The sequence below is a fragment of the Oncorhynchus tshawytscha genome, linkage group LG09 (genome assembly GCF_018296145.1).
Source record: "Oncorhynchus tshawytscha isolate Ot180627B linkage group LG09, Otsh_v2.0, whole genome shotgun sequence".
Classification (NCBI taxonomy): Eukaryota; Metazoa; Chordata; class Actinopteri; order Salmoniformes; family Salmonidae; genus Oncorhynchus; species Oncorhynchus tshawytscha.
Window position 1 is genome coordinate 49,608,895 of NC_056437.1, and position 128,678 is coordinate 49,737,572.

General features: G+C 42.4%; 1 protein-coding gene across 4 annotated transcripts; it reads left to right on the forward strand.

Moving 5' to 3' along the window:
• The first annotated feature begins 15,037 nt into the window (after positions 1–15,037).
• LOC112258076 (protein Aster-B-like) lies at positions 15,038–117,281 on the forward strand. 4 transcript variants are annotated; one of them, XM_042326980.1, is made up of 20 exons: positions 15,038–15,853; positions 19,486–19,560; positions 72,909–73,149; positions 84,364–84,384; positions 101,418–101,502; positions 102,171–102,274; positions 103,016–103,111; positions 105,419–105,499; positions 105,699–105,814; positions 105,939–106,086; positions 106,314–106,503; positions 106,720–106,866; positions 107,255–107,379; positions 107,820–107,962; positions 108,342–108,445; positions 109,073–109,279; positions 109,632–109,725; positions 110,850–110,957; positions 111,526–111,646; positions 111,974–117,281. In XM_042326980.1, the coding sequence occupies exons 1-20, from the start codon at positions 15,354–15,356 to the stop codon at positions 112,061–112,063; spliced, it is 2,796 nt and encodes a 931-aa protein (XP_042182914.1). In that variant the 5' UTR covers positions 15,038–15,353; the 3' UTR covers positions 112,064–117,281. The 4 variants fall into 4 exon arrangements, with proteins under 4 accessions (XP_042182914.1, XP_042182915.1, XP_042182916.1 ...); XM_042326981.1 differs by having other exon boundaries at positions 106,723–106,866; positions 109,635–109,725; XM_042326982.1 differs by lacking the exons at positions 15,038–15,853; positions 19,486–19,560 and adding an exon at positions 39,645–40,105.
• Positions 117,282–128,678: the final 11,397 nt, after the last annotated feature.

Genomic DNA, 128,678 nt, shown 5'->3' on the forward strand with positions numbered 1-128,678 from the left:
TAATTTTGATTTCCATTGATCATTTTTGTGTGATTTTGTTGTCAGCACATTCAACTATGTAAAGAAAAAAGTATTTAAGAATATTTCATTCAGATCTAGGATGTGTTATTTTAGTGTTCCCTTTATTTTTTTGAGCAGTGTATATATCCAGTGGGGAGAACAAGTATTTGATACACTGACGATTTTGCAGGTTTTCCTACTTACAAAGCATGTAGAAGTCTGTAATTTGTATCATATGTACACTTCAACTGTGAGAGACAGAATCTAAAACAAAAATCCAGAATATCACATTGTGTGAATTTTAAGTAATTAATTTGCATTTTATTGCATGACATAAGTATTTGATACATCAGAAAAGCAGAACTTAATATTTGGTACAGAAACCTTTTGTTTGCAATTACAGAGATCATATGTTTCCTGTAGTTCTTGACCAGGTTTGCACACACTGCAGCAGGGATTTTGGCCCACTCCTCCATACAGATCTTCTCCAGATCCTTCAGGTTTCGGGGCTGTCGCTGGTCAATACGGACTTTCAGCTCCCTCAAGATTTTCAGTTGGGTTCAGTTCTGGAGACTGGCTAGGCCACTCCAGGACCTTGAGATGCTTCTTACGAAGTCACTCCTTAGTTGCCCTGGCTGTGTGTTTCAGGTCGTTGTCATGCTGGAAGACCCAGCCACGACCCATCTTCAATGCTCTTACTGAGGGAAGGAGGTTGTTGGCCAAGATCTCACGATACATGGCCCCATCCATCCTCCCCTCAATACGGTGCAATCGTCCTGTGCCCTTTGCAGAAAAGCATCCCCAAAGAATGATGTTTCCACCACCATGCTTCACGGTTGGGATGGTGTTCTTGGGGTTGTACTCATCCTTCTTCTTCCTCCAAACACGGCGAGTGGAGCTTAGACCAAAAAGCTCTATTTTTGTCTCATCAGACCACATGACCTTCTCCCATTCCTCCTCCGGATCATCCAGATGGTCATTGGCAAACTTCAGACGGAACTGGAAATGCGCTGGCTTGAGCAAGGGAACATTGCGTGTGCTGCAGGATTTTAATCCATGACGGCGTAGTGTGTTACTAATGGTTTTCTTTGAGACTGTGGTCCCAGCTCTCTTCAGGTCATTGACCAGGTCCTGCCGTGTAGTTCTGGGCTGATCCCTCACCTTCCTCATGATCATTGATGCCCCACGAGGTGAGATCTTGCACGGAGCTCCAGACCGAGAGTGATTGATCGTCATCTTGAACTTCTTCCATTTTCTAATAATTGTGCCAACAGTTGTTGCCTTCTCACCAAGCTGCTTGCCTATTGTCCTTGCACTCTCTCTGGTCTTGGCCATTGTGGAGAGGTTGGAGTCTGTTTGATTGAGTGTGTGGACAGGTGTCTTTTATACAGGTAACAAGTTCACACAGGTGCACTTAATACAGGTAATGAGTGGAGTACATGGGGGCTTCTTAAAGAAAAACTAACATGTCTGTGAGAGCCAGAATTCTTACTGGTTGGTAGGTGATCAAATACTTATGTCATGCAATAAAATGCTAATTAATTATTTAAAAATCATACAATGTGATTTTCTGGATTTTAGATTCCGTCTCTCACAGTTGAAGTGTACCTATGATAACAATTACAGACCTCTACATGCTTTGTAAGTAGGAAAGTCTGCAAAATCGGCAGTGTATCCAATACTTGTTCTCCCCACTGTATATATACGTATGCATATGTGTGTATGTATATATATATATATTTGTAATAATGACAATTATTAATGACTTTTATTTAAACTTAATATAATACATACAATATAATACATAAATAAAATCACTATAGTTTCAAATAAATAATGAAACATATTCAATTTGGTTTAAATAATGCAAAAACACAGTGTTGGAGAAGAAAGTAAAAGTGCAATATGTGCCATGTAAAAAAGCTAACGGTTAAGTTCCTTGCCCAGAACATGAGAACATGTGAAAGCTGGTGGTTCCTTTTAATGTGAATCTTCAATATTCCCAGTTAAAAAGTTTTAGGTGTAGTTATTATAGTAATTATGACAATTTCTCTCTATACCATTTCATTTACCTTTAACTATTGGATGTTCTTATAGGCACTTTAGTATTGCCAGCCTAAACTCGGGAGTTGATAGGCTTAAAGTCATAAACAGTGCTGTGCTTCAAGCATTGCAAACGCAGGAAAGTGCTGTTTAAATGAATGCTTACAAGCCTGCTGCTGCCTATCACCGCTCAGTCAGACTGCTCTATCAAATATTAAATCATAGACTTAATTATAATATAATAAACCCACAAAAAGACGAGCCTTAGGTCATTAATATGGTCAAATCCGGAAACTATCATTTCGAAAACAAAACGTTTATTCTTTCAGTTAAATACGGAACCATTCCGTATTTTATCGACTGGGTGGCATCCCTAAGTCTGAATATTGCTGTTACATTGCACAACCTTCAATGTTATGTTATAATTATGTAACATTCTGGCAAATGAATTACGATCTTTGTTAGTAAGAAATGGTCTTCACACAGTTCGCAGCGAGCCAGGCGACCCAAACTGCTGCATATACCCTGACTCTGCTTGCACAGAACGCAAGAGAAGTGGCACAATTTCCCTAGTTAATATTGTCTGCTAAAATGAACTAAATATGCATGTTAAAAAATATATATTTGGGTATTGATTTTAAGAAAGGCATTGATGTTCATGGTTAGGTACATTGGTGCAACGACGGTGCTTTTTCCGCAAATGCGCTTGTTAAATCATCACCCGTTTGGCGAAGTAGGCTGTGATTCGATGATAAATTAACAGGCCCGGCGTTATATGCAATGCAGGACAAGATAGTTAAACTAGTAATATCATCAACCATGTGTAGTTAACTAGTGATTATCTTAAGATTGGTTGTTTTATGCTAGCTAGCAACTTACCTTGGTTCCTTGCTGCACTCGCGTAGCAGGTGGTCAGCCTGCCACGCAGTCTCCTCGTGGAGTGCAATGTAATCGGCCATAATCGGCGTCCAAAAATGCAGATTACAGATTGTTATGAAAACTTGAAAGCGGCCCTAATTAATCGGCCATGAAGATTAATCGGTCAGCCTCTAATTTGGGCTGCAATCCCATTGATCTGTTTTGATGGTAGTTCTCACACATAGGCCTATGTCTCTTTGTGCGCTGGGCTTTATTTGAAATGACTTTGAAATAATTGAATTATCGCACAGAGGTTGTTATACCCTTTTCAGTTACTCTTTTATGGATTAAAGCATTAAAGAAGGCCATACTGTTTCTGGAGTAGAACCATTGAAAGCTATTGACAAAGTGAAGATTTTGTATTATACTGTACATATGTTTTTTAAAAGCTACATTCTGGGATTCGTTTTTTAGGAAAATGGCAGCCCAGCCACCTGATCTGAAACACAGCTCAGGGGTAGGGCTAGGGATATGTACACTCCCCTACATTTTTATTTGGACAGTGAAGCTAAAACGTTTAATTTGTCTCTCCACTCCAGCATTTTTGATTTGAGATTTTCTTCTGGTGAAAGAGAGTCAGACCAAAATGCGGCGTGGCTAATGCGATCCATGTTTAATGAATCAAATACAAAAACAATAAACGTAACACGAAAACCGAAACAGCCTAATACTGGTGCAAAGTAACACAGAGACAGGAACAAGGACAATCACCCACAAAACCCAACACCAAACAGGCTACCTAAATATGGTTCCCAATCAGAGACAATGACGAACACTTGCCTCTGATTGAGAACCATATCAGGCCAAACATAGAACTAGACAAACTAGACATGTAACATAGAATGCCCACTCAGCTCACACCCTGACCAACCAAAACATAGAAACATACAAAGCAAACTATGGTCAGGGTGTGACAATATGAGGCGACAGTACAGAATTTCACCTTTTAAATGAGTGTATTTTCATGCATAGGACTATCTGTTTTACCATTTAGAAATGTTTAGAAATTAAGGAATATATACATTTTTCAACCATTTTCCATCCCGAAAATTAGGAATAAGCAAAAGCTTTGGGATTGGCAAAGGACTGGACCAAATCTGAACCAATCATAGACGTCTATGTTTCACAAGTCTAGACAGTAAAGTAGAGTACATTTCTGAACAGTACAGTAAAGTTAAGAACATTCTATGTTAACCGAATTGGAAGTCAAATATTACATTACTATGTTTTCACCACATCCTGTGTTCAAGCTGAGATATCTCTTTTCAACATTTCATATTACATTAGATGCGGGTATCTGATCTAATACCAAATCTGTAAGTAACCTGGAATGTGGATCAAAGGCTGTACACAGAGGGAGTTTTTAACAGTGCTTTTCAAGTTAAACACAAGTGGCATGATCAGTATGAAAAGTGGATACAGAAATGAGGGGAATAAAGTTGCTGGATATTGGCGGGAACTGGAACAAGCTGTCGTGCGTCAATCCAGAGCATCCCAAACCCAATGGGCCTCATCTCGTCACGGTATCTCTGTGCATTCAAATTGCCATTGATAAAATGCAATTGTGTTCATTGTCCGTAGTTTATGCCTGCCCATACCGTAACCCCTGCTCCACCATGGGGCACTCTGTTCACAACGTTGACCTCATCAAACCGCTCACCCACACAACGCCACAGACGTGCTTTGTGGTTGTGAGGCCGGTTGGACATACTGCCAAATTCTTTAAAACAACGTTGGAGACAGCTTATGGTAGAAAAATTAACATTAAATTAATTGGCAAACAGCTCTGGTGGACATTCCTGCAGTCAGCATGCCAATGAATGCCAATTGCATGGTCCTTCAAAACTTGAGACATCTGCCTCCCGGGTGGTGCAGTGGTCTAGGGCACTGCGCAGTGCGGGAGGTCCGTGGGGGAGGTCCGTGGGGCGACGCACAGTTGGCCTAGCGTCGTCCGGGTTAGGGAGGGTTTGGCCGGTAGGGATATCCTTGTCTCATCGCGCACCATCGACTCCTGTGGCGGGCCGTGCGCAGTGCGCGCTAACCAAGGTCGCCAGGTGCACGGTGTTTCCTCCAACACATTGGTGCGGCTGGCTTCCGGGTTGGAGGCGCGCTGTGTTAAGAAGCAGTGCGGCTTGGTTGGGTTGTGTTTCGTCTCTCCCGAGCCCGTACGGGAGTTGTAGCGATGAGACAAGTTAGTAATTACTAACAATTGGATACCACGAAATTAGGGAGAAAAAAGGGGGTCAAATTTATTTAAAATAAAAACAATTTAAAAAAAACTTCAGACATCTGTGGAATTGTGTTGTGCGGCAAAACTGCACATTTGAAAGTGGCCTTTTATTGTCCCAGCACAGGGTGCACCTGTGTAATGATCATGCATTTTATTCAGGTTCTTGATGTGCCACACCTATCATGGCAAAGGAGAATGCTCACTAACAGGGATGTAAACAAATTTGTAAAAAAAAAAAAAGTGAGATTTTGTGTTTTTGGAATATTTCTGGGATCTTTTATTTCAGCTCATGAAGCATGGGACCAACACTTTACATATTGCATTTATATTTATATTTTTGTTCAGTAAATAAATCTATACTTTATACACTATATGGCTAAAGTATGTGGACACCCCTTCAAATGAGTGGATTCAGCTACTTAAGCCACACCCGTTGCTGATAGGTGTATCAAATCAAGCACACAGCCATGCAATCTCCATTGGGAACATTGGCAGTAGAATGGCCCGTACTGAAGAGCTCAGTGACTTTCAACATGGCACCGTCATAGGAGGCCACCTTTCCAACAAGTAAGTTTGTCGAATTTCTGCCCTGCTAGAGCTGCCCTGGTCAACTGTGCTGTTATTGTGAAGTGGAAACATCTAGGAGCAACATCGCCTCAGCCGCGAAGTGGTAGGCCACACAAACTCACAGAATGGGATCACCAAATGTAAAAAATCGCCTGTCTTCGGTTGCAACACTCACTAATGCGTTCCAAACTGCCTCTGGAAGCAAAGTCAGCACAAGAACTGTTTGTCGGGAGCTTCATAAAATGGGTTTCCATGGCCAAGCAGCCGCACAAAAGCCTAAGATCACCATGAGCAATGCCAAGCGTCGGCTGTAGTGGTGCAAAGCTCACCGCCATTGGACTCTACAGCAGTGGAAACGCGTTTTCTGGAGCGATGAATCACGCTTCACCATCTGGCAGTCGGACGGACGCCAGGAGAACACTACCTGCCCCGATGCATAGTGCCAACTCTAAAGCTTGGTGGAGGAGGAATAATGGTCTAGGACTATTTTTCATGGTTCGGGCCAGGTCCCTTCGTTCCATTGAAGGGAAATCTTAACGCAACAGCATACAATGACATTTTTAGATGTTCTGTGCTTTCAACTTTGTGGTAACAGTTTGGGGCAGATCCTTTCTTGTTTTAGCATGACAATGCCCCCGTGCACAAAGAGTTCCATACAGAACTGGTTTGGTTTGTCGAGATTGGCCTGCACAGAGCCCTGACCTCAACCCCATCGAACATATTTCATATGAATTGGAACGCCGACTGAGAGCCAGGTCCAATCGCCTGTTATAGCAGCAAAGGGGGGGACCAACTCCATTATAATGCCCATGATTTTGGAATGAGATTTTCGACAAGCATACTTTTGGAAATGTAGTGTGTGTGTGTATAAACTGTGTATAATATGTGTGTGTGTGTGTGTGTATGTATGTATGTATGTATGTATATGTGTATATATGTATATATATATATATATATATATGTATGTATATATGTGTATATATATATGTATGTATATATGTGTATATATATATATGTATGTATGTATGTATGTATATATATATATATATATATATATATATATATATACACACAGGTCCAGTCAAAGGTTTGGACACACTTACTCATTCCAGGGTTTTTCTTTATTTTTTTACTATTTTCTACATTGTATAATAATAGTGAAGACATCAAAACTATGAAATAATTCATATGGAATTATGTAGTAACCAAAAAAGTGTTAAACAAATTCAAATATATTTTATATTTGAGATTCTTCAAAGTAAATCACCGATTGCCTTGATGACAGCTTTGCACACTCTTGGCATTCTTTCAACCAGATTCATGAGGTAGTCACCTGGAATGTATTTCAATTAACAGGTGTGCCTCGTTAAAAGTTAATTAATGCGTTTTAGCCAATCAGTTGTGTAGTAACAAGGTGAGGGTGGTATACAGAAGATAGCCCTATTTGGTAAAAGACCAAGTCCATATTATGACAAGAACAGCTCAAATAAGCAAAGAGAAACGACAGTCCGTCATTACTTAGCCCTGAAAATGTCAAGAACTCTGAAAGTTTCTTCAAGTGCAGTAGCAAAAACCATCCAGCGCTATGATGAAACTGGCTCAAGAGTACCGCCACAGGAAAGGAAGACCCAGCGTTCCCTCTGCTGCAGAGGATAAGTTCATTAGAGTTACCAGCCAAAGAAATTGCAGCCCAAATAAATGCTTCACAGAGTTCAAGTAACAGACACATCTCAACATACACTGTTCAGAGGAGACTGTGTGAATCAGGCCTTCATTTTTGAATTGCTGCAAAGAAACCACTACTAAACGATACCAATAAGAAGAAGATACTTGCTTGGGCCAAGAAACATGTGTAATTGACATTAGACTGGTGGAAATCTGTCCTTTGGTCTGATGAGTCCAAATTTGGCCATTTTTGGTTCCAACCGCCATGTTTTTGTAGGTGAACAGATGATCTCCGCATGTGTGGTTCCCACTGTGAAGCATGGAGGAGGAGGTGTGATGGTGTGGGGGTGCTTTGCTAGTGACACTCTGTAATTTATTTAGAATTCAAGGCACATTTAACCAACATGGCTACCACAGCATTCTGCAGCGATACGCCATCACATCTGGTTTGCGCTTAGTGGGACTATAATTTATTTTTCAACAGGACAATGACCAAACACACCTCCAGGCTGTGTAAGGGCTATTTGACCAGGAAGGAGAGTGATGGAGCGCTGCATCGGATGACCTAGTCTCCACAATCACCTGGCCTCAACACAATTGGGATGGTTGGACCGCAGAGTTAAGGAAAAAGCAGCCAACAAGTGCTCAGTATATGTGGGAACTCCTTCAAGACTGTTGGAAAAGCATTCCAGGTGAAGCTGGTTGAGAGAGTGCCAAGAGTGTGCAAAGCTGTCATCAAGGCAAATGGTTGCTACCTTGAAGAATCTCAAATATATAATATATGTTGATTTGTTTAACACTTTTTTTGGTTCCTACATGATTCGATATGTGTTATTTCTTTGTTTTGATGTCTTCACCATTATTCTACAATGTAAAAATAAAGAAAAACCCTTGAATGAGTAGGTGTGTCCAAACTTTCGACTGGTACTGTATATTTAAGCAATAAGGCCAGAGGGGGTGTGTTATATAACCAATATACCACGGCTAAGGGCTGTTCTTATGCACGATTTACCACAGAGTGCCTATATACAGCCCTTAGCTGTGGTATATTGGCCATATACCTCAAACCCCAGAGGTGCCTTATTGCTATTTTAAACTGGTTACCAACATAATTAGAACAATTACAAGTAAATGTTTTGTCATACCCGTGGTATATACGGTCTGTTATATCACGGCTTTCAGCCAATCGGCATTCAGGGCTTGACCTACCCAGTGTATATATATATATATAAATAAATAAATAAATATATATATATATATATATTTGTGTGTGTATGGACAGTATATGAATAGAAAAGGTCTGTGTAGGAGTAGTTGACTAACATACAGTATATACACATAAAGTGGGTAAATCAGTAGGTAAACATGATTAAAGTGACCAGTGTTCAATGACAATGTAAATGGGGCAAGGCAGTTTCTAGGTGCAGGGTAGACTACCGGGTGGTAGCCGGCTAGTAGGTTCGGTGCAGGTTATTGAGTGGAGGCCAGCTAGTGGTGACTGTTTAACAGTCTGATGGCCTGGAGATAGAAACTGTTTATCAGTCTCTTGGTCACAGCTTTTCTGCACTTGTACTGTCTCCACCTTCTCGATGGTAGTGGGGTGAACTGGCCATGGCTCGGGTGGCTGAGGTCCTTGATGATCTTCTTGGCCTTCCTGTGACACCGGGTGCTGTAGGTGTCCTGGAGGGGAAAGGCAGTGTCCCCCCCGATTGATGTATTGTGCTGACCGCACCGCCCTCTGGATAACCCTGCGGATGCGGACGGTGCAATTGCCTTTCCAGGTGGTGATACAGCCTGACATGATGCTCTCAATTGTGCATCTGTAGAAGTTTGTGGGGGTCTTAGGACCAAAGACAAATGTCTTCAGCCTCCTGAGGTTAACCCTTTGACAAGTACGAGCACATATTTGTGATTATGGTTGAGTGGTCCCTGCAGCATACCATCGCTAATACTGTATGTGATTGGAACAGTAGCAACCGAATGTATGAAGCAACAAATGCGACTAAACAGCATTGTTGTCTGAAAAGCATCTTAACAATGTTTTGTACTGATGGGAAATAAAGATATTCACAACTTTATTCCTCAATTTCACCTTTTATTGTAAAAGATAAATGTGAAATTCATCATCCAATCATCACACGGAACACATTCACACCCAAATTCATTCCATAAACCAGTCTAAATAACAGGCTGCGCTGACAAAAAACTAAACATAAGTTAGCGACTTAACAGCTAGACTTGTTTACAGTGTACCACATCTCTGGTGAGCACAAGGCAGTAATGTAATATTGTTTAGAAAAGAGATGCGTGTCAGCTAAGCTAACAGCAGCTAAATTCTTTATGATGGCAGCCATGTTTGTTTATGTTTGACAAGCGAAAACTCCATAATCTCAGAATGCCATTTACTATAAGACGCAAATAAAGAAAGTCAAAGTCGGCTGCGCCCATTGCCCCGAAAATATGAACTTAGTTTAGCCACTTTTCAGTATATCGCAAGTCTTCGATGTACTTATGACAGTGTATACAAGAGTACATAAACAAGTCATTTGACAAATTACCTCACAGATCATCACCCCAAATACTGCCTAGTCTAACTTTAGCGTGAAAGCTAAACAGGGTTGCCAGATTTGGATAAAACCATTTTAGGGGGGTTTATGGGGCGCTGTTGTGCCTACTTCAAAACACTGTCTGTGTGAAGGGAACATTTCAGGTCATCAGTGATGCACGCCGAGGAACTTTAAGGTTTCAAATCAAATCACATTTTATTTGTTACATACATATGGTTAGCAGATGTTAATGTGAGTGTGGCGAAATGCTTGTGCTTCTAGTTCCGACAGTGCAGTAATATCTAACAAGTTATCTAACATTCATAACAGCTACCTTATACACACAAATGTAAAGGGATTGAATATGTACAAATAAATATATGGATGAGCAATGGCCGTGTGGCATAGGTAAGATGCAGTAGATGGTATAGAGTACAGTATATACATATGAGATGAGTATTGTATGATATGTAAACATTTTTAAAGTGGCATTATTCAAAGTGACTAGTGATACCTGTTATTAACTCCATTTTTTTAAAGTGGCCAGTGATTTAGGTCTGGATGTTGGCAGCAGCCACTCTATGTAAGTTTTTATTTATAAACATTTTTATTTCACCTTTATTTAACCAGGTAGGCCAGTTGAGAACAAGTTCTCATTTACAACTGCGACCTGGCCAAGATAAAGCAAAGCAGTGTGACAAAAACAACATCACAGAGTTACACATAAACAAACGTACATTCAATAACACAAAAGAAAAATAGAAAAATCGATGTACAATGTGCGCAAATGTAGAAGAGTAGGGAGGTAAGGCAATAAATAGGCCATAGAGGCTAAAATAATTACAATTTAGCATTAATACCAAAGTGATAGATGTGCAAGTAGAGATACTGGGGTGCAAAAAAAGCAAGAGGGTAAGTAATAATGTGGGGTTGAGGTAGTTGGGTGAGCTATTTACAGATTGGCTTTGTACAGGTACAGTGATCGGTAAGCTGCTCTGACAGCTGATGCTTAAAGTTAGTGAGGGAGATATAAGACTCCAGCTTCAGAGATTTTTTGCAATTCATTCCAGTCATTGGCAGCAGAGAACTGGAATGAAAGGCGGCCAATAGAAGTGTTGGCTTTGGGGATGACGAGTGCAATATACCTGCTGGAGCGCGCGCTACGGGTGGGTGTTGCTATGGTGACCAGTGAGCTGAGATAAGGTGGGGCTTTACCTAGCAAGAACGTATAGATGACCTGGTGCCAATGGGTTTGGCGACAGTGAGGGCCAGCCAGTGAGAGCACACAGGTCACAGTGGTGTTTAGTACATGGGGCTTTGGTGACAAAACCGATGCCACTCTGATAGACTATATCCAGTTTGCTGAGTAGAGTGTTGGGGGCTATTTTGTAAAGGACATCACTAAAGTCAAGGATCAGTAGGACAGTCGGTTTTACGAGGGTATGTTTGGCAGCGTGAGTGAAGGAGGCTTTGTTGCGAAATAGGAAGCCGATTCTAGATATAATTGTGGATTGGAGATGCTTAATGTGAGTCTGGAAGGAGAGTGTACAGTCTCTAACCAGACACCACACCTAGGTATTTGTAGTTGTCCACATATTCTAGGTCAGAACCGTCCAGAGTAGTGATGCTAGTCGGGCGGGAGGGTGCGGGCAGCAATCGGTTAGAGAGCATGCACTTAGTTCCACTAGCGGAAGGAGTGTTGTATGGCGCTGAAGCTCATTTTGAGGTTTGCCTAGCACATTGTCCAAAGAAGGGCCAGATGTATACAGAATGGTGTCGTCTGCGTAGAGATGGATCAGAGAATCACCAGCAGCAAGAGCGACATCATTGATATATACAGAGAAAATAGTCGGCCCAAGAATTAAACCCTGTGGCACCCCCATAGAGACTGCCGGAGGTCTAGACAACAGGCCCTCTGATTTTACACACTGAACTCTATCTGAGAAGTAGTTGGTGAACCAGGCGAGGCAGTCATTTGAGAAGCCAAGGCTATTGAGTTTGCCGATAAGAAAGTCGGTGATTGACAGAGTCAAAAGCCTTGGCCCGGTAGTGGCCAGTTAGTGATGGCTGTTTAACAGTCTGATGGCCTTGAGATTGAAAAAGCTTCTGTTTCTCGGTCCCAGCTTTGATGCGCCTGTACTGACCTTGCCTTCTGGATGATAGCACAGGCAGTGGCTTGGGTGGTTGTTGTCCTTGATGATCTTTTTGGCCTTCCTGTGACATCGAGTGCTGTAGGTGTCCTGGAGAGCAGTTAGTTTGCCCCTGGTGATGCGTTGTGCAGACCGCACTACCCTTTAGAGAGCCTTGCGGTTGAGAACAGTGCAGTTTCCGTACAAGGCGGTGATACACCCGACAGGATGCTCTCGATTGTGCATCTGTAAAAGTTTGTGAGGGTTTTAGATGACAAGACACATTTCTTCAGCCTCCTGAGGTTGAAGAGGCGCTGTTGCGCCTTCTACACCACGCAGTCTGTGTGGACCATTTCAGTTTGTCTGTGATGTGTACGCCGAGGAACTTAAAACTTTCCACCTTCTCCACTACTGTCCAGTCGATGTGGATAGGGGGGTGCTCCCTCTGCTGTTTCCTGAAGTCGACGATCATCTCCTTTGTTTTGTTGATGTTGAGTGAGAGATTGTTTTCATGTGCAGTGTAATGGCAATTGCATTGTCTGTGGACCTTTTGGGGCAGTATGCAAACTGAAGTAGGTCTAGGGTGGCAGGTAAGGTGGAGGTGATATGATCCTTGACTAGACTCTCAAAGCATTTCATGATGACAGAAGTGAGTGCTACCAGGTGATAGTCATTCAGTTCAGTTATCTTTGCCTTCTTTGGTACAGGAACAATAGTGGCCATCTTGAAGCATGTGGGACCAGCAGCCTTGCGAGGGTTAACATGTTTAAATGTTTTACTCACGTCAGCCACAGAGAAGGAGAGGGGGCAGTCCTTGGTAGCGAGCCACATTGGTGGTACTGTATTATCTTCAAAGCGGGCAAAGAAGGTGTTTAGCTTGTCTGGAAGCAAGACGTCGGTGTCCATGACGTGGCTGGGTTTTGTTTTGTATTCCGTAATTGCCTGTAGACCATGACACATACTTCTCGTGTCTGGGCCATTGAATTGTGACTCCATTTTGTCCTTATACTGACATTTAGTTTGTGTGATTGCCTTGCGTAGGGATTAACTACACTGTTTATATTTGGCCATATTCCACAACCTATTTCCATGGTTGAATGCGGTGGTTCGCGCTTTCAGTTTTGCACAAATGCCACTGTCTACCCACAGTTTCTGGTTGGGCTAGATTTTAATACTCAGTGGTTACAACATCTCCAATGTACTTCCAAATAAACTCACTCACCGAGTCAGCGTATAAATCAATGTTATTGTCTGAGGCTTCCCGGAACATTTTCCAGTCCATGTGATCAAAACAATCTTGAATCGTGGATTCCGATTGGTCAGACCACCTTTGAATGGTTCTAGTCACTGGTACATTCTGTTTGAGTTTCTGCCTATAGGGCGGTACGAACAAGATGGAGTTGTGGTCGGATTTTCCGAAGGGAGGGGCGGGGGAAGAAGGAAGGAAGTAGGAGTAGCAATGGTCCAGTGTTTCGCTCGAGCGGGTACTGCAGTCAATGTGCTGGTAGAATTTAGGTAGCCTTGTTCTCATATTAGCTTTGTTAAAATCCTCAGCTACAATAAATGCAGCCTCATGATATCTGGTTTCCAGTTTACATAGAGTCCAGTGAAGTTCTTTCAGGTCCGTCGAGGTATCTGCTTGGGGGGGGGGGGATATACACGGCTCAGATTATAATCTAAGAGAATTCTCTTGGGAGATAATGCAGTCAGCATTTGTTTGTAAGAAATTCTAGGTCAGGTGAACAAAAGGACTTGAGTTCCTGTGTGTTGTTATTGTTAAACCATGATTCGTTAATCATGAGGCATACACCCCCGTCCTACTTCTTACCAGAGAGATGTTTGTTTCTGTCGGCGCGACGCATGAAGAAACCCGGTGGTTGTACCAACTCTGACACCATATCCTGAGTGAGCCATGTTTCCGTGAAACAGAGAATGTTACAATCTCTGATCTCTCTCTGGAAGGCAACTCGTGCCCTAATTTTGTCCACCTTGTTGTCTAGAAACTGGACATTGGCCACTAATATTCTTTGAAGGGGCGGGTGATGTGCTCGCCTTTTAAGTCTGACCAGGAGGCCGCTCCGTGCAGAGAAAACGTTGTTTTGGGTCGGCCTCTGGGATTAGATCCAATGTCCAGGGTGGAGGTCCGAACAAAGGGTCGGCCTCTGGGATTCGATCCAATGTCCAGGGTGGAGGTCCGAACAAACGATCCGCTTTGAGAAAGTTGTATTCCTGGTCATAATGTTGGTAAATTGACGTCGCTCTATATCCAATATTGCTTCCCGGCTGTATGTAATAACACTTAAGATTTGCTGGACTAACAATGTAAAAAATAATACATTAAAAAAATGAATTACTGCATAGTTTCCTCAGGACTTAAAGCGAGGTGACCATCTCTGTCGACGCCATCTTGCTGTATTGTTTTGGAGAGTTTTTTTTACCCTCTCCACAGCGGCCCCGTCAATGTGGATGGGGCCATCCTTTCTCTGCTGTCTCCTGTAGTCCACGATCAGCTTCTTTGTTTTGTTGACGTTTTAGCCTACAGAGAAATTGCAGGTTCTCCCCCTCAGGACCACTGATGATAGACGTGTCTCACTCATCTTAGACTCTGCATTCCAAATGGCACCCTATTCCCTACATACTGTGCTACAATTGACCAGGGCCCTATGTAGGGAATAGGGAGCCATTTAGGAAGCAGGAGGGGGTTAGCCTCCCATCACAGGGGAATCAACAGTCTTTTGCTCTGAATCGTCTCCCTGCTGGGAACGAGAGGAGACCAATCCTAATAACAAAGTCCTGTGCTCCCTGTGCGTGTGCGTATCTGCATCATTTAGTTTATCTGAGTGTATAATTGTGAATGGGAGCTGTGAATACTTGCATGCATGTGGCTAAACCATACTTAGCATACAGCACCCTTTCACTTTACTCTGACCTCTAGGCCATGGCTGTGATACCAGGGACTAGAGCAAGGGAGCCCTGAAGAGAACTCATCTAAGTGGGCTGAGAACACGCTGTGGCAGCTGGATCAGAAATGCACAAGACCTCAATCCATAGAGCATAGATACCGGGAAGGATAATGACACAAGGAGATGCTATACTGATACAGTATACTCACTCTCACTCTGGACAAAACAGTGAGAGGAGGCTCTCTCCACCTACATTAGTGCAGCCCAGGAAGCATCCTGCCAGGCACCCATTCCCTCTCTCTCTCTCATCCTCCCTGGATAGACGTGACCGCTTCGGCTGCTGTATTCCTATATGAGCCAGTTGTTGGTGGGACAGAAGATCATGACCGAGACCCTCCGGCTTCCCTCCTTCCAGGTGCAGGCCCCGGGGGACTGGCAGACCCCGGATGGAGACCCAGGATCAGAAGCCTCCGCTGGGGGAAAGGTACCCATTGCGGGTGGTGACTCTTCCGCCCTCTCCAGTTCTGCCACTCCGTCCCTCCGCCGCAAGCGCTTCAAGATGCGGCGCATGAAGAACGTGCAGAGCGAGAGCAGCGTGACCCCGGCTGTGTCTGCAGCGGCTGCCACTATGAGGTCAGAGGTCATGAGTAAGGGCCAGGGGTCGCACTCCTTCTCAGGGGGCATGGAGTACTTACAGCTGCCGTCCATCGAGATTACACCATCCAGCGACGAGGACGCGGCAACCACCTGGTCCAACTGCTCCACACCCAGCGCTTCGCCGCGACGCAAGCGCTTCCTGCTGCACCGCTGGCTGAACGTGCGCGAGAAGAAGGATCACTACACTGAGAGCAGGTAAGTTTCCCCTAGGTACAGATCTATGATGTGCTTCCCCTCCCCAATCCTAATCTTATCCATTAGTGTGCAAAACTGTGTATAATGTAAAATACACAGTGGGTTACCCATTAAGTGTTAGACATAAAGTTGGGCCATCCTAAGGCACCCTTATGCATCAAAGTGTAGTTGGAACCATGTAGAAATGGAATCATATCAGAACCATTAAACAGAACAATAATTATGATTATACTTGGAGGTGCTGGTCTAGGATCAGGTGCCTCTTGTCCATTTAATTGTATTGATTGTGATATAAAAACTGATCCTAGATCAGCACTCCAACTGATCTCAACGCCTTATGAATGCAGGACCTGGTCTGTAGTGGAGAGCTGGAATCCAGTTTGTTTTTCTTTTGTCTTTGTGTATAATCCTCCTGCGAAAAAAAATGACACCTACCTACTTCTATCAAAGGGATGTGGTTTGTTGATTTCTACAGCTTCCATCACTTTTTCACTTGAACAAGCCCCTAATAGTGATTAGTGACACGAAAAAAACTGCACTTAGTGGTTGAAGTCCTCAATGGGACCCTATTTGTTTATTGAAACTCCATCCCAGGTTTGTGTTTCTCATATATACCAGCTGTTGACGTCCAAATTTGATAATATACATGTTCTGTAAACAGGTTATTTTCACCCCCAAGCTTATCTTGACTAAATAGGCACCTTGAAATGTTACATAAGCCACAATGCAGAGTATGAATTGCATTATAAATTAAACCAGGCCCGTGATACAATGCATCATCAAACAGCAGGAAATGGAGGAGTGCGCTTAAGAATAATGGATACAAATGTTTTATACATACAAATGCCATTGCTGCCAGAGTTTGGTCTTCAGTGAATCTGGATGATATGCACAGCACTGGAATGCAATAATAATACATCGTTTGGGAAATAAATGGTTTGTATTGTTTTTAAATGGGGGTTTATGTTCACTATTGGAATTTGAAGTTTTGGCCTTTGTATTTTATTAGCATAATTTAATGTTAATTGCCTGGAGTTGCCTGGTGTCTATTACTAACTGTGTCTAAGTTGAAAGTGCATATTTTTGTTTTATGAGGACTATTGACTACTACAGTATTGTCCCTGGCTGTTCACTACTTTAAAGGATGTCACAAGAGATTAGGTGAAACTGATCTCTGACTGCATACTACAGCCATTCCAAGAGACAAAGTGATTACTACAATCCATGCTTATTACTGTGGATAGTTCTGGAGTTGACCAATGTCCTAGTCCCATTGATATGTACAGGCTTACAACTGAGAGCTAAAGATAATGTGTGTGTCCCAAATGGCACCTATATAATGCACTACTTTTGACCAGGGTCCATAGGGTTTTGGTCAAAGGTAGTGCACTATATAAGCAACAGGGGGCCATTTGGGACAAAGCCCATGTAAGAAGTGCCAGGGGACAGCTGGAAGGAGTCTACAGGGCTATATGAAATATTCATAGCCAACACTGCTTTCTGAAGACCTGGGCTACGTCCCAAATGGCACCCTATTCCCTATATAGTAGACTACTTTTGTAGCCCCCATATGGGCCGCGGTCAAAAGTAGTACATTATATAGGGAATAGGGTACCATTTGAAACACAGCTCTGATTTAACTAATATAAAACAGTACTGCTGCTTATGTAGCCCAGTCAGCCTTTAGTTTCCAGTGCTCTGACACATAGCCTGGATGGCAGATTCATGCACCCACGCCTTATTGTTGTCATGGCAAGTCTTGCCACGTTGGCTATCGCAGAAACCGACAGGCTGCTCTCAAGGTATATTATTTGCTATGAGATGTGCCACTTTTCTTTCACATTCTTTCATGTGGTACATGTAAGGCACATTGCAGTTGTGGCACTCTTGGTTATGTGAAGAGGCCTATCCGACCAATGGAGGCTTGTCTTTTGTTGATGTAGTTGCCGTTGTCGTTGATTTTGTCTGGATGCCTCTTTGACAGAAAATATCCCCACTGTTTTTACATAAATGTTGCTGCCTGAACACTGGCAACAATCCATGGAAATACTTTCAATAGAACGAATTATAGCTTAAAGTGACTAGACGACCAGAGATACAGGATATGTCTCTACATGCCGGTTTCCCGGACACAGATTTAATACTAGTTCTAGACAAGAAAATGTTCCATGGATATACTTTTTAATCCAGGATTAGGCTTCAGAAGGCCAGCAGTTTTTTTTTTCTCACTTGACCAACTAGCCACTCGACCCCTAGCAATAGGCTACTATAACTAGGGACTGGAGTCTTTCCTAGTCAGGTCACATTCAGGAACAACTCCTAACGTAACCATAACATACTTAACCTCACATTGCATTCACATTGGCTAATCTTGACTCAAACCCACTTTCCTGATGTGGCATTTGGAAGCAATGCTTGGATCTTGAATCCAAGCATTGCTTGTGAGAAAGACCCGAGTGAGAAAGACCCGATCATGTGACGGAGAGCCATGTGAGTGACAGGTGCTTTGGCACGCAGCTGGGAGAAGGGAATAATGTGATTATATTCAGCCCACGAGCACAACGGCCACTGGCCGCAAAAGGCATGGATTTTTTTAGGGGGCATTACAAAGGGGATGCAGGATGGGAAATTCGAGGCATTTAACAAGTGCTTGTCAAATTGTGAATGAGAGGCTGATGAAGTGTGTACAGCCTGCGCAAAAAAACTAAGCAGAGCTCGTGCTTTTCATGCAACTTTAAAAAGAAAAATCATAATTGGAGTGGCATCGTGCAGCCTTGGAATGTATCAAAATCTAAACATATAGCCCAATATTTGTATTACAACTTAAGTTCAATAAATAACTCTAAATTAAGCATATAGGAGCACCTGTTTTTTTGTTAACTGCTCAACACAGAATAGTCGCATGTGCGCACTCCCTCAAATCGTTTGGAGACAGATATATTTTCTATTTTATTCAGCTATATTCAATTGTATTCTTCATACTATAATATACTATAGAAGAATGCCACAGAATTCTAAGCAAACCTTGTCTGCTAAATTAACTAGTGTAGCCCACAGACATATGTCATAGCCATATCAGGGCCTAACATAAGGACAACTCAGAGTATGCAATTCTGTTCTTCTGAAATAGACTACATTTTCTTTATATCCTGTATCTCTAGACCTGTCTAAAATAGGCTATATTACATGGATTTATTCAACTTTTTATAATGTAGATGTTCCAAAGGTCTGCTTCAGTGGTTTGTAGGCTCTGCGGGGAAGCCAGGAGATGCTACATTGTTTAACAAGGGACATAAATAAAGGGGTCATAGCTTTTCACCTGGATTCAACCTGGTCGGTGTATGTCATAGAAAGAGCAGGCGTTATATACTCAGTGTAGCTTCAAAGCATGGTTTAAACTATAATTTTGACCTCATAGATGGTCAGTCTTTGCATCCATAGCTTTTTCTGTTGAGTTGTTACATTTCATTTAACTCTGAACTTTTCTAGTTGTCTCACACACACACACACACACACACACACACACACACACACACACACACACACACACACAAACAGACGGATCTCTGCCGGTATGTGTTAAATAACACATATTACACTCTAACACTGTATCTCTGGGCTGTGTTTCCCAGCAGGGAGAGCAGCCTACACAGCAGCCACAAGGAGGACTCCGCTCGCTTCTTGACCCCTCACAGTCGGGAGGAGAGGTGGGTAACACCTGTGTGTGTGTGTGTGTGTGTGTGCATGTACTGTATGTGTGACTGCATACTGTGTGCATGCATATATGTGTTAACATGCATGCTTGTGGGCAGCTAGGTGAATGTGTGCAATGATAAAGCAAATGCAATGTCCATGTGTTGCTCATGAAGACTTTTGGAAGACACTATGTTTTACATGTATCGCCTATCAGACAATTTAGCACAACTTGCTAGCGTGCAAAGAGATGTGGTGAGGATGATGTGTGAGGTGATAATTCCACTAGAGGGCAGTTCTTAACCAAAACCCTCAATGGAGGTCTACTTCACAGTAGTGCAGGGTTAGTCAAGGAGAGAGAGAGAGAGCGAGAGAGGGGATGTGTGTGAGAGAAATGGAGAAGGGAAGATAAAGTGATGAGGGAGGGAGAGAGAACGAGAATAAGAGGGGAAAAAGGGAGAGGGGGACTGTTTTAAAGAGGGGTGTTAAAATGCTCAATTTTAAAGGGGAGGTTAAGTAGCTGTGAAACGTGCCCGTTTTTTTTCGCACAACACAGCCTCAGAGAATTCCCCCCTTTTTTCTCCTCTGCGCGCTTGCAGGTATAGTAAGCTTGAATTTGAAATGGTATGCCCTCTCACAAAAAGGCGTAGCACACACCCCCAGCAGCCCCCTGAGGGGGGGTGCCTGCGAGCTCATTCCATTGAACTCAGGTCGGAAGAACATCAAAGGTTCCAACCCACCCACTTTAAATAGACATCCACTCCTCAGGTCATTTTGGCCACTGTCCCCGTCAGCATCACAGTGTGCCAGTGTAACAGTGTAGTAGACAATAGACGTCAAATTACCTAGAAACACCAACACAGATACATTTTCAATGAAGCTCCTTGAATTATTTCTCCTCTTATCCCTTTTCTCATTAAACCCAACCAGCCGCCACTATATCCAACCAGACAGGTATCACTAAATCATTTATATATACACTAGATGTTTTGAAGCCACTTTGCCTCCATCTTGGCACTCCCCCAACTCTGTAAAAAATATTTAGGAAGTTATAGAAATGCATTTATTAATGTCTACATTTGTTTTTGTCACTTGTATTATATTACAGACACCTTAATGCATACTTTTAATTATATTATTTGAGCTAAATAAAAAATATATATATTTGCAAACATTTTCCTTTAAAGTATAATTTTTTGAAAGTACTGATGCTACTGTCCCCACTACAACAAAAACATAGTTAAATACATGTAATTTTGTCTTTGAAACATTTTATTGAAATACTATAGAATTCCATTCATTCCTATGGAGGACTGCACATTCTGGTAAGTGCCAATATGGCCTACTAGTGGCATCAAAGCCTCTAATTGGCCAATACATAGCATCAGCCATCCAGGGTTTTTATATATCATTGGTATCACTCAGTGGCTCACTGAGGCTAGATACCCATCTTTTATCAGCACTGGCCAGCTCACTAACAGACCGCCTGGCACACTGATGCATTTATTTATGGTCACGTAACCTTGAGGCTCCTTCTCTGGGGTGAAGGTACGGCTAACTATCACGTTAATGATTTATAACGATGCAAATGTGGTCTTGCTAGACAGAGCATCAGCATCCCCCTTGAAGGTGTTTTTCACTGTCGCCCTGAGAGTGAGTAAGGGAGTGTGTGTGACCTAATTTAATGCTCACGAGCTAAGAAAAATAGATATCTTTGTGCTGGCTGTGGCTGTGCACCTGTCTGTGATGTTGTAAAACGGTAACTAGTTAGAGTATTTGGGCTGGGTCTTGTTACTCACATACTCATCTCAGATATCTTCAGGCCTCGGTTCAAATACATTTGGTATTTCAGTGTTTTGTTTTTTTATACATATTTTCTGATATATATATATTTTTTATACTGCTCAAGAGATTAATCGGACTGGTTGGTGAACATTTCGCTAATGAATACGTATTTTTTGTATTCGAACCCGCGTCTGTTGTGATGCTTCTAGCACTGCGATGCAGTGCCTCAGACCATGGTGTACTGGGCCGTACTCACCACCCACTGTAGCGCCTTACGGTCGGGTGCCTTGCAGTTGTTGTACCAAGCGGTGATGCAGCCAGTCAAGATGCTCTCAGTGGTGCAGCTGTATAACTTTTTTTTATGATCTGAGGGCCCATGCCCATGTTGTGTCCTCTTCACAACTATGTGTGTGTGTGTGTGGACCATGTTAATTTCTTAGTAATGTGGACACTGAGGAACTTGAAGCTCTCGACCCGCTCCACTACAGCCCCATCCATGTGGATGGAAATGCAAAACTGACGCAAGATCAGCATCTAGGAGGAACTTCACCCTAGACCTCGACTCTCACTGTAGAGAAAAGCAGTCTAGGTTCCTAACAACTCATTGGAGTATTTCATTCAATTAGACGCTAGGCAATCTCTCAGGATGCTTATTTGACTCACACTGGGTCATACAGTATGTCACTTCACACAACAACAGAACACCTCGGTCCCCGAACACACCAGTTGCGGTTGGTGTCACGTGACTCGTGATGTCACTGGATGCAGACCTTGCTCTGCTCCGTTGCCAGTGAATTCATGAATCAGGACCAATTTGTGTGGACAAACTTGTTTTATTGAAAGCGCACAGCTAAATGAGCTATTTTTGTCAAAAGTACTGTCGGTTTTGAGTCAGGAAATGTGTACTTTTTCACCTAATACATTTGAGATAATCTTTTGCCAATATTTTATGGAGCCGACAGCCACAGCAGCGGGTATCAACTGCACATGGCGCCCTGGTGGGGGAGACCCTGCTACGTAGAAATGTAGCACTTTGCATTCAGCAACGTCACGAGTCAGAGAGCTAGTCTACCAGCATCACTTTGCTCGTTGTATAATTCCTTCTCATCTCTACGCGCTCTCCTCCTCTCACCGTTTCCCTTCCATTGTGGACTTCAGTGCACAATACAACATCTGTCTCAGCCCAGGTGCAAAAACCTCTCCAAGACAAACCTTCATACCATGACTATTAACCGCTACACAGCCTACATCGTTGTCACCAGATGAACATTATAGTTAACCAACTAGAACTAATGTGTTAGTAAAAGAACAATCCAATCCATGTGTACAATAAAGCAGTACAGTGTACAGCAAGCAGTTTAGCAGTTACAGCGGCGGGCCCCGGTGACAATAGATTTATAAAACCGAAAGCTTACCTTGACTTGGAAGAGTTGCCGTGTTGGACATCCTTAGCCAGCAAGCATTCCTCTCTGTTTGAGCCATGTTGTTGAGTAGGCTAAATTAGCTGAGTTAGCATCTGCTTAGCATCTGCTAAGTAGGTGAAAGTTAAACTATGAAGAAAAAAAAATACTACTCTCGCTCTCTGCTGCTTCTCCTTCATTTTTGAAGAAGTTAATTTGTTCAAAACTGTTCAACTATTGTCTTTCTCTTTGAGTCAACTACTCACCACACTTTATACACTGCAGTGCTAGCAAGCTGTAACTTATGCTTTCATTTCTAGATGAATTCTCAGAAATCATGTCCCTTCATACTGCAAGAGCTCTGTAAGGTTGGAGGGCTTCCTCCGAAAGTTGTCAGAATTACTGTGTAAGTCTATGGAAGGGGGTGAGAACCATGAGCCTCCTAGGTTTTGTTTGGAAGTAAATGTACCCAGAGGAGGATAAAAGCTAATTGTCCTCTGACTACACCATGGTGCTACTCTACAGAATGCTGCTGAGGCTACTGTAGACCTTCATTGCGAAACAGTGTGTTTTAATCCGTTATTTGTTGACGTGAAGATATTTAGTATATTTTTATCTAAAAAGGATAACTTTTTGAAAGTTTCAATATTTTTATTTTTATTAAATTCACTGAGTGGGATGGTCCTCCCCTTCCTCCTCTGAGGAGCCTCCACTGACACACACACACACACACATACACACACACACACACACACACACACACACACACACACACACACACACACACACAACCCCCTGCATTACTTAACACCTGCAGCAACTGCCCTATGGGGGGGGACATTGAGCACTGCACACACTCCCTCATAGTTAACTCCCCAGCTCCTATCCCCTTCTCCCTCTGCTCCCCCTCCCCAGTGGACAGCTCATTAATTATGTGGTGATTGTCTAGGCAGGCAGGCCGTTCCCATGGGGAGAATCATCCACACACTGCACATCGGGCTATAGCTACAGCCAGGTATACAGGTACAGGGTACTATACGCCAGCAGCGCTGAGCAGAGCAGGTGGAGAGAGGCAGAAGACTGAGAGAATCAGGAAGTGGGTCACCTTAGGAGAGGGCAGAGAGCGAGAGATATAGAGGAGCTGAGAGAGTGTTTGTGTGAGCGAGAAATTGAGAGTGGGAATGAAAGTGGGATAGCGGTAGTGGGGTACTAAGGGAGTGTGTGTGAGATAGAGGGATTTAGGAAAGAGATTAGGATGCTTTTTGGAATCTGGAGAGAAAAAAGACATAAGATCGCCTGAGGGATGCATCTTTATTAGATCAAAACCTGGCGCATATTCCGGACCCCCCTGTGTCGGCACCACAAGACTTCCGGTTTTGGGCGGGGGCTCCATTGACCAGGAGTGACAGCTCTGGGGGGTAGGAGGACAGTCACCATGGTCCAAAGTGGCTCGCTAAGTAGTCAGATCTTCTGTGGCCTTGGGGTCAGGCAGGGCTGGGGGGGTTCACTGAGGAGGAAACTGGCCTTCCGCAGGGTCAAGTGAGTAGCAACCCCCCATCTCTCTCTCGGTCTCTCTGTCTCTCTCTCTCGCTCTCTCTTTCTTTCTGCTATGGGACCCACAGGACTTGCACATTTTTATCCCAGCCCAGCATTAACCAAGCGGATTCAACTCATCGAGGGCTCGATGGTCAGTGGATGAGTTGAATCCAGCGGGTTAAGTGCTGGGCTGGTCCAAAAATGTGCAGTTGGGTGGGTCCCCAGGACTGAGGTTGATGAATTACTGATTTGCGGCACAGAACAACTCACTCACTTTACTGGACTGTTCTGAGGCTTAGACCTGTTATGGTGTTTGTTCAGAGAAAGCTGTTGAAGTGATGCTGAGTGTATGTCTACCTTTCTTTGTGCAATGTACTATTTGCTGTATTATCAATATATTGTTCTTGATGAGGTGAATACAAGTTGTTGAGTTGTTGTTGAGCCATGAGCGATAGTTAACACAAAGACGCGTGCTGGTATTGTGTTTTTCTTGATTTGTGGTTTTACTACGTAGGCGCACCGTACCACAAGATGTGGACAGAGACTACAAAGGTGTTTTGGATTTGAATGAGCAGGTTCATATTAGCTCATGGCTGCTGTGTTATTGTTGTGTATGTGTTGTGTGTACTTAATGATAGTGCACCTTGGTAAGGGTCTTTACCAGGTCATTTGGATATGTCAGTCACGGTTTATTTATAGGGCCGGGAAAGATGCCAGTATCGCGATACTCCATTAGTATCGTGGCAAGGAAAAAAAACACGAAGCAGATTTACCTTCTTTAGGAAAACAGCCCGAATGTTGGAAACCAAAACATCATTGTGTTGTCATCCAGAGTCACGTGCATTTATTTTCCAATCTATAGCACACAATATTTTACATACAGCTGTTTTTTTTAACGACCAAAGAGTTTGGTCTGCTTCGTGTTTTCATTTTCGCCCATGGAAAAAAATATTGTGATACTGGTATTGTTACAGCCTTATTTATTTACATTTGATTGCCGTGGTGTCCTTTGTGACTCAGTTGGTAGAGCATGGCTCTTGCATTGCCAGGATAGTGGGTTTGATTCCTGGGACCTAGTCGTTTTAAGTTAAAGCATCTGCTAAATGGCTTGAATACAACTGGACGAATGAATGTGTTGAGTGGTGCTGTCCTTTGAATTATGAATTGAGTGCCATGATATCAGAATGATTATTCACGCCGCGAAAACAATAGTTTTTTTTATAACTCTAAAACATGTCATTTTTCTTTCTTACAAGGTTTGACACTTTAGTAAAAAATAAAAAAAATCCCTGTTTTTTTTTGTGCTGAGAATGTACTAAAAGATAGTTGCTGAATCATGACTTCTCCAAGGTGGTGAAAACACCATTGTTTTAGCTGCTGGACAAACTACCTCTCATTGGGTGAAGAGTATTCAGCCTTTTCAATTTGTCGAGCTGGCTGTTTCTGGTGTTTTGTAAGGTCCAGGTGCTGTTTCACCTTGGACGACCTAAACGTACATGTTTGTGAGTGTTTGAACATAGTCTTGTTGATAGGCAGAGCCGTGCTCGTCAGAGAGAGAGTGTTCATAGTGGAAGCACCAGAATGGTTATTCAAAGTTGAAGTAATATTTTATTACAATTCCCGAGCATGCGAGCCCACCTTCCAGTATGTCTGTGTGTTGTATTAAGGTTATCTGTGGCCTTGTGTACCACAATCACAGGAATAGGAGCTGGTCACAGTACACACACTACACAAGGTGCAGCTCAATAGTCTATAAAGTAGCATCCTCCTCCTCTCCTTTCCTTCATCTGCCCTGATTGTTATAACATTTAACAGGTAAGAGCAGAAGGCGTTCGCGATTGCTTTCACCTATTCTGGCTTTTGTGATCTGTGCAGAATAGAATAGAATGGAACTGTATTGTCCATTGTAGGGAAGAGCAGTAAAACCTGAGAGAAAACCGCATGGGACAAATGAGAGTGAGACCCAATGACAAGGTAAAAATCTGTCGTTCTGCCCCTGAACAAGGCAGTTAACCCACTGTTCCTAGGCCGTCATTGAAAATAAGAATTGGTTCTTAACTGACTTGCCTAGTTAAATAAAGGTAAAAAATACAAATAAAACATTATTTTATTGTTATATTATTCAGTCTCCTCAAACAGTCTTATAATCATGCATCCCTGGATCGACTCTGAAGTGCTCAAGACTCGCCAACACAACACAACAGAACATCTGACTGAACCCTATACAGCCCCTGCCAACCAGGGTCCCCAAACCCTGACCTATGACCCTTTGACCTTAAGTGTCAGCCACCGGGCCTCAGAAGGAGAGAGGGAGCTCAGAGGTGAGGTTTCTTGTAGTTACAGATCAGCCTCCCCTGCCCCTCCCCACCCCCAATCCTAACCTTAATCACTAGCAGGGAAAAATCTAAACTGACCCAAGATTATTGTCTAGGGACAACTTAACCCTAACCCTAGATGCTCAGGAGGAGAGAGGGACAGATGAAAGGAGACACCCTGGCCTTTGGCGCCCTCTTCTGGGCCAGACTGTCTCACACATAAATACGTCATCACAGGAATAGGAGCTGGTCACAGTACACATGCTACACAAGGTGCAGCTCAATAGTCTATAAAGTAGCATCCTCCTCCTCTCCTTTCCTTCATCTGCCCTGATTGTTAAAACATTTAACAGGTAAGAGCAGAAGGCGTTCCCGATTGCTTTCCCCTATTTCTGGCTTTTGTGATCTGTGCAGAATAGAATAGAATGTAACTGTATTGTCCATTGTAGGGAAAAGCAGTAAAGCCTGAGAGGTAAACTTCATGGGACAAACAAGTGTGAGGCCCAATGAAAGGAAGTCGCTTAGAGAGATAGCAGAGAGAGGGGAGAAGAGGGGAAGGAAAGGGGGGGAAAATAAATGAAAAGGTCAAACCAATGACATTTAAAGCCGTAGAAGAAGCAGTGCTTCAACAGAGACCCTCTTAGATGCTGCGCTCGCTTGATGTTGAGACCACACACAAGTCGTATCTTTTTAAACTAGAAAATACCTTTTAAACACTGGTTTCATTTTATCATCCCCAGTCCCAACCTGAAATTTAACCGCAACCACTAATGAATAAAACGGAATACGTATTGTTCTGATTCACTATTCATTTTATTTACTTCATTTCACTGATTCAGTCTGGCTGGACCAATGATTTTTGTATACATCATTGCTCTGGACCGGTCTTCATTAAAACCTTGTGTGCCTATGCTTATCTTTAGCCATGTGCTAAGGCGCCTCGCTCATTGCCTGAATTAATTAGGCACTATTGACTATGATTAGGTCTCAGCTCTATAAGGGCCATTAACAAATGTTTCTGGTTCTAGACATTATCACAGAAAACATGGAACACGGTGTAATCATTTTCAGTTGTGTTGAACAGTAAAGGCAATTTTTACATTATAGTGTCCATTAGGGTGACCCCAATTAGTTGACTGGTCGATTGTTTGGTCGATCAAGATTTTTTGGGGGTCTAGCGATCTAGTATCAGTCAAAAGTTTGGACACACCTGCTCATTACAGGGTTTTTAATTTATTTTGTACTATTTTCCTTGATGACAACTTTGCACACTCTTGACATGGTGAGAAAGAAAGGTTGAGAGGGCCAGAAAAGCAGAACCAGGCCATTGGTTTGTTCTCCTCAGCTGATCTAATTGGCCAAGCCCCTTTGAAAAATGCCCCGACACACTTATATGGCAGCCAGATCCCTCTCTCGCCAGGGAAACAGAGATTTCCAGGTGAATTCCACGAGAACTAGATGAGTGCGTGTGAGAGAGATTGCATAAGTGTGTGTCTCTGTGTCTCGTGTGTGTTTGAGAGAGAGCAAGAGCATGTATGCAAACGTGTGTGTGTGTGTGTGTGTGTGTGTGTGTGCATGTCTCTGTGTGTCCACGGCTCTCTGTTCAGAGGTCAGAGTGTTGTTTGGAGGCTCTGAGGAGGTAGAGGGCTTCAGGGATGCAGCAGCAGTGAGGTGTCATATTACCATGTCTGATGATTCATCACCACCCTACTGCAGAATGCAGCTGAACAGGGTGATCTGAATCCCTCTACACACACACACACAAACATAACGCACACACACACACAGACAAACAGATACACACATACAGTGCCTTTGGAAAGTATTCAGACCCCTTGACTTTTTCCATTTTGTTACGTTACAGCCTTATTCTAAAATGGATGAAATAAACAAAAATCCTCAGCAATCTACACACAATACCCCATAATGTTGAAGTGAAAGCAGGTTTTTAGACATTTTTGCACATTTATTCAAAATTCAAAACAGAAATACCTTATTGATATAAGTATTCAGACCCTTTGCTATGAGAATCGAAATTGAGCTCAGATGCGTCCTGTTTGCATTGATCCTCCTTGAGATGTTTCTACACCTTGATTGAAGTCCACCTGTGGTAAATTCAATTGATTGGACGTCATTTTGAAAGGCACACACCTGTCTATATAAGGTCCCACAGTTGAAAGTGCATGTCAGAGCAAAAACCAAGCCATGAGTTCGAAGGAATTGTCCTTAGAGCGCCGATACAGGATCGTGTCTAGGCACATATCTGGGGAAGGGTACGAAAACATTTCTGCAGCATTGAAGGTCCCCAAGATCACAGTGGCCTCCATCATTCTTAAATGGAAGACGTTTGGAACCACCAAGACTCTTCCTCGAGCTGGCCGCCCGGCCAAAGTGAGCAATTGGGGGAGAAGGGCCTTGGCCAGGGAGGTGACCAAGAATGGGAGAAACTCCCCAAATGCAGGTGTGCCAAGCTTGTAGCGTCATACCAAAGAAGACTTGATGCTGTAATCACTGCCAAAGGTGCTTCAACAAAGTACTGAGTAAAGTGTCTGAATACTTATGTAAATGTAATATTTCTGTTTGTTTTTTTAACAAACTAGCAAACATTTCTAAAAACCAGTTTTTTATTTGTCATTATGGAGTATGGTGTGTAGATTGATGAGGGAAAAAACAATATAATCAATTTGAGAATAAGGCTGTAATGTCAAGGGGTCAAGGGGGTCTTAATATCTTCCGAAGGCACTGCACCTACACAGCACACACAGGCATGCTCATAGAACTTATACAGGCAAAAAAATACATGCACAGCCAGACAAAAGCTAAGAGGTTCACGAGGAGAAAGAGTTTAAAGCTCCGGCCAACTGTTCACGTTTCTCTCTTTCTCATGCTGGCCGATCACTTTCTTTTCTTGTCTTTCGCTTAACTCCCCTCTCCATCTCACACTACTTCCCTCAGCCTCTTCTTCAGCCTCTCCTCCCCTGACTTTGATGTGCTCATTTAGATGAAGGTGCTAGATAGCGTATAATTAGGATGCTAATTATAGCCTTCCAGAATTACTAATGTCTTGGTAGCTTCACTTTAATGTGTTAGTAGTGTCGTGAGAGAAACTGTGTGCTGTGCTGAGTAGTGACAACCGGAGTAAGGTGGAGTTTCCCCTAGATGCTGACCTTGGGTCAGTTTTGTATTTCCCTAACTAATGGTTTAGGTTAGCGGAGGCTGATTGGCGGTGGCTGATCCTAGATCTGTACCTAAGGGAAACTTCACCCTGGAGAAGTGACAGCCTTTCTATGGGAGGCCCAGTACAGATTGTAGAAGAGCAGATGCTAGGCTAAGGGATTAGCACCACAGCCTAGCGGCTCGGCTTCGGATGCTAACCGAGCCTGACAGACACGCCTGTCACCTGACCCCTCACGCCGCCTACTCATTGGATGACCGGTATCAAGCAGCATGTGGCTATAAATACCAAATAAGGTGATAGAGGGGAAGGAGGGTCAGTGTGAGGCACTCTGGGGCCTGGCCCTGTGAGCTCTGGATTTGTGTGTGTGTGTGTGTGTGTGTGTGTGTGTGTGTGTGTGTGTGTGTGTGTACCTGTGCACATGTGTATACAAGTATGGTAGTTTTGTGTTTTTTTCCCTGCTGTGCTGCTCAAAGCACAGGAAGCTGTGTAAGCACAGGAAGCTGTGTGTGCACAGCAATAGCTGTGTGTGTGTCTGTGGGGGGGAGCACTGGGCTGACAGTGAGCTCAGCCACGTCACCAGAGACCAACATCAGGACTATAATTACACTAAATGTACAGCAGCACTGTAAGCTGGCTAGCACAGTCCCCTTGCAAGACATACACCAGTTCTGTCCGGACCACACATCACACCAAAAGACAGGGATTCGATTCACAAGTCCGCCCCTAGGGCTCTCTCCTTCTTCCCTGTATTTCGTATTGCATCAGTTTCCCTCTCTTCACTGCTGTCTAAAGATAATAATAACACTTTAGTGTTACTGGGGCTAAATGTAACCCGGATCAGTTGTTACAGGTAGGACTACATTGTATTCACAGGAGTTTATACATCCTTGGTACCAGTGGAAAGTTTTTTTGGGGACGTTCAAGTCATCAGTCAATGTTGCTAACTACAGTGCCTTCATAAAGTATTCATACCCCTTTTGTTGTATTACAGCCTACATTTTAAAATGTATTAAATTGAGATTTTGTGTCAGTGATCTATACACAATACGTATACACAATACCCCGTTGTTGTTGCAAGCCTAAATAAGTTCAGGAGTAAAAATGTGCTTAACAAATCCCATAATAAGTTGAATGAACTCATTATGTGTTCAATAATAGTGGTTTATCATGATTTTTGAATAACTACCCCATCTCTATAACCCACACACACAATTATCTGTAAGTTCCAACAATAGTAGTGAATTTCAAGCACAGATTCAACCACAAAGACCAGGGAGGTTTTTCAATGCCCCGCAAAGAAGGCCACTGATTGGTAGATGTAAAAATAATAATATTAATAATATATAAATATTAATACACCCAGTCACTACAAAGATACAGGCATCATAAGAGATTAAGGAGAAGACGGGAACTGCTCAGGGATTTCACCATGAGGCCATTGGTCATTTTAAAACAGCTACAGAGTTTAATGTTTGTGATATGAGAGAACTTATGATGGATCAACAACATTGTAGTTACTCCACAATACGAACCTAAAAGTAAAAAGAAGGAAGCCTGTACAGTATTAAAAATAATACTGCAAAAAAATGCATCCTGTTTGCAACAAAGCACTTAAGTAATACTGCAAAAAAATATGGCAAAGAAATTAACTTTTTGGTCCTGAATACAAAGCGTTATGTTGGGGAAAGTCTTTTTAAGTGGGAGAACTTGCACAATTGGTGGCTGACTAAATACTTTTTTGCCCCACTGTATCCCGAAAGCATGATGGTTTCCTAAGTGCACAAGGTAACAGAAAGGAGCAAGGTGGGTAGTTGGCTAAGTTTCTCTGTAGGAAGGTATTTATAAACTACAAAATCAGATCTCTTTAATGTTCTTTGGGGCTACCTATAGAAGAAAAACAACAGCATTTGGTTCCATGATCTATCCCTGTTTATTATTTATATTAGAATAATTGAAAGGCCATTCATGTTTTGGGGGAGATCATATGACAATAAAATAAATGTCAATGCATTATCACGCCGATTACTGCCTATAGTAAAGTTGGATACTTGTCAGGTTAGGCCTATATCCAGGTCTTTGTCTCGTCTTAGTTAGCTACTAATTGAAGATAAGCTATCATTAGGGTAATTAAGCTTTGTATTTGTATTTATAGAAAGAGACACAGCAGCAACAAACTTCTGCACATAAAACCCCAGAAGTGTTGCGAGTGAGAAATAGGCAATTGGATGAGACTTTCTTTTAAAATGGTTTACTTGGACTATGAGCCCCTAACTAGGGGAGTGTGGGAAGGGATGCGGTACTTTGCAAGTGCAGCTCAACCAGGCTACACACTGCCTTGCTACAGTACGGTCTGAGACACCGTCATGCCCTATGCCCTGCAAGAAATGGATGCCAATCTGAGAGACCTAAAGTAATTGCAACTCAGTGATGGTTTCGTTGTGTCAACTGACATTTGGATTAGCAGAAAGGGACAGTTTCCTGGAGATTGTCGCCAGTTTCATTGATGGAAAGTAAATAAAGGTCACAAGGTTTTGTTGAGCGCCGAGCACATACAAGGACACCACACAGCAGAGGCCTTTTACCAAAAATATGAAAGTGTCCTGAGGAACTGGAATGTGCAGCGGCAAGTAAAACGAGTGGTGACTAACAGTGCAAGCAACGTGGTCAAGGCCCTCAACCTACCTGGTTTAGAGGAGACCCATGATGACGGACAAGAGGAAGATGAGGCATCCGACACGGAGGAGGGGGCACCACCTGCGCTCTCATAGTTCCAAATTGACCATATAGCCAAAAACGTGGACATAATGGTAAATCAAATCTCCATTTACTGTGCCCAATTCACATGCTTCAGCTCACGACAAAGGTTGCCATTAACATGCAGTATGGGGTTAGTGGACTGATTCAGAAAGTGGGGAAACTCGTGAAAAGTGTTAGGAAGAGTACATTGAACACAGAGGAAAGTGACAGATTTGGGAGTGCGTCCCACAACTGCCTGCATGACAAGATAAAACAGATAATTACACATGATTGCGTTTTTGTTGAAGTCGTTTGAAAGAGACACATTGTGGCAAAAAAAAAACATGTAAGTCTACCTCCGATGATGAAAAACTCGCTCCAAACAAAGTGCGTTGGCTACAGTTCCTGGTGGAGGTACTGACACCACTAGCTGACCTCACCGATAATATACAGAAAGAGTTGGGAAACCTGGGCATAATTCTCTCTGCCGTGTTGGAAGTAAAGAAACTGTTGACTACTGTGTCTCAGCTCATAGACATTGCTGCTTATGCAGAAACACTTATCAGATGATGTCTTCACTCGGTAAAGGCGGTACTATAATGATAAACATCTTGTCCTAGGAACCGTCCTGGACCCCAGGTTTAAAACTGAGTGGGTGATAAGGGATGAGCTGGTAGAGAGATATGCAACCTCCCTGTGAAGGAAACCGAGGCTATCAGCGCGCCAACAGCACCTAACCCGGCCCCAGAGCAAAACGAAGTGCCCAAAATACCTTGCATGTTCAGCTCCTACTTCATTCAGCAGCAGCGTTCCTCTCTTGACACGAGAGGAGAGGTATGAGAAGAAACACAAACGAGGACGTTATCACATTTTGAAAAGACAACTCCTCATCCCTGCCCCGCCTGGAAAAAGTGGCCCATAGGGTTTTTAGCATCCCCAGTGGCTCTGCATGTGTGGAGAGGGTGTTCACCACTGCTGGCCTGCTCTCCAGGCACCATCGCATGAGTCTGAAGCCACAGACTCTGGCCAAACTCAAAGTGAATTCAAAGGCACTGTAGACTGAGCCTAATAAGGCATGTTTCATTTCATTTTGATTTAATTCTAAGTAAGTCATAGCCTATATACGCAATTTATAGACTATAAGGTTTTAATACAACTAAATGCTGTTTTAAATGCAGAGCGCGTAATGTTCCTGCCAGCCTATTGTGTCGCACTTGCACATTTTTCACAATGTATTTCTTCATAGGTTATAGCCTTGAAATAATAGTCTAATAACATTCCCTAAATAATTAATTTTTTGTTCCTTTTTAGACTACCTGTCTGGCTCATGACCTATTTAGAGTGTTTATATGCTGTTTAATATTACATGTAGTCTATTTGAAATGATGAGTGCTTCTTACAGTCAACTTTTACAATTATTCATAGGGAAACAACGAAAATGTATGTTTTGAGTCCATGTCAATGGTTAAATCACATCAGAAGAAATTTTTTTTTTAGGTCTGGAACTGACACACTTTGATTTGTGAGTGTAATTCCCCTTTAATTGCGCAGCTACTGTAGCAAGAGAGGAATGTGTAGATCTAGCGATGTTTCTGCCGGTAGGTCACCTTCAGCAGCACATGTAATGGCAGAGTTTGCAAAACAATCGCCTCCCAATTGATACAAATAGTAATTTTATAGTTCTGTCAGGTAAGCCTACTTTGCAGTTAACATTTAATTGAGCAGGTTTTTGGGGCAAGTCTTTCTGTTTACCCACAAGACGGTTATCATTAGCATCGCTAACTGACTAACGTTACATACAGAATGATAGACAAACGCGCGCACCAAACAGACAGACAGGAGCAATATCGCTGGAAATTATTATTTTTTTAAGCCAATTTGCCTCGATAAATAAAGGTTAGATTTTTTTTTAAGTAACAAAAAAGCCAATAGTGGCTAACCAGGAGGGGGATAATGTCAATGTGGCTTTGATTAGATAGTAGTCGGAAGCTTTTATGTTTATGACAAAAATGAATGTACTCATAATCTATTGGTGAACTACTCATAGGTGGGCAGCGAGCTACATAGCTAGCGATCTACCTGTTGGAGACCCCTCTTAGAGACGTACCTATAAAAGACTCACATCTGTATTCACCGCCAAGGTGCTTCTATATAGTATAGTATTGACTCAGGGGTTTGAATACTTATGTAAATGAGATATTGCTGTATTCCATTTTCAATATTTCCTAAAAATGTTTTTAATTTAAAAAAAAACAAACATGTTTTCACTTTGTCATTATGGGGTGCTGTGTGTAGATGGGTGAGAAGTATTTAAAAATATATATTTTGAATTTCGGCTGTAACACAACAAATGTGGAATGAGTCAAGGGGTATGAATACTTTCTGAAGGCACTAGATGTCAAATGAATACACATCAATTATCAATGTATAAAACAATAACAAAGAACATAAAAATACAATCATTTTCAAACCCACTTACTGTCATGTGTCTTTTTCAAATATATATATTTAAAGCGCAGTAAAATGTGTGTTGCCTGTTAGTGCTGTCCATGATGCTGAAGTGGGTAGTCTGGGAAGGTTGAAGTTCAAAAGGGGTACTTGGTTGTAAAAAGTTAGGAAACGACTGTGATAGAGTAATTACATGGTAGACTATACATACAGTACATCAGTGTTGCTGTCTTCTCAGTGGAATCCACCATACTAGCAACCTTCATACTGCCAACCTTTACCAGATCATGATGGCTAGCCTTCATAAATCCTGAATGTCCATGACATGTGTCATTGGTTTTGAGTGGTTTGATTTCCTGTGTCATCGTGGCACTTCCTGAGCCTGTGGCATCTGGGGAGGTTTCCATGACAACAGGCCCATCCGTGGCACCAGTGTATTTTGGGTAAGGTGACTCAGCAAAACGTGACTGTAGCAGAAAAGAGACAAAGAGAGCAAGTGGAGAAAAAAAGGGAGGCAGCCCCAGTGCCCACTGTCATTCTCTCTCTCTCTCTCTCTCTCTCTCTCTCTCTCTGCACGTCCTCTCCAGTTTTTACCCTTTGGCCTGCTGGAGTATAGTGCAGGGAGCAAGGCTAATTTCAGTCCCAGATCTCAAGTGAGGAAGGACTTTGAATATAAAATTGGCACTTAAGGTTCCTGTTGATTTGAACAGAAACACAAGCTTTTTCAAATGTGCTATGAATGCAGAAGTACAGCGTATCATAGGATTCCCAGATGTAACCAGCTTGGAATTTGAGGAAATTACCAGAATTTGGCAACCCTATCCATGACCTGTGGTGTTTTTAGTAAGATGAAATGTTCAGAACGTTGTAGATAGAAATACAGTGCCTTCAGAAAGTATTCAGACCCTTTGACTTTTTCCACATTTTGTTAGGTTACAGCCTTGTTCTAAGCCTTTAAATTGTTTTTTTAACTCATCAATCTACAATACCCCAAAATGACAAAGCAAAAACTAGTTTGAAAAAAAACGGAAATATTACATTAACATAAGTATTCAGACCCTTAACTCAGTACTTTGTTGAAGCACCTTTGGCAGCGATTACAGCCTCGAGTCTTTTTGGGTATGATGCTACTAGCTTGGCACACCTGTATTTGGGGAGTTTCTCCCATTCTTCTCTGCAGATCCTCTCAAGATATGTCAGGTTGGATGGGGAGCATTGCTGCACAGCTATTTTCAGGTCTCTCCAGAGATGTTCGATCGGGTTCAAGTCCGGGCTCTGACTGCGCCACTCAAGGACATTCAGAGACATTCAGAGCCACTTCTGCGTTGAATTGGCTGTGTGCTTAGGGTCGTTGTCCTGTTGGAAGGTGAACCTTCACCCCAGTTTGAGGACCTGAGCGCTCTGTAGCAAGTTTTAACAAAATGTGGAAAAAGTCAAGGGGTCTGAATACTTTCCGAAGGCCTCCAGAATACAGTGCCTCCAGAAAGTATACACACTCTTTACTTTTTCCACATTTTGTTGTGTTACAGCCTGAATTTAAAATGTGTTCAATTTAGATGTTGTGTCACTGGCCTACACATAATACCCCATAATGTCAAAGTGGAATTGTTTTTCAAAATTTTTACAAATTAATTGAACATTAAAAGCTTAAATGGCTTGAGTCAATAAGTATTCAACCCCTTTGTAATGGCGAGACTAAGAGTAAACATTTGCTCAACAAGTTACATAATAAGTTGCAAGAAGTTGTAAGGTTCCTCCGTTGAGCAGTGAATTGCAAGCACAGATTCAAGCACAAAGACCAGGGAGGTTTTCCAATGCAGCGTCCAAGCGCAAGAATCGCAGAGATTCATTTCTTGACACATGCTTTTATCTTGTGCATTAAAATAATGAAAAATTTATTTGATTTAGGTTGCATATGGCCTCAACCATACACCACTGATTAATTTACCAAGATTTATGAAGTCATGAAGTTACAACTAGTAGCTAGCAAGCTACATTGACTAGCTAGGTTCGCAATGTAAACAACTTGTGTAGTTAAAGGATCATTTAGTACAACCACTAGCAACAGTTTTAATGAGTACTTGTAAAACATTAGACCAAAGCTATTGTACTTATGCATAATCGGTGATTATGGTACAGTAGGGGAAAACAGAATTAAGATGGTCTTCTCTCCGCTCTCAAAACAATGCGCTCTGTGTAGCAGGTAGAGCATGACATTGACACAACGCTGATGGCAAAGCAACACAAAGCTTATAGTGGAGCTGAAGTTTTACAGTGTAATAAATACATTTCATATATGCTATCGCAAAAATAATCATTTGGTAGTGTTTATGAAGGTCTTTGTTAACATTGAAAAATTATTCTAAGAACACAATAGCATTTTCATTCATTTTGTTACTAAAGCAACCCTGTTACTTGGCAACCCTGTTCATGGAGTGCCGCAGGTAATGCAGGATTTTCTCCCAACCTAGGCACCACACCAGACCAACTGAGCTAATTGATCAGTTCAGTGGTCCCACAGTAAAGCAGTGAATTTCAACACAAATTCCATCACAAAGACCAGAGAGGTTTTCCAATGACACGGAGAGAAGGGCACATTAATGTTATTGGTGACGGGTAAAAAAATAAAAAAGAAGACCACGGTGAAGTTATTAATTACACATTAATTACACTCAGTCGCTACAAAGAATCAGGCATCCTTCCTAACTCAGTTGCCGGAGAGAAAGTAAAATGCTCAGTGATTTCTCCATGAATGTAATTGTGACTTTAAAACAGTTACAGAGTTTAATGGTTGTGATAGGAGAAATCTGAGGATGGATCAACAACATTGTAGTTACTCCACAATACTAACCTAATTGACAGAGTGAAAAAAAGGAAGCCTGTACAGAATATTCCAAAACATGCATCCAGTTTGCAATAAAGCACTAAAGTAAAACTTTATGTCCTGAATACAATGTGTTATGTTTGGGGCAAATCCACAGATAACTGAGTATCACATCATATTTTAAAGCTGCATCATGTTGTGGGTATGCTTGTCATCGGCAAGGACCTGGGAGTTTTTGGGGGGGATAAAAAGTCCTAGAGGAAAACCTGGTTCAGTCTAATGTGTTGGTCATTACTGAGACGCGGTTAAGAAAGAGTGTTTTGTACACTGATGTTAACCTTACTGGTTGTAACTTTTTTCGGCAAGACAGATCTTCCAAAGGTGGTGGAGTGGCAATCTTTACCAAGGAACACCTTCAGTGCTCTGTTGACTCTACCAAGTCTGTCCCCAAACAATTTGATTACCTGGTTTTATGCCTTAAGCTTTGTTGACTGTTGCTGTGGTGTTATTGTCCACCATCAGCACCGACCTGTACCCTACCTGCCCTAAGCTCTCTCCTGGACTCTTACCCTAAGTATGCATTTGTCCTGCTAGCTGACCTAAACTGGGACATGTTTAAACCACCTGACCAAGTCCTAACGCAATGCGATTCCCTCAATCTTTCTCGGATTATTACCAATCCCACCAGTTATTACTCCAAACACCAAGAAAAGGCTACTCTCCTTGATGTTATCACAAATAATCTTGATCGGTATCAGTCTAGTGTCCACATACAATGCCTGTTCTGCCAGTCACATTCTGTTAATGGTCCCCAAAGCACACACATCCCTGGGTCGCTCCTCTTTTCAGTTTGCTACAGATAGAAACTGGAACGAGCTCCAAAAAACACTCAAACTGCTGTCTCGTACAACTTTATGTAGTGTTCTGCTGTCTCTCTTGTGATGTGTGTGTTTGTCCCTGCAGGAGGCTTTTTGCGTTTTGGTAGGCCGCTAATGTAAATAAAAATTAGTTCTTAACTGGCTTGCCTAGTTAAATGAATAAATAAATAAAAACAATGCAACCAGTTAGATTTTACTCACACAGCCAAGTCAAAGGGTCGCAACATGCGACTAAATGGTCACAGTCTGGAGCCCTGGGTTAGTATTGTGGATTAACAGAGAATACATAGAGTAGGCTGCATGCAGTAAGTGTCATACATGGCCATTTAGCAGTATGAGAACTTTGGACTATAAGGTTCTATCTGCATTTCTGCATTTTTTATTGACATAGCCATTTTCTGTTCAATGTTCTCTACTTATATAGTATTCTAAATACCCCAATTCATGTTGTTAAGTTAAAAAGAATACTGGATAAAACTTATACCAAAGCGGGTTCAGAACTTTAAAGACAATTATCTCAGTATCCTCTTATAGTCCCAAGCTCACGAGTATTGACTGACAACAAATGTGATTTATCAAAGTGAAAATGTGAGTTTCGGAAATTCTCAGCCACAGATCCATACAAGCACCGCATACAGATATAATATAGTACAATTAACATTAGGTTTCCCTCATTCTCACTAACACTCACTCACTCACTCAGACACACACACACACAGTGTGCTTCATCTATCCTGCATTAAGAGATTAGAGTGCCAGCTGCTAGGACTGACTGAGCCTGAAGTTTGTAGCCACACACCACACACACACACACACAGACTGTAATCCTCAGAGATTCCGGACTCTAACAGACATGAGTGAGTGAGTGTGGGTGTGCGTGCGTGCGTGCGTGTATGTGTGTGTAAGAGAGAGGGAAACCGTGCTGTAATGTCGGTGGGAGGAGCTAAGCTCGTAGAGAGCAAGAGGGATCGGATGTGAGAGGAACAGAGCATGCCCAGTAGGTCCCTCAGCCCGGAGAGGGACTCAGCTCTGCATTCATCTGCAGAGTTTGAGAGAGAGAGAGAGAGTGAGTGAGTCTGCTGCATATGGGAGAGTGCATGTGAGCAGCTGCCGCCACCTTACTTTCACTCACACACAAACTTACACACACTCTTGCTCACACACATCCACAGACACAGATGAGGCTGAAAGCGGACGAGACAGGCAGCAACAGAGGACAGCTTTAGTAGTGCTAGGGCTAGCGTTAACATTGTAGCATTGTGAGCTAGTTGAGCCCCCCCTCTCTCTCCCCCTCGCATGGGCATTGCGGACAGGCCTGGGGCCCCGGGACTACCCCCCCTGTTGCCACTCAACATGCCAAGGAATGACTGGCTGGCTAAGTGGGGAGACCTCGCTATGGGCATTGGACAGCAACGCTGCTGCTTATCTCTGCACTAATGAAGGGCTTCAAGCTCGCCTGGTAAGACTACTGGCAATATTGGTCTTTATGGGGAGACACTGATGATAGGGGGAAGAGGAGGAGGGAAAGGAGGAGGAGGAGGATCAGGAGGAGTAGCTGGGTACTTCCCTGCCCTAACACGCTGTTTATTTGTTTCCTCCATCCTTCCCTCCTCCCTCGTTTTCTCTCTCACACCATCTGTCCATTCCTGCCATCAAGGGAGGGAGCTTTTTTCCCAGCCTGAGCCCTTTATAATATGGCATCCTTGAAGAGAGCATCGTATTCCTCCCCTCAGTTCACCTCTCCTCTCATCATGCTCTCCTCTTTTCTCTTCTTCACGTTTCTTCTCAGTTCTCCTCTCCTTGGTTTTCTTCTCCTTGATTAAACTCCCATACTCATCTCATCACCTCAATGCTGTTTTCAGTGTTTCTGTGTGCGTCTCCCTCCATCCTCTCTGTCTGATATTTTTAGTGCTGGCCAGGCCTCCACAGATTGTTACAGTAGGGAGAGAGGGAGAATGCAGCAGCAACAGAATGGCGTACTGAGACATCTTTCTTTCCCACTCATGCCCAGCCATTCTTCTGCAGTGTCCCGAAGCCAAACTGGGCAAATCCACGTTTCTCCACCTAATTTTAGATCTCCGCGTCTCACTCCCCTCCCTGCTTTTTGCTGCCATAGAAGCTGCAGATGTGCAGTAGTTCTGAATACCCCAGGTTAACATGTGTGTCAGTGTGTGTGTGTTTGTGTTTTGTGTGTGTTTTGTTTGTGTGTGTGTGCGTGCATACCTGTGTTTGCATTTCCTTGCGCTGGTGTGTGTATGTGTGTGTAGGTACTTGTGTGTGTACATACATGTTTGTGTGTGTGTGTGCGCATATACTTGCAGGCATCGGCTACCGCGATTTGCGATACATTATCCCTCCCTATTGGTGTCTGCAACTGACCCGTTGTCTGCAGCTCTAGTGTAGCCAGCTAGCCACAGTCAGCCACCACAGCTAGCATGCTAACTGGAAATCGCTGACTGGCTAACAATACAACACTACTACTGGCAGTGACCGACACGGCAATGTTTCTGCTGCAGTCATTTAGCTGTGGCTCTGCGCCACAGTAAATTCATTGCCGCCACTGTAAAAAAAAATATGGAACAACAAACATATTTTAAAGATGCTAAAACAGTACACATTGACTTTTCCTCTGCAAACAAAACGAGTAATGAATAGAAAAATCTGACAACCCCATAGGTAGAATGGTTTATGTATTCACCTAGTCGGCTTGTTGTTGTGTGTTCTATTGCGAGATAAATATTATTCTCGAGGTGCATTCAAGTTTCGAGTGCCATAGGGAAACATGCATCCTGATAAGCAGTCAATGCACACGATTCTTGCAATTGTGGGGAAAACAGCCGTTTTAATGGCCATTGTTAAAAAGAGGGGGATCCCAGCTTTCCTTTACTAAATGATTTATTTCTCAACTCCTAAATATGCGTGGACTCCACCATTTTACACTCTGAGGTTTTAGAAGTTCTGATCCATGACATTAACGTTCCGTGAGTGTATAGAGGAGAGTAGGGCTAAATGGGTCAATTCTAGGGTAACTTGGGGTTAAACACCACCCTACCTCAAAATACAATTTTGGGAGACAGATGCCATTTGTTGTTGAACAAGGGGAGGGGGGCGGGGGGGGTGACATGAAGTGATTTCTGTGAGAAGTACAGGCAGGGGGCGTAATTCCCCAAGTTACCCTAACAGGCAGGCCAACTTTTTATTCACTGTGTTTATGCAAGTTAGGACACTAACTAGTTAAAAGATCATATTTGGTATCCAGCTAAGATCCCAAATGTTACCCCATGCTTCAGCCTATTTATTGATAGCCACTATGCTGCGTCAGTGGAGCTACAGGTGATAACGCTTATGGCTCATTGCATACCTGATCATTTGGACCATGCATAGACTACTGTATATGCATGGTCCAATATGTTAACATCCTTTTTTACAAATCATTTTACCAATATGTTATTGGGCTAATTTCTGGAGATGGAAATTCTATTTTAGATGCTGTCAGCGTAATTTTATTTTAATTCATTTTGGAGTGGAAGGTCCTTTTTAAAAAGTCACCCGAACTGAGCCCTTCCCAACCCCTCCCCCCCCCCACATGTCCTTTTCCTCCCACTGCTGCAGATGTTTCCAGAGGAAGAATTGTGACACAGTTAGGCATTTTAGCGATATTCCCTTCTGTATTATATAAGCCGGGTGTATGCCCTTTTTAGATTTAGCGAAACAATTATTCATCGGATGGTAGGGGAGGGCTTATTTTCTTTCTCGGACCGGCGGTAGTGGATTCAGATTAGGATGACTCAGTGGTTTGGGTGGATGGTGGATATGGACCGTCGCCAGGGATGGATGGGGTGTAAACAGGTTTTGGATCAGAAAGCTTTTGGCATTATAGGAGTGGGGTTATGCAATATTGATGGCTTAAGAGGGTGAGTGTTTTGGCATTTGGTTTAGTAATGATTTGCATGATGAAAACTAATAACCCAGGTGGGATCTTTCCCAACAGGCAAAAGTGGTTGAAATAATATAATACTGATGTCATTTCAAAAAACATTATCTCACTGGGTAGAGTAGGGCAGGTGCGGTGACCGTATTACCACCACACCGGCAGTCATGAGTCATGACCGCAGTAAAATTCTACGTGGCCGTGAATCTCCTCTTATGCACTCTGGACATGTGCTAGTAGTACCCAACTCACGAATGATTTTCAGGTTGCTAATGGCCTGGTACTCAGGGCTCTATTGTCCCTCTAACCACTCTGACATCAATGAAAATGCAATCGAAACACATATTAGAGCTTATTCATACGAATGGGACTATATATGAGCCCAAGCCCCAAAAAATACCTGAATAAAAATAATGATTGTGCCATTTTACAATACATAGCCTGCCACATATTACACATAGCAGAAAAACATACAAAATATACTAATTTAAGATACTATATCTCTGTCTCTCTATCTATATACAGTATATATATACAAAAGTATGTGGACACCCATTCAAATGAGTGGATTTGGCTATTTCAGCCACACCCATTGCTGACAGGTGTATAAAATTGAGCACACCGCCATACAATCAACATAGATAAACATTGGCAGTAGAATGGCCTTACTGAAGATTTCCACCTTTCAATGTGGCACCTTCATAGTATGCTACCTTTCCAACAAGTCAGTTTGTCAAATGTCTGCCCTGCTAGAGCTGCCCTGGTCAACTGTAAGTGCTGTTATTGTGAATTATACAATGGGTGTATCTAATCTTGAATGCTGATTGATTAAAACCGCATTCTAACAAAATGTATCAATGTTCATTCGAGTTGCCTCTTCGTTAATTCTCCTGCCCCCACAAAAAAAACATTGTTTGAAAAAGTAGATTTTCAGCCGGGACCTAATATTCTAAGAGTTGATTCCGGTTGCTCTGGCCCAGGTTTATGATTTGCACAACATTGTACTCTGTTTGATAAAAACGCATGGTTGTGGCTGTGAGAAGTGCGCCAGTATCCCTCACATAACTAGAATGAGAGACACTTTCTATGATCTCTCTGCTCGGATACACATGAGCCTGCAACTTTCATCTCTCCAGTGTTGCACTTCACCATTTATTTCCTTATAGAATCGTGCAAAGGGTTCTGAAGGAACTGCAGCACCCCTGATAAATTGAAATACATTTGCCAAAGTTATAGAATAACTGCTCTCTGTTCAGAAATAAATGAAATCATTCAGAATAGCCTACCATGACAAGGCCTATAATTTAGCCACAGACGATCTATCAATCTTTTTTTTAATAGCCTAGCTGTGGATTGTAGCCCAATAACAAGGAATAGTCTGTCTATAGTCGGAACGCACAGCAAATATGTCAGTGAAAAAACTGCATGCAGACAAAACAGGCCTTTTGCAATATACAATCAAGGGAAAACAGGTTGGAAAGCAAATGGCTCCTGCTGAAAAGAGAAGAATATGCTTTAGGCTACCAAAATTATGAATTTCCAAATATTGTTTTACAAAGCGCATCTGCTATCACCAGCGAGTGAGCTGCGCATCATTGGGTGAGTCAGTGAAACTGGAATGCATTTTTAGGACTATAGTTTCTTCCTCATAATGTAGCCTACAATATGTGTTTCCACACACCTAGGCCTAGACTATTGTTGGATTCAAGACAAGATAGTTTTTAAGGAGCTCAGATTCTCAGTTTGTCAGTGTCAAAGTAGCCTGTCATTTCGATAATTTGTGTGGTATTAAAAAAGATTCTGCCAAAGTCTTCTGTAATGTAAAATGACATAGAATTGCAATCGTTTATAAAAGGCCAACTTCTTTATAAAAGGCCACATTTTTCACGGACCCAAGGCTACTAAAAATGTTCCCCATTTGTGCAACTTCTGGAAGTGCCTCTACTACACTGCTCTATGCCACTACGCAAATGCGACAATATCATGCAATACTTTATAATAAAGGTGATATTTGTTTCTCATGCGTTAAGGTACCTCAGAACTTCCTAGGTCCCCACCCTCTCATGCTTACTTTTTGCACCTCCCGATTGACAAATTAAGCGCTGGCCCTGGGCCTGTCACCGCCACTGCGCATTGCTGCCCTGAAAGACACACGCCTTCCCATCTACCCCAAGGAGCAGTGAGGGGGAGGAAAATATGAAGGGAGAGAGGGTGAGAGAGAGATGTGGTAGAGTGAGAGAGAAAGATATAGCGAGACACTATATAGCCCAGGGAGCAGGAAGAGAGTGATAGGGAGAAAAATAAGCAGAAGTGTCTAGAGAGACAGAGTTGGACAAGGGAGATCAAGGTAGAGAGGCGTAGACATGGTAGAGAGAAGAAGAAGGACAAGGAGAGATGTACAGTGGTTGCGAAACAATTCACCCTGCTCCTATTTTGTTGCCTTACAAACTGGAATTAAAATGTATTTTGGGCGGGGTTGTATCATTTGATTTACACAACATGCCTACCACTTTGAAGATGCAAAATGTTTTTTAATGGGAAACAAGCAAGCAAAAAAAAAAAAACTTTGTAGATCCACCTTTTGCAGCAATTACAGCTGCAAGTGTCTTAGGGTATGTCTCTATAAGTTTGGCACATCTAGCCACTGGAATTTCTGCCCATTCTTCAAGGCAAAACTTCTCCAGCTCCTTCAAGTTGGATGGGTTCCGCTGGTGTACAGCAATCTTTAAGTCATACCACAGATTCTCAATTGGATTGAGGTCTGTGCTTTGACGAGGCCATTCCAAGACATTTAAATGTTTCCCCTTAAACCACTCGAGTGTTGCTTTAGCAGTATGCTTAGGGTCATTGTCCTGCAGGAAGGTGAACCTCCGTCCCAGTCTCAAATCTCTTGAAGACTGAAACAGGTTTCCCTCAAGGATTTCCCTGTATTTAGCACCATCCATTATTCTTTCAATTCTGACCAGTTTCCCAGTCCCTGCCAATGAAAAACATCCCCACGGCATGATGCTGCCACCACCATGCTTCACTGTGGGGATGATGTTCTCGGGGTGATGAGAGGTGTTGGGTTTGCGCCAGACATAGCGTTTTCCTTGATGGCAAAAAGCTCAATTTTAGTCTCATCTGACCAGAATACCTTCTTCCATACGTTTGGAGAGTCTCCCCAATGCCTTTTGGCAAACACCAAACGTGGTTGCTTATTTTTTTTACTTTAGGCAATGGCAATTTTTTAGGCAATTTCTTTCTGGTCACTCTTCCATAAAGCCCAGCTCTGTGGGGTGTACGGCTTAAAGTGGTCCTATGGACCGATACTCCAATCTCCGCTTTGGAGCTTTGCAACTCTTACAGGGTTATCTTTGGTCTCTTTGTTGCCTTTCTGATTAATGCCCTCCTTGTCTGGTCCGTGAGTTTTGCTGGGCGGCCCTAATTTTGGCAGGTTTGTTGTGGTGCCATATTCCTTCATTTTCTCACTGTGTCATCAAGGACCCCACACGCCAGCCACAAGCTATTCACTCACGGCAGCCACAAGCTATTCACCATTGAGGTCTGATACCAACAGGCTGAGAAACAGTTTCTATATACAACCCATCAGACTGCTGAATACTTGAACTGGACTGACCACCTGCTCTCTGCAACTTAGCACACATGCACTTACTCACGCACACACCCACACAGATACATGTGTAAATATTGGACTACAAATTGTGCCTTCCTGTATTATATCAAATTAATTGAAGCAATCAATCAATCTTTGCCTCAGCAATGTAGCACAAATGAATGGTCCTGACATTTGAGTTTGGGGTTATAAAGTGCAAAGAATATGCACAGAAAATAGTTGTATAAGTAAAGGATAATTATCAAGGGGCTATGCGTTCTGTGGAAAATAATGCACGACGTGGAAGGTGTGCCACAAGGCGTTAGCAGAGTGCCACTAATCTTATTTTCCAGTGAATGCATAGAGCCCCAAGCTGATTATCCCGCTTATATACCACAGCTATAATTTAACACATTTGCCACTAGAAATGTGTTCAACAACCATGGAAGTAGCTAGCAAGTTTACTATAGCTACAGAAGTTGCCTTGGTAACCAAACATCAAACTTGCTAGCTTATCTAATCAAACCATCAGTCCTGCTAGCTTGCTATTATGAAAATGGAATAAAAAAATGCCAATAATTATTTCAATTCGACTTCTGCTTTCAAAAGCTGCTCAAACATATTGTAGAACATGTAAGAATGAACTTCATAGCCATTGAATATTGTTGTGCATTATGAGTGCTTCAAGCCAATCAGAAACAAGTATTCAGCAAGGCAATGGTATAAGAAAGAAGTATACAAGACTATACAGCCTATGCATCTACTATACATGACCTCTTTAGTATAGTGTATTGTTTGTCCACGAATCAGAGTTCATTTGGCTGTGCTGTGAGGTCATCTAATAGAATTGATTGGACAGAAAGCCTACATTCCACAATCGTGTTAGTCCTGTTTTTTTGTCTACATTGTAACAACTTGATTATTCTATTGGTCTTAAAACCGATGTTAAGCCGAATCCTGGACTAAGAATTTCGAGTGATTCTCCAAAGAACTTGCTTTTTAGTCCATGCTGTCCCTTGATGTTTATACTAAAGTACTGAGGATATCACCACCAATTGCACATATTCCGTATCTAGATTGCTTTTCTATCTAGATATAGAATTTTTACCTTTATTTAACAAGGCAAGTCAGTTAAGAACAAATTCTTTATTTTCAATGACAGCCTTGGAACAGTGGATTAACTGCCTTGTCCAGGGGCAGAACAACAGATGTGTACCTTGTCAGCTCAGGGATTTGATCTTGAAACCTTTCAGTTACTAGTCCAACACCCTAACCATGAGGCTACCTGCCTAGTAGGTATTCTGTCCAATTTTTTCATTGCCATACTAATCCTTGATTGAAATGTTACTTCACTCTTAGCCATGTTGTCCACTTTGTCTCTCACTCATTTCATCGAACTTCTGGATAGCAGCAAAGAGAAAACACAGACATGGTTATCTATCATAGCGATTAGGTGAATAAATGATTGCATCCGAGCTTCTAGAGTGTGAAAAGGCTTTTGCTTTTTAAAGTATCTGTTATACTGAGACCTATTAGAGATTCACCAAAAGTAGATTATCTGTTTGTTTTCAGCTTGGACAGGCGTGGGGCTCTACGCTTGCTCACACACGCATATAGTAGTCACACATACACACATAGTCTTGTATAACTAACCTTGTGGGGACACACAATTCAGTCCAATTCAAAATCCTATTTTCTCTAACCCCTAACTCAAACCTAACCCCAAAACCTGACCTTAACCCTAAACCTAACCTTAGCTCCTAAACCTAAAACTAACTCACTTTGTGGTGATAAATGATAATGTAACACCACTACCTACCTGGGCTCGAACCAGGGACCCTCTGTACACATCGACAACAGCCACCCTCGAAGCAAGGTCTCGGAGTGAGTGACGTCACCGAATGAAACGCTGTTAGCGCGCACCCCGCTAACCATTTCACATCGGTTACACTCACCCCCCCAGATCAACCAGTGATCTGGGTCAACAGCATCAATGTAGTTGTTCCCCTTGCTCTGCAAGGGCTGCAGTTTTTGTGGAGCGATGGGTGACGATACTTTGATGGTGGCTGTTGTTGATGTGTGCAGAAGGTCCCTGGTTCAAGCCCAGGTAGGGGTGAGGAGGAAGCTACACTGTTACTTCAAGGTCTCAGAGCAAGTAACATCACCGATTGAAACGCTATTAGCGCGCACACTGCTAACTAGCTGGCCATTTCACATTGCATCGGTTGTGTGTGTGTGTGTGTGTGTGTGTGCGCAGTGTAGTATATTACCAGTAACTTAAGAAGCTATTCCAAATGCTAAGTATTTTATGGAATTTTCATAACATGTAAAACATGTAAAAATATGATCATTTTAATATACAAAATCGAATCACAAAGCTCTAAAACATTACCCTAATGTTTACCCTAACATTACCCCATAAACTTAGTGAATAACATTGGTATTTAATATGTCAAATAAAATAAAATCAAATAGAATCAAATTTTATTTGTCACATACACATGGTTAGCAGATGTTAATGCGAGTGTAGCGAAATGCTTGTGCTTCTAGTTCCGACAATGCAGTAATAACCAACAAGTAATCTAACTAACAATTCCAAAAAAAAAAACTACTGTCTTATACACAGTGTAAGGGGATAAAGAATATGTACATAAGGATATATGAATGAGTGATGGTACAGAGCAGCTTACGCAAGATACAGTAGATGGTATCGAGTACAGTATATACATATGAGATGAGTATGTAAACAAAGTGGCATAGTTAAAGTGGCTAGTGATACATGTATTACATAAGGATGCAGTAGATGATATAGAGTACAGTATATACGTATACATATGAGATGAATAATGTAGGGTATGTAAACATTATATTAGGTAGCATTGTTTCAAGTGGCTAGTGATATATTTTACATCATTTCCCATCAATTCCCATTATTAAAGTGGCTGGAGTTGAGTCAGTGTGTTGGCAGCAGCCACTCAATGTTAGTGGTGGCTGTTTAACAGTCTGATGGCCTTGAGATAGAAGCTGTTTTTCAGTCTCTCGGTCCCAGCTTTGATGCACCTGTACTGACCTCGCCTTCTGGATGATAGCGGGGTGAACAGGCAGTGGCTCGGGTGGTTGTTGTCCTTGATGATCTTTATGGCCTTCCTGTAACATCGGGTGGTGTAGGTGTCCTGGAGGGCAGGTAGTTTGCCCCCGGTGATGCGTTGTGCAGACCTCACTACCCTCTGGAGAGCCTTACGGTTGTGGGCGGAGCAGTTGCCGTACCAGGCGGTGATACAGCCCGCCAGGATTCTCTCGATTGTGCATCTGTAGAAGTTTGTGAGTGCTTTTGGTGACAAGCCGAATTTCTTCAGCCTCCTGAGGTTGAAGAGGCGCTGCTGCGCCTTCTTCACGATGCTGTCTGTGTGAGTGGACCAATTCAGTTTGTCTGTGATGTGTATGCCGAGGAACTTAAAACTTACTACCCTCTCCACTACTGTTCCATCGATGTGGATAGGGGGGTGTTCCCTCTGCTGTTTCCTGAAGTCCACAATCATCTCCTTAGTTTTGTTGACGTTGAGTGTGAGGTTATTTTCCTGACACCATACTCCGAGGGCCCTCACCTCCTCCCTGTAGGCCGTCTCGTCGTTGTTGGTAATCAAGCCTACCACTGTTGTGTCGTCCGCAAACTTGATGATTGAGTTGGAGGCGTGCGTGGCCACGCAGTCGTGGGTGAACAGGGAGTACAGGAGAGGGCTCAGAACGCACCCTTGTGGGGCCCCAGTGTTGAGGATCAGCGGGGTGAAGATGTTGTTGCCTACCCTCACCACCTGGGGGCGGCCCGTCAGGAAGTCCAGTACCCAGTTGCACAGGGCGGTTTTACAAGCTTTTATTTATTTTAATGTGTCAATATTACTTTGGTGTAAATGATTTAGCGTCAAACTGGTGGCAGTTGTGAAAAAAAGTAAATAGTTGGAAGAGTTGCAGAGTTAATTACAAATGATGTCCTTTTTGATTGGATGTTTTTTTTATTAACTCATGGCCAGTTTTGAAACAGATATAAAGATTTAGGGGGAAAAAACTATATTTTATATGAATACATTTTTTAAAGTTATTCAAGTTAGGGCTGGGCAATATGGCCTAAAAATCATATCTCGATGTTTTTCAAACTTATGGGATATTCACGAAATATCTAAAAAAATATATATATATATATGTTTTTATGTTTTCTCATTGTACAATTAAAGGTCAAGTACACTGCACTTCAAACTGTCAGTAATCTATTCAGGGTTTATGAAGTTAAATATAAGCCTTCCACAACCATAAGACCCATTAATAATTAAATGTATTTTATCAAACTAGTTTAACCTGCTTTTTTTTGCAATAATCACTGATCTGGCTTTCAAGTCTGTCTATGAAAATGCCCTTTTTTGTTACAAATGTAACTAGAACCATACGTAATGCACATTCACTAATAATTACTGACTTCTTGTAGCAGGCATTAGGCTATAGAAAATGAACACAGGTCTTATCAACAATCTCTCAAGCCCATATACTGTAACGACCCTAGGTTTATAAGCGCAGATATCAACTCTGCCGCTTGATAGCGATAGCACAGTCGATAGCGTGCTTGGCTTCAGGCTAGAAGGTGGATGGTTCGAGACCTGCTCCCTGCCTGTTTTATTACGTTGGTGTCAGAAGTGGGATCGGACCTTGCATCCACGACAGTGCGTATGTTTGGCCAGTGAGCGCGGTCCTATAAGATGTAGAGTCGCAAGCTAGTGCGAAAACTCGCTCTTTGAATATGTGGACAACTACAAATACCTAGGTGTCTGGTTAGACTGTAAACTCTCCTTCCAGACCCACATTAAGCATCTCCAATCCTAAATTAAATATTGAATCGGCTTTCTATTTCGCAACAAAGCATCCTCATGTAATGAGAATGCAGAAACTCTATCTATGAACTAGCTTCATTAAAGAGATTCTCCCACAGAGGGAAAAGTCAAAGAAATACTGGCCAAGTGTTTTCCAAAATGGCAGAGGAGCCCAAATGCCACAGAGAAAATTATTGCCCCCCCCAGTCATCACACAGTTCACTATATTATGGCAGCTATAGTACAGAGCCTTGAAAAATGACCTCCCATCTACATGATATATTCCGATACGGCCCGCGATTGGCTAAATTTTGTCTCACTCAGCATCAAGGTGCTCTCTGATTCTATGATTTGTCTCAGTGTGCTGTGCACTGCAGTCTGATTGGTTGTTTTTGGCTCAGGCTACATGGCGCTATGTGCAATCAGCAGAATAGTCCCTTGGGGATTCATATTCTGTGTTACTCCACAGAAAACTATTTCTATAAGGCACAGAGAAAGGTTGTTAATGTCAAAGTTGAAGCTATGCACTGTGAATAAAGCATAGCATACTGTAGTGTGCCATGTTTCAGTTTTTAGACTATAACACAGAATTTAATAGAACAAACACTACGTGACCAAATGTATGTGGACATCTGTTCATCGAACATCTCATTCCAAAATCATGGGCATCAGTATGGAGTTGGTCCCCCCTTTTGCTTTCCACTAGATATTGGAACATTGCTTTAGGGACTTGCTTACGAGGGCATAGGGCGAGACCCAGATGTACATGGTTCGAGTCTCTGGTATTTATTGTAATCCAAGTGGCAGGCAAGAGAATGGTCGTGGACAGGCAAAATATCATAACAAGGTCAGAGTCCAGGAGGTAAGAGTGGCAGGCAGGCTCGAGGTCAGGGCAGGCATTATGGTCAGGCAGGCGGGTTCAGAGTCGAGGGACAAAACCGGGAAGACTAGCAAAAGAGAGAATAGAAAAAGCAGGCGCACGGAAAAACATGCTGGTTGACAAGACAAGACGAACTGGCAACAGACAAATAGGGAACACCGGAATAAATACCCAGGTACTAATGGGGAAAACGGGTGACACCTGGAGGTGGGTGGAGACAATCACAAAGACAGGTGAAACAGATCAGGGCGTGACACTTGTGTCCATTCAGCCACGAGCATTAGTGAGGTCGGGCACTGATGTTGGGCGATTAGGCCTGGCTCACAGTCAGCGTTCCAATTCATCCCAAAGGTGTTTGATGGGGTTGAGGTCAGGGCTCTGTGCAGGCCAGACAAGTTCTTCCACACTGATCTCAACAAACCATTTCTGTATGGACCTCACTTTGTGCATGGGGGCAATGTCATGCTGAAACAGTTAAGGGCCTTCACCAAACTGTTACCACAAAGTTGGAAGCACAGAATCATTGTATGCATGTCACTGTATGCTGTAGCGTTAAGATTTCCCTTAACTGGAACTGAGGGTCTAGCCTGAACCATGATAAACAGCCCCAGACCATCATTCCTCTTCCATCAAACATTAGAGTTGGCACTAAGCATTGGGGCAGGTAACATTTTCCTGGCATCTGCCGAACTGAGATTCGTCTGTTGGACTGCCAGATGGTGAAGCGTGATTCATCACTCCAGAGAATGTGTTTCCACTGCTCCAGAGTCCAATGGCGGCAAGCTTTACACAATTCTAGCCGACACTTGGCATTGTGCATGGTGATTTTAGGCTTATGTGAGGATGCTCGGCCATGGAAACCCATTTCATGAAGCTCCCGACGAACAGTTCTTGTGCTGACGTTGCTCCCAGAGGCTATTTGGAACTCGGTAGTGAGTGTTGCAAGCGCTATGTGCTTCAGCATTTGGCAGTCCTGTTCTGTGAGCTTGTGTGGCCTACCACTTCACGGCTGAGCCGTTGTTGCTCCGAGACATTTCCACTTCACAATAACAGCACTTACAGTTGACTGGGGCAGCTCTAGCAGGGCATAAATTTGACAAACTGACTTGACGGTGCCACGTTGAATGTCACTGGGCTCTTCAGTAAGGCTATTCTACTGCCAGTGTTTGTCTATGGAGATTGCATGGCAGTGTGCTCAATTTTATACACCTGTCACCATTGGGTGTGGCTGAAATAGTAGAATCCACTAATTTGAAGGGGAGTCCTCATACTTTTGTATATATAGTGTATTTCCACCAACATTAATAAAAAGGTGCCTCTCAATCCCAAAACTCACATTTTCTGGAGACTTGTGGGAGGAGTACTGATGAGGTCGCCCACTGTATGCACTTTCGGGAGCGTGATTGCGCCCATACTGAGAAGAGATCCCCACACAGTGCATCCCTGGCCACCTCCTGAAGTGGTCAGACAGATCTGAACACAATCAGACCACAAAGCGACTTCTGTGCATCTAGACCCATCTTTTCAATGTGATCTTCATATTCTGTTGGCAGAAGTCGCATGTAAATGTCAAGTGTAGACACGACTAGAGGTAAACGTGTTAGCGAGAGAAAGAGAGTGCTTCAGGACACACACACACACACTGTTGCTGACAGGATTCAGTTAGATGGACGGCCCACTTAGACAATCCTTAGATGCAGAGATGCAATTAATCCTAGACTAGTACACAGTTTTTTACAATGTCATTCACAAACACAGGCCTACTTCACTTGGGTCGGGTTCATTAGGGTACACTGTAGCAAAACTTCTTTCTTGTTGGACCATAATCCCATCCTATTTCAGACCATTTTCTTCCATTTAGTGCCTATTGAACTTGACCTGCTGAAATGAGTTGAGTTCAACAAACACTAGGTTCCATGACACTGCAGGATGATACTATTATGAGAAATCTGCTTGGTCATCCAGGAGCATATCCCAGCAGTCTACAGTGGCTTCCTCTCCTGGTCTCCCAACGAACAGTTATTGTGCTGACGTTGATTGCCACTTCAGGGCTGAGCCGTTGTTGCTCCTAGACATTTTCACTTCACAATAAAGGCACTTACAGTTGCCCGGGTCAGCTCTAGCAGGGCAGAAATTTGACGAACTGACTTGTTGGGAAGGTGGCATCCTATGACGGTGCCACATTGAAAGTCACTGAGTTCTCCAGCAAGTCCATTCTACTGCCAATGTTTGTCTCTGGAGATCGCATGACAGTGTGCTCGATTTTATACATCTGTCAGCAACGGGTGTGGCTGAAATAGTAGAATCCACTCATTTGAAGGGGTGTTTCTATGGGCTTTCATAATGTTTGACCTTGTGTTTTTGATTTTAACAAAAGTTAAAAGAACTTGATTTGTGAATGTGATGAAATGAAAACCGAATTATCTGGAGGTCTATACCTCATTTATTGTTGAGGACCTTTGAAATGATACTTGATCAGACATGTAATTCAATTAGCTCGTTTAGGGTGGATTTAATGAGCTGAGATAAGCAACGGAGTTCGGAGGAAATGTAAAGTATATTCACCGATGACAGCACAAACTGGAAAATATAGATATTTGTAATGTCTTGGGATCTCGTTGGTCCCCAGGGAACACAGACTTAGAATCCAACTGCTTGCTTTCTCTCAGCAGGCAGCACCATTAGCCCCACCAAGGTCGTGATCATAAGGAACCAACTGGAAGAAAGTGGTCTTGTCCAATAAGAATAGATTGGTTTTTTTTTCTGTTACAAAACATTTTGAAATGTATTCTATTGTGTGTACTCTAATGAATATGACACAGGAGTAGGGTTGCAAAGGGAGGGTATATTACTGGAAACTTTTTAAGGTTACCAGTAACTACCAGAATTTTGGTATCTTTCAAGGATTTTATGTAATCTATCACATCTAGTAGCCCTTTTGGGTAATTCAGATTATCACAGTTGTCTGTATTATCTCGGGCCCTTTCTTTGGCCTTATCGCATGTAAAATATCTTAAATGATTATATAAGAAAAATATATATACACACTACCGTTGAAAAGTTTGGGGTCACTTAGAAATGTCCTTGTTTTTTAATGAAAAGCAAATTTCTTGTCCAGTAAAATAACATCAAATTGATCAGAAATACAGTATAGAGACATTGTTAATGTTGAAAATGACTATTGTAGCTGGAAACGGCAGATTTTTTTTATGGAATATCTACATAGGCGTACAGAGGCCCATTATCAGCAACCATCACTCCTGTGTTCCAATGGCATGTTGTGTTAGCCAATCCAAGTTTATCATTTTAAAAGGCTAATTGATCATTAGAAAACCCTTTTGCAATTATGTTAGCACAGCTGAAAACTGTTGTTCTGATTAAAGAATCAATAAAACTGGCCTTCTTTAGACTAGTTGAGTATCTGGAGTATCAGCATTTGTGGGTTCGATTACAGGCTCAAAATGGCCAGAAACAAAGACTTTCTTCTGAAACTCGTCAGTCTATTTTTGTATGCATAGATATATATATATATATAGATATTCCATAAAGAATCAGCCGTTTCCAGCTATGATAGTCATTAACAACATTAACAATGTCTACACTGTATTTCTGATTAATTTCATGTTATTTTAAGGGACAAAAAAATGTCTTTCAAAAACAAGGACATTTTTTTTCTCCCCAATCGGTAGTAGGTACAGTCTTGTCTCATCGCTGCAACGAGAGAGAGAGAGAGAGAGAGAGAGAGAGAGAGAGAGGCATCCCGAAACACAATCCAACAGCTTCTTGACACAATGCCCATCCAACCCAGAAGCCAGCCGCACCAATGTGTCGGAGGAAACACCGTACACCTGGTCAGCGTGCACTGCGCCCGGCCCGCCACAGGAGTCGTTAGTGCGCGATGAGACAAGGATATCCCTGCCGGCCTAACCAGGACGACACTGGGCCAATTGTGCGCCGCCCCATGGGCCTCCCGGTCGCGACAGAGCCTGGACTCGAGCCCAGAATCTCTGGTGGCACAGCTAGCACTACGATGCAGTGCCTTAGGCCACTGCGCCACCCGGGAGGCCCAAAACAACGACATTTTTAAGTGACCCCAAACTTTTGAATGGTAGTGTATTTTATGACAAATGTCAAACATTTTCCTGATTATAAACCATCAATTTAGTGAATACTATAAGAGTTCCTTGACCAGATGGTTTGAAGTGAGGAAATCGCAGCTTAGTCAATGAATGAACATTTTTTTTAATATGTTTATTTTTAATTTATTTAACTAGGCAAGTCAGTTAAGAACAAATTATTATTTACAATGACAGCCTACACCGGCCAAACCCAGACAATGCTGGGCCAATTGTGCGCTGTCCATATAACATTCCAAGAGTCTCGATGATTATCCAGGTACTTCCAGGTACTTTTTGGCAAACTTGAGTCAACTTTTTGGACGAGATGGGTCACATTATGTCTGGCGAAAACCAAACATTAATTTCCACAGTAATAACCTTATACCAACGGTCAAGTATGGTGGTGGTAGTGTGATGGTTTGGGGATGCTTTGCTGCCTCACGACCTGGACGACTCAATAGAAGAAAACAGGAATTATGCTCTGTATCAGAGAGTTCTACAGGAGAATGTCAGGCCATCCGTCTGTGAGCTGAAGCTGAAGTGCAGCTGGGTCATGCAGCAAGACAATACCTACACAGTGATGTAAGAGACTGATCAACAATTACAGGAAGCATTTGGTTGCGGTCACAGCCGCTAAATGTGGCACAACCAATTACTGAGTGTAAGGCGGCAATGACTTTTTCACACAGAGGAATTGGGTGTTCCATAACTTTGTTAATTAAATAAATAAAGTATTACTTTTTTTGTTTATTTGTTCACTCAGGTTCCCTTCATCTAATATTAGGGTTTGGTTGAAGATCTGATAACATTCAGTACCAAAAATATGCGAAAAATAGAGTAAATCAGAAAGGGGGCAAATACTTTTTCACGGCTCTGTATATGGACCCAACATTGAAGAGCCATTGTTTTTCCATAGAATAAATAACATTATTGGTAAAATGACAGAAGGAAATGTAATCATTGGAGGGCAATTTTAGTCAAGTGCTGGATGGATGTTTAGATAGGACAACTTTTGCTAAAATAACCCCTAGGGACCAGCTGGCTGTTCACATGTTGATAAAATACTTGGGCTTGGTGGATATATGATGTCTGATGAACCCAAAAGGAGTAAACTTTTTTTTATTTTTCTCACAGCCACGGATCCCATTCTAGAATACATTTTTCCTTATTTCTAGCAGAATTACAGAAAATGTGATGAGCTGTAAGATAGGAGCCATTTCTCTAACTGACCATGCCATAGTTTGAAATTGAATGACAGTGGGAAACGGTTAAACACATTATTATTACAGGATGATGAATTTGAGAGATCACTTGGAGTATGGGCTCTACTGAAAACGTTGGGTATGGTATGGGTAACTTCAAAGGCCTTTTTAAGGGGGAATGTGTTCAGTTTTTCTTCTAAAATAAAGAAAGTATAGGTAAAGCTAGTACACTAGAACATTAGATACATTTATTCGAGAAATAATTTATTTTTTAAAGTATTCTACGATTTTGTTGAAACATATGTGAATTGAAATTTCAGCTAGGTGTGATGTACAATGCTAAGGCTGAATATGTCCTTTTTTTAGGATGAGAATCAACATTTGTGAAGGAGGTGAGGAAGTAGGGAAACTTTGAGCCAACTGAAGAAAATAGTCAAAAATCTTGGTCGGCCAAAAGTCGTCTGTTCTTTCTACCAGTCGATTGGTCGAAATGTTAAAGCGTGTATTTTTCCTAATATAGACACACTATGTGTTTTAATCAAATCTACAGTGGCAAGAAAAAGTATGTGAACCCTTTGGAAATAACTGGGTTTCTGCATAAATTGGCCATCAAATTTGATCTGATCTTCATCTAGGTCATAACAATAGACAAACACGGTCTGCTAAAACTAATAACACACCTTGTAAACATTCTCAGTGCAGGGTAGAAAGAGTATGTGAACCCTTGAATTTCATAACTGATTGACCTTCCTTTGGCAGCAATAACCTCAACCAAACATTTTCTGTAGTTGCGGATCAGACCTGCACAACGGTCAGGAGGAATTTTGTACCATTGCTCTTTTCAAAACTGTTTCAGTTCAGCAATATTCAAATCAAATCAAATCAAATTTTATTTGTCACATACACATGGTTAGCAGATGTTAATGCGAATGTAGCGAAATGCTTGTGCTTCTAGTTCTGACAATGCAGTAATAACCAACAAGTAATCTAACTAACAATTCCAAAACTACTGTCTTATACACACAAGTGTAAGGGGATAAAGAATATGTACATAAAGATATATGAATGAGTGATGGTACAGAGCGGCATAGGCAAGATACAGTAGATGGTATTGAGTGCAGTATATACATATGAGATGAGTATGTAAACAAAGTGGCATAGTTAAAGTGGCTAGTGATACATGTATTACATAAAGATGCAGTAGATGATATAGAGTACAGTATATACGTATACATATGAGATGAATAATGTAGGGTATGTAAACATTATATTAGGTAGCATTGTTTAAAGTGGCTAGTGATATATTTTACATCATTTCCCATCAATTCCCATTATTAAAGTGGCTGGAGTTGAGTCAGTGTGTCGGCAGCAGCCACTCAATGTTAGTGGTGGCTGTTTAACAGTCTGATGGCCTTGAGATAGAAGCTGTTTTTCAGTCTCTCGGTCCCAGCTTTGATGCACCTGTACTGACCTCGCCTTCTGGATGATAGCGGGGTGAACAGGCAGTGGCTCGGGTGGTTGTTGTCCTTGATGATCTTTATGGCCTTCCTGTAACATCGGGTGGTGTAGGTGTGCTGGAGGGCAGGTAGTTTGCCCCCGGTGATGCGTTGTGCAGACCTCACTACCCTCTGGAGAGCCTTACGGTTGTGGGCGGAGCAGTTGCCGTACCAGGCGGTGATAAAGACTGCCAGGATGCTCTAAATTGTGCATCTGTAGAAGTTTGTGAGTGCTTTTGGTGTGTGCTTTTGGTGACAAGCTTTCTATTCTTTGGATGTCTGGTGTGAACTGCTCTCTTGAGGTCATTCCACAGCATCTCATTTGGGTTGAGGGCAGGACTCTGACTGGGCCACTCAAGAAGGCGTTTCTGTTGTTGATTTACTTCTGTGTTTTGGGCCGTTGTTCTGTTGCATCACCCAACTTCTGTTGAGCTACAATTGGCAGACAGATAGCCTAACATTCTCCTGCAAAATGTCTTGATAAACTTGGGAATACATTTTTCTGTCGATGATAGCAAGCTGTCCAGGCCCTGAGGCAGCATAGCAGCTCCAAACCATGATACTCCCTCCACCATACTTTACAGTTGGGATGAGGTTTTGATGCTGGTGTGCTGTGCCTTTTTTTCTCCACACATAGTGTTGTGTGTTCCTTCCAAACAACTCAGCTGTAGTTTCATCTGTCCAGAGAATATTTTGCCAGTAGCGCTGTGGAACATCCAGGTGCAGTTTTCTAAACTTCAGACGTGCAGCAATGTTTTTTTGGACAGCAGTGGCATCTTCTGTGGTGAATAATTTTGCACGCCCAATTTTTCAGTTTTTGATTTGTTAAAAAAGTTTGAAATATCCAATAAATGTCATTCCACTTCATGATTGTGTCCCACTTGTTGTTGATTCTTCACAAAAAAATACAGTTTTATATCTTTATGTTTGAAGCCTGAAATGTGGCAAAAGGTCGCAAAGTTCAAGGGGGCCGAATACTTCCGCAAGGCACTGTATCTGGGGATTCTATCGACACCAGAGTTAGATAAGATAGTGGATATCAATGTGCTTCCAGTACTCCAAAAAAGTCAAACAAAACACAGTGGAAGTTATTAAATCTTAGTTTATGGGGGGAAAAATGTATTCTATTAAAATAATAGTTGTTCCTAAGTTTAATTATATTTCAATGAGGCTACCAATATGCATTCCATCATACATTTGAAGCAGTATGACGGCATTATTAAAGGCTTTATATGGGAGGGAAAAGACCACGCTTCAGTATGCAGAAAAGGCATGCCCCAAAAGAGAGAGGAGGGTTAGGACTCCCAGAGGTGATAGTGTACAAATGTGGCTTTCGAGCTATCCAGAATGGCTAGGCACTGGAGAGAGGAGGTTGAGGAGAGATGGGTTATATTGGAAAGTGGTTTGACAGCTCCTTTCGGGCCGTTACACATGCTATCCCAAAAAAAGAGCCAATGATACAGATATTCAGGGCATCAATCCAATTCCAGGCCATTATATGACAGTATGGTTGTCAGTACATACAAGGACCAGAGTCTCCACATGGACAAATATATGCTTCTGTATGTTATAATCCTTCTATTTCTATTAGGAAACCGTCAATAATGTGGGGACAATGGGGAAGAGAAGGGGTTCATACTCTGGGAGACCTGCACAATAATTAGGTATGTGTGTCACTTGAAGAAATTAGGAATAAGTATCAACTTTGTGATCATGAGGTATGGAGATATATGCAAATTGAAAGCTGTGTGTCAACACTAGGTGGTGCCGTTATGTCAAAAGGCAACAATGTTGTAGGTATATTTTCACTACCAAGCTCTGTACAATCAGCTTCTTTATGTTACAAAAAGGTTAATAATGACACCTGTGTGAACTTGAGAATTGTCTGGTTAAGGGGATTTACAATGTGAAAGGAGATAAAAAAGAGATAAAAAGAGAAGCCAAGGGAAAAGGTATACAATTGAAAGTTCCTCATCGATTGTATTTCACTCCCCTAAAGTTACAGGGGATGGGTTTGTCACAGGACCGATGTGTGTTGACTGTGGGAATGTGTGGGAATGCCCAGTTGTGCACCATGGGAGACAGCCTTAGATTCCATTTACCAAGGTCACCAAGACTGTCCGTGGAGTGACAAGTCTGAAATTAGAGGGATTCACTTGACAGAATTACAAATATTATGTTTAGGTATTGTGTCAGTGTCAAGGCTGGTCCTGAAACATTGGAAAAGCTTTAGTGAGCCAGTGTTCATGGAGTGGATGAATATGTTGACAAAAACAACAGCATTGGATGAAATCATGTTGGAAAAGAGGCTGGAGAAAAATAATACACACTCCCAAAAGATATATGGGAATGATTCTTGTGTTTTCTTGAGGGCACATAAAAGAATATCATGGACATCAAATAGCATATAATTGAACAGGAAAACATCGTCCTGTGTATTTGTGTTTAATGCATTGGTTGTTTTATGTTAAAAATGAAAAGATTGAATCAATTGTCTATACACATTTTTTTCTCTCAACCAGCTTCACCTGTAATGCTTTTCAACAGTCTTGAAGGCATTCCCACATATGCTGAGTACCTGTTGGCTGCTTTTCCTTCACTCTGCGGTCATCCCAAACCATATCAATTGGGTTAGGTGGGTGATTGTGGAGGCCAGGTAATCTGATGCAGCACTCCATCACTCTCCTTCTTGGTCAAATAGCCCTTACACAGCCTGGAGGTGTGTTGGGTCATTGTCCTGTTGAAAAACAAATGATAGTCCCACTAAGCGCAAACCAGATGGGATGGTGTATCGCTGCAGAATGCTGTAGTAGCCATGCTGGTTAAGTGTGCATTGAATTCTAAATAAATCACAGACAGTGTCACCAGCAAAGCAAAGCAACCCACACATCACACCTCCTCCTCCATGCTTCATGGTGGGAACCACACATGCGGAGATCATCCGTTCACTTACTCTGCGTCTCACAAAGACATGGCGGTTGGAAAAAAAATCAGATTTCCACAGGTCTAATGTCCATTGCTCATGTTTCTTGGCCCAAGCAAGTCTCTTCTTCTTATTGGTGTCCTTTAGTTGTGATTTCTTTGTAGTAATTAAAACATGAAGGCCTGATTCCCACAGTTTCCTCTGAACAGTTGATGATGAGATGTGTCTGTTACTTGAACTCTGTGAAACATTTATTTTGGCTGCAATTTCTGAGGCTGGTAACTCTAATGAACTTATCCTCTGCAGCAGAGGTAACTCTGGGTCTTACTTTCCTGTGGTCGGTCCTCATGAGAGCCAGTTTCATCATAGCGCTTGATTGTTTTTGCGACTGCACTGCAAGAAACTGACCTTCATGTCTTAAAGTAATGCTGAACTGTCATTTCTCTTTGCTTATTTGAGCTGTTCTTGCCATAATATGAACTTGATCTTTTACCAAGTTGGGCTATCATCTGTATACCCCCTTACCTTGTCACAGCACAAATGATTGGCTCAAACACATTAAGAAGGAAAGAAATTATACAAATGAACTTTTAACAAGGCACCCCTGTTAATTGTTAAATATATTTTGATTTGTTTAACACTGTTTAACACAATCATATGGCTTGGGGGTAGAATTTGATAAGGACCTTTTGGACTTAGACTTGGCCCTCTGGTACTGCGTGCCATGCGGTAGCAGAGTAAACAGTCTATGACTGGGGTGGCTGGACTCTTTGACAGTTGTTTGGGTCGTCCTCTGACACCGCCTAGTATATAGGTCCTGGATGTCAGGAAGCTTGGCCCCGGCCGTACGCACTACCCTCTGTAGCACCTTATGGTCGGATGCCGAGCAGTTGGCATACCAGGCAGTGATGCCACTGATTAGGATGCTCTCGATGGTGTAGCTGTGTAACGTTTTGAGGATCTAGGGATCCATGCCAAATCTTTTCAGTCTCCTGGGGGGGAGAAGGCGTTGTCGTGCCCTCTTCCCAACATTCTTGGTGTGTTTGGACCATGTTAGTTTGTTGGTAATGTGGACACCAAGAAACTTGAAACTCTCAACCAGCTCCACTACAGCCCCGTCGATGTCTACAACAGGCACAAGCCAAACATACCTTAAGGAAGCTACTGCCACCTTGTGGTCTGGAGTATTTTAACAAGGCTGTTTGGCAGTTGATCTGTGCTTTGTGAACAACAAAACGTTTACTGCCAAAACTCTGGGCAGAGGTGCTAAGTACCTCTCGTCAGTCAGTATCCTTGGTGTGTCTGAGGCTATAGGCTCTGTTCCAACACTTGCCTGTTGTTCCAAAACTGGGACAAGTCTCTGAATGTCCTTGAGTGGCCCAGCCAGAGCCCGGACTTCAACCCGAACAAACATCTCTGGAGAGACATGAAAATAGCTTTGCAGTGACGCTTCCCATCCAACCTAACAGAGCTCGAGAGGATCTGCAGAGAAGAATGGAAGTAACTCCCCAAATACAGGTGTGCCAAGCTTGTATCGTCATACCCAAGAAGCCTCGAGGCTGTAATCGCAGCTAAATGTGCTTCAACATAGTACTGAGTAAAGGGCCTGAAAACATATGTAAATGTATTTTTCAGTTTTTATTGTTAATAACTTTGCACAAATTTCTAAAAACCTGGTTTTTGCTTTGTCATTATGGGGTATTGTGTGTAGATTGATGAGAAAAAAAATATATTGAATATATTTTAGAATAAGGCTGTAACGTAAGAAAATGTGGAAAAAGTTAAGGGGTCTGAATACTTTCCGAATGCACTGTAGATCAACCAAAGGTCACAGCTTCCTCTTTCTGAAAACCTTGTCAGTCTCATTTCAGAGTCGGATTATCTGGCTTGTTTGTTTGTTGTGCTACTTTATACCGGCTCCCCCTCTCTTCTTTAATTTCTTCTTGGCTGGGGAGGATTGTGGGGTGAGGGGATGGAGGGATGAAGGGAAGGGAAAACACGGGAGTCGTGTCAAAATGCCCATCAATTCCCCTCAGGGCTGACACATGGGGCTAGAACCTTCTCCTCATCTCTCTCCCTCTCTTTGCCTCTAGCACTATCTCTCTCCCCCTCTCTAACTCTTTCTCTCTCTCTCTCCCTCTCTCTTTACCTCTCTCTCTTTCTCTCCTCCCTCTCGCTCTCTCTTCCTCCAACCCTCTCTCCACCCGCCCCCTCTCTCTCTCTGTGGATTTCCAAATGCACAGTCAGTCTTCAGTTATCCTGATGTGACCCTCTGAACATGAAAAGGTGTCCTTCCTTTCTTCCTTCCACCACTTGAATGGAAACCTGATTTAAGTGGTTCTCGTATTGGTTAGGCCCACACTCTTTCCCAGTGCCAAGATATTACAAGCAAAGCAGTGCCCTGTTAACCATTTATTAGTGTACACCGTAGCAAAACGTTTTGCAACTGGAAGTGTTTTGGTCCATTTTCTTCCAGTTGGTATCTAGTGAATACAGTATGACCTCTCAACTGTGTGATGCTGCAGATAATTACGGTTCTATACCAAATCATTGGTTCTATCTATACCTAATTACGGACTAGTACTATTTCCAATGTGACCTCTAATGTATACTGACTCTGTGCTTGGATACGCAACCTGTTGGAGCTTTCCTAACCCCATGCCTCATGGGATAAATCTGAACATTAAGGCATATCTGAGCACTTAGTGAACAGAATATTTGTTTTTCCTCCACTGTCCTTGTGCAAACCGAAGCCTAGTAACCTGGAGGCCTGATATAATCTTTTCCACAAATAAGCATTTCTGTATCAAAAATAAATAACATGCCATATATAGCTAGAGTATATCAGCCTCCACAAAGGATCATTGTGTCCTTCTTGGTTCCATAACAACAGTGATAGACTTCATTGGCAAACTGATGGTGTTAATGTTGCAAAACTATGTCTATGTGTGAGAGAAAGGTTGTGTGTGTTTGGATCTGTGTTTCCACATGCGTGCGTGTGTGTTCTTGCATTCGTGTGTGAAAGACAGACCAAGGGGGATGATAGGAGGAGAGGGCAATTAGAGGAGAATAGGGATGGGGTTGTTGTGGGTGTGTGTTTGTTTTAGGGGAGGGGGATGGGCTGACAGCGAGGGTTAAGTGACGTCAGCCTGCACGGCTCCATTCATGAACAGCGTGAATAATTGAGGGGCTGGCCCCGGAAGCCACGCTGCACAAACAGAAGCCATTATGCAAAGCAGCTAGCATCGGCAGACATCTCTCCCCAGCCTCAGCATCATCCACATCATAGAGAAAGAGAGGGGGAGAGATAGGGAGGCAGGGAAAAGGCATGTAACGGAAGCAGGGAGAACGGGAAGAGCGTACAGGAAGCCAAGGAAGGATAGAGAGACAGAAAGGAAGAAAGAGGAGAAGAGGGAAGAGGCTTTGCAGCAGCCAAAGAATGTGCCTGTGAATCACTCTAAAGAGAGAGAGAGAGAGAGACAGACAGAGGGTGGCCATGACGGTGTTGATTTAGGGTGTGCTCCACTGGTTGCAAGTGATATCGGAGGGCTAGGCTGTCGTTTGTCTAACCGAGACCCCGCACACGGGCCCCTCTGTCTGGGATGCAACGGGAGGCGTTTTCCCCCTCTCCATCACCTCTCTCCCCTCCGGCTACTCTCTTCCTCTTCATGCTGATCGCTGAGTGAATTAATGAATGAAGCAGGTGGAAGTTGATCAGGCGGGTTGAGTCCTTCATGGCTGCCAGGTTAGTTCTTATCATTGCTTGGGGGGTAATTCATGTTAGCATCCTCACCTTGCAATGTCTAGTAGAAATGAATAGGAGGGCTAAAGGGGCTACTTAGCTTGATCTAGGCTAATACTAATTGGGGCGTCCAATGATGGAGGAGGCTGGTTACCTCGCCTGTAGACGTGCTGGGAATGAAAAACCCAGCGTCTCTTTATTGCTTTATCATTCCACACCAAAAGGCTACAGCTAATACGGATCAGTCATTCTATTGTTTATTCTCCTCTCTGAGTGGGGCTGCGAAGTGGTGTGTGTGTGTGTGTGTGTGTGTGTGTGTGTGTGTGTGTGTGTGTGTGTGTGTGTGTGTGTGTGTGTGTGCGGAATGACAATGCAATGATGAGGAGGTGGGTTTGTCATTCCCCGCACGTCAAGACACAAGGTAGTCCTGTGTAGCTCAGCTTGTAGAGCATGGTGCTTTAAATGCCAGGGTTCTGGGTTTGATTCCCACAGGGGACCGGTATGAAAAAAGTATACAAATATATGCATTCGCTATTGTAAGTTTCTCTGAATAAGAGTGTCTGATAAAATGACAAAAAAAATGTATTAAAAAAAAATCTCTTTCATCATTGATTTGCATTAGCCTAGCATGAGCTAATTAGCCATGTTATAGCCCCCCTCCTACTCATGTATACTGTACAGTGCAAGGTGAAGATGCTAACGTACATTAGCTATATGGGTTTCATTGAGGAAACGATAACATCATGTCTTGCCTGCATGCCCAGGCGCTTTAGGATTAAGTGTCTGACTTTAGGGGCGATGTGTTTTCACCAGAGATCAATCCAAGTGAATGCTTTACCATTCTGTAGCTCGGTAATAATTTGAATAGCCAACTGTTACATATATATGAGAGAGAGAAGAGAGAAGCGAAAGAGAGAATCTCTTCCCATATTGATATCAGCTCAATTTATGCATCAGTAGCATATGCGTCCAGGCTTGTCAGTATGTATTGGATGGAAAATCACCATGTTTTGACACATTTCCTCTACATTTTGACATGTTTTAAGAATGATAATTCATTGTCTTTGTATGCCTCAATTGATCCATCACACTTAGCTATATATAATGACTCTGTTAACCCAAAACATAAACCATCCTTCCACCATTTCAGTGCCGTCATTATAAATGTAACCTGTGCTGACGGGGTCTTGTTTTCAAGACCAGGAGTATGACCTCATGCAGAGTAGCTTGACCTGTGTGAATGATAGTGTCATTTGACCTTTGACACAAGGCAACAATGTGGGTGGGGGATATGTGTCTTTCGATTTACTAGGGTACCAGTGAAGATTTCCTATGCTGGATAACTTGTTTCAGCTGTTGATAACCATTTTTGCTGATTATTATCAATGACTTAACGTCCTTGAATTAAGATATAAGGGGGGAACATAGCTATATTCAATCAAATTCACATGTTGATTTAAAACTTATGTTTAACCCTTTCTCATGGTGTCTTGACGGGATTTGTCAAACATTTTGTGACGTAAAACACTACTTTCCGGCCCTTGCATTTGTTAATCAGTTAAATTAGACATTGAACTTGAACCCTGTGAGAATCCTGGATTGGGTGTGCTTTTTTTCATGGAGATCTCAGAAATGCAGTGTAACTACGTAACAGTAAGTGTCTCCTTATGCTACGGCGTGAAAACTGTTCTCATGGGCACACAAATCCCCGAATGCATGGGGTTGCAAAATCGAGTGCTTCTCTAACCCGAAAGAGTTACCTTACCTACAGTAGATACTTAGAACCTAAATCGATATTGTCAACGTGATTGTTCAGTAATTATGGATAATACCTGTTGGATACGCATTTGGTGTCGAGCTGTTTAAAAACTACGCCGTGATATTTTCACACCTCATCATCTGATCCAATTTTGTGAATGACGGTCAAGTGGCAAAGAGCTGGCATTAAAACAACTGCCCAAGTGCTGGAAAAAATGGCAATAGAGGAATATTTTGGTGTCTCGTTCATTACGCCGTGATGACAGTTACGCCTGGATCCACATTGGATCGAATATCTCTAGCGAATGAATGTTGATCGTCTATTGTTGTCTGCTTGATTTTACAGCCGGGTCTCGTTAGAGCCCAGACAAACCTAGTAGCTTCCTCACAATATGATCTAGTCATGAAATGACTTGACAAATTACATTTTGGTTTCCATGTTACACCTGCAATTTTACAAGGGGTGTGAAAGTAGCCTACTTGAACTTAGAGCTCAGAAATACAGTCACGGCCAAGAGAATGACACAAATATACATTTTCACCCAGTCTGCTGCCTCAGTTTGTATGATGGCAATTTGCAGACATCTCCAGGAAAAAACATCAGAGACAGACTGATATTCTGCAAAAGGTACAGGGATTGGACTGCTGAGGACTGAGGTAAAGTCATTTTCTCTGATGAATCCACTTTCCGATTGGTTGGGCGCATGGAAAAAAGCTTGTCCGGAGAAGACAAGGTGAGCGCTACCATCAGTCCTGTGTCATGCCAACAGTAAAGCATCCTGAGACCATTCATGTGTGTGGTTGCTTCTCAGCCAAGGGAGTGGGCTCACTCACAATTTTGCCTAAGAACACAGCCATGAATAAAGAACTGTACCAACGCATCCTCCGAGAGCAACTTCTCACAACCATCCAGTAACAGTTTGGTGACAATGCCTTTTCCAGCATGATGGAGCACCTTGCCATAAGGCAAAAGTGAGTAAGTCAGTGGCTCAGGGAACAAAATATCTATATTTTGGGTCCATGGCCAGGAAACTCCCCAGACCTGAATCCCATTGAGAACTTGTGGTCAATCCTCAAGAGGCGGGTGGACAAACAACCCACAAATTCTGACAAACTCCAAGCATTGGTTATGCAAGAATAGGCTGCCATCAGTCAGGATGTGGCCCAGACGTTAATTGACAGCATGCCAGGGCGGATTGCAGAGGTCTTGAAAAAGAAGGGTCAACACCGGTGGATAAGTGTCCCTGAATGCGGTCAAGCTACCGAGCGAAATGTCTAATGGGAAACTAATGGATGCCAGGACGTTGTTGTTTCTAAGGTCTGTTTTTACAGACGATAACACCCTGATGCAACACCCTGCTACAAAGGTGATGCACAAGACAAGACGGGGGTATTGGTAAAGACGTGATATTAAGGTATAACAGACATGATAGGACATGGTGACACTGGTGAATGTCGAGCATTGATGAGGACCCTGGTGGTTCACAGTGGTCATGGCTTTACTGTGTGATACAGAGTGGTAGATGAGTATAGGTTTCAATGGGCTGCATGCCAAATGGCTCCCTAGTCCCTTTTATAGTGCAATACTTGTGACCAGCGCCCACAGGGCTCTGGTACAAAGTAGTGCTTTATATAGGGAACAAGGTACCGTTTGAGACATATTCGCGGTCTTTACTTGCTATTAGCACACACGCACTGGTGCACTGATATCAGAGAGGGTTGCTTTGGCTCGCGCAACTTGTTTTCTCGATAGGCGCGTGTGCTATACAGTATAACTCATGCAAATCAGAAAATAATGCAAATCAGAAAAGGGTGGTGGGCAGAGATATAGGAGGACGGGCTCATTCTAATGCCTTGAATGTAATGTAATGTAATGCCCCTACACACACACACACACACACACACACATGCACACACACACATGCACACACACCTCCTTATCCTCCTACCCAGCTATAATAAGCATCCCGGTATGGTGTATCAAGCCAGTTTCCTGTGTGTAGTCTGGAATAGACCAGATGAGGATGTATAGAGTAATGAAATGATAGATGAGACTGTTAGTTACTCTACAACAGGGCTGTTCAATGTCAGCCAAAACACTTCCTGGTTTTCTCTCATGATCCTAATTTACTATCAGGTAGAAAGAAAAACTAGAATTGTTTTGGCCCTCGAGGACCGGAATTGAACAGCCCTGCTCTACACTGAACTTCCCACCATCCCTTCTTTACGGCAACACACACACCGGGCATTTTACAATCACTTTCAACCAGGTGGGTGCTGTTTCATAATTCTACTCTCACCTGATGAAATTTGGCCAAACACAACAAGAACCTCAGCTGAGCTCTGGGCATGTGTGCGTGCCCATGTGTATGCCTGTAATGTTGTCCATAGCTGTAATCTACTGAATACAAGTTATATTTAGGGAGTGAATTAGGTGGTATTACTAAAGCGTTGTGTGCAATGACAGCAATTGAAAGAGAGCGTCAAAAGTAATGTGTCTCAATAGTTCAATTTCAATATAATCTTCCATATTGTACCAGACAGTATACCCGAGAGGGTAGCCTATGCCCCCCCTCTCTCGTTTGTTGGAATCTGTTCGCTTTTTCTGCCTGACACACAGACACACACACTCTGCTTCAATAATACAGTCTGCAACTGTGGAGGAAGAGAGAGAGAGGGAAGGAGCGAGGGATTTTTTAAAAAGTGTGTGTGAAAGGGGGTGGCAGGACACTCCTCAGGGGAATGTGTATATGTATGTGTATATATATGCATATATATATATGTGTGTGTGTGTGTGTGTGTGTGTGTGTGTGTGTGTGTGTGTGTGTGTGTGTATATGTATGTGTATGTGTGTGTGTATATATGTATATGTATGTGTGTGTGTGTGTGTATGTGTATATGTATGTATATGTATGTGTATATATATGTATATGAGAGGGATGGAGAGAGAGAGGGATGGAGAGGGATAGATGGAGACAGATGGAGAGAGAGAGAGAGAGAGAGAGGGATGGAGAGAGAGAGGGATGGATGGAGACAGAGAGAGAGAGAGGGATGGAGAGAGAGAGAGAGGGATGGAGAGAGAGAGAGAGGGATGGAGAGAGGGAGAGAGAGAGGGATGGATGGAGAGAGAGAGAGAGGGATGGAGACAGAGAGAGAGAGGGATGGAGACAGAGAGAGAGAGGGATGGAGACGGAAAGAGAGCAAGAGAGGGATGGAGACGGAAAGAGAGCAAGAGAGGGATGGAGACAGAGAGAGGGATGGAGACAGAGAGAGACAGAGAGAGGGATGGAGACAGAGAGAGAGAGAGATGGAGACAGAGAGAGGGAGGGATGGAGAGAGAGAGGGATGGAGAGAGAGAGGGATGGAGAGAGAGAGGGATGGAGAGAGAGAGGGATGAGAGAGAGAGAGTAAGAGAGGGCTGGAGAGAGAGAGGGATGGAGACAGAGGAGGAGGGAGGGTGAGATGAGGCGCTAACCCCTGCAGCAGAGCAGCTGTTCTCTCAGCAACCATGAAGAGGGTTTAGTGAAGTATTTACAATTTTTATTTAACCTTTATTTAATTAGGCAAGTCAGTTAAGAACAAATTCTTATTTACAATGACGGCCTACCAAAAGGCAAAATGCCTCCCGTGGGGACGAGGGCTGGGATTCAAAATAAAAATAAATAAAATCATAAATATAAGGCAAAACACACATCACGACAAGAGAGACAACACTACATAAAAAGAGACCTAAGACAACAACATAGCAAGGCAGCAACACATGACAACACGGCATGTTAGCAACATGACAACAACATGGTAGCAGCACAAAATATGGTACAAACATTATTGGGCACACACAACAGCACAAAGGACAAGAAGGTAGAGACAACAATACATCACGCAAAGCAGCCACAACTGTCAATAAGAGTGTCCATGATTGAGTCTTTGAATAAGGAGATTGAGATAAAAAAAAACTGTCCAGTTTGAGTGTTTGTTGCAGCTCGTTCCAGTCGCATACGGGTGTTCTATGTGGAGGATGAGCATTTAACACAAAATCCGGGGAGGGGCCAGCTGAGTATAAGACTGTATCATCTGCATAAAAAGGTCAGCGATAGGCTTAGCAATGACAGGGGCATCAACCTTAAAGAAGGAAGGGTCTAAACCATCTGAACCAGATGTTTTTTTGGGGTCAAGTTTCAGGAGCTCCTTTTGCACCTCGGACTCAGTAACTTCCTGCGGGGAGAAACTTTGTAGCGGGGCAGGGGAAAAAGAGGGAGAAACATCGGGAGTAGTCGCATTAGAAGGGTTGCGAGATGAGGAAATGTTGGACAGACAAGGAGGCATGGTTGTGTCAAATAGGAATCCTGACTTAATGAGGTGGTGATTAAAGAGGTCAGCCATGTGCTTCTTGTCAGTAACAACCACATCATCAACTTTAAGGGACATGGGCAGCTGTGAGGAGGAGGGTTTATTCTCCTGGTCTTTACCTATTTTCCAGAACTTCTTGGGGTTAGACCTACAGAGAGAGAACTGCTTCTTAAAGTAACTAACTCTGGCCTTCCATATAGCCCGAGTGCACTTATTTCTCATTTGCCTGAACGAGAGCCAGTCAGCCTGAGTATGCTTGTGCCGAGCCTTTCACCAAATGCAATTGTTCAGGTGGAGTAACTCTACAAGCTCACGGTCGAACCAGGGGCTGAACCTGTTTTTAATTATCATTTACTTTATGGGGCCACTGAAAATATCAAAGAAGAAGATCCAAGTGTCTTTGACAGAGGGGATCAAGCTGATTCGATACAATTTTACAGAGGCCAGTTCATGAAGGAATGCTTGCTCATTCACGTTTTTTAGCAAGCGTCTATGACAAATCCAGACTGGTCGTTTCACTGAGCAGTCATTGCGGACACAGGCTGTAAAACCTTGACCACTAAGGTCATTACAGAAAACACAAGACTGATACCTATCAGGATTATTTGTGAGGATAACATCAAGAAGAGTAGCATTTTCTGCGTGTTTGAAGTCATACCTTGTGGGATTGGTAATAATCTGATAATAATCCATTGCTTTAGGACTTGGTCAGATGGTTTATGTCACAGTTTAGGTCACCTAGCAAGACAAATTCAGTCTTAGTGAAATGGGCCAGGGGAGAGTTTAGGGCAGGGAAGTTAGTGTTCTCTTCACTGAGCTAGACCAACATGGCCAAAAGAGCCTTAGTTGCCTGATGTCAAATGACGTACACTGAATCTGCCAGACCCTAAACCTGAAGGTCTGGAACCGTGTTCATAAAATATCTTCGAGTGCTGATCTAGGATCAGGTCTCCCCTCTTATTCATTATGATTTAAAAGGCAAACTGATCCTTGATCATCAGTCCTACTCTGAAACGCTTTATGAATAAGTGCCCTGGAGAGAAGAGACTCTCTAGTGGTCTGGATATGACATCAGTTAGTCAATAAAATTGTCCTCTCTCGTCGAGGACAGAGACGGTGCCTCATCGATGTGCTCTGTAGTATCAAAGACCAATCTTTTCCACTGGAGGAAGTGAACAAATTATTGTAATTGGGGAGGTTGTTGCTTTGTTTAAATTGTCTGATGGTCAAACAACTCAACTTCCAAGATCTTTGTAGATTGAAAGAAATAAGAACAATTGCACATTATTCATGTCAAGTACACATTTGCATCTCAAGAATTCAGCCCATAAGTGCAGTGAGTATCACAGAGTTTAAGCAGTCATTTTAGTCATTTTCTCTCACTCACTTCCTCTCTCTCTCTCCCCAACAGCACTGCTAGCAATTCGAACCGGAGCACGCCCACTTGCTCGCCCGTCCTGCGCCATCGCTCTCGCTCACCCACACCCCAGCAGAGCCTGGAACCCAGTGGTGAGAACATGGTGGAGAAGGGCCACTCGGACCCCTCCTCTGACAAGGACAAGTCACCCTCCACCATAGAGCAGGTGGTGCAGCGCACCAACAGTCAGTCGGTACACTCCACCACACGCAGCCACGGGGGCAAGAACTCCAAGGTGAGCATGTGTGCCTGGACCAAACACACATTCATGGGCCAAAACACAATGGTGTATTGGTGGAGAAAATGTATGTAGTAACACGCTCAATTGATTCAAAGGTTAAGGTAACACACCCATTCCAGGAGTGTTTCCCTCTATCTCAGACCTGTTGCCCTAACTTAGTTTAACTTCTTTGGTAATTAGAGAAACCATCATGCCCTGGTCTGGACCCAGGTGCAAGTATGATACAAACACATAGCCATCACATGACATCTCTAGCCTCTCTAGCCCCACCCACTGCATATCATCACACAATTTCTCTGCCTTTTAATCAAATCTTCACTATAAAGTAGTGCCTTTTAGGACTTCTGATCCGCTGTACCTAAAAGTAATCCACACTCTCACAACAAAAGAAGCAAACTTTGTACAAATGGTATAATTGATTACTTTCTCCCAATTGAAATAATTTACTGTAGAATATACTCCAATGCGGGTTGTCAGAATGAAATTGACAAGGTCCATCTGTAAAAAAAAAAAAATCTTCCTTTCGGTAGTGGACTTTGAAAACATGCGTCTTTGTCAAGTACTCAAGTATACTCAAGTAGAGTACATTCGGAGAGTATTACAGCCTTATTCTAAAATGGATTAAATAAAACATTTTCCTCATCAATCTACATACAATAGCCCATAATGACAAAGCGAAAACAGATTTTTAGACAGAAATACCTTTGCATAAGTATTCAGACCCTTTGCTATGAGACTCAAAATTGAACTCAGGTGCACCCTGTTTCCATTGATCATCCTTGAGATGTTTCTACATCTTGATTGGAGTCCACCTGTGGTAATTCAATTGATTGGACATGATTTGGAAAGGCACACACCTGTCTATATAAGTTGACAGTGCATGTCAGAGCAAAAACCAAGCCATGAGGTCGAAGGAATTGTCCGTAGAGCTCTGAGACAGGATTGTGTCGGAACAGATCTTGGGAAGGGTACCAAAAAATGTCTGCAGCATTGAGAGGTCCCCAAGAACACAGTGGCCTCCATCATTCTTAAATGGTAGAAGTTTGGAACCACCAACACTCCTCCTAGAGCTGGCCACCCGCCCAAACTGAGCAATCGGGGGAGAAGGGCCTTGGTATGGGAGGTGACCAAGAATCTAATGGTCACTCTGACAGAGCTCCAGAGTTCCTCTGTGGAGATGGGAGAACCTTCCAGAAGGACAACCATCTCTGCACCACTCCACTAATCAAGCCTTTATGGTAGAGTGGCCAGACGGAAGACACTCCTCAGTAAAAGGCACGACAGCCCGCTTGGAGTTTGCCAAAAAGCATGTCACGTCTGGGGGTAACCTGGGACCATCCCTACATTGAAGCATGGTGATGGCAGCATCATGCTGTAGGGATGTTTTTCAGCGGCAATGACTGGGAAACTAGTCAGGGGAAAGATGAACGGAGCAAAGTACAGAGAGATCCTTGATGAAAACCCTCTCCAGAGTGTGGAGGGGCGGAGGTTCACCTTCGCATGGGGTGAAGGTTCACCTTCCAACAGGACAACGACACTAAGCACACAACCAAGACAGTGCGGGAGTGGCTTCGGGACAAGTCTCTGAATGTCCTTGAGGGGCCCTGCTAGAGCCCGGACTTCAACCCGATCGATCATCTCTGGGGAGACCTGAAAATAGCTGTGCAGCAATGTTCCTCATCCAACCTGACAGAGCTTGAGGATCTGTAGAGAATAATGGGAGAAACTCCCCAAATACAGGTGTGCCAAGCTTGTAGTGTCATACCCAAGAAGACTCGAGGCTGTAATCGCTTCCAATTGTGCTTCAACAAAGTACTGAGTAAATGGTCTGAATACTTTTGTAAATGTGATAAGTTTTCTATTTTTAAAACATTTGCAAAAATGTCAACTTGTTTTTGCTCTGTCATTATGGAGTATGGTGTGTAGATTGAGGGGGGGGGGCTTTAAATCGCTAATGTAACAATGTGGAAAAAGTGAAGGGGTCTGAATACTTCCCGAATGCATTGTATATCATACTAAGGTTCTTCTCAACCTTTTTCCCATTCCATGCTGATGTTGCCTCACTTCCACTCTCAGGAGTTGACTGTCCGTCACTGCTTTTGTTTGCCATGTTTACTTTTGAGACGTGGTTGCTACATTTCTTCACCACCTGAACAATCATAAAACCCCCCACAAGCCAAGTCTGTAACTTGAACCGTTTTAGTTCCTTATATTTGCTCTTTTTGTTTTCTGATTTTCTTTGTTCTTCTTCTCATGCATGCTAGTCTCACAAGCGACTTTCCAAAGTAAGCATCACTCTTTTTCTGGTTTTTCTCCTCCCTCCTTCTAGCTTGTACTCATGCATCGTGACTTGCCACTATCTCTGCGATAAGCAAATTGTTTTTCCTTTATGACACCCTACATTATGCTAAACTAACGTGTACCTCTGTCCTGTCTTTACCTATCCTACCCTATGCAATCCAGCCCTACTCTACCTGATGAGACTACCCAAAACTCTCTATGCTAAGCTATGTTAGCCTTACCTAGCATACCACTTACTAACCAACTATATTAGCCTACCCTTGCACTGACCTGATCTCATCTCCCTCATGCCATGCTAGCTAGAAGCGTTAACTCATAATGTCCTTTTTATGCTGCTAGAGCAGATGTTAAAATGGTTAACCATGGTAACCGTAATCCCTCAGACTATTCAACATTACCCTAAATGACTGTTGCTCATCTTTCCATGCCTCGATCACACTGCATTATCACATCCTACCTTAAGGGTACACTCTTCAATCTGATGTCCTCATACAGCGCTGGGGGCCACTTCCTGTTTACAGACAGAATTCAAATCTGCCCAGACTGACACTATTGGCTCTTTTCAATATATGAACTCCCTTGAGACATGTCCATCATACAAAGCAGGGTCACGTCCTGCTCACAGACTCAAAAACAACTGAACTCTAGTGATCTTTAAACAGGAAGTGACCCCGCTTTGTAGGACGTCAAATTGCAGTGTACCCTTTTTATCCACCCGTCTCTACATTTTAACTGCACACATAAGACTGAAGTTCCCGACCTTAGATCCTAATTTATTACTGCAGGTTACAGCTGGATTTCATAACTCACACTACTAACGGGAGATTACACAGGAGCGCCAAGCTACAATAACTCTGCTTGCAACTAATAAACAGTGTAATGAAACTAGCAGACCAGCTGATCTGACACTGTTACGGTGTCAAACCAGCTTGACACTGGACAGTGGAAATGGCGTGGGAAATGGTCATTGTCTGCGTTTACTACTCCCGCCCCAATGAAACATACTATCAGGAACAGTGAAATCGAAAAATATACATGGAAGAACATGACATATTACAACAAAAAATAATAATTTTACTGGAAATGTAGTATATGTCAATTACTTGGATTTAGTTAACACGTTTATTTACAGACAATTAGCCTACTTAGCCAAATTATGCCTACAGCGGGGCTACTCTTCTGCAAAAAATAAAGTTATTGAAGACAATTTTAATGAATTACCACATTGTAAATGAAAGTGATACGTAATGCAACATGTGTGATAGGCAATTTAAATAGCGTTATAAACAAAGCACTCTGATTCTTTGGTTAAGATAACGACATCCAAATAATAAGAGGTTACTCTCCCTACCACATTTCCTTCCAATTCAGACATTGTTTCTTCAATAAAGTACAATATGCCACTGTAGACATAATGGCCTGGAAGAAAATATAAAGGTTCACTATTGAGTGTTAGCACGCTGTTCTACAAATAAAGAAATGTCCGCTATTCACAGCATAGGAAATGTTACTCTTCACTCCCAGCCTACCCACAAACAAGATTTAATAAAAACAATATAATTTGTGCAACTTTAAATAACTACTACAATACAATATAAATTTACAGTGCATTCAAAAAGTATTCAGACTCCTCCCCATTTTGTTACATTACAGCGTTATTATGAAATGGATTCAATAGTTTTTTTCCCCCATCATCAATCTACAAACAATACCCCATAATGACGAAGCAAAAACAGTTTGAGAGATTTTTTCAAATGTATTTAAAATAACAGAAATAACTTATTTACAAAAGTATTCAGACTGTGTGCATAGGGTCGTTGTCCTGTTGGAAGGTGAACTTTCACCCCAGTCTGAGGTACTAAGCGCTCTGGAGCAGGTTGTCATCTCGCTGTACTTTGCTCCGTTTATCTTTCCCTCGATCCGGACTAGTCTCCCAGTACCTGCCGCTGAAAAACATCACCACAGCATGATCCTGCCACCATCATGCTTCACCGTAGGGATGGTTTTGGCCAGGTGATAAGCGGTGCCTGGTTTCCTCCAGACGTGAAGCTTGAAATTCAGGCCAAAGAACTCAATCTTGGTTTCATCAGACCAGAGAATCAGACCAGAGAATCTTGTTTCTCATGGTCTGAGAGTCCATTAGGTGCCTTTTGGCAAACTCCAAGCTGGCTGTCGTGCCTTTTACTGCGGAGTAGCTTCCGTCTGGCCACTTTACCATAAAGACCTGATTGGTGGAGTGCTGCAGAGATGATTGTCCTTCTGGATGGTTCTCCCATCTCCACAGACGAACTAGACCCCTACAGGGTGACCATTGGATTCTTGGTCACCTCCCTGACCAAAGCCCTTATCCCCCAATTGCTCAGTTTGGCCGGGCGGCCAGCTCTAGGAAGAGTGTTGGTAGTTCCAAACTTCTTCCATTTAAGAATGATGGAGGCCACTGTGTTCTTGGGGACCTCTCAATGCATAGGAAAAGTTTTAGTACCCTTCCCCAGATCTGTGCTTCGACACAAACCTGTCTTGGCGCTCTACAGACAATTCCTTTGACCTCATGGCTTGGTTTTTGCTCTGACATTCACTGTCAACTTTGGGACCTTATATTGACAGGTGTGTGCCTTTCCAAATACTTGTACAATCAATTGAATTTACCACAGATGGACTCCAATCAAGTTGTATAAACATCTCAAGGATGATCAGTGGAAACGGGATGCACCTGAGCTCAATTTCGAGTCTCATAGCAAAGGGTCTGAATACCTCTATGTAAATAGGGTATTTCTGGTTTTATATTTAATACATTTGCAAAAAAAGTCTAAAAACCTGTTTTCGCTTTGTCATTATGGGTTATTGTGTGTAGATTGATGAGGAAAAAAACTGGATACTTTCCGGATACTCTGTAGTTTCAAATGTCTGATGTGTAGCCTACAGTTCAGGACTATTTCCTTTTCCCCTCTTGATAAGACATGTTTTATTAGGACAAGTAAAAACATTGATGTATTAAATAAATCGTAAATGAAAAATGTATCCTACACCATGATTTCTTCCATTCATATAGTGTTTGGGTTGGTTCGTTGCCTTAATAGATTTAGGAAATGAAATACAATATTTCAGTTGTTTGGAATGATTGTCAAAGAGAGAAATCGCCCTTCGCCTGCTTAAATAGCCAGATTAAAATGTTCCAATGATAATACCCACCAGAAAGCAAAATCGTCTTGATAAATGTTCGTTGCGTTCAATCAGGACTAGAACATAACCCCGACATCCGCGTTATGGAGCGGTAAAGTGGTGGATGATGGTTGCAATTGAGATCCGCTCTGCGGGTGATTTTACAGCGTATTGATGGTATAAGGAGAGATCAGCTGGTGAAAACCTAGTGGCCATCAGTGGTTGCAATTGGCTCAAGGAGTTTACTAAGAGTCTATACTAAGAGTTGGCTATACTAAGGGTATACTAACGTATGCTTGGTTGTGACCATACGGCCTTTGTTATCTTAACCTTCTTTCACTTCTCTTGACCTTGCCTAACCCCTTCTCATGGTTGTGTTCATTAGGGCACGCAACATTAAATGTTTTAAAATGTTTTGCAACGAAAATGAATGTTTCTTATTGAACAATGCCAGATAGTCCCTGCCGTTCTCAGTGGGTTCTCTTCTGTTTTGTGCCTAATGAACATGACCTAGCCTTCCTACCCTACTCTAACACTCTTTCCTGACAACCTCATGATCCCCTATGTGGTCCTCTTGTCTGAAATGTTCTGTGTTACAGGTACTGAAGTTGCCCCTAGACGCTGATCTTGGGTCAGTTTTTGTATTTTCCCCAATAATGGTTAAGGTTGGGGGAAGCTGATCCTAGATCTGTACCTAGGGGAAACTTCACCTCAGAGCTACTGTTCATACTGTTTCTTTACTTTGATGGAGTACCACGCTGTATGAGTGAAGTCTGTTCTGTGGTGTTTTGTAGCATTGCTGTGGTACCAGGACAGACCCCGAGCATGAGTATTTGAAGGCATGTACGCACACACACACATACACACAGATGCACACGCACACTACTTCGCCTCCCACCAACCACCACTAACTTGTAATACTTTCTGAACAAGCTAACATATGGAAGTGGAAAAGTTTAAATCTATATTTTTGGGGTGTTTTGACACTTTATTCAGACAGTGCTAAAAATGATGTGGGGAGACAGGAGAGTGGGAGAAACAGTGTAAAGAGTGGATGCAGGGATTGGACCGTGGTCTCCAGTGGGGAGTTGTACATGTGACATGTGCCAGGGAGTGTTACCGGTACACCATGGCTCGGCACATAGAAGGGGAAAAAGTAATAGACATTCACCGTTGTTCACTGTCCTCTTAGTTGGAGGAGCACACACTTGTATCTTCAGCCTCTCCAGCCTCTGAGTTAGAACAAATGGGACACAAGGAACATAATCGAAAGCCTCAAACAGGCTTGACTCCCTTTTGGAACACCATAACAGCTACCGACAAACCATCCACATTCCAACTCTGTCATTCCTTCCAGTATATGTCTTAATGTATGTAATATGCAGTGCCTTCAGAAGGTTTTCACACCTCTTGTCTTTTTCTACATTTTGTTGTGTTACAGCCTGAATTTAAAATGAGATTTTGTGTCACTGATCTACACACAATACCCCATAATGTCAAAGTGGAATTGTTTTCCACAAGTTTCTACAATTGAGTCAATAAGTATTCAACCCTTTTGTTATGGCAAAGCCTCAATACGTTTTAGAGTAAAAATTTGCTTAACAAGTCAAATAAGTTGCATGTCAAATAGTAAGGTTTAACCGGATTTTGAATGAGTACCCCATCTCTGTACCCTTCAGTCAAACTGTCACGTTCTTTCAAAATCGAACCCAGAAGCAGACCAGGACAAGGAGAGTAGGAAGAAGGTGAGTATTTATTTACAAGTGAATGTGAATGGGTAGATATATCCAGGTGGCCTAGCGGGCAGCGGTGGTGAGTTGATGGGAGTAATAGGTGGATCCAATGGGGTAGCGGAATCCTCCGACGACCAGGCGGGAATGGGGTAAATGATCCGGGTGAGTAACTGAAGACAGAACAAACGGAGGTAAGTTTAAGGCAAGCAATACGTAAAAAACAACTAAACAAATTCTATCCAACTTGAGGCTGATACTATGGCACAACATACTGTTCATGGCTAACGATCCGGCAGGGAATGGATGTCAGGTCAGAGCTTTGGAAGGGGAGAGGTGATGATCAGGACAGGTGTGCAGATTACTGATGGGATACAGGTGCGGGTGAACATTGATCTCCCAACAAGCTAATTCGCCCGGCAACCAGACAGGATGCGTTCCAGGACACCGGAAACACACTCCAGGACAGAAACACAGGCAAACACAGACTCAGGAAGCGGGATTCGTGACACAAACAGTGAATGTCAAGCACCAATCCAACCACAAAGACGATGGAGGTTTTCCAATGCCTCACAAAGGAGGGCACCTATTGGTAGATGGGTAAAAAAAAAACATATCCCTTTGAGCATGGTGAAGTTATGAATTACTCTTTTAGATGGTGTATCAATACACCCAGTTACTACAAAGATACAGGCGTTATTCCTAACTGAGTTGCTGGAGAGGCAAGAAACCGCTCTGAAATTTCACAATGAGGCAAATGGTGATTTTAAAACAGTTGCAGAGTTTATTGGCTGTGATAGGAGAAAACTAAAGATGGATCAACAACATTGTAGTTACTCCACAATACTAAACTAAATGACAGAATGAAATGAAGGAAACATGTACAGAATACAAATATTCCAAAAGATGCATCATGTTATGCGTATGCTTGTCATCGGCAAGGACTAGTGTTTTAGGATAAAAAGAAACGGATCTGAGCTAAGCACAGGAAAAATAATAATGGGCAAATATTGTACAATCCAGGTGTGAAAAGCTCTTAGAGACTTACCCAGAAGGTCTTACAGCTGTAATCGCTGCCAAATGTGATTCGACAAATGTATTTATTCAGGGGGTTGAATACTTATCGAATCAAGATAAATTCATTTTTTATTTTCAATGAATTCAACAAAAGAAAAATAACATTTCTTCCACTTTGACATTACAGAGTATTTTGTCGAGATCGTTGACCAAAAAAAAAGATAACTACTTTCCGAAGGCACTGCATGTCTGTACGTGTCGTCTTAACTCTCTCGTCTCTCATTTGCATGACCGCTTTTGTCTGTGTGTTTTTCTTTCCAGTATGACAGACTAAAACTGATTAAAGTAAGCGCTCATCTTTTCTTTAACCCTCCATTAGCCCTCTGAAACCTCCAAGGCCCTCTTAATCTTGACCCCTGCTTGTGACCATATTTCACCTCACCGCCTAGCTCAAACCTACTTGTCCTTGCTTCAGTGTGCTCCAAACATGAATCTCCTAGCGGGTGTAACTGGTTACAATGAGGTCATTATGACGTCATGGTTAGGTTGCGTACTCGTTGTTGGACATCCACTCCCTTTTCATCTTTTTTTCTTTATTGGGGAGGTATTGAGCTAAATGAGATGTAAGGAGAAACATAATTGAAAGTTGCAGGGCAGGTTTTACAACCCATGCTGTCAGCAGCACTACCACTGGACCAGACTCCAGAACTTTTTTAGTCTTTAATGACCTCATCATGGTTGTAACAGAGACCAGTTGGTTGTAGTCTGGTTATAGGATGTTTTCTCAACTACAAAACAAGTTAACAACCAGAAAAAATCATCAAAGGGATGTTGAAGTTCGGTTGTTTTATGTGTAATATGGATGATTCATTTGTAATAGAATATTTTTTTACACAATTGAAGGCAGCTCATTGTAAGCTGCTATCATAAGAGGCCTTCATACATACAGTTGAAGTCAGAAGTTTACATACACCTTAGCGAAATACATTTAAACTCAGTTTTCACAATTACTGACATTTAATCCTAGTAAAAATTAACTGTCTTAGGTCAGTTAGGATCACCACTTTATTTTAAGAATGTGAAATGTCAGAATAATAGTAGAGAGAATGATTTATTTCAGCTTTTATTTCTTTCATCACATTCCCAGTGGGTCAGAAGTTTACATACTAATTGAGTGTATTTGGTAGCATTGCCTTTACATTGTTTAACTTGGGTCAAACGTTTCAGGTAGCCTTCCACAAGCTTCCCACAATAACTTGGGTGAATTTTGGCCCATTCCTCCTGACAGAGCTGGTGTAACTGAGTCAGTTTTTTAGGCCTCCTTGCTCGCACACGCTTTTTCAGTTCTGCCCACAAATTTTCTATAGGATTGAGGTCAGGGCTTTGTGATGGCTACTCTAATACTTTCACTTTGTTGTCCTTAAGCCATTTTGCCACAACTTTGGAAGTATGCTTAGGGTAATTGTCCATTTGGAAGACCCATTTGCAACCAAGCTTTAACTTCCTGACTGATGTCTTGAGATGTTGCTTCAATATATCCACATAATTTTCCTCCCTCATGGTGCCATCTATTTTGTGAAGTGAACCAGTCCTTCCTGCAGCAAAGCACCCCACAATATGATGCTGCCACCCCCTTGCTTCACGGTTGGGATGGTGTTCTTCGGCTTGCAAGCCTCCCCCTTTTTCCTCCAAACATAACGATGGTCTTTATGGCCAAACAGTTATATTTTTGTTTCATCAGAACAGAGGACATTTCTTCAAAAAGTACGATCTTTATCCCCTTGTGCAGTTGCAAACCGTAGTCTGGCATTTTTATGGTGGTTTTGGAGCAGTGGCTTCTTCCTTATTGAGCGGATTTTCTGGTTATGTCGATATTGGACTCGTTTTACTGTGGATATAGATACTTTTGTACCTGTTTCCTCCAGCATCTTCACAATGTCCTTTGCTGTTGTTCTGGGATTGTTTTGCACTTTTCGCACCAAAGTAAGTTCCTCTCTAGGAGACAGAACATGTTTCCTTCCTGAGCGGTATGAAGGCTGCGTGGTCCCATGGTGTTTATACTTGCGTAATATTGTTTGTACAGATGAACGTGGTACCTTCAGGCATTTGGAAATTGCTCCCAAGAATGAACCAGACTTGTGGATGTCTACAAATTATTTTCTGAGGTCTTGGCTGATTTCTTTTGATTTTCGCGTGATGTCAAGCAAAGAGGCACTGAGTTTGAAGGTATGCCTTGAAATACAACCCCATGTACAACTCCAATTGACTCAAATGATGTCAATTAGCCTATCAGAAGCTTCTAAAGCCATGACATCATTTTCTAAAGCCATGACATTCTAAAGCCATGACATCATTTTCCAAGCTGTTTAAAGGCACAGTCAACTTAGTGTATGTAAACTTCTGACACACTGGAATTGCGATACAGTGAATTATAAGTGAAATAATCTGTCTGTGATCAATTGCTTGTGTAATGCACAAAGTTGATGTTCTTACTGACTTGCCAAAACTATAGTTTGTTAACAAGAAATGTGTGTGGTTGAAAAACGAGTTTTAAAAATGAGTTGTAACTTCTGACTTCAACTGTATCTAGGATGCTCTATATTCCCTACATAGTGCACTGCTTTTGAGTAGAACCCTATGGACCCTGGTAAAAAGTAGTGCACTATAGGGAATATGGTGCCATTTAGGATGCACACCTAGTCTTAAAGTCTACTACAATATCATATATGGACAAGATCTCTTCTTATCAATAATTGAACTTTTGAGTGTCATCATTTCCCCCCAGTTATTAATATGCAGCCCATTGCTGCTCTCCTGTGGTGTATATGAGTATTGACTTTTATATTTACTTCTTACATACTTTTCTAAGGTTTTGTTAGCAGTGTGACAGGCTAGTATGTTATTCTGTATAAGTTGTGGAAGCTCTTTTGTGTGTGCACTAACCCATGTCTCATGTTTCTCATTTTTTTTGTCTCCTTCACCTTGATGTTTGTAACCACAGAAAAGCCAGAGCTGGTACAACGTAAGTCTCTCTACCTCTTCTCCGACCTCTTCTGGATGAGCTGTTTTTTTTACTGTGTGTGATATGTTGCATGTTTCGTTGACACAGTGGGTTGGAGCAAGGCGCTTGCATTTGTGAGTTTGATTCCCACATTTTGTGTGCGTGTGTGTGTGTGTGTGTGTGTGTGTGTGTGTGTGTGTGTGTGTGTGTGTGTGTGTGTGTGTGTGTGTGTGTGTGTGAAGTTGCTTGGGATAAAAGCATCTGTTAAAATTACCATTATGACCATGTATACAGTATTTCAAAGTGATATGGGTAAGACAGGTCTTCATGTGGTCTGACTGTGTTGTACTTTGTCCGTTGATTGATGGCTGACTGTTAGGTATCATGCTATACCTCATCTTTCTTCGAATGCTGCTATTGGCTGAGCATGAGAACGGTTATCATTTTTAACAAAGGATGAAAGAGTTTGAATTCTGTTGACTTGCAACCCAAGAACACCCACAACCAACATGAAGCAAAAGGTGTGACACATTTTCCCATTTTAAACAGATATTTCTGAGGCAGGCAATCTCATGTTGAATGATTTGATGTGAATGAATGATGTGCTGTATGGACACCTCACCTAGGCTTCTTTGCTTCTTCTCCATATATCATTTTAAAATAGAAGTCATGGGGAAACCAATAGAGAGAACAGTTGCTATGCAGATTTGAAAAGACCTGCCTTTGAAGCACTTCCCCTACAAATTATCTATCAGCACATACCTGGTAATGATTACATTCATTATTCATATGAAATTATGAATTCACTTTTAATAAATGAAAATCACGGCTCATTGAAATGCCATTAAAGTAAACATGAACATTTCCTCAATTGCGATTCACCTGGTGAATAGGGAATACACATTTAACAATGGAGTTGCCTCGTGGTATATTTTTCCCTTGGGAAATGGAGAGAGATTGGAGACAAAGGACATTCAGTATGAGACGACGTTGTTCTGTCATGTTTTCTGTGTGTGTATGTATGTGTTTGCATGCTTTTATGTCTGTGTATATGTGTGTGTGTGTGCTGAATACGTTTGTGTATGCATCTGACTGCAACCATGGCCTGTGTGCCCTTGGACTGCAGATAAGCAGTGAAGCTGACAAAAGGTCCATTGTGGAGCGATCAGTCGATCGCCCCACCACCCTCTGATGAATCAAGCTGACTTTTGTTCTGTGTATCAGGACTGCGTCCCAAATGACACCCTATTCCCTACACAGTGCAATACTTTTGACCAGTGTCTCTTGTCCCCTGGTCAAAAGTAGTGCACTATAGAGAATGGGGTGCAATTTGGGGTGCAATCACTGAATGAGCCTGATCAATGCAGATCCAACCCCATGACTAGAATTACCAGCCTCAGTCATTCCCACGCCTGCCTTTTTCTGTTTTTAGTTACCAAGTCTGCAGTATATTATATGGACATTACTGTGTATTTGAATTCTCATGTACTGTATGAGCTGTGCTGACTATCAGTATTTGTCCAATAACAAATGCTTGTTTCTGTTGTCCGTTGTATTACAGTGTGCCGGATTTAGTTAATGCTGGTGAAGATGTAGTGCGATGCACTTCCTGTTTCTGAATATCAACAGGAAGTGTGAATTAGGATGATGTGAATTAGGGACACTGTTTTTTCAGTGTCAGAGGAGAGTTGAGTTGTTAGTCCATTGAACAAACATGGTAGCCTACATCTGTACTTTACATTTCGTGCTGTCTGTCACCTTTGGGCCTTTGGTGGTGTAGTAAGACTGGGTTTGCACTCCAGCAATGTTCTCCTCAGCAAAACATCACTGACGCTTGAGTAAAATGACAAATTCTTGCGTACACCGAAATCTCAGTGCTTCATGTGGTGTGCAGTGAAGTCACAAAGCAGAATTTAGGATATAGGATACAATAGGATTATGCTATCCTATCCTCATTATGAGGATAGGATACATTATGAGGGAAGAGGTGCTGTCATGCAGAGAAACTGCACAGTTCTCACTTTATCCCCTTTTTCTTTTACCGTTTCTTTTCCCCTTCATTTCTCTGGCTGTGTGGAGAGGTCTGTGTTTCTTAGACCTCGTGGTCATAATGTATCCTATCCTCATAATGTATCCTATCCTCATAATGTATCCTCATAATGTATACTATCCTCATAATGTACCCTATCCTCATAATGTATCCTATCCTCATAATGTAGCCTATCCTCATAATGTATCCTATCCTCATAATGTATCCTATCCTCATAATGTATCCTCATAATGTATCCTATCCTCATAATGTATCCTATCCAAATAATGTATCCTATCCTCATAATGTATCCTATCCTCATAATGTATCCTCATAATGTATCCTATCCTCATAATGTAGCCTATCCTCATAATGTATCCTATCCTCATAATGTATCCTATCCTCATAATGTATCCTATCCTCATAATGTGTCCTATCCTCATAATGTATCCTATCCTCATAAGGTAGCCTATTCTCATAATGTAGCCTATCCTCATAATGTATCCTATCCTCATAATGTATCCTCATAATGTATCCTATCCTCATAATGTATCCTATCCTCATAATGTATCCTCATAATGTATCCTATCCTCATAATGTATCCTATCCTCATAATGTATCCTATCCTCATAATGTAGCCTATCCTCATAATGTATCCTATCCTCATAATGTATCCTCATAATGTATCCTATCCTCATAATGTATCCTATCCTCATAATGTAGCCTATCCTCATAATGTATCCTATCCTCATAATGTAGCCTATCCTCATAATGTATCCTATCCTCATAATGTAGCCTATTCTCCTCGGCGTACACATCCCAGACAAACTAAAATGGTCCACCCACACAGACAGTGTGGTGAAGAAGGCGCAACAGCGCCTCTTCAACCTCAGCAGGCTGAGGAAATGTAGCCTGTCACCTAAAACCTTGGCAAACTTTTACAGATGCACAATTGAGAGCATCAGGCTGTATCACAACCTGGTATGGCAACTGCACCACCCTCAACCACATGGCTCTCCAGAGGGTGGTGCGGTCTGCACAACACATCACTAGGGGTCAAATTACCTGCCCTCCATTAAACCTACAGCACCCGACGTCACAGGAAGACCAAAAAGATTATCAAGGTCAACAACCACCCAAACCAGTCTGTTCACCCTGCTACCATCCAGAATGCAAGGTACATCAAAGCTGGGACCGAGAGACTGAAAAACAGCTTCTATCTCAAGGCCATCAGACTGCTAAACAGTAATCAGTAACTCAGAGAGGCTGCTGCCTACATTGAGACCCAATAACTGGCCACTGTAATAAATGGTCACTAGTCACGAACATATTGAGAGACGGACCAAGGCCATTGAGTTCCACAACTTTATTTTTAGTGAAACTTAAAACAAACCAAGACACAAACAACAACCATGCGGTGCAACATGCACTCACTCAAAAACAATATCCCACAAAGCAGGTGGGAACAGGGAACCCTTAAGTATGATCCCCAATCAGAGACAACGAACATCAGCTGCCTCTAATTGGAAACCATACCAAGAGCACCAACATAGAAATATATAACCTAGAACACCCCCTAGTCACACCCTGACCTACTACACCATAGAGAACCAAGGGCTCTCTATGGTCAGTGCGTGACAGTCACTTTAAACAATGCCACTTTAAATAATGCCACTTTAATAATATTTACATTTCTTACAATACTCATATCATATGTATATACTGTATTTTATACCATCTATTGCACCTTGCCTATGCTGCTCGGCCATCGCTCATCCATATATTTATATGTACATATTCACCCCTTTATATTTGTGTGTATTAGGTAGTTATTGGGGAATTGTTAGATAATACTGCACTGTCGGAACTAGAAGCACAAGCATTTTGCTACACTCACATTAACATCTGCTAACCATATGTATGTGACCAATAAAATGTGATTTAATTTGATTTGATTTAATGTAGCCAATCCTCATAATGTATGCTATCCTCATAATGTATCCTATCCTCATAATGTATCCTATCCTCAAAATGTATCCTATCCTCAAAATGTATCCTATCCTCAAAATGTATCCTATCCTCATAATGTATCCTATCCTCATAACGTAGCCTATCCTCATGTAGCCTATCCTCATGTGGCCTATCCCATCAGGAGGCTAAAAAGATTTGGGCCTGGGCCCTCAGATCCTCAGAAAGTTCTACAGCTGCACAATTGAGGGCATCTTGACGGGTTGCATCACCGCTTGGTAAGGAAACTGCAAGGCACCCGGCCGCAAGGCGCTACAGAGGGTGGTAGTGCATCACTGGGGCCGAGCTCCCTGCCATCCAGGACCTTTATACCAGGCGGTGTCAGAGACTCCAGCCAACCCATAGACTGTTCTCTATGCTACCGCACGGCAAGCGTTTACCAGTCCACCAAGTCTGGAACCAAAAGGACAATTAACAGCTTCTACCCCCAAGCCATAAGACTGCTAAACAAGACTGCTAAATAGATAATCAAATGGTTACCTGGACTACCTGCATTGACCCTTTTTTGTACTAACAACTTGTACTGGCTCTATGCACACACACTGGACTCTACCCACACACTGGACTCTACCCACACACTCACACATACTTACTGACACCCCAACACACACACTGGACTCTACCCACACACTCACACATACTTACTGACACCCCAACACACACACGCATACACACACTGGACTCTACCCACACACTCACACATACTTACTGACACCCCAACACACACACGCATACACACACTGGACTCTACCCACACACTCACACATACTTACTGACACCCCAACACACACACGCATACACACACTATACATACGCCCACACACACACAACACGTGCACACATGCATACTGAAGCCACACACACACACACTTTCATATTTACCACATACGATGCTGCTACTATCTATTATCTATCCTATTGTCTAGTCACTTTACACCTACCTATATTTATTCTGAACCAAAATATAAATGCAACATGTAAAGTGTTGGACCTAATGAATTAATTTCAATTGTAAAAAACCCTTGCTGTGTGTCTCTCCGACATTTGTAACATTGTTTCAATGTTCAAATTCCATCTCCAGCTGTCCCATAGTAATGAATGTGTCGGGAGTTGGGACAAGACAGACAGGCAGACAGCGTTTCTCAGCCAGTCGAAGTCATGAATCAGCTGGCATAATTTTTAATGGATATATACAAAGAAATGTCAATTGAAGAAAGGTCAAATGAAATGAAGTGCAGCTATTTTGCAGTCTTTCCAGCTTCAGTTTGAAGTGATTGTGTTAGCTGTGTTGGCTAGCTCCTCTGAACAACAGTGTCCTGACGAGAGAACACATTTTCTATGCCAGGCGAAATCGTGCCTCATTAGCTCATTGTTATGGATGTATCCAAATAAATGTCACTAGAAAACAGCTTAAACAAGTGCAAATGCAGCTACTGTTGTTATTCTGGCTGCACTGTTTGATGTGACTGTAAATTAGATATTGTTGGCTAGCTAGCAAGCAAGGGATAAGAATGTTGCCAGCCAATTTGGCAATGGAACATTTGGAATGAACAACTAGGTCGCGTCCATAGATACAGAACAAAAAGACTGAATGTCTGGGTCGAGTCTCCAGCAACCAAACCGATAGAACGAACGACCAACCGGTTTGGGTAGCAACCCTAGATTTGTGACAGGACTGACAATATCTTGTGTAAGGATGAAATAGTATGAATAAATTCATCAAAATATATTTCAAATATGAAAATATGTCCATAATTATTTGCATATGTTGGTTACCCGTTGTATAAAAGTGTTGGTTACCCGTTGTATAAAAGTGTTGGTTACCTGTTGTATAAAAGTGCTGGTTACCCGTTGTATAAAAGTGTTGGTTACCCGTTGTATAAAAGTGCTGGTTACCCATTGTATAAAAGTGTTGGTTACCCGTTGTATAAAAGTGTTGGTTACCCGTTGTATAAAAGTGTTGGTTACCCGTTGTATAAAAGTGTTGGTTACCCGTTGTATAAAAGTGTTGGTTACCCGTTGTATAAAAGTGTTGGTTACCCGTTGTATAAAAGTGCTGGTTACCCGTTGTATAAAAGTGTTGGTTACCCGCTGTATAAAAGTGTTGGTTACCCGTTGTATAAAAGTGTTGGTTACCCGTTGTATAAAAGTGCTGGTTACCCGTTGTATAAAAGTGTTGTTTACCCGTTGTATAAAAGTGTTGGTTACCCGTTGTATAAAAGTGTTGGTTACCCGTTGTATAAAAGTGTTGGTTACCCGTTGTATAAAGGTGTTGGTTACCCGTTGTATAAAAGTGTTGGTTACCTGTTGTATAAAAGTGCTGGTTACCCGTTGTATAAAAGTGTTGGTTACCCGTTGTATAAAAGTGCTGGTTACCCGTTGTATAAAAGTGTTGGTTACCCGTTGTATAAAAGTGTTGGTTACCCGTTGTATAAAAGTGTTGGTTACCCGTTGTATAAAAGTGTTGGTTACCTGTTGTATAAAAGTGTTGGTTACCCGTTGTATAAAAGTGCTGGTTACCCGTTGTATAAAAGTGTTGGTTACCCGTTGTATAAAAGTGTTGGTTACCCGTTGTATAAAAGTGTTGGTTACCCGTTGTATAAAAGTGCTGGTTACCCGTTGTATAAAAGTGTTGGTTACCCGTTGTATAAAAGTGTTGGCTACCCGTTGTATAAAAGTGATTGTGGATATATTGGCACGGTGCCAATATCTTCAAAACACCGACTTCGAGGGCATTATCACTGAAAAACACAAAACACAGTCAACTATAATAAGCACATTCTTCGTTATTAAAACCTATCACCACTGCCTGAACTGCCCTAGGGACACATCTATTCGAAATGTATTTTGGAGATCATTCCAAACATGTGAAGCAAGAAAACTAAAGGCTGACTTCCAAAGGAGTCTCAAGAGTTAGCCAACCCTGTGAATGGGTTTGATAACAAACCATTTTTTAAATATTAAAAGTGAAGTTAGATAAGTCAGCTAACTTGTCACCTTGAATCTGAACAGTGAAGTTAGGTAAGTGGGAAGCTTGTAGAACAGGGCTCTGTAAATAAAAATAAACGGAAGGATGTGATCTGTGTGACTTCACAGAGGTAACAAAAAAAAAGGATCGGTATGTAAGCATTTCACTGTTCTTCTACACCTGTTGTATACAAAGCTTATGACAAATAAAATGGGTTTTGATTTGAAACACACCCAGTCAATAGACAAGCTGTAGTTGACTATGGCTGCCCGTCTATCATAGGGTTGTTCACGCAGCCTAAAATAGCATATTGTTCCAGGTGCATAGTGGAAAAAACATATTGTTTCTAGTCTCCGCAATGTGTTCAATGGACCTTGACTTCAACCATTCTATCATTGGCGGTCTGAACAGAAAGAAAAGGGGAGAGGAGATGCACCCAGTCACCCCACATGCACCCAGTGACAATGATATATGTAGGCTATTACCCTACGCACTGAGTCATGTTCAGTAGAGGGAAAACATTTTAAAACAGAGTGAAACGTGGAGGGACCTCTTACACTTGTCCATTAAGACGCACTCCTTTTCATTTTTCTATTTCAAAACGGTTTTGCCACAGTGTGTCTGACCTGAACACGTCCCTGGTTCCTTTGGGTAACGTCACAGGGAGACTGCAAGGTCTCAGCCAGATGTTTGTGTGGGGGAGACGAGGGGGAGACGAGAGAGGGCGAAGGTGGAGAGTCAGGTTGGGGGGGGCAGTGTAGCTGCATGAATCACCTTTCTGGTATGAGTGTAGGCGCCACCAACAGCCCTAACTCCAAATCCCCGTCCATCAGAGGGTCTTTGGAGTTCATTCACCCCATGTCCTGAGAGATAGGGAGTGGGAGGGAGAGAAAAAGATTTGGAGAAAGGGAGCGATCTGGCTGGGGAGTTGTCCTTGGCAATACTACAATGTTTACACTATAGATAAAACACACACACACAAATACATACAATGGGTACTTCTGTGTGCTGCTCTCTCTCTCTGCACACAAAACCTCTGAATTCATGGTTGCCTCCCTCACGTTTCCAGGAAAATAAATTCACACTGTGTATCATAAGAGGAAAAACACACACACACACACATTGATTCCTGTGTATCCTCTGGGTCTTCACATAGAGACCTATAGGGGTCAACTCAGTTCATTGAGGAGGCAAAGAAAGGGCTTTTTCAAGGAAGTCAATTGGTTCTCTAAACTTCCTGAAGTGTTGTTGTGATGTGTTGGGCCACCATGGGGTGGGCTAGAAACAGGCTTTCTGACAGGCTGAGAAGGAGGGAGAGAGGGAGGGACTGGACAAGGAGGAGGAGAGGGAGAAAGGTTTTTGGACGGGATTCATACCCATAAAACCATACAGGCACCCACGGCAGGCACAAACAAGCACACTGCTCAAAACACGCACACACTCACATTGCAGAAACACACAGACACACTCAAACTCACTCCTGCTGCACTCAAGTACCCCTCTACACCCACCCCACCCACTGGGTTACGACCCTCCCATTTCCCCTCTCTCTCTTTCTCTCTTTCTCTCTTTCTCTTTTCTTTCTCTCCCTTAACACAAAAACACACTCACACACTCGCTCCTCCTACACAGCTTTTTTGTTATAAAGCAGAGAGAGAGAGAGCGCAATTTCAGCAGTAGGACTAGAGTCCTGGTATGAGCTCTGTTGTGGTTTGCCTGGTCAGTAGTGTGCAGTGGTTCGTGTGGTCAGTCACAGGGTTTACACTCTGTCCTGGGATGCACTGTTGACCACTTTCATTGATGAGTAGCTGGCCCTTCACTGGACAAGCTAAAGCATCCCAGACTGGCCAAGAGGATTTTTCGGTTTTCTGCCCTCTCACTGAGGACAAAGACTTTGTGTGTGTGTGTGTGTGTGTGTGTCTGTTTTCACACATTGGAATACGACTGAGAGTGAGAGAAGGAGCGAGAGCGAGAGGCGACTGCTCTTTTTGTTTCGGGATTATATTTTGATTTGCTCAATTGGATTTTTAGATGTTGAGACTGCTTGAGCTGGGCTTGTATGGTTTCTCGGTGTCCGTGTGGAAAGATGTACTTTTTTCCCCCTCCATGTGGATTGTGTTTGTTTTGATATGTTGGGATAAATATTGCTTTTGGGAAATCATTTGAGGAGACCGTGCCTTTCTACAGCACCTTTGGAGGTATCGCTCTCTGAAATTACTTTGGGGATGACGGCAGTGTCTTAGCTCCCTAGGTTTCTCTATCCTGGACGTAGAAGATGGCTCTAAACTCCATGTGAAGAGGACTGTTTTAAACCAACGTCTTAAAAGCAACGCTGGTCCACCCATTGATTCCAGACTACAAAGCATTGTTGCATTTTCCTCTGAAATCTTTAACTGACTGGAGGCTTGTCCTGTGTCTGTCCCAGGTGTTAACCTCGTCTTAACCCGGGTTAAACTTGGTCCTGACTTGGTCTTAGACAGTTCTTAACCCGGACCAACCGGTGCACCTGGTGCTCAACTGGCCTCTCAAGACTTACGAGGGGGATCAACTTTCCACAAAAACAGGAACAGAGAGAGAGGGTGGAGGGTGGGGGACATTCCCATTCCAGAAAAAGGGGTCTCCTGCTTTCCTGAGTGTAAATACATTTCTCAGCTTACATTGTGGACACATGCCTAACTGTACTTTATGGATTTATCAGAGTAATTATTGACACTGGCTGTCATCTGGAGTTCTTGCCATCTCCCAGCCTGGACTTTTAGCTGGAGAAAGGAGTAGCCTTCCGCTTGCCACTGGTCACCAGGGTTTACATGAGTTACATTTCAGACATGAATGTGGGTGTGTGTGTGATAGCAGGGACACCTATAGTTTCTAGGTTCTACTGTTTTTGGAGCGTTAGGAAACGTTCACACTCCTTCGTTCTTGAGTACTGAGTTGTGAAATATGCTGTTAATAAATCTGTCTTTTTAAGTTATGCTCCGCACCAAAGCTCTGCTAGCAACCTGTGGTGGTCGACCTGTAGTTGTGACAGATATCGTTCCAGATAGCTCTGGTTCCCACTGCTCTCTGGGAGGGTTCAGAGACGTGTTGTATTATTTCTGACCATACCAGAGGAGAGAGAAGGGGGGGAGATAGAGAGGGAGGGGCTGATGACAAACAACCACTCCCCCGAGGGCTGAGGTTACTGTAGGTCAACAGCAGCATCGACACTGTGTGTGTGTGTGTGCATCCGAATGTGTGTGCGCGTCTAAGGGAGCAATCAGAATCATAAAAAAAGCCTAAAAAACCTAAAAAAACACTTGGCTCTCAGAGACGGCAAAGAATTCCACTCCGACGACAAAGGGGGAATACCAGACCAGCACCGACCACTCTCCAGGCTTAGAGACACTGCTCACACCTCTGACCAGAGAAAAGAGAGAAAGAAAATAAGAGGGAGGGGAGGGGTGAGAGCCAAAAGAACATGGAGGCCCAGGCCATGGATATTTCAGTCAGCATGGACACAGAGACAGAGAATGGGACAGACTGGGAGTGTCTGTCTGACTGGGAGGTTATCCCTCAGCCACAAGACGATGAGACCCAGGCCGAGGCCTGGGTCTGGGAGAATGGGTCAGAGACAGAGAATGGGACAGACTGGGAGTGTCTGTCTGACTGGGAGGCTATCCCTCAGCCACAAGACGATGAGACCCAGGCTGAGGCCTGGGAGACCTGGGACTGGGAGTCAGAGAGGGTCCCAGACGTAAGTCACCCTCCATTGAGCTGGGGTGGAGATGGGTGTGGGGGCGGAAGGGTGTTGGTGGTGGGGGTTACAGTTTGAGAATTCCAAGCGGATAATCTAGTCGGGGCTACCTCTGTGCTGTGCTGCAAAGTGACTTGTGGTCTACCGCGACCTGGTCGCGGTCATTATTTTGTACGGCTTTGGGGTTGAAACAGGATTGCTGAAGTGCAAGTGCAGTGAACCTCGAGGTTTCTCTAAACTCTTAACTCCCCAACTCATAAACTTCTCATCTCCCTGTTTAGAAAGTATCTAAATTCTCAAACCAGTGCATTAGAATCCAGTGCACTACTTTTGACCAGGGCCCATTTGGGACAGGACCTTAATTGCTCAGAGCGTTGCATAGCAATGAATCACTAGAGTTGTTTTGGTCTTTATATTTATTTAATTGTATTTATTGAACCTTTACTTAACTAGGCAAGCCAGTTAAGAACAAATTCTTATTTACAATGACAGCCTACCCCGGCCAAACCCTAACCCGGACGATGCTGGGACAATTGTGCACCGCCCTATGGGACTCCCAATCACGGCCGGTTGTGATACAACCTAAAACTGGACTGCGGTTAGCTACGGCTCCGTGGTTCAGAGCCAAGATGAAGATGAAGATGAAGGTGAAGATGTTTGACTTGTACTCTTTTCACATCAGTGTACTAGGGCCAAATGTATCAAGGGTCTCTGAGAATAAATTATTTTAGATCACAATTAATAAAATTGCATGGAGATGGGGGGACCTGTTCCTAGATCAGCACTCCTACTCTGTGATGCTTGTTAGATAATACATACGGCCCCTTGCCTGGTTTGGCGTCCGCCATAGTTTCTGGAACCGTGCTACAGAGGACACTGTAAAAGAAAAAAAAGGGGGCCATACGGTATTATCGGCACAATCGTGTTGAAAGGGTACAGCTCTGTCAGGAGCCATTTGAGACAAGCCCTGTGTGGAGAATGTATCAACATACTCTTAACAGTGAAGTGTGGATGGGCTTTCAGTACTCCAGTTGGTCCGATGTTTTATAAAGTGAGGCTGGTCTTTTCTAGAACCGTCTGCCTCAGAAAATACCTCAGTGATGAGCTAAATATCTGCTTGTTTGATAGCCCTGAATGTATTGTTTGATGCGTGATTTTCACCTCAATGATCAGCTACATATTTGAGCATGTAAGCTATAAGCTATAATATCCAATCACTAATACAGTGGGGCAAAAAAAGTATTTAGTCAGCCACCAATTGTGCAAGTTCTCCCACTTAAAAAGATGAGAGAGGCCTGTAATTTTCATCATGGGTACACTTCAACTATGACAGACAAAATGAGAAGAAAAAAATCCAGAAAATCACATTGTAGGATTTTTAATGAATTTATTTGCAAATTATGGTGGAAAATAAGTATTTGGTCAATAACAAAAGTTTCTCTCAATACTTTGTTATATACCCTTTGTTGGCAATGGCAGAGGTCAAACGTTTTCTGTAAGTCTTCACCAGGTTTTCACACACTGTTGCTGGTATTTTGGCCCATTCCTCCATGCAGATCTCCTCTAGAGCAGTGATGTTTTGGGGCTGTTGCTGGGCAACACAGACTTTCAACTCCCTCCAAAGATTTTCTATGGGGTTGAGATCTGGAGACTGGCTAGGCCACTCCACGACTTTGAAATGCTTCTAACAAAGCCACTCCTTCGTTGCCCGGGCGGTGTGTTTGGGATCATTGTCATGCTGAAAGACCCAGCCACGTTTCATCTTCAATGCCCTTGCTGATGGAAGGAGGTTTTCACTCAAAATCTCACGATACATGGCCCCATTCATTCTTTCCTTTACACGGATCAGTCTTCCTGGTCCCTTTGCAGAAAAACAGCCCCAAAGCATTAGGTTTCCACCCCCATGCTTCACAGTAAGTATGGTGTTCTTTGAATGCAACTCAGCATTCTTTGACCTCCAAACACGACGAATTAAGTTTTTACCAAAAAGTTATATTTTGGTTTCATCTGACCATATGACATTCTCCCAATCTTCTTCTGGATCATCCAAATGCTCTCTAGCAAACTTCAGACGGGCCTGGACATGTACTGGCTTAAGCAGGGGGACACGTCTGGCACTGCAGGATTTGAGTCCCTGGCGGCGTAGTGTGTTACTGATGGTAGGCTTTGTTACTTTGGTCCCAGCTCTCTGCAGGTTCACTAGGTCCCCCCGTGTGGTTCTGGGATTTTTGCTCACCGTTCTTGTGATCATTTTGACCACACGGGGTGAGATCTTGCGGGGAGCCCCAGATCGAGGGAGACTATCAGTGGTCTTGTATGTCTTCCATTTCCTAATAATTGCTCCCACAGTTGATTTCTTCAAACCAAGCTGCTTACCTATTGCAGATTCAGTCTTCCCAGCCTGGTGCAGGTCTATAATTTTGTTTCTGGTGTCCTTTGACAGCTCTTTGGTCTTGGCCATAGTGGAGTTTGGAGTGTGACTGTTTGTAGTTGTGGACAGGTGTCTTTTATACTGATAACAAGTTCAAACAGGTGCCATTAATACAGGTAACGAGTGGAGGACAGAGGAGCCTCTTAAAGAAGAAGTTACAGGTCTGTTACAGGTCTGTGAGAGCTAGAAATCTTGATTGTTTGTAGGCGACCAAATACTTATTTTCCACCATAATTTGCAAATAAATTCATTAAAAATCCTACAATGTGATTTTCTGGATTTTTTTTTCTCATTTTGTCTGTCATAGTTGAAGTGTACCTATGATGAATATTACAGGCCTCTCTCATCTTTTTAAGTGGGAGAACTTGCACAATTGGTGGCTGACTAAATACTTTTTTGCCCCACTGTATACACACTACATGACCAAAAGTATGTTGACACCTGTTCGGCGAACATCTAATTATAAAATCATGGACATTAATATGGAGTTGGTCCATATTGCTGCTATAAGAGCCTCCACTCTTCTGGGACGGCTTTTCACTAGATGTTGGAACATTGCTGCGGGGACTTGCTTCCATTCAGCCACAAGAGCATTATTGAGGTCAGGCACTGATGTTGGGCGATTAGGCCTGGCTCGCAGTCAGTGTTCCAATTCATCCCAAAGTGGTGAAATGGGGTTGACCTCAGGGTTCTGTGCAGGATCTTCAACACCGGTCTCGACTAACCATTTCTGTATGGGCCTCACAATGTGCACGGGGGCATTGTCATGCTGAAACAGCAACGGGCAGGTAGCGTTCTCCTGGCATCCGCCAAACCCAGATTCATCAGACTACCAGATGGTGAAGCGTTATTCATCACTCCAGAGAACGCGTTTCCATTGCTCAAGAGTCCAATGGCGGCGAGCGTACACCACTCCAGACGATGCTTGGCATTGTGCATGGCAATCTTAGGCTTGTGTGCGGCTGTTCGGCCATGGAAACCCGTTTCATGAAGCTCCTGATGAATGGTTATTGTGCTCACATTGCTTCCAAAGGCAGTTTGGAACTCGGTAGTGAGTGTTGCAACTGAGGACAGATTATTTTTATGCGTTCCAGCCGTCGGCGGTCCCGTTCTGTGAGCTTGTGTGGCCGACCACTTTGCGGCTGAGCCGCTCCTAGATGTTTCCACTTCACAATATCAGCACTCACAGTTCACCGGGGCAGCTCTAGCAGAGTAGAAATTTGACTAACTGATTTGTTGGAAAGGTGGTATTCAATGACAGTGCCACATTGAAAGTCACTGAGCTCTTCAGTAAGGCAATTCTACTGACAATGTTTGTCTATGGAGATTGCATGACTGTGTGCTCGATTTTATACACCTGTCTGCAAAGGTTGTGGCTGAAATAGCCAAATCCACTCATTTGAAAGGGTGTCCACATACTTTTGTATATATACAGTACCAGTCAAAAGTTTGGACACACATACTCATTCCATGGTTTTTCTTTATTTTTACTATTTTCTATGTTGTCGAAACTATGAAATAACAAATATGAAATCATGTAGTAACCAAAAACGTGTTAAACAAATCAGAATATATTTGAGATTTGAGATTCTAGCCACCCTTTGTCTTGATGACAGCTTTGCACACTCTTGGCATTCTTTCAGCCAGCTTCATGAGGTAGTGGAATGCATTTCAATTAACAGGTGTGCCTTGTTAAAAGTTAATTTGTGGAATTGTTTTCCTTCTTAATATGTTTGAGCCAATCATTTGTGTAGTAACAAGGTAGGGGTGGTATACAGAAGATAGTCCTATTTGGTAAAAGACCAAGTCCATATTATGGCAAGAACAGCTCAAATAAGCAAAGAGAAACGACAGTCCATCATTACTTTAAGACATGAAGATCAGTCAATCCATTCAATTTCCAAAATGTTTAAAGTTTCTTCAAGTGCAGTCGCAAAAACAATCAAGCGCTATGATGAAACTGTCTCTCATGAGGACCGCCACAGGAAAGGAAGACCCAGAGTTACCTCTGCTGTAGAGGATGAGTTCATTAGAGTTATTTACACCTCAGAAATTGCAGCCCAAATAAATGCTTCACAGAGTTCAAGCAACAGACATATCTCCATCTCAACTGTTCAGAGGAGAATGTGTGAATCAGGCCATGGTCGAAATCTGTCCAAATTTGAGATTTTTTGTTCCAACCGCCATGTCTTTGTGAGACGCAGAGTAGGTGAACAGATGATCTCGGCATGTGTGGTTCCCACCGTGAAGCATGGAGGAGGAGGTGTGATGGTGTGGGGGTGCTTTGCTGGTGACACTGTCTGTGATTTATTTAGAATTCAAGGCACACTTAACCAGCATGGCTAACACAGCATTCTGCAGCAATACGTCATCCCATCTAGTTTGAGCTTAGTGGGACTATCATTTGTTTTTCAACAGGACAATAACCAAACACACCTCCAGGCTGTGTAAGGGATATTTGACCAAGAAGGAGAGTGATGGAGTGCTGCATCAGATGACCTGGCCTCCACAATCAGCTGGCCTCCACAATCACCTGGCCTCAACCCAATTGAGATGGTTTGGGATGAGTTGGACCACAGAGTGAAGGAAAAGCAGCCAACAAGTGCTCAGTATATGTGGGAACTCCTTCAAGACTGTTGGAAAAGCATTCCAGGTGAAGCTGGTTGAGAGAATATCAAGAATGTGCAAAGCTGTCATCAAGGCAAAGGGTGGCTACTTTGAAGAATCTAAAATATATTTAGATTTGTTTAACACTTTTTTGGTTACTACATGATTCCATATGTCTTATTTCATAGTTTTGATGTCTTCACTATTATTCTACAATGTAAAAAAAATGTAAAAATAAAGAAAAATCCTTGAATGAGTTGGTGTCCAAACTTTTGACTGGTACTGTATATACTTGTCTCTATCCATATTCTTTCTCTTGTATCATCTGCTCTGAAAATGGTCTTATCACTCCTTACAAACTAATTACATTAGGCTCATAGGGTAGACCCATAGAGATGTACTAGAGAGCTCTTCTCCTATACCCGTAAAGGCCTCTTTTGTGACAGCATGCCCAGGGCCAATCTCCATTTTAAAGTGGTTGTACCCGCTATCCAACTGGGTGGCCAGCAAAGTAACACTAGCTTTAGTTCTAGGCCAATGGCGCTTACCTTACAGAGCACTGGGGTGGTTAGAGTGACCCAAGGTGGTGTGCATCCAGTCCACCACCATTACCACAACTCTGAGGGCTAGTTGGCTGCATTCCCTCCCTTTTCAGGCTAAAGAATGCAGTGTTTGTGTGTGGAGAGACAGGCAGACTGGGCAGTGGTCAGCAGCACTCTGGAAGAAAATGTGTTTATCTGAATCTCTCCTTTCAGTGAGAGGGAGAGAAATAGATACAGAGAGGCAGAGAGACAGAGGGGAAGAGAGACAGAGAGAAAGAGAGGGGGAACTCCAGCTGAAGCTGGGGTATTAGCATATTTTAGAGTGCTTGTTTAGTTTGTGATAGGAGGTTCTGGGTGACTTCATGCTCTGACAATTTGTAGGGAAAGAGAGGGCACACATTGTTTGAGTCAAGGCATGCAGTAGCCATGGTCAAATCACTGAATGGTAACTTTGAAAATCTACTGTAACAAGTCTACTACAATTTTCAGAAAAAATAAAAGATGTTCCCCTGTGTTGTGCCTACCTGGGCACAACCCATGATATTCAAATAATGAAATACGTTCACAGTTTGTTCGTTGCTATCGGTGGGGGGGATTACACTTGCTTGTGTTTATAAAATATTTTATGTGTGTATTTATATTAATGAGTAGACTACATTTGTGTAAATGGGTTGTCTCTCTCAATGTGTTTTATGTTATCCCTCTCCCCGTTGCAGGTATTGAGTCCCACGTATAAGCAGCGCAATGAGGACTTCAGAAAACTCTTCAAGCAGCTACCCGACTCAGAACGCCTCATTGTGGGTGAGTAAGATGGAATGATCAATGAAAAACTATACTGAACAAGAATATAAATGCAATAGGTAAAGTGTTTGTCCCATGTTTCATAAGCAGAAATAAAAGATTCCTGAAATGTTTCATACGCACAAAAAGCGTATTTCTCAAACATGTTGTGCACACATTTTTTACATCCCTGTTAGAGAGCATTTCTCCTTTGCAAAGATAATCCATCCACCTGACAGGTGTGGGATATCAAGAAGATGATTAAACAGCATGGTCATTACACAGGTGCACCTTGTGTTGGGGACAATAAAAGGCCACTCTAAAATTAGCAGTTTTGTCACACAACACGATGCCACAGATGTCTCAAGTTTTGAGGGAGCAAGCAATTGGCATGCTGACTGCAGGAATGTCTACGAGAGCACAATGTCTTGTGCTCTTTGCCAACTCCATTTCTGTCATTGTCAAGCCAAACAGCCTGGCTTCACAGCAATCTTCAAATATGAACATTCTATCATTAATGAAGCCAGACTGTTTGGCATGATAATTAGTGACAAGGCGTTGGCATGATAACATAAATAGACTGGTTAGATGTTTGATCTGCATATGTCTTATATTTATTGTTAGAGCGATGAGCCTCTAATAACCCTATGACCTTTAATAACCGGATGACCTTTGACCCTCTGTGGCAGACTACTCCTGTGCCCTGCAAAGAGATATCCTGCTGCAGGGGCGCCTCTACGTCTCGGAAAATTGGATCTGTTTCTATAGCAACATCTTCCGCTGGGAAACGCTGGTATGGACTTTGGTTTCTTTTACCGTTCTCTACACTAGGTTACTCTGTCCCTTACTGTCCCAAGTTAGCCTCTACATAAGAATGAGGTTATATATTTTCTATAAATAGAAGGTATTCGACTTAAAATGAAACAGATTTGATTTGCTTGGTTTGTTCCATAAACTGCGGTACTAAAAGCTACCGTCTGAGATTTGGGAATCTATTTCATTTCTGTCTTATTTGGCTCCCGAGTGGCGCAGCTGTCTAGGGCACTGCATCTCAGTGCTTGAGGCGTCAATACCGACACCCTGGTTCGAATCCAGGCTGTATCACAACCGGCTGTGATTGGGAGTCCCATAGGGCGGCGCACAATTGGCCCAGCTTTGTCCGGGTTTGGCCGGTGTAGGATGTCATTGTAAAAAATAATTTGTTCTTAACTGACTTGCCTAGTTAAATAAATAAAATAAAAATATATATGTAAGATTTTATTATATCATTCATTGTTAACAAGCAACAAGAATGCAAACAAACAATGTATAGCTGAAAACTATGGTTCAAACCATAAAATCTCTTGGATGCCATGGCCTGTCAGTTCTTGCATCTAGAGCGCTGTCTATGAATTTGAGCAGTGTTACATTTCCCTTCGCTTTATACCAAAATAAGTGTTGTTGAGGACCCCATTCTTTTATTTTCCCAATCAAGGGCTTTGACTGACTGTGTTATCTGTAGTCTTACACAGTTTCTCTCTCCCACTCTCTCTAGCTGACGGTGCGGCTGAAGGATATCTGCAGCATGACCAAGGAGAAGACGGCCCGCCTCATTCCCAACGCTATCCAGCTGTGCACTGACAATGACAAGGTCAGCACTGGACACACACATACACACACATACACACACACACACACACACATGCACATACAATGCCTTCAGAAAGTATTAACACCCCTTGACTTTTTCCACATGTTGATTTAAAATTGATTACATTTAAAAAATATATATATCACTGGCCTTCACACAATACCCCATAATGTCAAAGTGTATTTTTGACATTTTAACAAAATAATTAAAAAATGAAAAACTGAAATGTCCTGAGTCAATAAATATTCAAACCCTTTGTTATGGCAAGCCTAAATAAGTTCAGGGGTAAAGATTTGCTTAACATGTCACATAATAAGTTGCATGGCCTTACTCTGTGTGCAAGAAAGATTGTTTTTGTGTTTTACATGATTTTTTTTATGACTACCTCATCTCACACACACATACAATTATCTGTAAGGTCCCTCAGTCGAGCAATGAATTTCAAACACAGATTCAACCACAAAGACCAGGGAAGTTTTCCAATGCCTCGCAAAGAAAGGCACCTATTTGTAGATGAAAAAAATACATTGAATATTCCTTTGAGCATGGTGAAGTTATTCATTACACTTTGGATGGTGTATCAATACACCCAGTCACTGCAAAGATACATGCGTCCTTCCTCTCAGCCAGAGAGGAAGAAAACCACTCAGAGATTTCACCGTGAGGCCAATGGAGACTTGAAAAATGGTTTAATGGCTGTGATAGGAGAAAACTGAGGATGGATCAACAACATTGTAGTTACTCCACAATCCTAACCTAATTGACAGAGTAAAAAGAAGGAATTTTGTACAGAAAAAAATATTCCAAAACATGCATCCTGTTTGCTACAAGAATCAAATCAAATCAAATTTATTTATATAGCCCTTCGTACATCAGCTGATATCTCAAAGTGCTGTACAGAAACCCAGCCTAAAACCCCAAACAGCAAGCAATGCAGGTGTAGAAGCACGGTGGCTAGGAAAAACTCCCTAGAAAGGCCAAAACCTAGGAAGAAACCTAGAGAGGAACCAGGCTATGTGGGGTGGCCAGTCCTCTTCTGGCTGTGCCGGGTGGAGATTATAACAGAACATGGCCAAGATGTTCAAATGTTCATAAATGACCAGCATGGTCGAATAATAATAAGGCAGAACAGTTGAAACTGGAGCAGCAGCAAGACACTAAAGTAATTCTGCAGAAAATGCGGCAAGGCAATTAACTTGAATGTTTGGGGCATATCCAATACAACGCATTACTCAGTACCACTCTCCATATGTTCAAGCATAGTGGTGGCTGCATTATGTTATGGGTATGCTTGTACTTGTTAATGACAGGGAAATTTTTCAGGATATAAAGTAAACAGAATGGAGCTAAGCACAGACAAAATCCTAGAGGAAAACCTGGCTCAGTCTGCTTTCCACCAGACACTAGGAGATAAATTCACCTTTCAGCGGGACAATAACATAAATCAAAAGTCCAAATCTACATGGGAGTTGCTTACCAAGAAGACAGTGAATGATCCTGATTGGTTGAGATACAGTTTTGACTTAAATCTACTTGAAAATTGATTGCAAGACTTGAAAATCGTTTTAGCAAGACTTGAAAGTCTATTTAACTAGGCAAGTCAATTAAGAACAAATTCTTATTTACAATGATGGCCTAGGAACATTGGGCTAACTGCCTTCTGCCTTCAGGGGCAGAACGACAGATTTTTACCTTGTCAGCTCTTGGATTTGATCTAGCAACCTTTCGGTTACTGGCCCAACGCCATAACCATTAGGCTACCTGCCGCCCCGCCCCGTCTTGTCCCGTCCCGCCCTGCCCCATCTAGCAATGATCAACAGCCAATTTGACAGAGGTTGAAGAATTTTGAAAAGAATCATGGGAAAATGTTGCATAATCCAGATGTGGAAAACTCTTAAGAGACATACCCAGAAAGACTCACAGCTGTATTCACTGCCAAAGGTGCTTCTACAAAGTATTGACTCAGGGGTGTGAATATTATGTAAATGAGATAGAACATTACACACAATACTCCATAATGACAAAGTGAAAACATACTTATATACATTTTTGCACATTTATTGAAAATGAAATACAGAAATGTATATAAGTATGTTTTCACTTTGTCATTATGGAGTATTGTGTGTAATGGGTGAAAAAAAAAAAAAAATTCATACATTTGCAATTAATGCTGTAACAGAACAAAATGTGAAACAAGTCGAGGGTTATGAATAGTTTCTGAAGACACTATAGACAAAGGTACATATACACCTGGCTTTTCTATCAGGTCGGTGATGTCATATCCTTTATTTTTCTTGCTTCCCTCAGCACTTTTTCACCTCGTTCGGAGCGAGGGACCGGACATACATGATGATGTTCAGACTATGGCAGAATGCTCTGCTAGAAAAGGTAAGACTGTTACATTTATGATAGTTCACTTTTAATTCAACTAAAAGGCTGGTGGCACTTGTGTGTATTGTTGCCAATTTAGTCAAAACTGACCCTTTTCCCATTCTTTCTCTTATCTCTCTCTCTCTCTCTCTCTCTCTCTCTCTGTCTCTCTCTGTCTCTCTCTGTCTCTCTCTCTCTCTGTCTCTATCCCTCTCAGCCCTTGTGTCCCAAAGAATTGTGGCATTTTGTCCATCAGTGTTATGGCAACGAGCTGGGTCTGACCAGTGACGACGAGGACTACGTGCCGCCGGACGATGACTTCAATACCATGGGGTGAGTTTTGACGTCATACACTCACACACCGCCACCCCCCCCATCACCATGCATCGTAAAGGCTGGCATCGTTCCCCGAGCTGATAACCTTGACCTACAGCTGTTGCGCGTCCCTGTGGTGTAGGTACTGCGAGGAGCTGCCCGTGGAGGATAATGACACCAACTTCGCCAAAATGCCTGACACCAAGGGAGACACCAGCCCCCTGTTGTCCCACAGAGCCTTCCCCAACAACGCCCTACCCTGTCCGAGCACGATCGAATCACTCCTCCCCGTGAGTAGCCCTGGATATTAGACCAAATCTTGCTTTGGATCACCTACAGACAAAACGTCATAAAGTGTTCTAGAGTCAGCGGCTCAGTCTGCTAGACCACCCCAGGCCACAGTAGTGGCATTTCAACCAAAGAGAAATATTATACCTGGCTGAGCTTCACAATGTATGTACTGTAGGTAGTCGGACCTAGGGTTTCAGTTGAGCTCATGACCCCTCCTCCTCTATAGTTTAACTTGGCTGTCGTGGACGAGTTCCCCCTGTGTCTCCCCGATGGCGAACTCCTGACCCTCCAGTTGCCGGGGTTGGACAACCGGAGCAGTGGTCCCAGTAGCCCCGCCCCCTCGCCCTCGCTGGACTTCAACGACAACGAGGACCTCCCTACCGAGCTCAGCGACTCCTCCGAGACGCACGACGAAGGTTTGTGCCGCTTACACACCAGCTCACTCACTCACGCACACATTCACTATTTCACTCACGCACACTGTCACTGTTCATGTATAACACACACACCCATCTCTCACACACTTACTCTCCTTCCTCTTCCTCTGTGTGTGTGTGTGTGTGTGTGTGTGTGTGTGTGTGTGTGTGTGTGTGTGTGTGTGTGTGTGTGTGTGTGTGTGTGTGCGCGCGCAGCAGGGGAGGTGCAGGCCTTCCATGAGGACCTGAATGGGAAGCAGTACATAAACGAGGTGTACGAGTTCAGCGTTGACAAGATGTACGACATCCTCTTCACCGAGTCCACCTTCATGAGGGACTTCCTGGAGGAGAGACGCTTTTCAGGTGACACTACAGTACCCAGACCAGTTTTAGAGTCAGATTAAATGGACAGGTGGGGACCTGATCCTAGATCAGCCCTCCTTCTCTGAGACGCTTTGTGAATACTGGCCCTGTTCAGATACTGTAGAAAGGTCTCTTTCTTTCTCTCTATCCTTCTTATTGTTCTCCTTCCTTCCTTTACTGATCTAACCTGGCTAGATTGGTGAAAGCGATACAGTGGAAACCTCGCGTTCACTTATCCAATAACTCACAGATCAGTAATGGAAGGGAGGCAGGTAGGATGCATTTTGAAAGAATTGCACAAAACCTCAGTGTGTGTCGGACTAAAACTTCTGCCAAAGCTAAAGGAGTAAAGTGCGGATCTTTCTGTCCACCTTCACTATTGATCTAGACATAGTCTATCACCCCTGGAAGAAAGAGAAAGAGGAGACGGGCAACCAGACCAGAGAGATCATGTACACCATCTCCCTCACCAACCCCCTGGCCCCCAAGACAGCCACCGTGACTGAGACGCAGGTGAGTGGAGCCCCCCCCAGTGGCACTGCATGTCATAGCAGTTTTAAATGCTGTACACGGTTTGTTTTCATGCTTTGTTTGCACTTTACATACTGTAACTACACTCACTGTAGTGCCACTGTTAAATGCAAACACAATGGTAACTCTTTAAAAAATATATATATAATAATAATCTCTGTGCAATGTATTGTGAATGCTATCATATGTACCATACGGTACCGGTTATGTACCGTATGTATTTTCATAGGCTGCATTAGTGAGCCACGGGTTATTATGCATTATGGGTTTAGCTCTTATGGGCGGCACTGAAACGTATAGAAAAGTCGCCACATTCGTTTTTAGATTACAAATAGCTGAAAGTCATTTGCAGCCAACCGATAGCTGGAATAGGCCTTTTTTTTTGTCTGTTAACTCAACTGTGTCATATTTGTGTGGTCTAGACGCTGTACAAGGCCAGCCAGGAAAGCGAGTGCTACATCATAGATGCCGAGGTGATAGCACACGATGTCCCCTACCATGACTACTTCTACACCCTAAACCGCTATGTGCTCACCAGGGTGGCCAAGAAGAAGTGTCGGCTCAGGTCAGATAGATTTCCTGTTTTCTGTCTAGACATCCTGTGAGTGTTCTGATTGGACACGTTCAGTTAGTATCTCCGCAGTTCACTCTGTGTTTAAAAACAGGTTGTCGCTACTGAACACCATCTTGATAATGCGGTACTTGACTCCTTCCGGTGAAATGTATTCTACCCTTTAGGAAAATAAGTCACATTTATTTAAGGTTGACGCCTACAGTGGGCCAAGGAGGTGTACTGGGAGTTTATTTGTGTGTGTGGTGTCTGTGCGTGTGTATGTCAAATCAAGTCAAATGTATGTGCCTCTGTGTGTGTGCGCGCATGTACATGTGTCTGTGTGTCTATGTGTGTCTGTGTGTGTTTGTGTGCATGTGTTTGTGACCTGCAGGGTATCCACAGAGCTGCGCTACAGGAAACAGCCGTGGGGGCTGGTCAAGGGCTTCATCGAGAGGAACTTCTGGAGTGGCTTGGATGAGTACTTCAGACACTTAGGTCAGTTGTATCTAAAACATGACTACAACTACCAATGGTACAGTATGTAGCCTGGGAGTATTTTTGGAGCCTAGGATTTGTTCGCCTGATCCTCCATCCTGCCCTCTGTGCTCCCGTTTAGTTTCACTTCGCTTCATCAAGGACCTGTGAAGCGAAACAGAATGTAAGCTCAAGAGATCAGGATGGTTATACGAGGCTAAGGATTGGTATCTCTGAATTTTAAAACAACTGCATGTGTTTGTATTCTCACTTGAGACACTGGAATAGGTACTGTTTAGATACTGCTTGTCCAAGAGAAATTATTGAAGTAAATATTTATTTAACTCAAAGAATGTGAGCACTGCTTAAACCTCTAGCTTGCATGCCAGTCTGTCATCTTAAGCTGACCATTTACAAGTTGTCTTGCCAAACAACCCAAGGCAACAACTCACAACAAATGAGTTGTATATAGAGGAAACATACCGGCATCCTGGCTATTAAATCTCTGCGTGATTTAGAATGACACAGCCTCTGAATACCATAGAGTACCATACCTATGGGCCGGGTCAAAAGTAGTGCCCTATGTAGGGAATAGGGTGCCATTTGAGACAGACACTGTGTAACACAGTTTCCTTTAACTCTTTCCAGAACTGGAGCTGAGTAAGGTGGAGGTGGTCCTGGCCGAGCCCCACAGACAGTCCCCCAAGGCCAGGGCTCTACGGGCAGGGGCATTGAGGCGACGGAAACGGCCCCTGGTCCACCTGCGGCCCCCACACATGGACGAAGCCCTCAGCTCCGTCACCACGCCCGAGGACGAGGAGGTCACCCACCGCCACCGGATCAAACACGTGGCAGGTCAGAGGGGACTGACCGTCTGACCGTTGATAGCTGTGTTTGACGCAGAGTATGGTGTACATTTTAAGACACCCTCAAGCCTTAAGCCGCTGTTATCAATTGCCAAAAATATGGTTTCAATCAGACCTTGGTTCAAATACTATTCAAATTCTTTAGGTGCTTTTGATTGAGTTTTCGTTGCTCAATGGAACAACTATCAGAAAAATTCCCAGAATGTTTGCTGTAGCTTTTCTAAGCACAAACCGCTGTACAGGGTTCTAAAAAACAAACCTTTTGTTACCTGCAACTGACGGGAATATAATATTAGGTAATGCATGGCTTTTTTGATCCAAAATGGCCGCCTCTCTTCCAGCAGGCTCCACTCAAACCAGATACATCCCGGACAATGTCCCAGGAGGCCTAGCGCTCTACAGTGTCTCCAAGCTACTCCTCATCATCAGCTTTGTGTGAGTGTCCTTCCATTGCCACCCTGGGAGCTGTCACCACTGCTGGTTGTTTAAAATACTCTTTCACCATGCTGTTACTGAGAGGTGGATCCATAGATATAGAATTACTAGAACGGACAAAGCCCCTAAGATGGCCGTTGTAGTCATTTTAATTCTATGGGTGGAGAAGTCTGACTCTCACCCTCATGTAGATCCATTGAAGTAACCATAGATATCTCTGGTCTCTACATTTCTCTCAGATGATGTTGAATGTTTTCGGTGTCATTAATGTGTCAAAGTTGCCTGTTATGAGTTGTGACTCATTCGATTAAATCACACCTCTTGTTCTCGGTGTACCAATACACTTGGAAAGTGGAGTATGTCAAAAAAGTCAAGATTACTGGAGACACCATGCCGTTTTGAAGACATCGTCGCGTTTGCTTGCAAAGAGTGGTGCAGTTGCCTATTAACTCTCACTGCTTCTAAACTCTTTCGCTAGATACCGTTACACTGTTTGAAAAAACCTGTCTCCAAAACTGACCACGGTGTCTCCAGTTTGAAGATGTCCACATTGTGACGAGCATCCACGCGTTTCCACTTTCTGTGCGTATTAAAGCCAACCATTCATTGGTAATCTGATTTCCCCTGTCCTACTACTCTAAAGGATAATGCAGTATGAGAGGGGACATACAAAACACTGTCTTCTTTCTTTCTTTCTTTTCTGGTGGTGTGTGTAATTGTCCTATCTCTCTCTTCTCTCTCTCTCTCTCTGTCCGTCTCTCTCTCTCTCTCTCTCTCTCCTCTCACTCTCTCCCTTCTCTAACTCTCTCGCTCCCTTTCCCTGTCTCCATTCATGCATCCTAGGATCTGTATAAGGTATTCAACTTTTTTTCATAACGCCATCTTAATTTTGATGATTAGATGTGTTTGATGGACTTGTTTCACCCCATACATACACTGGACCAGAGAATTAACATCCTTCCTTTGCAGTAGATGTAGGCATTCACATTCCAGGCGAATCCTGATATCTCTCGTCTAACATCGACTTATGTCAGTAGTTTTACGAAGTTTTTGTCTTTCTTCTCTCTCTCTCCCTCTCTCTCTCTCTCTCTCTCTCTCTCTCTCCTCGCTCTCTCTCTCTACAGCCTAGTATTGTTGGTGTTTCTGAACATGATGCTTTTCTATAAGCTGTGGATGCTGGAGTACACCACACAGAGCCTGACCTCGTGGCATGGCCTACGACCACAAGAAAGGTACTTCACACAAATACAATACAACCCAATTCAATACCGGCACGGTGGAATGACTTTGGAATTGTAAGGTAGACTTGTAGTATGGAACGGTTATTCAAGTGTTCCCTCCACAGTATTACAGCAATTGACAAGACATATTGCAGATTCAAAACGACATTGTGGACCACTGTGTTTTTAGACACTATAAATGACCAGAGACAGTCATAATACATATTATAACCCGGGTAGTTTGGGTGCTGATTGGCTGAAACAGCATTCCAGCCGCGTGTATATCATACAAAATATAGTACCACTGCTATGACGACTACTTGTTTACTGTTATATATATATATTGGTAACTTATAATATCAATAAATGCACTTCACCGTTTTATGGTATGTGGCCAATGTACCACTGCATTCAGTTGAACAACTGACTAGGTATCCCCCTTTCCCTTTATTCAGGCACTTTGCTTCGCCCCTCGGACCTTATTGCTAAAAAAACTCATACATATCAGCCATAATACATTGCATCCTCTAGATGGCAATATTTCACTGTGTGTGTGTGTGTGTGTGTTTCTCTCTCACAGTAAACTTCCACAGACGCAGCTGGAGTGGGCCCAGCTTCTGGAGTCGCAGCAGCGGTACCATGACGATGAGCTGCAGAAGTGGAAGGAGATCATCAAGTCGTCGGTGATGTTGCTGGACGAGGTGAGACAGCCAGTCAGAGCTGAGAACACTGATTCATAACTGACTCATTTGGTCAGAGAAAGAATGTTCATTCACAAACGTTAAAGAACATTCAGGAATGTGTCTGTGTGTCATAGATGGTTGTTCAATCACACATGCAGTACTGTATTTAAATGTGCTCCATCAATATTTGATTTGACCCTGGCGTGAATTTAGGATTGAATCAACTTGTTCCGCATGGTAAAAAAACGTTTAACAAATTCCACTTCATATTGACTTGAATGCATGATCTGCAAAATGTTTTATTTCCTTTTCCTTTCTTTTTCCTTTAAATATTTCCTTTCCTAGATGAAGGACTCACTAGTAAACCTGCAGAAGGGCATGGGCTTAAGAGACTATAACTCTGAATCGGAGGAGAAGAGGACTCGATATCACTGACAAACCTAACAATCCTAAGCCACCAGCCAGGACATTATGTGCAATATCTAAGGAACCATTTATGGGAAAGTCTTGGGAAAAGTCTTAGGAAAACAAGAGAAATATGTTTTCTTGCACGGGGGAACGACGACAGGTCTCCCAGAACGACCGACTCCACTCCCACCGCCCAACGTCTGGCAGAAAGTTACCTCATCACCACTAGGACAGGATTGGGGCGGACACCGTCTGCACCGTTGCATCATGGGAAAAGACAGCGGTGCCATGACCTACATTGGCCTAAACTCTGACTTTTTTATCACCTCGTTCTCTGAGAATGTTGTACTGTAAGGTGTTTTTTTGTTTTGTTTGTTTTTTGGGGCCACGTACGGACAAAGCAAAGATAGAAGGGATGGTTCAGGGAAGCTTGCATTTCTTGTCTCCGTCGGATAAAAAAAATAAAGTTTTCGGTGGAGATGTGTATTGAAACGTCGGCATATTTGTCTCAGAAGAGCAAAAATAATACTGGGTCAGGGGTTCCTTGTGTTCCTCCATAGCCTTTTTAGGAACTCTTGGACAAAGTTTTGGCGCTGCAGTATCCCTTTTTTTTTTTACAGACCTTTGGACTCTGGGACCAGGTTACGATCATAAACGGAACCACAATCAATGTGCAGTGTTTCAACACAACCCATCATTTATAGGATAGAACCTCCAGGAATCATAGTATATTATAAATGCATATATAATATATATATATATATATATATATATATATATATATATATGTATACATATATATATACGAATATGAATATATTATAATAACGTATGTCTTTTTTTTTGTAGAGTTGCAGTCAGGGCAAATTTTTACCAGGCTTCCATGGTGTATCAGGGCAGGTTTCCCTGAAAGCTTGTGCCATGGCGTTGTGTTTCTGTGTTTGTGTGTTCATGTTTTCTAAGGCATGCTCTCTACTGCGTGTAGAGTACCCCTACCCCTTTGATTTGTATTCGTGGACAGGGGAGCTAGCCATAGCTTTTAGCAGCAGTGAGAATGTATTTGGATAACTGGCTACGTTACCAGCTTGTTAGCATACACGGATGAGAAAGCGGTCAGCTTTTGCAGAGGTACACAGTAGGTGTTTCTCAATATGCATACTACCGTGCTCCACACTGTCGTGCTCCGAGTGCATTCTTAGAAGACGCTCTCTTGAGTACGTTCTTGTGAGGACGAGAGTGTGGAGAACGCATAAAACATTACATTTGAGAAGCACACCCCTTATTGTATTCTCATGCTGCACTTCCCCATTCACGGAACTTTCTTCCAGCCAGGACAATGACAATAGAGATGAAACCAGATATACACAAAGCAAATTGTTTTACTTTATAACTATCAGCTAGCTACAAGTGAATTGTAATTATCTAGCTCATCAGATAGTTTAACAGGCAAAAAAATGACCTAAAACTAATGTCATGCAAAGTAGATGTCAATTCTTCATGGTTAACAGTTAACAGTTCTTTGTGACCATCTGGCTAGCTAACAGTAGTAGCTAGCCAGTTAGCCCTATTGACTTACTACGGGCTTGCGATCTACATATACTACAGTGGGTATTGTAGGCAGGTAAACATGCCAAAATTAACACAGCATGTATTTATTAACATATCCAGATAAAACATTGTAGTCAAGGCACCATATGAGATGTCAGAGTTTATTTTCTCCCACTTCAGCTAAAATAATGTCTGCCATTGATTTCTAATAATTTTGTGTCATTTTTTTTACATGGTTGCATCATATTTCTGTGCATACTTTCCATTGAAACTTGCATTGATTCATGCTTCAAAATATGTACAAACAGAGTACGCATTCGAGAAGTGCCCTCCGTGCTCTGTTTCGCATACTTTGATTTGGACTCACACTCCGACCCTCCTGTGCTTCAATTTGCGTGCTCGGAGCATGATAGTATGCATTTTGAGAAATTTTCCAGTGATGCAACGTTCTTCCGAGAACAGGGCTTTCTTGGCCCTAGCCAACCCCAAATGTTATATCAACGTTGTGCTTAGGTTTTTATCCATACACGTCTTCAACCTTGTCCTTCAGGATGATTTGTTTTAGGTTATGGATACATCTATTCATTGTTGCCAAGATTTACGTGTCAAGTTTTATGCTAACGTATCTTTTTATTTTATTTTGGGCAGTATTGTTATCTTTTATTTAGCCGCTTTGTGTTGTATCAATTCATTTGTGGCTGTCCTGTATTGGCTGGAACAGGATGTACTTGGGAGTGTAATGTATAGGCATTGGTATGGACCCTAAGTGATTTTACACATTCGATGGAGCTTGAATGTGTCTCTACCGGCACTTCAAAAATAATTTAGGTTGTTTTACCCAGTATTTGTTATCAGCCCAAATACTGTGTCAGACAGAGAGAACATAATGATCAGTGTTATGATCATGTGGATGTTATACTATGTCGCTCTATGAACCTTCTTCACAGGGCACCTGGTTGTTCAGCTTTTAACCACAGACGGAGTGGACAGTATTTTAGGGAGGGTATTTCTTCGGAGAGGGACGTCATTTTACGAAGGGATACTGCAGCTGAACCCGAAAAACTTTGATCACTACGAAATATTTGATGATTAAAACTGTGAACTTCCTCATTGAAAAATATGCTTGAAGCTGGAAAAAACAAGACTAACGGAAATTGAACAGTATTCAGAGGCAGATATTTAGGGATTTATTTATGTACAGTGTATACAGGAAATGTAAAAGAAACGTTTGGGGAAACATTCAGTGGTCACCCACTGAAGAACTGGATTCAAATACAGTACCATTTGAAATAATTTCAAATATTTCAGCTGTGCTTGATTGAGTTTTCCTGGCTTTTATGGACCAATAGAAAAGTCCTAAAACTGCAGACCCCACCCATTTGACACTCTAGGCAGGCTAAAACAAACTCAAAAGTATTTGAAAGATTTCAGAGAGTATTTGAACTCGGGTCTGACCTACTGTACTCCCCTGTCTTCCCAAAGATGTCTGTTGTGGGCTATGTCCTGGCATATTGGATGTGTCAAGTTGACACAGTCAACCATTCCCACATCGTTTGTGTTTGTTGATTTAAAATGCCCCAAATGTAAAAATGTACAAGAATGGTATCAACTGTGGCTAAAACTACAATTTTAGTATCTCCCCATCTGTCTATGGAAGAAGCATAGCTATCAAAATACATTTTCATTTCAAATTGAATTTCGACAGCTAAACACTTCCATATTTGCTTGCCACCCATGTATGTTCAATTGGTTGGACTCTCAAGGTTTCCTGTGACGACTTTGGAAACAAACAAAGCCTGTGGCTGTTGATTCAGCCACTAACTGGTATGTTTGATGGATTGGGATGAAGACATACACAGTGCACGGTGTGCAGAAGTAACATTTAGGCCAAAATAATTATGTCTTGAGTTTATCAACGTTACGCATTGGGATACAACGCTTTAGACATGGGTCATATTCACTTACGAAGCAAACGGGCGAAAACAGAGAAGGACGTACCTGAATTTGTCCAATAAGAAACACTAGTTTTCCTCTACAAAGCATTTTGCTATTGTGTGCGCTAATGACTATGACCCTGCACTCATTGGCTTTGCAGACAGTGGATCGGCACAACTCACGTACATTCCAAAAAGAAGAGGGTTTCATCTGAAAGAAGAAACAACAATATATGCAATGGATTGATACAGTGGGTAGCACTTCATACATTATGAATGCGAGTCATTTACAGCATTGCTGAATGATTTTCCCCACTCCCTTGCGCTATGACATGGTCAATGTTGCTGAAATGGCCATTTGACCTAGTTCAGGTCAAGTTGTTAAGCCTAATTTTAAGAGTGATAATTGAGACGAGATCTATTCAGGGCAGATGAAATGGTATTCTTGAGAAAAAGGGCCCATGATGAGATTACAATGATTTATACTGTACCTTACATTTTTCATCAGTCGACATGACAATCATTTCTGTTGACTTGGTGAGAGGAGTAAGAAAGCGGTCAACCAACGTGAGATGATGTGCAACCAAAAGGTGACCCTTGGAATAAGATGGAATACGCAGCAGGAGGAAACAACGCAACTTGCCGCTCCACCACTCGTTATTGATTTTGTTGCCGAGGAGGGTCGCACAACTGTGTGCAAGTACATATTGTGCTCTTCTACCGTGTGTGCAATGCTGTTGAGGTGGGAAAAAAACAGTGTTCGTTGATTGCAGTAACTTTGTTGTTGTAGTTTCTCAAACGGACGTGGCTGTTTCACCATTAGGGATTCAAAGAAAACGCTCGATTAATCCGATGCAATACATATATTTAATACATTATCTAACATTTCGATAGTAAGCTGCCTTCGTTTGAGTTTCTGAAAAACGTAGAGACCCTTTGATGACCCTTCTATAGAGAATGCATGCTAGATTCCTGTCTCATTCGATTTAATTCATGATCTCAGATGTGTTCTATGCATAGGTGCTTTATATATGCAGGAATGCCTCAAATGGCCCTGAAAATGAAATTGTTAAATTGTGTTTTTAATAGAATGGTCAGTAAGCATGTCTGAGTGTCTGAGAAAACAAACAAAATATGTTGCACCCAAAAAGTAGTGTTCTTAAAAACCTGAAACTGAAAGAGCACTGAAAGAGCTTTCTTTATTAATTTGAACGCTCACAAAGCTGCAGCTTGACCTGTTCATGTTTGCCAAATGATAGTAAATTCTAAGGAAATTATGAACAATATAGGTAGAAAATAGTGTCTTAAATTGAGCATGAGACATAAATAGCAAATTGAAAGGATGTATTTTAGAGCTTGTGTTTGTGGTTAAGTTTCCATGACAATCCCACGAAGCCTGACCTCCAATGCTTTCAAACCCTTCACTTCAGTACACACACGAGCGCACACGCACACACCTCAGACCGGTGCAAGTTTTCCATCTCAGAAACACTTGTTGTGGTATTGTATATCCTCTGTGTGTGTGTGTACAATACCTGATATGTTTTTTTTAAGTGTTTTGATCTATATATATATATGACTGAAATATTTCTACAGATAATACTGTATGTATATGTTGTGTATAGCTCCAGTGTACACAGACTAGAGAAACCCATCCACGCTGGGCGTGGTCTTGGGGGGAAAACTTTGAAAGGAAAAAACATTCTAAAAGCTTTATTGGTTTGTGGAGGAGTAGAGATGAAATAAAATAATGGGAAGTATGACTCGTGTCTGTTTGACTCACCCCGTTCAGCGGTCTGTTTGTGTGTCCTTACCAACAGGACAAAGGAACTGTGATATTATTTCAATATGGGTCAAGTGTTTTTCTGTACCCCTTTGAGCAAATTTCACATGGCTTCCATTTGTGTTAGTGCAACATTTGGTCATGCATTCATTCATGCATGCATTCATTCATGTAAAGTCAATATGTTCATTCATGTCTTTACTCTGATAGTGATGCTGCCATGTTACCAGGATATTTCTAAATACAACATACATTTTATAGCCCAATTAAAAGGATAGAATAAAGGAGTGAATGCATTTAGAATTTCAGCTCTTCATCATTGTTCATTCATGTCCTTGCCTATGATTTCCCATGTTATCTGAGGTTGAGTTCCAAATGGCACCCTATTCCCTATATAGTGCATTACTTTTGTCTAGAGCCCTACACAAACATACATTCAGAGACATCCACTGAGTGTACAAAACATTATGAACATCTGCTCTTTCCATGGCATAGACTGACCAAGTGGATCCAGGTGAAAGCGACAATCTTTTATTGATGTCACTTGTTAAATCCACTTCAGTCAGTGTAGATGAAGGGGAGGAGACAGGTTGAAGAAGGATTTTTAAGCCTTGAGACATGGATTGTGTATGTGTGCCATTCAGAGGGTGAATGGGCAAGACAAAATATTTAAGTGCCTTTGAACTGGGTAGGGTAGTAGGTGCCAGGCACACCAGTTTGAGTGTGTCAAGAACTACAATGTTGCAGGGTTTTTCATACTCAACAGTTTCCTGTGTGTATTGAGAATGGTCCACCACCCAAGGGACATCCAGTCAACTTGACACAACTGTGGGAAGCATTGGAGTCAGCATGGGCCAATATTAGGAACGTGTTCCTAATGTTTTGTACACTCAGTGTGCATTCCCTACATAGGGAATAGGGTGCCATTTGGGACTCACATAGCTGGGTCGTTCCACGAAATGAGTCTCTTTTGCATCCCTTTGATATTTTAAGTAGAAATTGTACACCAATATTGCATTTTAAAAGCCTGTTATATTAAATGATGTGCTCTTTGATATAGACCATATGGAAAATTCTAGAATTCTAAAAATAAACAATTTTGACATTCCTCTGTGCACTCTGTGACTTCGAGGAAGATTTTAACCCGAAAATGTCTCACAAGTTTTTACCATCATTGTAAAGCCCTAATTATTTTATTGCTTTGACAAAGACTTTTCTGAAGATTATTGTTATTAGGGATTCATTTAAAAAAAATAAAACGGTCCCTTATTTTAAGGTCAACCCTGTTATGTGAGCTGAACTCTCGTAATATGGTGAAACTATTCCTTTTTAAATTCCTTTTTAAATATTTTTTTTCTAAAGAAACATTGAACATCTAATGGTCAAATCATAATGTAAAAGCAGATGAGCTGGTTCTACACTTTTGGGCATTTACTGGTGATTTGTGGTAGAAAACTGAGTGGGTCGAGAATAACACGTCAACCTTGTTACCATTAGATAGACAGGCTAAATTGTTTTGTGAAGCTTGCATTCCCAGTTGCACACAACACACTTCCATTCCCCCTGTCAGAAGGGGATTTATGGCTGATTTAAGGTTAAATAATTGTCAACTCTGTTACTTTATTTGGCACTTAGTAGGCAATTACTATAGTCATTTTTTATTTAATCTCTTGAGATGGGAAACTTTTTTTTTATTCAGTTGAAAATGACAGAATGTTAAAATTAGGTTCATTCATACATTTTTTGTTCACCAAGTTACACTACCCAAAAGGGGCTCACTTCGTGGAACAACCCATCTACTGTATCTCCCAGAAATGAGCAGGCTAGAGTAATGGCCACTGCAGGCCGCACGTTCCATTATAGGCAAATGTTCCAGACACTTAAAGATGAGTGAAGAGGACAACTGTTGTTATATACACCCAAGGTGTTAATTAGATAATATGTAGCACTAATGTGATTAAATTGTGTGAGTGATTGAGTGAGCGATCGTATACATATGGCCACCAAATGACGTCTTCCCCTTGTTAGGCTATAACGTACCCAATCTACAGGCAGAAAGTAGGTATCCAGTAGGCTACTTATCAGTGAACTAATTGCAACCAACCTTTGTTCTTTTATTTCTAGTACAAATTATGTATAGAACCGACTGTCTCCCTTGCTACTAGACAGTCATATGATGGCCTTATGTTGAATGTAATAAACGGCTCTCTATCCACCGGAAGTGTACCAAACTTACTAAAAGTGACAGTAATAAAGCCTCTCTTGAAAAAGCCAAACCTTGACGCAGAAAATATTAAAAAACTATCGGCCTATATCGAATCTCCCATTCCTCTCAATTTTGTTTTGAAAAAGCTGTTACTGCCTTCCTGAAGACCAACAATGTATACGAAATGCTTCAGTCTGGTTTTAGACCCCGTCATAGCACTGAGACTGCACTTGTGAGGGTGGTAAATGACCTTTTAATGGTGTCAGACCGAGGCTCAGCATTTGTCCTCGTGCTCCTAGACCTTAGTGCTGCTTTTGATACCATCGATCACCACATTCTTTTGGAGAGATTGGAAACCCAAATTGGTCTACACGGACAAGTTCTGGCCTGGTTTAGATCTTATCTGTCGGAAAGATATCAGTTTGTCTCTGTGGATGGTTTGTCCTCTGACAAATCAAATGTCAGTGTTCCTCAAGGCTCCGTTTTAGGACCACTGTTGTTTTCACTATATATTTTACCTCTTGGTGATGTAATTCGGAAACATAAAGTTAACTTTCACTGCTATGCGGATGACACACTGTACGCTGTACATTTCGATGAAACATGGTGAAGCCCCAAAATTGCTCTCCTTGGAAGACTGTGTTTCAGACATAAGGAAGTGGATTGCGACAAATGTTCTACTTTTAAACTTGGACAAAACAGAGATGCCTGTCCCAAGAAACAAAGAGATCTTCTGTTGAATCTGACAATTAATCTTGATGGTTGTACAGTCGTCTCAAATTAAACTGTGAAGGACCTCTGCGTTACTCTGGACCCTGATCTCTCTTTTGACGAACATATCAAGACCGTTTCAAGGACCCTCTGCGTAACATTGCAAAAATCAGAAACTTTCTGTCCAAAAATGCTGCAGAAAAATGTATCCATACTTTTGTCACTTCTAGGTTAGACTACTGCAATGCTCTACTTTCCGGATAAAGCAAAAAATAAAATTCAGTTAGTGCTAAACACGGCTGCTAGAATCTTGACTAGAACCAAAACATTTGATCATATTAATCCAGTGCTATCCTCTCTACACTGGCTTCCTGTTAAAGCAAGGGCTGATTTCAAGGTTTTACTGCTAACCTACAAAGCATTACATGGGCTTGCTCCGACCTGTCTTTCTGATTTGGTCCTGCCGTACATACCTACACGTACGCTACGGTCACAAGACGCAGGCCTCCTTATTGTCCCTAGAATTTCTAAGCAAACAGCTGGAGGCAGGGCTTTCTCCAATAGAGTTCCATTTTTATGGAATGGTCTGCCTATTCATGTGAGAGACGCAGACTCGGTCTCAACCTTTAAGTCTTTATTGAAGACACATCTCTTCAGTAGGTCCTATGACTTGAGTGTAGTCTGGCCCAGGAGTGTGAAGGTGAACGGAAAGGCACTGGCGCAACGAACCGCCCTTGCTGTCTCTGCCTGGCCGGTTCCCCTTTCTCCACTGGGATTCTCTGCCTCTAACCCTATTACAAGGGCTGAGTCACTGGCTTACTGGTGCCTTGCCATGCCATTCCTAGGAGGTGTGCATCACTTGAGTGGGTTGAGTCACTGACGTGATCTTCCTGTCCGGGTTGGCGTCCCCTCTTGGGTTGTGTCGTGGGGGAGATCTTCGTGGTCAATACTCGGGCTTGTCTCAGAATGGTAAGTTGGTGGTTGGAGATATCCCTCTAGTGGTATGGGGGCTGTGCTTTGGCAAAGTGGGTGGGGTTATATCCTGCCTGTTTGGCCCTGTCCGGGGGTATCGTCGGACGGGGCAACAGTGTCTCCCAACCCCTCCTGTCTCAGCTTCCAGTATTTATGCTGCAATAGTTTATGTGTCGGGGGGCTAGGGTCAGTCTGTTCTATCTGGAGTATTTCTCCTGTCTTATCCAATGTCCTGTGTGAATTTAAGTATGCTCGCTCTAATTCTTTCTTTCTTTCTCTCTCTCTCTCAGAGGACCTGAGCCCTAGGACCATGCCTCAGGACTACCTGGCCTGATGACCCTTGTTGTGCCCAGTCCACCTGGTCGTGCTGCTGGTCCAGTTTCAACTGTTCTGCCTATGGCTATGGAACCCTGACCTGTTCACCGGACGTGCTACCTGTCCCAGACCTACTGTTTTCAACTCTCTAGAGACAGCAGGAGCGGTAGAGATACTCTGAATGATCGGCTATGAAAAGCCAACTGACATTTACTCCTGAGGTGCTGACCTGTTGCACCTTTGAAAACCACTGTGATTATTATTATTTGACCCTGCTGGTCATCTAAGAACATTTGAACATCTTGGCCATGTTCTGTTATAATCTCCACCTGGCCACCCCTCATAGCCTGGTTCCTCTCTAGGTTTCTTCCTAGGTTTTGGCCTTTCTATTTTCTTCTTAGCCACCGTGCTTCTACACCTGCATTGCTTGCTGTTTGGGTTTTAGGCTGGGTTTCTGTACATCACTTTGTGCCATCAGCTGATGTAAGAAAGGCTTTATAACTAAATTTAATTGACATTTGATTGATAGCAACACAACTTGGTACAAATATTATTGGACACAGACAACAGCACAAAAGGCAAGAAGGTAGAGACAACAAGACATCACGCAAAGCAGCCACAACTGTCCATAAGAGTGTCCATGATTGAGTCTTTGAATCAAGCGATGGAGATAAAACTGTCCAGTTTAAGTGTTTGTTGAAGCTCGTTCCAGTAGCCAGCTGCAGCGAACTGAAAAGAGGAGCTACCCAGGGATGTGTGTGCTTTGGGGACCTTTAACAGAATGTGACTGGCAGAATGGGTGTTGTATGTGGCCGATGAGGGCTGCAGTATATCTATCTCAGATAGGGGGGAGTAAGGCCTAAGAGGGTTTTATAAATAAGCTTAAACCAGTAGGTCTTGCGACGGGTATACAGAGATGACCAGTTTACAGAGGAGCATAGAGTGCAGTGATGTCCTATAAGGAGCACTGGTGGCAAATCTGATGGCCGAATGGTGAAAAGGGGTTCTTCATGGAAGATCATAGGAAATCCCAGGACACAGTGTCTATAACACTGTAGTAAACTCACATAGTTGCTGTCACATACTCCACACAGATGTCACTGACTAGTGGGATATCCATTTCACACTGAGCCAACAATGTATGTATGTACAACATTCTTATAAATACATTTTCTATCAGGTTTTTGTATCCCTGAAAATAGAAACCGACTTCAATGTGAGACTAAATACGAGGGCATTGCATTTCAGATTTTTCACTGGGGGATTTAATGGGACTGACTATGACTGACACCAAACTAGCGTTGTCTTAGGGGGTTGTTTTTATATGGGTGTCTTTTTTTGTCTGTTCACATGCCACAAGCGTTTGTACATTCACTCTGGCGTAAAAGTACACAATCAGTCTCTCACCTATCTAGATCACTTGAAACAGTCTAACCACTAACCAGGTTCCGTGTCTTTAAGTTGCCTCAGGAAGAAATACACAAATCCAATGCAACAACCCAGCAGTTTGTAGCTTGAGCACACCATTTAAAAGGGGTTAGAAACCATAAATCACGCAGGAGTGGTGGTGGGACTCAAAGAGTTAAAGGGCAGCTGAACTTCCCGATTTGACGACGACCAAATTCAAAAAGAAATGTGAGTTATAGATCTATCATTCTCATTGAAAGCAAGTCTAAGAAGCTGTAGATCTGTTCTAAGCTTCCTGTTCTTAGGTTTTGTTTTTGCACCTTTTTTTGCATATTGCACCTTTAAGAAATTCATGACTGAATTCAAACCTAGGTTCATTTCTTGAGTGTAGTTTGATGTGGGAGTCTGTGTGTTCACAGGTGGGAAGAGTTAGACAAATGATTTCGCCAATTAGCTTTAGGTGGCTGGTGTGCAACCATGGCAAAGTTGACTTTGGAAAGCCTATCTGTGGGGCTAGTTAGGGACTGTCAATAAATGACACAATGTAAATGAGACAACCTTTTGGTTTTCTTATTGAACGCTTTCAATTTGTATATGAATTTCTACAATTTATAGTTGGTTTGAGGTTTTTAACATATTGTCCAACGTATGCACAACACTGAACGCACTGCAACTGCCTCTGCGACACAATGCTTCAAGGCAAACGCAGTGTTTCATTGGAAATGAATGTAATTCTGGCGTACCAAAATGGAATGATGCTGTCGGTGTGATCGAAGCATAAACTGTGCATGCTTTTTCCAAATCGCAGTGGGAGGACCACGTGACTGAAAATGTACCTGGACATGATGGTTATTCCAAAGACAGAACAGTAGTTTTTTTAAATAAAAAAGCAATGTCTCAAAATCATCATCACATGTAATGGAAACGACAGATATAGGAGACGTTTTCTAAAGATAGACAACATTTTATCTGTTCGACAGGGCTGGATTTTTCTTTTGTCTAACTTTATTATTGTGACAAATGATGATGGAAACGCTGTTGTTCGAAAAATGATGATTGCTGAATAATTTAAGGTATAGAGACATACCCCAAGCGACTTACAGCTGTAATCGCAGCAAAAGGTGGCGCTACAAGTATTAACTTAAGGGGGCTGAATAATTTTGCACGCCCAATTTTTCAGTTTTTGATTTGTTAAAAAAGTTTGAAATATCCAATAAATGTCGTTCCACTTCATGATTGTGTCCCACTTGTTGTTGATTCTTCACAAAAAAGTACAGTTTTATATCTTTATGTTTGAAGCCTGAAATGTGGCAAAAGGTCGCAAAGTTCAAGGGGGCCGAATACTTTCGCAAGGCACTGTATTTTAGTTGGCACAGCTGTGTGATGTCTTATATACTTATATTCAATACAAATTGAAGTCTGCATGTTATTTGATGTTTAAGTTACAATACTAGTTAGTGAAAATGTGAAAAACAGGCTATTTTGTAACAACTTTAAAAAAACGAACGAGTAGTTATTACAAAACTTTGTGTTCGGTGATTATCCTCCAAATTTGGCCTTTGAAAAGCCTTGATACTCTAGTTGCATTCCTTCCTCAGGGAACTGTCAGCTGATAGCTGACAACAGGGTGGCAGTTTTTTTATGTGCAGCTCTAGAGTTCCATGGCCCAGCAGACTCACCTGGGGATAGGGGGATGGACACGTGTTAGTTTGTCTGGGTGACTTGTCTGGAGGAGATAGCATGAGTTTTGGAGTCAGTACATTAAATCCAACCAGTGGCCCTGGAGAATATGCTGTATGTCATCACACAGACAGACAGCCATAGTGAAGGAGGTTTATGTAACAGTGTTGCTTCCGTCCCCCTCCTCACGCCAACCTGGGCTTGAATTAGGGATGCGTAAAATATACAGTACCTCAATGGCATTCAAAGAGAGGAGTGTGTTGGGGGAGAGGCTTGAGTTGTGCTGTCCATCAGAAAAGTTGCAAAGACTATCCTTCAACCAATTGAAAACGTAAAACAGTGTATTTCCTGACCAAACAGCTGTGTTGGACATGCGTTTCATGCATTTTGGTTTATAAACAGCCTTACTCTGTGGTTCAATTTGAATCTTCCCATTGGCCCATGGCCTCCTGCCAAACCCTCTAATGAGTCTCTTTGACAGGTTACTCCAGGGGTAGACAGGTTTATGATGTATAGGGCTTCTCCACTCCTCTTATGAGTGGAGAATTATATATATTTAAAAAATATGCATGACATTTATGACATTGAGTGCTCCATGTTCCTGCTGGTAGCAGGCCTTAACCTGGATGCATGGAAATGTCGTGCAGGACTCCTGCATTGGAGTACGGTTGTATATATCTCCACCAGGCTCCTGGAAATCAAATAACAAACCTGCATAGGTTAACAAAATAAAATGGTACTTGCATTTAGTCAATTGAAGTCATGGCAGCCATATATGTTTTACACAGCAGTGTACAGGTTTTTGTTCCAGCACTTCACTAAAACTAAAATTCAACTAACTGTGGTCTAAATTGAACAAAAACGTCAAATTAAAATCAAATCAAATTTTGTCACAAATACCTGTTTGGCAGATGTTATTGCGGATGTAGCAAAATGCTTGTGTTTCTAGCTCCAACAGCGCAGTAATATCTAACCAGTAATATCTAACAATTTCACAACAATACACACAACACAAAAAAATCCAAAGTAAAGGAATGGATTTAAGAATATATAAATATTTGGGCGAGCAATGTCAGAGCGGCATAGACTAAGATACAGTAGAATAGGATAGAATACACTTATATGCTGAACATATAAGATGAGTAATGCAAAAAACATAAACATTATATAAGTGGCTAGTGTTCCATTATTAAAGTGGCCAGTGAATTCAAGTCTAAGTATGTTGGGCCTCTAATGTGCTAGTGATGGCTATTTAACAGTCTGATGGCCTTGAGGTAGAAGCTGTTTTTAAGTCTCTCGGTCCCAGCTTTGATGCACCTGTACTGACGTCGGCTTCTTGATGATAGCAGGGTGAGCAGTCAGTGGCTCGGCTGGTTGTTATCCTTGATGATCTTTTTGGCCTTTCTGTGAATATTGGGTGATGGTAGGGTTCCTGCAGGGTAGGTAGTTTGCCCCTGGTGATGCGTTGGGCAGACCGAACTACCCTCTGGAGAGCCCTGCGGTTGCGGGCGGTGTAAATGCCATACCAGGGGGTCATACAGCCCGACAGGATGCTCTCAATTGTGTATCTGTGAAATTTCGTCAAGGTTTTAGGTGCCAAGCCAAATTTCTTTAGCCTCCTAAGGTGTTGAGCCGTCTTCACCACACTGTCTGTGTAAGTGAACCATTTCAGTTTGTCAGTGGTGTGTACGCAGAGGAACTTTAAGCTTTCCACCTTGTCCACTGCGGTTCCATCGATGTGGATAGGGGGTTGGTCCCTCTGTTTTTTCCTGAAGTCCACGATCAGCTCCTTTGTTTTGTTGACGTTGGGTGAGAGATTATTTTATTGGCACCACACTCCCGGGGCCCTCACCTCCTCCCTGTAGGCTGTCTCGTCATTGCTGGTAGTCAGGCCAATTACTGTTGTGCTGTCTGCAATCTTGATGATTGAGTTGGAGTTGTGTGTGGCCATGCAGTCATGCAGTCATGGGTGAACAGGGAGTACAGGAGAGGGCTGTGGACGCATCCTTGTGGAGCCCAAGTGTTAAGGATCAGCGAAATGGAGGTGTTGTTTCCTACCTTCACCACCTGGGGGCGGCACATCATGAAATCCAGGACCCAGATGCACAGGGCGGGGTTGAGACCCAGGGCCTCAAGATTAATGATGAGCTTGGAGGGTACTATGGTGTTGAATGCTGAGCTATAGTCAATTAACAGCATTCTAACATAGGTATTCCTTTTGTCCAGATGGGATAGGGCAGTGCGATGGCGATTGCATCGTCTCCTGATCTATTGGGGTGGTAGTAAATTGAGGTGGGTCTAGGGTGTCAGGTAAGGTAGAGGTGATACAGTGCCTTGGAAAAGTATTCATCCCCCTTGGCACTTTTCTTATTTTGTTGCATTACAACCTGTAATTTAACAGGATTTTTATTTTTATTTCATGTAATGGACATACACAAAATAGTCCAAATTGGTAAAATGAATGAAAAAAAAAAAATTTAAAATTTAAATAAATTAAAACAAAAAAGTGGTGCATGCAAATATATTCACCCCCTTTGCTATGAACCCCCTAAATAAGGTCTGCTGCAACCAATTACCTTCAGAAGTCACATAATTAGTTAAATAAAGTACACTTGTATGCAATCTAAGTGTCACATGATCTGTCACATGATCTCAGTATATATACACCTGTTCTGCAGCACCACTAAGCAAGGGCACCACCAAGCAAGCGGCACCATGAAGACCAAGGAGCTCTCCAACAGGTCAGGGACAAAGTTGTGGAGAAGTACAGATCAGCATTTGGTTATATAAAAATATCTGAAACTTTGAAAATCCCAAGGAGCACCATTAAATCCATTATTAAAAAATAGAAAGAATATGGCACAACAAAAAACCTGCCAAGAGAGGGCTGCCCACCAAAACTCACGGACCAGGCAAGCAGGGCATTAACCACCAGAGAGGCAACAAAGAGACCAAAGAGAACCCTGAAGAAGCTGCAAAGCTCCACAGCGGAGATTGGAGTATCTGTCCATAGGACCACTTTAAGCCGCACACTCCACAGAGCTGGGCTTTACGGAAGAGTGACCAGAAAAAAGCCATTGATTAAAGAAAAAAATAAGCAAACACATTTGGTGTTTGCCAAAAGGCATGTGGGAGACTCCCCAAACATATGGAAGTAGGTACTCTGGTCAGATGAGACTAAAATTTAGCTTTTTGGCCATCAAGGAAAACTCTATGTCTGGCGCAAACCCAACACCTCTCATCTCCCCGAGAATATCATCCCCACAGTGAAGCATGGTGGTGGCAGCATCATGCTGTGGGGATGTTTTTCATCGGCAGGGACTGGGAAACTGGTCAGAATTGAAGGAATGATGGATGGCGGTGAACCTGTTTGAGTTTCTGCCTATAGGAAGGAAGGAACAAAATGGAGTCATGATCAGATTTTCCAAAGGGAGGGTGGGGGAGGGCACAAACACAAAACAGGAAGCAACTACCCACAACCACAGTTGGGAACAGGCTACCTAAGTATGGTTCTCAATCAGAGACAACGATGGACAGCTGCCTCTGATTGGGAACCATACTAGGCCAAACACAGAAATACAAAACATAGAACAAAACAGAATGCCCACCCCAACTCACGCCCTGACCAAACCAAAGTATTGAAATAAAAAAGGAACTAAGGTCAGGACACGTCTTTACTTTGTATAAATAACTTTTCTTCTCCCCTTCAAGTTACTTCCTGAGATTTGCGAATCACTTTCTACAAACTTACAAAACTTTCTACAAGTTTATGAATCTCTTGGTAATGTGACAACAGTGACAGAACCCTGAGCATGCACAGAAAAAAATCTGCACATGTATTTTTGATTCACAGCAGAGTATTCATAGTCGTAAATGTTTTAGTAATAATTCTGAAATGTGCTTGCATATCTTATTGAATATATTCAAATGTCAAGTTACACATTTGGGACCATAGTTAAATATTTCACACATGGTACAAGTTTACGAAATTAAATTACACATTTCCAAATTGTCCTTTACAACCACGAATCTCAATGTGTGACCATGAAATTCAAAATTCTAATTTACATGGTTCTGTCATCCTTA

Coding starts and splice junctions, on each gene's coding strand:
- LOC112258076 (XM_042326980.1), top strand. CDS start 15,354: ATGAGCCAGTTGTTGGTGGGACAGAAGATCATGACCGAGACCCTCCGG. Junction 15,854..19,485: donor GATCACTACACTGAGAGCAG/GTAAGTTTCCCC, acceptor TGTGTTTCCCAG/CAGGGAGAGCAGCCTACACA. Junction 106,867..107,254: donor GGAGGAGAGACGCTTTTCAG/GTGACACTACAG, acceptor CTATTGATCTAG/ACATAGTCTATCACCCCTGG.